The 144,179-nt window shown below is 44.7% G+C and overlaps 1 long non-coding RNA gene across 2 annotated transcripts; it reads left to right on the forward strand.

Moving 5' to 3' along the window:
• Positions 1–35,536: 35,536 nt before the first annotated feature.
• On the forward strand, positions 35,537–101,637 carry LOC143959325 (uncharacterized). 2 transcript variants are annotated; one of them, XR_013270206.1, is made up of 2 exons: positions 35,537–35,736; positions 100,580–101,637. It is a non-coding gene; the product is annotated as an uncharacterized LOC143959325 (long non-coding RNA). The 2 variants fall into 2 exon arrangements; XR_013270207.1 differs by lacking the exon at positions 35,537–35,736 and adding an exon at positions 81,871–81,997.
• The last annotated feature ends 42,542 nt before the right edge of the window (positions 101,638–144,179 follow it).

Genomic DNA, 144,179 nt, shown 5'->3' on the forward strand with positions numbered 1-144,179 from the left:
CAGAGACTACACCCTCTTTGAAGCACTTTGTTCCAGCACGGTACCCCAAAGACACCTGATCTCGTCGGTATACTCCCTCCTGTTTGGTAGGAGCGATCCTAAAGCCAACATAATCAGCCAAAGATGGGAAAGGGAACTTACTTTAGACCTACCCAAAGATAAATGGGAATTCATATATGACCACATTCATAAGTGCTCCATTAACATCTCAGCACAAGAAAACGGCTATAAAATTTACTTGAGACACCTGAATGAATCCACACATATTACCCCCGTGTTTCTCCCTGCTCCATATTTGGTGGAATTGCCCACACATACAACCATTCTGGAAGAAAGTTCACAGCACGATCACCCAAATCACAACATATACCCCAGACTTTACTCTGCCTCAATACTTACTACACCACACATCTATACCTCACTCAGCATACAAGAAATCCCTCACACTCCACCTCATTAATGCCACGAAACAATGTGTACCCGTCCATTGGAGAGGCACCAATCCTCCTAAAATTGCTGACTGGCTTCAGCGTGTAGAGGAAATAGTGGAAATGGAGAACCTAATCCATCAAGCTAAAGAGAACCCAACAAAATATCGAAAGACATGGGCTTGCTGGTTACACTTTCGAGACTCCTCAGATTTCTAAGATCTCCTGCACAACTCATAACTTCACGCCACAGTGAGAAGAGGCAGGTCTTTCACACACATCTTCATCCCAACAAGGATAGAATTACCGCCCACCCACCCATTCTTGACCTCACAAACACATCGTCGGGGGATAATTAAAACCACTATACCAACCTTCAAATGTAGGGACAACTTAAACAACTTATATAGGTGAGCTCCTCTACATGAATGCCCATTGTCGGAGGTTAGCTATACAAAACCCTTATAAACACAAAGAGGTTCAGCTCCACCACTAAGTAAACCAACACTGATGGGACATCTCAAAATGGCAACAACCGCCCCCTCCCTCTCAGTTTGATCCTGTTAGGGGTGTTTGGGATTCGGGAAGGCTTGCCTTGGTTCACCTGATCCTGCAGACCCTCCAAGGAATACCCTCCAGGACCTCACAACAGAGACACCTCTGATTACAATCATCTATACTGGCTATGACTGATACAATGGTTAGATTGTACTTATTTTGTTTATTTACATTGTTAAAGAAATGTGCTATCTTTTGATGCCCTTCATGTCAGATGTATGAGTACATGTACTGGATTCATCAGTTAAGTTTGTGTTGCTCTTGTCTGTAAACTTAAACTTTAATAAACTTTTGTAATAAAAAAAATGCATGGCCACCCTTCACCCTCTCAGCCACATGGCCACTTCAATATGTGGCAGCCATTTTCAAACCAAAGCTTTCTACAAAACCATTTCAAAATGACTTCAGTACAAACCATCCCTGTCTTGAGTCAGTTAAACAATCTACAAGACTCATGCAATCTACTTGTCCCTTACATAGTTAATAATCATAATTCATACATTTCTATTTCTCATTAGGGGTGAGCTTCGAGTTCGAGTCGAACTCATGTTCTACTCGAACATTGCCTGTTCGCCTGTTCAGCGAACAGTGAACAATTTGGGCTGTTCGCAGCAAATTCGAAAAGCCGGAACACCCTATACAAGTCTATAGGAGAAATCTAAAGTGCTCATTTTAAAGGGTAATATGCAGATTACTGTCCTAAAAAGTGTTTGGGGACCCGGTTCCTGCCCCAGGGGACATGGATCAATGCAAAAAAAAGTTTTAAAAACGGCCGTTTTTTCAGGAGCAGTGATTTTAATAATGATTAAAGTGAAACAATAAAAGTGTAATATTCCTTTAAATTTCGTAGCTGGGGGGTATCTATAGTATGCCTGTGAAGGGGCGCATGTTTCTGGTGCTTAGAACTGTCGCTGCACAAAGTGTCATTTGTGCAGGAAAAAAAGTCCTTTAAAATCACTTGCGGCTAAATTGTCGGGTCTCCGTAATACAGAGAACACTCAATGAGTGTTCTCTGTATTAGCCGACAATTCATTCATTCATTGATTAAAAAAAAAATAAAAAAAAAGCGTGGGGGTTCCCCTAAATTCAATTACCAGGCCCTTCAGGTCTGACATGGATATTAAGGGGAACCCGTGTCAAATTTAAAAAAAAAATTGACGTGTGGGTCCCCCCAAATATCCATACCAGACCCTTCAAGTCTGATATGGATATTAAGGGGAACCCCGCATCAATTTTTAAAAAAAAATTGACGTGGGGGTCCCCCTAAAAATCCATATCAGACCCTTTATCCGAGCACGCAACCTGGCAGGTGACGAGAGAGCGGCCCCCCCTCCCTCCTGAACCGTACCAGGCCACATACCCTCAACATTGGGAGGATGCTTTGGGGGTCTGTGACCCCTCAAAGCACCTTGTCCCCATGTTGATAAGGACAAGGGCCTCATCCTCACAACCCTGGCCGTTGGTTGTGAGGGTCTGCGGGCGGGGGGCTTATCAGAATCTGGAAGCCCCCTTTAACAAGGGGACCCCCAGATCCCGGCCCCCCCCCTGTTTGAAATGGTAAGGGTACCCCTACCATTTCACAAAGAAAGTGTCAAAATGGTTAAATAAGACAAACACACTTTTGAAAAATTCCTTTATTAAAAATGAAAAAAAAAAAAAAAAAAGATTCCAGCGGTGCTAATCCACTCTTGCTATCCAGCGACGGATCTCCGGGGTCCAGCGATGGATGATCATATCCAGCGACGGGGGAATCTCTCAGTCCAGCGCTGTCCATACATCCTTCTTCTGTCTCCTCTCCGGAGACACTGCAGAGAGCACAGCGCTGACGTTTCTTATATTGGGAGGGCGGGGCCACCCGTCACCTGACCCCGCCCCTCTGACGCTGGAGAGGGAAGCCAGGGGTTCCCCAGTGACGTGTGGGTGACCCCGCCCCCTCTGATGTAACGGAAACCTGCGTTTTCATCTCCCTTCCTGTTGTCTCCTTCCGTTTGCAAGTAGGAGACGTTTGTAAGTTGGATGTTTGAAAGTATGTGCTCTGCAGAAATGTGGGCCTAAGGTGTTGGTGTTGCCACAACACTGTAAGCCCTCAAAGTGACTCTTGGTGGGCGCTGGAGTGCCCTGCTGTGAACTATTATATCAAGAATTGTAATTACATGCCATTATTGAACAGTGGTAGAAAAAATGGGCCTTTAATGGTTATGGTGTTGGTGCCACAACACTATAAGTCCTCAGAGGGCGCTGGAACGGCCCTGCTGTGAAATATTATATCAAGAATTGTAATTACATGCCCCTGTTACACAGGGGCTGAAAAATTGGACCTTAGGCACTGGTGCTGGTGCCACGACACTGCAACCTCTCCCAGATACTCTAGTTGGAGTGCAGGAATGAGCCCTGCTTCAAAGCATTGCATCAAAAATTGTAATTAAATGCCCCTGTTAAACAGGGGCTAAAAAATTAGACCTTAGCCACTGGTGGCGTCACCCAGAACCAAAAATGTTCTTCCAGGCTATCAGCAGGATCATTGATGAGGAAGAATATAGTCAGACAACATAACAGGACAGTCACTCAGGATAAGCATAGGCAGTCTTGAAGGGATGTGATATTTAAAAAAAAAATATTCGGTTACATCAGCTTCTGGTGCTTGGTAGCTGGTGGTGATCCAAGACTGATTTATCTTTATGAAGGTCAGTCGATCAACCGAGTCAGTGGACAGGCGCACCCTGTGATCAGTTAAAAAGCCTCCAGCAGCACTGAAGGTGCGTTCCGAAAGAACGCTGGATAGGCCAGTAGCTTAAGTGTGCAAGCTCTGGTCAGTGATCCATCCTCGAGACCCAGTAAGCCAGAGGATTTTCGGGGGGAAAGGTGTCCAAGTCTGACTTTGCCCCTACGTATTCCTGCACCATATAAATCAGACACTGGCGATGGTTGCTGGAACCGATCATACCTTGGGGCTGCGGACTAAAAAATTGTCTGAACGCATCGGTCAGACGGCCACCTTCTCCACTGCTCCTTCTGTGACTGACCGAAGCCTCAACAACACGTTGTCCAGGACCAGGATTTTGTAACCTCCCAGTCTCTGAGAATGTGTTGCACAGACCTTTCTGCAAGGCCTCCCGGAGATGTCTCATTCTCTGCTCCCTCTGTGACGGCAAGATAAGGTCCGCAACCTTACCCTTGTACCGTGGATGAAGGCGAGTGGCCAGCTAGTAATGGTCCCTCTCCTTGATCCGAAGAATACCAGGAACCTTCCGGAGGCTTTGCAGGATCAGGGAGGCCATGCAGCATAGGTTAGCTGAGGCATTCGGTCCGGAGCCCTTTGGGTCACTAAGGACAACATGATCCGCAGCCACCTGCTCCCAGGCATGTACAAGTCCACGGGTTTTTTGGGACTGTAAATCATCCCTAAAAGACTGCTGATGCTGAGTGCCAGGCTCCACCTCCATGCTGACACAATCCTCCTCCTCCTCTTCCTGTGTGATGGGTGGGACAGCAGGAACACTATCTGGATAAGGGGGGCCTTAAAGTCCTCCTCTGCCTGCCTCTGTTCTACCTCAAGTGCCCTGTCCATTATTCCACTCAGCGTATGCTCCAACAGGTGGACAAGAGGTACACAGTGTCACTGATGCATGCACTGCCACTGCTCACCATCTTCATGGCCTCCTCAAATGGTGACAGGACAGTGCATGCATCTCTGATCATTCCCCACTGGTGTGGTGAAAAAAAAAACGAGCTCCCCTATCCTGGTGCCGTAGTCACACAGGTACTCATTGATAGCCCTCTGCTGCGTGTGCAGCCACTGCAGCATGGCCAACGTTGAGTTCCACTCAGTGGGCATGTCACATATAAGGTGGTTCTTGGGCAGGTTCAACTCCTTTTGGAGCTCAGCCAGCCGAGCACTGACATTATATGATCGGCGGAAATGCACACAGACTTTCCTGGCCTGCCTCAGTTCACCCTGTAAGCCCGGGTACCTGCCCAAGAACTGCTGCACCACCGGGTTAAGGACGTGAGCCACACAGGGCACATGGGTCAGTTGTCCCTGTCGGAGGGCGGAGAGAAGGCTGGTGCCATTGTTACAAACCACCATTCCTGGCTTAAGCTGGTGTGGCATCAACCACCTCTCGGCCTGCCCCTGCATAGCTGACAAAATATCTGCCCCAGTGTGGCTCCTGTCCCCCAAACAAACCAGCGCAAGCACAGCATGGCATCTTTTTGCCTGCCTACTTGTGTAGCTCCTTGAACGCCTACCAAGCACCACTGGTTCTGAGGACAGAGCACTGGAGGAGGCCATGGAGGAAGAATAAGAGGAGGGGGGGAGGAGAGAGGTGTGATGAGGAGCAAGGAGAGGTCCACTTTGTTCATTGGTGTGGGTCTTTAAGGTACGCTTGCCAACGAGCTGCATGGCGCTTCAACATATGTCTGGTCAAGCATGTGTTGCCCAAGTGACTAATGTTTTGGCCATGCGAGATACACTTGAGACATATGTTGCAAATAGCAGCGGTACGATATGATACATGATATAAAAAGGCCCACACCAAAGAACTTTTGGAATAATGCGCAGAGGCAGCGCACTGCACAGGCGGAGCTCTGCGGTGTGATTCCGTCAGTGTGCTGCCCCTAAGCTGGCCCCCGGAGGGCATCCTGCCTCATTGGAGATGTGCCTCCTCCTCCTCCTCCTCTCTCCTATCAGACACCCACGTGGAGTCAGTGACCTCATCACCCCCTCCCTCTTCATCGCTGAAGCAAACCTGGCAGTATGCTGCAGCTTGTGGAACATGACTGCCAGATTGCTGTCCTCCTTGAGCATCCCCTCTCTCTGTGCTCACGCTACTGCCTTCTTCTAACTGAGTATCATCATCAGAGCCTACAAAACACTGGGCATCCTCCTGGAGCATGTACCCAACACTGTGCTCAAAGAGTTCAGGGGACACCTCAGGAGGATGTGGTGGGTCTAGGGAAGGAGTCACTGATGATGACATTGAGACGAGGGAAGAGGATGCATTGGCAGCTGCTTTGCTAGTACCCTGAGCCTGGGTGAGAGAGGATGAGGAGGATGAAGAGGGCTTGGTCATCCACTCTACCAAGTCTTTGGCATGATGCGGCTCAACACGTCCAGCTGCTGAAAATAAGGACAAGCGTGTCCCACGGCCACGTGCTTATGACGATGCACCGCGTCCATGACCAGCACTGTTGTCTCAATTTATTGGCTCATGACTGTCTGCCTCTCCTTGTTGGCCTTACAGACATAGTAATGGCCTGCAGGGAGATGGGAAAATCAGCAATTGGGTAGTGTATATTGTGCTGAAGGCACACAACACCCACTAACTCCTGCAGATGCCTGTATGCTAGAACACCAGCAATAAAGGGTAGATACAGGTGTATACTGTGCTGGAGGCACACAACACCCACTAACTACTGCAGATGCCTGTATGAGAGAACACCAGCAATAAAGGGTAGATACAGGTGTATACTGTGCTGTGCTGGAGGCACACAACACCCACTAACTCCTGTAGATGGCTGTATTTGAGAACACCAGCAATAAAGGGTAGATACAAGTGTATACTGCGCTGGAGGCACACAACACCCACTAACCCCTGCAGATGGCTGTAATAGAGAACAACAGCAATAAAGGGTAGATACAGGTGTATACTGCGCTGGAGGCATACAACACCCATTAACTCCTGCAGATGCTGGAACACACTACACAAGGCCGCCACGCTGGCGGCCTTATATAGTGTGGGTCGTGTACTAAACCCCCTGAGCTATAATTGGCCACAGGCATCCATAATTATCCGGGCAAGGGTTGTGGGATGAGGCCCTTGTCCCCATCAACTTTTGCTTTGGGGGGCCGCTGCCCCAAAGCACCCTCCCCATGTTGAGGGCCTGCTACGGAGGGGGGGCGCTCTCTCATCTCTCCTCTTCTCCTGCGGCCTGCCAGGTTGCAAGCTCAGATGGTTTGGATTTTTGGGGGGACCCCCACGCCATTTAAAAAAAAAAAATGGCTCGGGGTTCCCCTTAAAACCCATACCAGACCTGAAGGGCCTTTTTCAATGACTGTTATGTGTATTGTCGGGACTGACAATTCATTATAGCCGCGTACTTTTAAATGATTTTTTTTCCTTTGGAAATGTCATCTTGCTCTCGGAGTGTTCTAAACACGTGAAACATGTGCCACTTTTCACTTTTATTGTTTCACTTTAAGCATTATTAAAATCACTGCTCCCGAAAAAACTGCCGTTTTTAAAACTTTTTTTTTTGCATTGATACATGTCCCCTGGGCAGGACCCAGGTCCCCAAACACTTTTTATGAAAATACCATGCATATAAGCCTTTAAAATTAGCACTTTTGATTATTCATGTTTGTGTCCCATAGACTTTAATGGTGAGCAAAATTTTTGCCTGTACGCATGTTCTGCTGCAAACCCAACCGGGGGGTGTTCGACGCATCCCTAGTGGCAATTAGTGCAATAACATTTAGCAGAAATGACATGCAAGCTGCACACACGCAAAACAAAAATGCATCAACGTCATGGATCCCCGAAAACAGGAAACTCCCGCCAACAAGCAACCGGCAAGCTAATGACAAGATAGACATACAGATTATTTTTTTCATTTAACAAATATATATGAAAAAAACAAATAAACCCATATGGGGCTACTGTAACCAGACCAGAAGATGGTTCCATTACACCCTGTAACAAATCAATACAAATAGCAGAATGAACAGATATCTTCCAACGAAGAAAGAGATATGAATATTTTTAAAGAAAAGGCTCATCGCTAATAGCATCATTGAGGCCAGGGACAGTGGTAACAGCCAGAGTGTGAATCCATCTCATTTCCCTTTGTAAAATATTTTTATTATGATTGCAACTTCGAGAGTTCATTGGAATGTGCTCTAATGCTGCAAATTTTACTACACTGCTGTCACCAGCATGCATTTGATTTACAAGTCGTCCTTTAGGTGTCAGCAGTTGATTACTATTGATGTAATATATATGATCCTTGATTCAATGGCAAAAAGCTTGTTTGGTTTTGCCCACGTAGAAACTATCGCATTTGCAAAACATGATGTACATAATGCCCTCCATCTGACAGTTGATGTGGTGAATCGTAGAGTGTAATCTACTGTTTGGCAGATACATTGCATGATTTTCATATACCCATGGACAAAGAGTGCATGAACCACATTGCCAGGTTCCTCTCGAGGTGGTATCTTCCCTGACTGTCTCAGTAAAATGGCTCTGTATCAATCTATCCCCAAGTGATCTTGCCCTCCTAAAAGTAATATTAGGTTTAGAACCTGTATATTTACAAAGGATGGGGTAATTGGTAAGGAAATACCAGTGTTTCTTAAGTATTTATCATATACATGAGTATTGGCGGGCATAGGTAACAATCATCCTGGTGGTATCTTCCTCATTTTGTTGGGGTCTCTTACATAGAGCTTTTTGTCTGGTCTGTTTAGATGCTCTTTTGTAAGCCTTTTTAAGTGTTGTCTTTGAGAATCTCCTATCGGCCTCATTCGTAATTCATCTGCTTCTTGCTTGAATAATATATCATTAGAGTAGATTCTGCGTAACCTGAGATATTGTCTGTGACACTGTCGCTGTGTGTTTTGGAGGGGGCTGTGAGCTGGCATCCTTCCCACAGATTTTGGCCCAGAAGAGACTGAGACACATGGGGACAAAATGGAATTGAGATAATGTAATTTAATGCTACATCCCTTCCCCCCCCCCCCCCCCCCCTTGTTGCTGTGTTTAATTGTGTTGGGTCGTAGCACATAGACAAAGGTCTGGAGATACCTCTCAGCAGGGGATGTGTAAGGAGGGGCTGCCTGCTTATCATAATCCCTTTATGTGTTTCAACTGTAGTTGTTTGAATATACAAGTGTTGAGATTCCATTGGTTCTTCCTTGTCCCCTACCCCCTCTATGACAAGGCTAAATGGAGTGTCCCTAACTGTGTTAGAAATTGCATGTTTGGTACATAATAAACAGTTTATGCTCTGCATGTTTAACCCTCAACACCTGTGTGGCTTGTCTCGTGACAAGGGCTGGTTATGGCGAGTCTGCAGGCTGCGGGTACATTTGGAGAACAGGAGACATAGGTCTGGTGGAGGCTCCCATATGGGGTATCCGAGATCCATCACAGTGGTGGCAGCAGTGGGATGTCTCCTGCAGTCCAGGACATCCCAACCACCACCAGGATTCAAGATCTGGTCAGCCTCCGAGGAGCGAATCAGGGACCGGCCAGCATGAGAGCGGAGTTCAGGAGGAGGCTGCAAGGCATGCGGAAGCAACATCGGGGACCAGGGACATGGGATGTGATCCGCCAGCAACTCTGGCAAGAGGCGCTAAGCCACGAGCAGCACCATCAAGGGAAGATCCTTCCCTCCTCCACAGAGATTTACTGGATGCAGAACCATGCACAAGTGGTGTTCCTGAGGGAACGACCACAAGATAAGTGGAAGACGGAGCTCGGAAGATTGGCCTGGGAGGAGATGAGGCTGGACGCAAGCTACAGAGCCCTCCAGGGGTTCGTGGCTCAACTGTGGCTAGATACAGCAGATAGCAGCTCGACAGAAGGCGTTGGCTATGGTGGCGTGGGGCTGCTCCATCAAAAAATGCACGGATACCCAGACTTTGGGAGCGACAAGAAAGACATCTTGGACTTTCAAGATGAGGTGCTGAATCTCCCCAAAGAGGCGTGTGACCTGGAGGAATTGGAGTTCCTGGTTGAGCAGGAACGGGAGCTCAAGATTGCCTACAAGTGACTGTTTGATGGTGATCAGCAGCCTGACATGGCTCCCGTTGCTTGGACTGTCCGGGAAAAATAGCGGACAGTCACGAAGATGCGGAGCAAATGGGGCAGGTGTGCCCCTACATTTTCCCATCCTAACCGCAATGGGAGAAACGGCGATGATACAGAGGGCACTGTGAGTGCTAGAATGCCGGAATGCATCAGAGGTTCCCCAGGCAGCCAGACAAGCTAATAGCATAAAGGTCTCGGAAGGGGGAGTTGAGACGGGCGCTGGAAGGCTGGTAGATGGTGATCAGCAACAAGTCCAGAGTATCGCATTCGGTGCCCCAGCAGAAGCGTTGGCTATGAGACAGAGTGCTGCTGGCCTTTGCCCACCCTCAGAGTTAGATCCAGGGAGTCCGAGGGATGACTTCAGTGAGCTGTTTCCCCAGCAGCAGATATTCCCACTAGGGGTGACGAAAGCAATTCTGCCTCCCAAGCACTTTGACCCTACCCCAGTGTTTATATCCCCAGCAGAAACGCTGGTGATAGAGCAGAGTGCCACTGGCCTCTTCCCACCCTCAGAATTGCACACCCCACACTCACATTGGTCCCTACCCTCAAGGAGACCACAATCCAAGGTCCCCATTCATATACTAGGGCCAATTTTTTGGACAGAAGCCAATTAAGCTAACAGCATGTCTTTGGAGTGTGGGAGGAAATCGGAATACCCACAGGAAACCCACGCAGACACAGGGAGAACATGCAAACTGCAGGCAGGTAGTGTCATGGTTGGGATCCAGAGAGTCAGAGATGATCTTCATGAGCTGTTTCCCCATCAACAGATATCCCCAACGGGAGTGGAGAAAGCAATTCTCCCTCCCAGCAACTGGACACTACCACAATGTTCATCGCCCAGCAGAAGCACTGGCTACGAGGCAGAGTGCCACTGGCCTCTGCCCACCCTCAGAGTTAGATCCAGGGAGTCCGAGGGATGATCTCTGTGAGCTGTTTCCCCAGTAGCAGATATCCCCACCGGAAGTGGAGAAAGCCATTCTACCTCCCCAGCAATTGGACACTACCCCAGTGTGCACCTTCCCAGCAGAAGCGCTGGAGACAGAGCAGAGCACCGCCAGCCTCTGCCCACCCTCAGAGTTAGATCCAGGGAGTCCAAGGGATGACCTCACTGAGCTGTTTCCCAAGCAGCAGATATCCTAACCAGGAGTGGAGTAAGCAATTCTCCCTCCCAGCACTTGGATGCTACCCTAGTTTTTATCCCCTCAGCAGAAGCGCTGGCTATGGGGCAGAGTGTGGCTGGCCTCTGCCCAACCCTCAGTATGTTTTTTGGAGGCTTTGGGAGACAGCCCCTGTCAGAATTTGCCCCAGCTGCTGGTCACAAAACCGGGAGGGGAGAAAACCCTTCCCCCTCTCCAGCGGCTGAACTCTACCTTTATATATGTCCCCTCAGCAGAAGCGCTGGCTACGGGGCAGAGTGCTGTTTGTCTCTTTTTTTCTGATGCTGGGAAGAGACAGAGTCCAGGAGATAGTCCCCAGTGGTTGGTAACTACACTGGGAGGAAAGCATATACCTCTTCCTCCCCAACATCTTAGAACTACCAGCCTACGTTCCCTACCAGCTTAAGCACTGGCATTGAGGCAGAGGGTTATTCACCTCTTCCCAATACCGGCAACCCAGCCCCGGATCAGGGTAGTGCAGACAGCCGGTCCTGTTCTGCAACGGCTGTTTTTATTTGCAGGAGACCGTATGTGGGTTTGCTCCCCAGGGCTAGAGTCATACTGTTTCTTTTTATGTTTGCCTGGGGTGGGAATTTGTTACTAACACAGGTCTAGACCAGTTGAGGGTCAGGGACCTGGTTAGTCTGTTTTTAAAAGGGGAGAAATTTGACAGAACCCACTGTCACTGTGTGTTTTGGAGGGGGCTGTGGTCTGTCCTCCTTCCCACAGATTTTGGCACAGAAGAGACTGAGAGACTCGGAGGCTGGCATCCAAGGTGACGATAGTCCAGTCCACTGGGTTGACGGGTACCCATGGGGATAGGTTCTCCAGCATGGTCTATCAGCCTAGACCTTGACGTACTCCCTCTGGGATGTATGTCGTCTGTTTCTTGAATGACCCATCCCATTGGCTAAAGATGGTCACCTGCAATGTCCTCATGTGCCACCTGGCCCATGGGACTACTGGAATTGTGGCGTTAAACTTCCCGATCAGGTCCATGAAGTCCTCGATTGAGAGATAGGTAGACCTCATTGTGCTTAAGGTACACTGGCACAGTTGGTAAATCTTCCTGTCTGGGACATACACCTGTCCCTGAGAAGTAGAGAATATTACTCCCTCTTTTGTATGTTTATTATCCAACCAAAACTGTTTAGGGTCAGAAGGATCTGGTCTCGTTGCTCTCTGAGTTGTTGAGCGGAGTCTCCCAGATTGCTGATATCTAAGTAATGATATATTTTTATTTGTTCCAGGCGAATTATAGCACATACACACAAGCGGAATGTCTGACAGAAAAAGTCAGATGGAACCTTTTCATCATATATTCTGATTGTGTGTATGCCTCATTGGACTTTTTTTTTTTTACAAAAATTCTGACGGACCAAGAAATAGAACATAGTAAAACGGCTAAATAAAGTCTCTTATTTTAGCAATGTCCTTTGATAGGTTTAAATGAACCACCACTGTGCTCATAGCGTGATACCGAAATACACATTAATTTTATTGTAAAAAGTAAGTTATACTTACAAACATCCAAATATACAAAGCATTAAAGGAAAACGCTGGCCGGTATTCTAGGAGCCCTTCATATATGCCCCACGATTTCATGGATCATATGACATATTGAATGAGTCCAGCATCCTGATCGCCCTGAGAAGGTTTCCTGGAGGGATCTCTTTTGGATATTAAAGACCGCGGCTGGGTTATAGCCAAATGCTGTTTGTGCTTACCCTCTGGTAAGCGGCTTTCTATTTGGTGGCGGTTTTCACTTAGTTTATGGAGCACAGTGGTGGTTCATTTAATCTTATCAAAGGACATTGCTAAAATAAGAGACTTTATTTAGCCATTTTACTATCTACTTTGGACATTTTATTCATCAATTTTTTTGTTTTATTGTTGGCGCAGTATTTATTGTTCTTTACTTTGGTTTTTGTGTTTATCCCACTTATACTGCAGCCTATTTGTGTACAGGTTTCTTTAGGGTCAGCGCATTTTTTTTTTAACTATAGAAATAGAACATGTTTTAAATCTTTCTGACGGAACCAATTCCTATCGGGAAAATCAAAGTCGTCTGTATGTTGTTCCGATGGACCAATGCATGCTCTGAAGCAAGTATGAGACTGAAGCGCTTGATGTGGTAAGACTAGCGTTCATATTGGAGCTAGCACATTCCTCACTCTGCTAATTCTGTGAATTTTTAATGCAGTGCGTTCTTTTCTTCTTTAGAATGCTGGAACAATTAAGTTGTTTTGCTGCTCATATTCACACAGAGTTCTTACAAACTTCTTTCTTCATTATTTATCCTCATCTCATGACTAATATTCTTTTTTTTTATTTTTTTATTGTATTTTTATTGAAAGTATAAAGATAACAGAACAATACACTTATAAAAGTGTGCAGATAAACAGTATTAATAGCATACAATACAAATCATAAAGAGGGGGGAGAATGTAAGGAAAGGGGAAGAGAGGGGGAAAGAGAGAAGAGGAAGAGGAAGAGGAGGAGAGGGACAAAGGAAGATCCAGTACAGTCAGTATACCATCAAAATAATAGACGTTTACGGCACACATCACAGATCGCTATAGCCATACGTATATATCCCAGAAGGTAGGGAGTAAGGAAATTTCTCTCCTGCAGGAGGTTATTTAACTGATAGTATATAAAGAAAACTCTAAAAAAATGGTGCAACTCCTGCAACAGGTGAGTTAATCCATCAAGAAAGAGTTAGAAACAGCGCGTATTAATCTAACCATAAACATTAGCAAAAGACAGCATTCACATAGTCAAAAAAAACTCCTAAAAAATGATCAAGCAAAAAAAAGGGAAGATAAATGATTCCCAGGATCAGTCTTTGATATTATGTTTATATAAAACAATGTCCAACTGGAGATTAAAGCTTGATAGCGAAGATTCCGGTCTCACAATTAATTCATTGAAAGATATATGTAGTTTTATATTGCACCAATGCCCGACATACACCTCCACACATGCATACATGTAAGATCCTGTCCCAGATTACTGCCAGTGGAGAGGTAGTCCCCCTTAGGTATTACTCTTACCAGACAATAGCTGGGTTCTCGCAGTTAGTAAGTCAATTCTCATAGGCGAGGGGTGCAGGGATCTTCCTTCACTTCTTCATATACTCCTCCACTCCATCTCCATCAAGGTATAATCAGAAGAAAGAAAAGTGCATATAGCGTGATACCGTAAAACCAATAAATGCTTTATTAAATTAAAAACCCACAAACATTGCACTCACAAAGGTAGAAAGAAAACAAGCATAAATACAATATGCAGATTGGCAGCTAGGGTCAAGGAAGATGGTTAGGCTAAACGGTGGTCATACCGCCTTCGGCAACAGCTCACTCAGCTAGTATTCCTCGGCTTAGCACTTCTCCCCCTCTAATTCCTGTCGCTCCTGCTGCATACAATCACGTATGGTTCCACCCTGACGCGTTTCGTCTTACTGACATCATCTGAGGGTCACCTCTCCACTGGCAGTAATCTGGGACAGGATCTTACATGTATGCATGTGTGGAGGTGTATGTCGGGCATTGGTGCAATATAAAACTACATATATCTTTCAATGAATTAATTGTGAGACCGGAATCTTCGCTATCAAGCTTTAATCTCCAGTTGGACATTGTTTTATATAAACATAATATCAAAGACTGATCCTGGGAATCATTTATCTTCCCTTTTTTTTGCTTGATCATTTTTTAGGAGTTTTTTTTGACTATGTGAATGCTGTCTTTTGCTAATGTTTATGGTTAGATTAATACGCGCTGTTTCTAACTCTTTCTTGATGGATTAACTCACCTGTTGCAGGAGTTGCACCATTTTTTTAGAGTTTTCTTTATATAATAGTGATAAGGCTATATCCACGTATATATCCTAATTAAAACAGCTGCGAAATAGGATTGTAATTCCACACCCTCCAGCAAAACGCATATATGCAGTTTTTGATTTAAGCGCTTGTTAAATTTTTTTACATTGAGCTAGACGGCGCGCGAGGTGTACGAAAATTGTGGTTTTAGATATTTAACTGATAGGTATGCCAATTTAAGCATGTAACACATCCTAAGGGGGCACAGAGTAAGAACCAGGATTAAGTTCAGAGTGATCCCATAGGTCCCAAGTCCTAGAGAACTGTGGTAGAGTGTCATGAACTATTGCCATAAGCCACTCCATACGGCCAATGTGTTTTAGGTTCTGCAAAACTTGGGAGAGAGCGGGTGGAGTTTGGGAGAGCCATCGTACAGGGATGGTTCTTTTAGCTGCTAGTAGAATAAAGGTGGCGAGTTTCTGAGCATGTTTGGAGAGTCCAGCGATTAACAGGCCCAATAAAAAATGCATATGGTCCAATGAAAGGGAAATTTCAAACAGATCCTGGATGAAGGTCTGTATTGTAAGCCAGAATGGGCGGATCAGGGGGCAATCCCAGAAAATGGGAAAATTAGATCATGTATCTCCCTGGCCTCTCTAACACACCTTAGGGGTTTTTGGGTCATATTTGTGCATAATTTCGGGCATTTTATACCAAAAGAATAATATCTTATAGGCCATTTCCTTCTGTTTCACACAGTGTGATGACTTGGAAATGGCTGCCCATATTTTCTGCCACCGCGGGAGTGGTACGGGATATTTTAGCACCTAAGTCCATCTCCGCATGTAAGAATAGGAAGAGTCAGTAATGGGCACAGAGTCGTGGAGTATTCTATATGTGTCAGAGATTAGATGGGCTTGATATGGACCTTGAGCGCATAGAAGTTCAAATGGGGTTGGTTTGTCAAGACTTAGAGCTGGGGATTTGGAGGCAAAATAATGTCTGATTTGCAAATAGGAGTGGAAAAGCTGTTTGGGGATCTGGTGCTGCTTCTGTAACTCTGTGAATGATAGAAGTGTTCTGGTAAGGGGGTGTAGTATTTTGCTGAGTTGAAATATACCCAAATGTGTAGAAACAGAACGAAACTCTGGATAGCCGCACTCCGGATTGTGTAAAAATTAGATGCCTTTATTTCTTCAAAATGCAAGTGCAAAACTTCATTGAACAAAACGTCACAGCAAAAAGGGAACAAAAAAGGATTTTTGAATAAAATAGCTAACGCGTTTCACGCTACAAACATAGCTATGAGTAAGCGCTGTTTGTAGCGTGAAACGCGTTAGCTATTTTATTCAAAAATCCTTTTTTGTTCCCTTTTTGCTGTGACGTTTTGTTCAATGAAGTTTTGCACTTGCATTTTGAAGAAATAAAGGCATCTAATTTTTACACAATCCGGAGTGCGGCTATCCAGAGTTTCGTTCTGTTTCTACACATTTGGCTTATGCAATCAGCCTGCACCTGGAACCCCATTTGGAGAGCTAGCAGCCTGTCAGTGGTTTTGACTTGGAGCGGTGACATCTTTGTTTGAAATATACCCACCTGGGACCACGGAAGCATTCTATCATATGCCAGGCTGTCAGGGATATCTGGGTTGAACAGTATGTTTATCAATGGAGGGCACAGAGAGGCAAGAGAGAATAATCTCAAGCACTTCATCCAGATGTCCAAGGAAAACAGCATCGGAGCTAGACATATGCTTCTAAGTGGACCCATGGAGGTTTTAAGGTCTGTCCAAACCATGGCACAGATGTGTGCAGGTCTAGTGATGCTCATCTCAACTTCTGCCCATACAGTAGGGGCTTTCCTGGACGACCAGGTAATAATTGGTTTGAGGTGTGTAGCGTAGTAATATTTAATCAAATCTGGAGCTCCCAGACCACCAAGACATCTCGGAGCCAGCATCACCGAACTTGCAACCCTATGGACCCAGTAGTGCCATAGAAAATTGAGTAAAGTCCTCTGGACAGCCTTTAGTTGGGACATTGGGATGGGAATCGGGAGAGTGTCAAAGAGGTAAAGGAGTCTTGGCATTACAGACATATTTAGGACATTGATACAGCCTAGAAGAGATAGGGGAAATGAATCCCATTTCTTCAAAAGTCTATCGATGTCGCGAAAGTGTGGAGGGTAGTTAGCTTGGTATAGGATTGAGTAAGAAGGAGTTATGTTAATCCCCAGATATTTGATGGAGTCTGTGCACCAGTTAAAGGAGAAGTTGTGAAATGTGTTTTAGTGTATAATACTTTATCTTCTTGCCAGATCTCTAGATCCAAGAACGAGATTGTCTTATCACTTATATTCCACAATAGATTAATATTCCTATCGTTTTTATTTAATCTTTCTAGAAAGGTGATCAGCTTACTTTTCTCTCCTTTCCACAGTATTAATACATCATCAATATACCTCTTAAATGTTACCAATTCTTCTGGGGGATTCTTAAAGACTGCCTCCTCTTCCCATTGGGACATAAACAAACACGCCACACTAGGTGCAAATTTTGCCCCCATCGCTACTCCTACTTTTTGATGGTAGTAACTTCGATCGTACCAAAAGTAACTGTTTTTTAAACAGAAATCCAGACATTTGATCAGATATTTTCTTTGAAAGCATGGCAAGGTAGAGAATTTTCTTAAGCCCCATTTTGTAGCTTCACATGCCTGGTAGTGCTGAATTATTGTATATAAAGAGGACACGTCTGCAGTTGCCAATATCCACGACGTCTCACCTTTTAGGGGTCTCTTCTATTAATTGTAATACTTGCTTGGTGTCTCTCAAATAAGCTCTAGTTTGTTTCACTGCTGGCTGTAGGTAATTATCTAGATATTGCCCAATTCTTGAAGTCAAGGAATCAATACCATTGACTATGGGTCTCGGTGGAGGATTTAGATTATCTTTGTGTATCTTAGGTACCGAATAAATAACTGGAGTTCTACACGACTCGGGAACCAGAAACTTAGCTTCCTTTGTGTTTAAAATGTTTTTCTTCAGACCTAGATGGACGACCTGTTCCAGTTCCTTCCTACACCTAAATACCGGGTTACTCGGTAGTATGGTATATGTATCCCTATCTCCCAAAAGATTCTTCATGGTCTTTTTATACTGCATTTTGGAGAGGACTACAATACCCCCCCCCCTTGTCTGCGGGGCGAATAATGAAATCTTTTCTCTTTATCAATTTGCTTATACCACTTTTTATGAACTTCGGTCCTTCTGATTTTTTAATTTAATTCCTTTAGATCTTGCAGCACAGCTTTTTTAAAACATCTACATGCTTGTTGTTATTCATAGGTGGATTAAAAACAGATTTGTTCCTCAATAAACTATGAACGGCATCTTGATTTTCTATAGGTGGTCATTTTTTAATAGGGTTATTAGCTATGTATTTTTTAATGTTCAAAGTTCTAACATATTTTTGGATCTGTATATAGGTCTCAAACTTATCCAGATTTTTTGTTAGTGCATATTTCAAGCCCTTGTCCAATACTCCAATCTCTTCATGGCACAAGGGTTTACCACTTAGGTTGAAAATACCCTCGCCCTTTAGTTTCTTCTTGGTCTGTGTTCTCTTTCCGGCTCTCTTTCCTCTCTTCTTCCTGGACTTTTCCTTGGACCTCTTGGTTCCATTGGCCGCTTTGAGGGATGGTTTTCCATCCCTCTCTCTAAAAAAGCTCTATTCTGATACGGGTCTGAATAATAGTTTTGCGTTCTTCCATCTCTCTCGTCATCATGGTAGTCTCTTAATGGAGCATAATAGTTGTACAATGGTATCGGATTATGATCATTTGTGCGATTTTCCCTTTGTGGGGTTCCCCAATTGTCTCTTTGTCCATTTCCATAATTATATGGTGGACTTCTCCCTCGTGGTCCATGTGGGCCTCTATTCTCTCTCTGATCATACACTGGTCTATTCCCATTGCTATTACCATTGTAAGGTTTCTTATTATTATGCTTCCAATATGTTTTTTTTCCCTTGTTTTGTAGGGTGTTATAGGGATAGTAAGGTCTTTGATCATAATTCTGCGGGGTAGAGTAATTATGGTCATTTTGTCCTTCATTCGTTTTTGGATGTCTTGAAGAATATTTTTGTTGATCATTCGGGTGCGGTCTCACTTGAGTTTTCACCTGTTGTGGAATTTTTTCCGGTGTCGTGAATGTAGAGATGGGGTCAGGATGGCCTGTTTGGCTCTGCCATTTGAATACCTCATCTTTTTTAAAATCATTAATATCTCTAATATACTTAGAATAGGTTGCAGCAAACCACCGACAGAGGTATATACCCTACCACCAAAAATTGTATGTGAAAATCAAATAAATGGTGTTGCGCTACCTTCAGAACTTAAACTAAACTAAAGTTCCTGGTGCACGAGTGTATATTATAAATAGGGCTAAATAGCAAACTAGCAGAGATAGCACCTCCTACTATATAAATATAACAAATTCGCCCTAGACCAGGCAATTACATAATAGTACAAAAAAAATGGTTAAAAAAATTTAAAGTACCTCAAACAAATTAAATCGTGAACAATCCAATAAGTGAATAAAGTGTCCAGTGCTTGAGCATAACAGCTAAAACAAACAGATAATAAAGTGTCTCGTGCTTAAATATTCATAGATCAATTAGTCCATGATCACATGTATATAAAAACCACAATCTCCAATAGTGCAATAGTGGAGTATAACCAGATATCTCATAAATAACGCAGAACTATTATTCAGACCCGTATCAGAATAGAGCTTTTTTAGAGAGAGGGATGGAAAACCATCCCCCAAAGAGGCCAATGGAACCAAGAGGACCAAGGAAAAGTCCAGGAAGAAGAGAGGAAAGAGAACACAGACCAAGTGAAACTAAAGGGTGAGGGTATTTTCAACCTAAGTGGTAAACCCTTGCCCCATGAAGAGATTGGAGTATTGGACAAGGGCTTGAAATATGCACCAACAAAAAATCTGGGTAAGTTTGAGACCTATATACAGATCCAAAAATATGTTAGAACTTTCAAAATTAAAAAATACATAGCTAGTAACCCTATTAAAAAACTACCACCTAAAGAAAATCAAGATGCCGTTCATAGTTTATTGAGGAACAAATCTGTTTTTAATCCACCTATGAATAACAACAAGCATGTAGATGTTTTAAAAAAAGCTGTGCTGCAAGATCTAAAGGAATTGAAAATTAAAAAATCAGAAGGACCGAAGTTCATAAAAAGTGGTATAAGCAAATTGATAAAGAGAAAAGATTTCGTTATTCGCCCAGCAGACAAGAGGGGAGGTATTGTAGTCCTCTCCAAAATACAGTATAAAGAGACCATGAAGAATCTTTTGGGAGATAGGGATACATATACAATACTACCGAGTAACCCAGTATTTAGGTGTAGGAAGGAACTGGAACAGGTCGTCCATCTAGGTCTGAAGAAAAACATTTTAAACAAAAAGGAAGCTAAATTTCTGGTTCCCAAGTTGTGTAGAACTCCAGTTATTTATTCGGTACCTAAGATACACAAAGATAATGTAAATCCTCCACCGAGACCCATAGTCAATGGTATCGATTCCTTGACTTCAAGAATTGGGCAATATCTAGATAATTACCTACAGCCAGTAGTAAAACAAACTAGAGCTTATTTGAGAGACACCAAGCAAGTATTACAATTAATAGAAGAGACCCCTAAAAGGTGAGACGCCGTGGATATTGGCAACTGCAGCCGTGTCCTCTTTATATATAATAATTCAGCACTACCAGGCATGTGAAGCCACAAAATGGGGCTTAAGAAAATTCTCTACCTTGCCATGCTTTCAAAGAAAATATCTGATCAAATGTCTAGATTTCTGTTTGAAAAACAGTTACTTTTGGTACGATCGAAGTTACTACCATCAAAAAGTAGGATTAGCGATGGGGGCAAAATTTGCACCTAGTGTGGTGTGTTTGTTTATGTCCCAATGGGAAGAGGAAGCAGTCTTTAAGAATCCCCCAGAAGAATTGGTAACATTTAAGAAGTATATTGATGATGTATTAATACTGTGGAAAGGAGAGAAAAGTAAGCTGATCACCTTTCTAGAAAGATTAAATAAAAACGATAGGAATATTAATCTATTGTGGGAGATAAGTGATAAGACAATCTCGTTCTTGGATCTAGAGATCTGGCAAGAAGATAAAGTATTATACACTAAAACACATTTTAAAAATGTGGATAGAAATAGCTATCTACCAATAGACAGCTGCCACCATCGGAACTGGCTGTGCAACATCCCAAAAGGACAATTGATCCGTCTGCGAAGAAATTGTTCTCTTTCAAAAGATTCCCTGACGCAAGCAGAGAAAATTGGACATAGATTTACCAACAAAGGATACAAAAGTGAAGACATCAAGACTAAGATTGCAGAAGTAGAGAAGATGGATAGAGCAATGTTAATAAAGGATAAACCATCTGCCACTAATAAATCTAATGGAGTACCAATAATATTGAATTATTATATGCAACATAAGAGAATTGAGAAAATGATAAAAAAGCATTGGCACATACTACGGTCAGACATACATCTTCAGGAGATATTACCCCAATATCCAAAATGTATTTATAAGAGGGCACCAACTTTAAGGGATAAGATTGTGAAGAATATCCCTGACCCTCCATACAACGGCTTAACCTTTTTTTACAGGAAAGGGGTTTTTCCCGTGTAAACGTTGTTATGCGTGTACAAGAACAAAAAGACCTGTTGAAAATAAATTTTACTTTACTTCCACAAGTACCGGGAACCTGTATGAAATTAAGGACTTTATATGCTGTAACACCAAGGGAGCTGTATATGCCCTCCAATGTAGCTGTGGCCTACAATACGCTGGGCGAACAAAAAGGCCTCTGAGAGTAAGGATAAAGGAGCACGTAAAAAACATCACTAATGGCTTTGACAAACACAGTGTGTTCAGACACTTTAGCACGCACCACAATAAGGATCCCACTCATCTTAATTTTTGGGGTATAGAACCATATAAAAAACACTGGAGAGGGAGCCATAAAGTTAGGACACTGGATTTTTATTTTAGATACATTTACACCCCAAGGCTTGAATATAGATTTTGATCTAAACTGTTTTATTAGTGATTTTTTGTTTTATTAATGGCGGTCGGTGATATCTGAATTCAGATGTCCCAAATTGGTTTTAGCTTTGTTAATGATAGTTGTTGATATCTGATCTAGTTTAATGATCTTGCAGTACATATCCCACCCTGATATACTTTGGTTTCCTGATATACTTTGGTTTGCTTAAAAATGTGTTTTCTTGGACATCTCTTCGGGTGTCCGGTACAGCTGACCTTTTTGGGTAGTTTGAAATGTAATCTTGTTTTAAAGAAAAAAAAAAAAAAATTAATTTTTTAATTATTTTATATGAAATAAATTTAAATTATTGGGTAAAGTTTTTAACTTGCCATCTTCCAAATATGATACTGGCTACAGGCCCCTGAATAACTGTAATGGCTATGAAGAGGACCGGGTAGCTTACATCACTGATGTGAATAAAATATGTAGGAATCCCGCCCCCACTGTGGGGAATATATGTTATTGATTGTTAGTTTTTTAAATTTTTTCATTTTATTATGTTATCTGTTTGCGGTACTATGTTACCTGCTGGTATACACCTTTTAATTGAAGTAGTGGATATCCGCTATATATTTATTTCTGGCGGAATCCCTTGTCTTTTTCCCCTTGGCTGGGTTTTAAGGAATTGCTTTTATGGGATAAAATGAGATATATACATATTTACCTAAATAACTACGGGCGCAACTTAAAATGTAAGAAAATGTCCGCGTATATGTCTATTTATGGGCAGCTTCTGGAAAATGGCTGCCATACCATTTAGACATAAGAAAAATGGCCGCGGGTGTAGTCCAGTCTAATAAATTGGCCATACGAACTTTAGCTTTGGGATGTCTTCGGGAAAATGGTTGACCGCTGGTCATATAAAAAATGGCCGCGGGTGTAGCCTGATCAACCAAAAAATGGCCGCTGGTGGAGCCTGATCCACGAAAAAATGGCCGCAATAATGTTATTCTATGGGAGACTCCAGAATAATGGCCGCCATATACGCTAGTATAAAAAACACTTCCGCAAACCTATATTCCATTCCCTGATGAAGTCACGTGATAGGTGACGATACGCGTCGGAATAGGAGGAACTAGGATACCGGAAGTGACGTCCGTACCACGAGCGGAACGCTCGTTTGTTTGTTTCACAAAGCTGTTTCTGTTACCTGTCTTGTGATTACCTTTCCAATATACTTTTTAAATAAATTTACATACATACTTCACCATCAGAGCCTACCTCTCTTTTCTCCATGAGATCCTTGTGGAAACTACTGAGCAGTAATATCCTTGTGGAAACTATTGAGGTATAAACACCAGCCGTGGGGGACGGCACCTACCTGCCAGGAGTAGGGATACAATTCCCGCATCTCTCACCATTTTGCTGTTCTGCTGTTTACCTTACAGCAGTAAGGTAAGGGGCCACTCCACATGGTGTGCCGTGAACACTGGAGAGATACAAGAGTCAAATACACTGGTTTTGGCACCCTTATTTGAAGAAGCACTGAATAAGTCACTGGTCACTTTATTCATCTATGTCCACATAAAGACTCAATTCTCCCGTTCTTTGCTTACTATATATTTGCACTGTGTGTTTCACTTTTGAATCAAAAAATTGCTTTATGTTTTTAATTATTTATGAGATATCTGGTTATACTCCACTATTGGAGATTGTGGTTTTTATATACATGTGATCATGGACTAATTGATCTATGAATATTTAAGCACGAGACACTTTATTATCTGTTTGTTTTAGCTGTTATGCTCAAGCACTGGACACTTTATTCACTTATTGGATTGTTCACGATTTAATTTGTTTGAGGTCTTTTACATTTTTTTAACCATTTTTTTGTACTATTGTGTAATTGCCTGGTCTAGGGCGAATTTGTTATATTTATATAGTAGGAGGTGCTATCTTTATTTCTTTTGTCCTTCCCACCTCTATTTACATTCTCCCCAGTTGTCTCTTCCTTGAACCCTTTTGTTTCCCTCTTCCTCTGGGGGGCTGAGTGAATTGGGCAAGGCATGCGGAGTAAGACATAGTGGATGAATCGGAATCCGTTCTATCTCTAATGTCTCCATCACTCTGTTGTTGATTTCTGTTTGGATTTTTCTTATTCCTTCCCTGGTCACTCCTTCCCTGCCTCCCATCCTGTTGTGGCCACCTGTGAATGAATGAATGAATGAATGAAATACTTGTATAGCGCACAATGCAAACTGAATCGCCTCAGTATGCATACTTCCCTTTGAAAGCCATTTTATCACGATAAACTTAATATCTTTTTTATAAATTCGATTTTTATTATATTTCTCCGGATGTTCTTTGAGTAGTTTGTCCTTATCTAGAAATTTTGGATGGGCACATAATGAAACATTTTGTTTCTGGAATTCAATGATCTCAATATCGAGATCCCTGACGTCTTTATTATAGTGTTCAATTAATGAAATCATCATTTTAGATGTACACTCTTGTAGATTGGTTTCCCATTGTTGTTTAAATTCATTATTTGTTTCCCATAAATTAGGGAATACCTGAATCCTAGGGCCCTGTGGGTTTATACCCTCCTTTCTATACCTTTCCAGAAATTTTACTTGCCAGAACAAATTAAGCCCCATACACACTATCAGATTGTCTGCTGATTTTTTTCATCAGATTTACCAAAACCATATAATATGAGGTCAAACCTTAGGCCGCGTACACACGGGCGGACTGTCTGCCCAACTTAGTCCGCTGAACAGTGTTTCAGCGGACAATCCGCTCGTGTGTGGGCTTCAGCGGACTTTTTCAGCGGACAGTCTGACGAACAAAGTCTTACGGAATTTCCGTAAGACAGTCCGTTCAAACTTGGTTTTGTCCGTCCAAACTTGGTTTCAGCGGACAGTCCGCTCGTGTGTAGGCAAGTTGGACGGACTAAGTATGGCGCATGCTCAGAAAGGGTTTACACGGCTGAAGGTTGCATTGCAGTGTATAGGACGTCGTTTTTCTAGTCCCGTCGTACGTGCTGTACACGTCATCACGCACGCTTTCAGCGGACTGTCTGCTCATCATGTGTGGTCAAGTCCGTTCATGCTAATTTTGAACGGACTGTCTGTCGGATTGTCTGCCGAACTTAGTTGAGCAGACAATCCGCCCGTGTGTACGCGGCCTTAGGGGTTTCAATGTGTATGCAATCAGGCAGGCCCTTGTACTACATGGTTTTGGTAAACCTGAAGGAAAAAATCAGCAGACAATCGGATAGTGTGTATGGGGCTTTAGATTTCCGTTCTAGCACCTGCCTTAGTTTAGTTATCAATACCTTGATTTCCAATTCAATGCCGTGATCATCTCCACATTCTAAATGAATCTTGGACATTAAACCTTCCCATTCAGATCCTGTATAGTCCATCATGCCTCCTTCTTTAACTAGTTGCTGACCGCCGGCTGTCAAATGACGGCCAGGCGGCGCACCTATTGTGGTGGGAGGCCGTCATATGACAGCCTCCCGTTTAAACAGAGAATGCGTGCGATTGTGCGCGCGCACCCCTGTTTCTTCGGTGGTGGCGTGTCACGGAGACACCGCTCACCACCGAAGGGGGTGAACAGCCATTGGTTTCATCACGGCCGATCACAGATGGTCACACCCCGACTGTGCACGCCGCATGCGCGCGATCGTGAGCGCGCTGCGCGTGCACGTCGGTGGCGGCGTGTTCCCCGGGAACACTGCTCATCACCGATGCTGGTAAACAGCCATTGGCCGGCTGTTTACCCACGTCATCGGCTGTGATCCTTTCACAGCCGATCACTAAAATGTAAACAAACCGCGGTAACGAGATGTTACTGGGTTCTCCTCCTCACACACCGATCGTGTGTGAGGAGGAGATTGCGGTAACATCTCGTTACCGCCTACCGTACACTTCAAGCACACTGATTGCCCCCCCAATAAAGAGGACCTGTCACCACCCCTCATAGTACCTGTCAATCACAGTCCATCAGAGTACCTGTCACAGTCCATCAGAGTATTTGAGTACCTGTCACAGCCCATCAGAGTACCCGAGTACCTGTCACAGCCCATCAGAGTACCTGTCAGCCTATCAGAGTACCCGAGTACCTGTCACAGCCCATCAGAGTACCCAAGTACCTGTCCCAGTCCATCTGAGTACCCGAGTACCTGTCACGGCCCATCAGAGTACCAGAGTACCTGTCACGGCCCATCAGAGTAGCCGAGTACCTGTCACGGCCCATCAGAGTACCCGAGTACCTGTCACGACCCATCAGAGTACCCGAGTACCTGTCACGGCACATCAGAGTACCCGAGTACCTGTCATGGCACATCAGAGTACCCGAGTACCTGTCACAGTCCATCAGAGTACCCGAGTACCTGTCACGGTCCATCAGAGTACCCGAGTACCTGTCACGGTCCATCAGGGTACCCGAGTACCTGTCACGGTCCATCAGGGTACCCGAGTACCTGTCACGGTCCATCAGAGTACCCGAGTACCTTTCACGGTCCATCAGGGTACTCGAGTACCTGTCACAGTCCATCATGGTACCCGAGTATTTGTCATGGTCCATCAGAGTACCCAAGTACCTGTCACAGCCCATCAAAGTACCCGAGTACCTGTTACAGCCCATCAAAGTACCCGAGTACCTGTCACAGCCCATCAAAGTACCCAAGTACCTGTCACGGTTCATCCGAGTACCCGAGTAGCTGTCACAGCCCATCAAAGTACCCGAGTACCTGTCACAGCCCATCTGAGTACCCGAGTACCTGTCCCAGTCCATCTGAGTACCTGAGTACCTGTCCCAGTCCATCTGAGTACCAGAGTACCTGTCCCAGTCCATCTGAGTACCAGAGTACCTGTCCCAGTCCATCTGAGTACCCGAGTACCTGTCACAGTTCATCTGAGTACCCGAGTACCTATCACAGTTCATCTGAGTACCCGAGTACCTTTCACAGTTCATCCGAGTACCTGCCACAGTCCATATGAGTACCTGTCACCGCCCTTCAGAGTACCCAAATACCAGTCACCAAGCCATCAGAGTACCCGAGTACCTGTCACCAGGCCATCAGAGTAACCGATTACATGTCACCAGGCCATCAGAGTACCCGAGTACCTGTCACCAGACCATCAGAGTACCAGAGTACCTATCTCCAGCCCATCAGAGTACCCGAGTACCTATTTGCAGCCCATGTCTCATAGAATATACGTTGGGGTGTTTGCTTTCCAAAATGGGGTCATTTTGTGGGTAATTTCGCTGTCCTGGTGGTCCAGGACCTTCAAAAGGGTGATGGGTAGGAATGAAATGAGATGTGTCATTTATGCTCCTAGAATGCCTGAACGTACTACTTCAATGTTCGGCCTCTCCATGTGACCACGCTGTGTAAAAGTCCTACACATGTGGTATCGCCATACTCGGGAAGAGTAGCAGAATGTATTTTGGGGTGTCATTTTTGCTATATACATGCTATGTGTTAGAAATATCTTATAAATTGACAACTTTGTGTAAAAAAAAATGTGTTTTAATTTTTTTCCACATATTCCAAAAACTTCTGGAAAAAAATTAACCGTTCAAAAGACTCATTATGCCTCACAGATTATACGTTGGGGTGTTTGCTTTCCAAAATGGGGTAATTTATGGGAAATTCCATTGTCCTGGTACTCCAGGGCCTTCAAAAATGTAATAGGTGGTTGAGAAATGAGATGCGTCATTTTTGCTCGTAGAACGTCTGAAGGTACTACATCAATGTTGGTGCTCTTTATATGGCCAGGATGTGTAAAAGTCTCACACATGTGGTATCGCCGTACTCGGGAAGAGTAGCAGAATGTATTTTGGGGTGTAATTTGTTGTATGCATATGCTGTGTGTGAGAAATAACCTGATAATATGACAATTTTGTACAAAATAATAATAATTTAAAAAAAATCTTAATTTTGCAAAGAATTGTGGGAACAAATGACAACTTAAAAAAACTCACCATGCTACTTACTTAATACCTTGGAATGTCTACTTTGTAAAAAGGGGTCATTTGGGGGGTATTTGTACTTTCCTGACTTGTTAGTGTCTCAAGAAATGAGATACCCCTGATGTACTGAAGGCCTGATCAGATGTGATCAATTTTCAGCAATTGGCACCATAGTTTGTAGACTCTATAACTTTCACAAAGACCAAATAATATACACTAATGTGGGTTATTTTTTACAAAGATAGGTAACAGTATAAATTTTGGCCAAAATTTATGAAGAAAAATTACTAATTAGCAAAAAAATTTGACAGAAACAAAGAAAAAGGCATTTTTTTCACAAAATTTACGTTTTATTTTATTTATAGCACAAAAAATAAAAAACCCACTAGTGATTAAATACCACTAAAAGAAAGCTCTATTTGTATGGAAAAAAGGACGCAAGTTTCATATGGGTACAGTGTTGGATGACTGAGTAATTGTCATTCAAACTGTGAGAGCACTGAAAGCTGAAAATTGGTCTGGTCAGGAAGGTGGTGTAAGTGCACTGTATTGATGTGGTTAACAATTTTGAGTCTTGGATCTTACTGTTGACCTTTATTTTCATTATTTATGTGCTCTGTATGGGATATGCTGATTTGCCCTAAATGTAAATATAATGTAATGTTTATTTGTATTTGGGATAAATACAGCTCTTTACACAGATCAGGGTTGCGCCGTGTCCTAGCCGTGGGGACAAGAATGCTCGTTTTGGGCGGCCATCCAAAGACTTACACCCAGAATGGGAGCCGCTCCGCCCAGCCGCAATTTGACGGCCGGCGGGTGTGAAGAGGTTAAACAGGAATGTAGGAGATAGTCTCTGTGATGTTGACCAAGGCAAAGGCAGAGATCTTCTGGGCTGGACAGCTTAAGTAGGCAGGTCTGACAAACAGGATATCATCAACAGGTGAGTAGCTGTGGAGAGATAGGAGCTGGCAATTAGCCAATAGCTGAGCGGCCAGCTCAGAGAAGGAAGGGCTGAGCCCAGTCCAAACATAGAGTTCTTGTCGAACCAGCATGTTTCCTGTAACGTATGGCAAATGCAATTACACCATGATCCCTATTACCCCAGCTGTCTCTAACCTGCACATCTGTAATAAGCTATGTGTTGTTTGAAATTAGTAGATCCAACAGAGCATCTGTTCCATGAAACTGCCCTGCAAAGTTAAAGTAAGTGCAAACCCTTGATTTTTTTTAAACAAACATGTAATACTTACCTGCTCTATGCAATGGTTTTGCACAGAGCAGCCCCGTTCCTCCTCTTCTGGGGTCTCTCCTGGCTCTTCCCCTCTGCCGAGTGCCCACCATAACAAGCCAATTGCTTTGGGGGCACTCGTTCAGCCATGCTCCACGAGCCAGGTCTGTGTGTCCATTGACATACAGAGCGCAGCTCGGCCCTGATCCTGCTCCCTCCTCACAGGCTGTGATTGACACCAGTTGGAGCTGATGGCTCCCACTGCTGTCTCTGAGTGAGAGAGCCCCTGCTCTTGTTGTGCACATTGCTGCATTGAGATCGGATTCAAATTAGTATAAAGGGACTGGAGGGCAGCTGCACTTATAATGTTTTTTTTTTTGTTTACTTTAGTGTAGTACTTGGACTTAGTTAGGCTCCTGGTAGACTATGTGAGCCCTCCCAGATCTTCTGGATCTTCTCAAGGGCCAGTTTACAATCCTGCTTCTTGGTAGTTGGATTTAATGGTCTGGTTGTTGAAGCCCAAGCCCTGAGGGACATCGATCTGGTTGTACCAGCTATGCCTATAAGCTTTAAAGCTAAGAAATTGATTACTCACTAAGTTACCATTGCACATGGAAGCATATTTCTCTTGCAAGAAAAGGAAATGATTAATCCTTAAAAACAAAGTGTGACCTGACATAACCACTGTGGCAAGCCTCCATCCCTATTAAGTGTAATGCAGAGAGAAATTGATCATGGGACTTTGAATGAGGCGTGTCACAAATGAAAAAGTAACCATGCAAAATGCATAAAAGGGTACATAATTAAAAATATTTATTTTTCAAGTTGAAACATTTCATTATCTCAAGGTACAAAATACAATTGGTATAAGAATAGATCCCAAAAAGGCCATACTAAGCTGACACATGACAAATAACAAAGCTTAATTCATAGCGATAAATAAATAAGGATTGTAACCATAGGTACACTCAGACAATCATCCTACACCAGTAGGTTTTTGTAGTAGAATTTTCTGTTCACACATTTATTTATTTTTTACCTCTTTGTATTTTTTATTGGGCACTTGTTCACCCCTGTTTTTTACATTGCCGATTTTACTAATACACACCCATTTTAGGGGTTATCACCGCTGGTATCTCATATTTATGCAGGGGGACATTTTTTCACTTGGGATTTACTCACTTGGGACAGAACACATTCCTAGATACTAGCACTTTGTCACATTTACTCATTACATTTTCTATATGTGTACATTTATACTTTCAGATTCAGTGTGGATCGGGCGTTTCCTCCTACCTTCCCCTCACATTATCATCTAATGGTTATCTGGATTGTTGCATCGCTGCACCCTTGCTTTGGGTGCGCAGCCCCCACCTTGGCCCTGGACCTAGCTTTGTATCCAGCGACCTCCATTATATATCCCCCCAGCACTCTGACCCCTCTACACCCTAGATATCCCCCCAGCACTCTGATCCCTTTACACCCCAAAAATCCCCCAGCACTGTAACCCCTCTACACCCAGGATATCCCTTCAGCACTGTGACCCCTCTACACCCCACATATCCCCCCAGCACTGTGACCCCTCTATACCCCAGATATCCCCCCAGCACTCTGACCCCTCTACACCCCACATATCCCCAGCACTCTGACCCCTCTACACCCAGATACCCCCCCTCAGCAATCTGACCCCTCTACACCGCACATATCCCCCCAGCACTCTGATCCCTTTACATCCCAGAAATTCCCCCCAGCACTGTAACCTCTCTACACCCCAGATATCCCCTCAGCACTGTGACCCCTCTACATTCCAGATATCCCCCCAGCACTCTGACCCCTCTACATCCCAGATATCCCCCCAGAACTCTAACCCCTCTACACCCAGATATTACCCAGCACTCTGACCCCTCTAGACCCCAGATATCCCCCAGCACTGTGACCCCACACCCCAGATATTCCCCCAGCACTGAGACCCCTATATACCCCAGATATCCCCCCAGCACTGTGACCCCTCTACACCCTAGATACCCCCCCAGCACTCTGATCCCTTTACACCCCTGATATCCCTCAAGCATTGTGACCCCTCTACATCCCAGATATCCCCCCAGCACTGTGACTCCTCTACACCCAGATATCCCCCCAGCAATCTGACCTTTCTACAACAAGATACCCCCCCCCCAGCAATCTGACCCCTCTACACCACAGATATCCCCCAGCACTCTGACCCCTCTACATCCTAGATATCCCCCCAGCACTCTGATCCCTTTACACCCCAGAAATCCCCCCAGCATTGTAACCCCTCTACACTCCAGATATCCCCTCAACGATGTGACCCCTCTACACCCCAGCTATCCCACCAGCACGCTGACCCCTCTACATCCCAGAAATCCCACCAGCACTCTGACCCCTCTACATCCCAGATATCCCCCCAGCACTGACCCCTCTACACCCCAGATATCCCCAGCACTGTGACCCCACACCCCAGATATTCCCCCAGCACTGTGACCCCACACCCCAGATATTCCCCCAGCACTGTGACCCCACACCCCAGATATTCCCCCAGCACTGTGACCCCTCTACACCCCAGATATCCCCCCAGCACTGTGACCCCTCTACACCCTAGATACCCACCCAGCACTCTGATCCCTTTACACCCCTGATATCCCCCCAGCACTGTGACTCCTCTACACCTCAGATATCCCTCCAGTACTGTGACCCCTCTACATCCCAGATATCCCCCCAGCACTGTGACCCCTCTACATCACAGATATCCCCCCAGCACTGTGACCCCTCTACATCACAGATATCCTCCCAGCACTGTGACCCCTCTACATCCCAGATATCCCCCAGCACTCTGACCCCGCTAAACCCTAGATATCCCCCCAGCAGTGTGACCGCTTTACACCCCAGATATCCCCCAGCACTCTGACCCCTCTACACTCCAGATATCTCCCAAGCACTCTGACCCCTCTACACCCTAGGTATGACCCCAGAACTCTGATCCATTTACAGCCCACAAATCCCCCCAGCACTGTAACCCCCTAAATCCCAGATATCCCCTCAGAACTGTGACCCCTCTACACCCCAGATATCCACCAGCCCTCTGACCCCTCTACACCCCAGATATCCCCCCAGCACTCTGACCCCTCTATACCCCAGATATCCCCCCAGCACTGTGACCCCTCTATACCCCAGATATCCCCCCAGCACTGTGACCCCTCTATACCCCAGATATCCCCCAGCACTGTGACCATTCTACACCCAGATACCCACCCCTCAGCAATCTGACCCCTCTACACCCTAGATATCCCCTCAGCACTCTGATCCCTTTACACCCCAAATATCCCCCCAGCACTTTGACCCCTCTATACCCCAGATATCCCTCAGCACTCTGACCCCTCTACACTGTAGATATCCCCTAGCACTCTGATCACTTTAAACCGCAGATATCCCCCCAGCACTGTAACCTCTCTACACCCCAGATATCCCCCAGCACTGTGACCCCTCTACACCCCAGATATCCCCCAGCACTGTGACCCCTCTATACCCCAGATATCCCCCAGCACTGTGACCCCTCTATACCCCAGATAGCTCCAAGCACTCTGACCCCTCTACACCCTAGATATCCCCCAGCACTCTGATCCCTTTACACCCCAGATATCCCCCAGCACTGTAACCCGCCTACACTGCAGATATCCCCCCAGCACTCTGACCACTCTACATCCCAAATATCCCTCCAGCATTCTGACCCCTCTAAACCCCAGATATCTCCCCAGCACTCTGACCCCTCTACACCCTAGGTATGACCCCAGAACTCTGGTCCCTTTACAGCCCAGAAATCCCCCCAGCACTGTAACCCCCCTACACCCCAGATATCCCCTCAGAACGGTGACCCCTCTACACCCAGATACCCCCCCTCAGCAATCTGACCCCTCTACACCGCAGATATACCCCCAGCACTCTGACCCCTCTACACCCTAGATATCCCCCCCAGCACTCTGATCCCTTTACACCCCAGACATCCCCCCAGCACTGTAACCCCTCTATACCCCAGATATTACCCAGCACTCTGACCCCTCTAGACCCCAGATATTCCCCAGCACTGTGACCCCACACCCCAGATATTCCCTCAGCACTGTGACCCCTTTATACCCCAGATATCCCCCCAGCACTGTATCCCCTATACACCCTAGATACCCCCCAGCACTCTGACCCCTCTACACCCCAGATATCCCTCCAGCACTCTGAGCCCTCTACACCCCAGATATCCCTCCAGCACTCTGAGCCCTCGACACTCCAGATATCCCCCAGCACTCTGACCCCTCTACACCCTAGGTATGACCCCAGAACTCTGATCCCTTTACAGCCCAGAAATCCCCCCAGCACTGTAACCCCCCTACACCCCAGATATCCCCTTAGAACTGTGACCCCTCTACACCCAGACACCCCCCTCAGCAATCTGACCCCTCTACACCACAGATATCCCCCCAGCACTCTGACCCTTCTACACCCTAGATATCCCCCTAGCACTCTGATCCCTTTACACCCCAGAAATCCCCCCAGCACTGTAACCCCTCTATACCCCAGATATTACCCAGCACTCTGACCCCTCTAGACCCCAGATATTAGCCAGCACTGTGACCCCACACCCCAGATATTCCCCCAGCACTGTGACCCCTTTATACCCCATATATACCCCCAGCACTGTAACCCCTATACACCCCAGATACCCCCCCAGCACTCTGACCCCTCTACACCCCAGATATCCCTCCAGCACTCTGACCCCTCTACACCCCAGATATCCCCCAGCACTCTGACCCCTCTACACTCCAGATATCCCCCCAGCACTCTGATCCCTTTACACCCCAGAAATCCCCCCAGCACTGTAACCCCTCTAAACCCCAGATATCCCCCAGCACTCTGATCCCTTTACACCCCAGAAATCCCCCCAGCGCTGTAACCCCTCTAAACCCCAGATATCCCCTCAGCACTGTGACCCCTCTATACCCCAGATATCCCCCCAGCACTAACCCCTCTACACTCAGATATTACCCAGCACTCTGACCCCTCTAGACCCCAGATATCCCCCAGCACTGTGACCCCACACCCCAGATATTCCCCCAGCACTGTGACCCCTTTATACCCCAGATATCCCCCCAGTACTGTAACCCCTATACACCCCAGATACCCCCAGCACTCTGATCCCTTTACACCCCTGATATTCCCCCAGCACTGTAACCCCTCTACACCCCAAATATCCCCCCAGCACTGTGACCCCTCTACACCCTAGATACCCCCCAGCACTCTGATCCCTTTACACCCCAGATATCCCCCCAGCACTGTAACCCCTCTACACCCCAGATATCCCCCCAGCACTGTAACCCCTCTACACCCCAGATATCCCCCCAGCACTCTGACCCCTCTAAATCCCAGATATCCCCCTAGCACTCTGACCCTTCTAAATCCCAGATATCCCCCTAGCACTCTGACCCCTCTAAATCCCAGATATCCCTACAGCGCTCTGACCCCTCTACACCCCAGATATCCCCCTGCACTCTGACCCCTCTACACCCCAGATATCCCTCCAGCACTCTGACCCCTCTACACCCCAGATATCCCTCCAGCACTCTGATCCCTCTTCACTCCAGATATCCCCCAGCACTATGACCCCTCTAAACCCCAGATATCCCCCCAGCAGTGTGACCACTTTACACCCCAGATATCCCCCAGCACTCTGACCCCTCTACACCCCTGATAACCCCCAGCACTGTGACCCCACACCCCAGATATCCCCCCAGCACTGTGACCCCTCAACACCCTAGATATTCCCCAGCACTGTAACCCCTCTGCACCCCAGATATCCCCCCAGCACTCTGACCCCTCTACATCCCATATATCCCTACAGCACTCTGACCCCTCTACACCCTAGATATCCCCCCAGCACTCTAACTCCTCTACACTCCAGATATCCCTTCACGGTGTCTTGGGGATATCTGGGGTGTAGAGGGGTCACAGTGCTGGGGGGATATCTGGGGGTGTAGATGGTGCCTCATGGTTTTTATTGGCAGCCGTGTTACAACTTGTTACAACTTTGGAGTCTACTAGTGTGAAAGGAGACTAAAACCTTATTTTAAAATCTTTTTACTCTTTGAGGCTCGTTGGGAATTAATTATTTCACAGTACAAGCAGATAGAAAGAGAATGAATATTGTAATTCTCGTATACACCTAGTTGTGATTTGTAGTAAATTGTTTATGCACCCTATAATACATCCATATATGTTAATTCAAAGATGCACAAGGACGTATATTTTATAAATTCTTAATTTTGAATTTGTATAATTACATTTGACCATCATGAATTCTAGATCTGCAATACTTATGTACAGACCTATTATAATTATTTAGCATGACCTTAACATTTTCCACTTTTTAACATTTTTCATCAGTATCTCCTCCACCTCCTCCTCTGCCAGGAGATCCACTGATTCCTTTGTTACCAATCCCTACTAAGTTCTTCCATCCTGCCATCTCTACTGCTGACAAAGATCAAGGGGATTTGGCACTCCAAAAAAGTCTCCCTAAACTTTATTCTCCTGAGCTTTGGACTACTCTTCATTCCCCAGATGTCAAATGTTCACTTCATAGGCAGGTAAGGTTACTTTCCCTCAAATTGTACTTTGTGCTGGAAAAACAGGAAATAAAAAAAGATCACATATGAAGTAAACCTAAACATGGTTTATCAAAATGATGAAATGCCTATACATATTTGTCTGTGCTTGGGCTTCTTTAAAGTCCAATTCTAAACAAAAAGACGAGTAAAACACAAATTTCACTTTCTGGTGTCACCACAGTTCTAAGCAAAACACAATCCAAAATTGAATATCCCACACTAGTAAGGGGAGCTTGGTCATTCAACATAAACGTCCTGTTTATACTGTATAGTTTCCTCTTCCAGCAGCTGACTGCAAATCCTCACAAAGGGAATTTATACTGAAAAAACAAAATAAAGGTGGCGCACATCCAAGAGTATTGGTGGGTGAACAGAAAAACTGAAATAAATGTAGATAGCCCACTTTGGCCAGTGGCCGAGAAAGCATTAATTTGTGTCTTGGCTAACAAACTAGCAGGAATCCACAGTTGACTTCCAAGAGGTCTTCAACAACAGCCCCAGGGGTCTTAAAGGAAAGTCCCAAGTGTATTAACATACGTCTCCTGAAGGAGCAGAGTATACTTCAAAACATATAGAATTTTACTGATTTTATAAAATTTGGGACTCATTTTTTGTTCAATATAATTTTGGTCCACCTCCTTACGCTGTACTGTGTGGACTCCCATTATCCAACAGCACTGTTGTTGATCATGGTACTGTGGGATGTGTTATTAAAGACCTCTTAGGCCGCGTACACACGGGCGGACTCTCTGACGGACTTGGTCCGCTGAAACGTGTTTCAGCGGACAGTCCGCTCGTGTGTGGGCTTCAGCGGACTTTTTCAGCGGACAGTCTGGCGGACTAAGTCTTTCGGAATTTCCGTAATATTGTCCGTCCAACTTTGGTTTCAGCGGACAGTCCGCTCATGAGTAGGCAAGTTGGACGGACTAAGTATGGCGCATGCTCAGAAAGGATTTACACGGCCGAAGGTTGCATTGCAGTGTATTGGACGTCGTATTTCTAGTCCCGTCGTACGTGCTGTACACGTCATCGCGCAAGCTTTCAGCGGACTGTCTGTTCATCGTGTGTGGTCAAGTCCGTTCATTCAAAAGTAGGACGGACTGTCTGTCGGATTGTCTGACGGACTTAGTTGGCCAGACAGTCCGCCCGTGTGTACGCGGCCTTAGAAGTCTGTAGGCAGGTGCAGTTTATTTCCTCTACTGCAGATGGCGCTCAACCGCAGAGGCGCTGCAGCTGGAACCTGGTTTCCTCTATGGTTTCCTGTGTCATGGGGGAAACGATCTGATTGGATGCTGTTGCCCCATTTAACTCTGGTAGCCATTTTGGGTTAGGCAGAGCCTATTTAAGGCCCTGTATCCTGTGACTGGCATGCTTGATACAAATGGCTAGTGCAGGGAAAGGTACCCTGTCTGTTAGGGATTGTACTAGCGATAGGAAAAGTTACTTAGCACAAGACAGCCAGTCTGCATTCTGCCCTTCACTACAGATGCTGTCATTCTGGCTGGAGCCCTCTCTCTTCACGTTGCTGTAACCGTGAGTGCATCTGGTTGGACAGTCTTCCAACCACAATTGTTTTGAACTGTTGCTGCATTGCTTTAATACAAGTTCATCACCGCACCTGACTGTGTAAATTATTGTCGCTGTATGTCACTTACAAGTTGACTGTGGATGCCTGCTATGTAATCTTGATAGCAGGGTGTCAAATACCAGGTGAGGGACCAAGCTGCTGAGAGGGCTCCTCTTGAGGCTAAGTGCAGAGCTTCCCTGAAAGTGGTACAGGGAGAGCAGTGCCCAGAGAAGCACTGTTTTCCAGGTACTGAGATGAGCTGGTCATCATGATGTAGCAGGAACAGGCTGGATGAAGTGTAAATCTGGTGTGCTTGCGGAGTACCAGGTAAGCTTGACAGAATAGCAAACCAGAAACGGAAAAGAGAGCCAGGCCAGGGGTCATACAGGGTAAGATCAGTTCAGATGATGAGATTGGATAGCCGGGGTCATACACAGGAAGATGGATCTGTAGCAGAGTCGATAAGCCAAGGTCAGACACGGTGTAGCAAGCCAGAGAGAAGTCAGAAGTACAAGCCAAGGTTAAGTAAGGAGATCAGCATCACATTTCAGAGCAAGCCCAGTTAATAACAGACATTCAGTCAGAAGCTGAAAATAATCCAGCAATAAGAAACTCAAGCAGCAGGCTTAACTAGACCAGGAAGTAAGTCATGTGATCTGTTCAGGTTACAATGAGAAGGTACCGCCCACATTAGTCACACTGTGCACCATGGCGGTAGCGGCGCTCCTTTGTCAAGCAAGTTACATGGTGGAACATGGTTACATGGTTAGTAAGGTTGAATAAAGACACCAGTCAATCCAGTTCAACCTGAGTGAGTTGCTTGACAAAGGAGCTTGGCTACCATAACATACGTAGTGTGCACGCTCAGAAACACGGCACATTAGTGTGACATCATTGCCCTGTGCCACGCTGTTCTTTGCTCTCCAAGCCTCGCTGTGGAAATACACACTGCACGGCCGTCTTCCATCTTCAGCGGTTACAAAAGAGGACTTCAGGAGCTGCAGCTCTTAGCACCACAGGCTTTGACAGCTCACCACCCCATCCTTCCTGGGATCTGACATGCTCCACATTGTCAGGGAGAAGTGAATCTATTGTGACCTGGTCACCTATCCTGCTCCTGGACACTACTCAGCCCAGAGATGTACTGCTCCCATGTGAGTTGATATTGTGTTTTACCTATACACTCAGAGGCGCCCCTTTCCTTGTTTTCTCTCAGCTTTACTGGAATCGGCTTCTGGTCTCCATTTGTGGCAGCCCTGACATACAGACTCTATACTCATCTATACCTCTTTGGACTATCATGGTTTATATATATATTTATAATTTCTTGTTGCAGATTATGTAGGGCAGCTTCAGCGATGACTACTCTCTGCGATTCATCGTGTAATTGTGCCACAGAATCAAAAAACAAGTCCACAGAATTGATGACCAGGTTATTTTGTTCCAATAAGCTTTGAGCCCAAGCCTGGTGTTCGACTGTTGGTAATGAGTAGGGATGAACTTGGTGTTCGAGTCGAACGCATGTTCGACTCGAACACCGACTGTTCGCCCGTTCGGCAAAGCCAGAACTCTGTGGGCCGTTCGCACCAAATTTGTGTGGCGCTCACGGCCCACAATGCACTGAGCAATCGCAGTGCATTGCTGGCTCATGATTGGCCAAGCATGCACTGTGACCCCGCATGCTTGGCCAATTACAGCGCCGGCAGCGAGGAGAGCCATGATTGGCCACAGGCAGGATGCCTGTGGCCAATCATAGCTCAGGCTGTGTAGTACACACCCCACACTATGTAAGGCCGCCAGCGCAGCGGCCTTGTGTAGTGTGTTGGCATCTGCAGGAGTTAGTGGGTGTTGTCTGTGTACTTCAGCACAGTATACACCTGTATCTAGATATTTAGCGTTATTGCTCTTCTGTAATTGAGCCATCTGCAGGAGTTTCTGGGTGTTGTCTGTGTGCCCTGAGTGCAGTATACACCTTTATCCATCTATACAGCTATATTGCTCTTCTTCAATTTAGCTATCAGCCATCTGCAGGAGTTTCTGGGTGTTGTCTGTGTGCTCTGAGTGCAGTATACACCTTTATCCACCTATATAGCTATATTGCTTTTGTAATTGAGCAATCTGCCATCTGCAGGAGTTAGTTGGTGTTGTGTACCTCCAGCACAGCACAGTATACACCGGTATCTACCCTTTAAGTCCTGTTGTTCTATAATAAAGGCATCTGCAGGAGTTTGTATATTGTGCTGTGCTGGAGGCACACAACACTCACTAAGTATCAACCCTTTTTTGCTGGTGTTCTATAATAAAGGCATCTGCAGGAGTTAGTGGGTGTTGTTGTGTGCCTCCAGCACAATATACACTACCCAATTGCTGGTTTTCCCATCTCCCTTCATGCCATTACCATGTCTAGAAGGCCAACAAGGAGAGGCAGATAGGCACAAGCCGATAAAAGAGGGCAAGCAGGCTCTGTGTCAGAGACAACAGTGCTGGTCGTGGACGCGGTGCATCATCATCAGCACATGGCCATGGGACACGCTTGTCCTTATTTTCGGCAGCTGGACATGTTGAGTCACATCATGCCGAAGACTTGGTAGACTGGATGACCAAGCCCTCTTCATCCTCCTCATCCTCCCTCACCCAGGCTCAGGGTACTAGCAAAGCATCTGCCAATGCATCCTCTTCCCTCGTCTCAATGTCATCATTAGTGACTCCTTCCCTAGACCCACCACGTCCTCCTGAGGAGTCCCCTGAACTCTATGAGCACAGTGTTGGGTACATGCTCCAGGAGGATGCCCAGTGTTTTGTAGGCTCTGATGATGATACTCAGCTAGAGAAAGGCAGTAGCGTGAGTGCAGAGAGAGGGGATGCTCAAGAAGGACAGCAATCTAGCAGTCATGTTCCACAAGCTGCAGCATACTGCCAGGTTTGCTTCAGCGATGAAGAGGTAGGGGTTGATGAGGGCACTGACTCCACGTGGGTGCCTGGTAGGAGAGGGGGGGAGGAGGCACATCTCCAACGAGGCAGGATGCCCTCCGGGATCCAGCTTAGGGGCAGCACACCGACTGAATCACACCTCAGAGCTCCGCCTGTGCAGGGCGCTGCCTCTGCGCATTATTCTAAAAGTTCTTAGGTTTGGGCCTTTTTTGAGACGAGTGCATCAGATCGCATCGCTGCTATTTGCAACATATGTCTCAAGCTTATATCTCACGTGGCCAAAACATCAACCGCTTGGGCACCACATGCTTGACCAGACCTATGTTGACCTGCCATGCAGCTCGTTGGCAAGCGTACCTCAAAGACCCACACCAAAGAACAAAGCAGACCTCTCCTTGCTCATCATCAGCTGGGATCTCCAACCCGACTAGGCCTTCAGTCCACTCTGAAACCTGCGCTGAGAGGAATGAAGGTGTAGAATTAGATGTGTCACAGCCAAGTGCTTGCAGGCACTCTGCTAGCAGTACAGCCATGTCCTATTGTAGCAGGCAAATTTCCCTGCCCCCGCAGCTGGAACGTAGAAAGAAGTTCACTCCCAGCCATCCACATGCCCAGCGGTTGAATGCTAGCTTGGCTAAATTGCTAGCACTTCAACTGCTACCTTTTCAGTTGGTAGACTCGGCCCCCTTCCGTGAGTTTGTGCAATGTGCGGTTCCTCAGTGGCAGGTCCCCAAACGCCACTTTTTCTCATGGAAGGTGATTGCGGCTCTATACCGGCATGTGGAAGGCAATGTCCTTGCCTCGTTGGACAGGGCGGTCAGGTGCATATTACTGCTGACTCATGGTCCAGCAGGCATGGACAGGGAGGTTACCTGTCTTTCACGGCCCATTGGGTCACTCTTCTGGCAGCTGGGAAGGATGCAGGACAAGGTGCAGTAGTGTTGGAGGTTGTTCCGCCATCACACCTCCAAAATGCTACTACTGGTTGTGACACACCTCTCTCCTCCAGCCCCTCCTCGTCTTCTTCTTCCATGGCCTCTTCTAGTGCTCTGTCCGCGGAACAAGCGGTGCTCCGTAGGCGTTCAAGGGGCTATGCAAGTACGCAGGCAAAACGATGCCATGCCGTGCTTGCGCTGGTTTGTTTGGGGGACAGGAGCCACACTGGGGCAGATATTTTGTCAGCTCTGCAGTGGCAGGCTGAGAAGTGGTTGACGCCACACCAGCTTAAGCCAGGGTTGGTGGTTTGCGACAATGGCACCAACCTCCTCTCCGCCCTCCGACAGGGACAACTGACCCATGTGCCATGTGTGGCTCACATCCCTAACCTGGTGGTGCAGCGGTTCTTGGGCAGTTACCCGGGCTTACAGGATGTCCTGAAGCAGGCCTGGAAAGTCTGTGTGCATTTCCGCCAATCATTTAATGCCAGTGCTCGGCTGGCTGAGCTCCAAAAGGAGTTGAACCTGCCCAAGAACCGCCTTATATGTGACATGCCCACCAGGTGGAACTCAACGTTGGCCAAGTTTCAGCGGCTGCACATGCAGCAGAGGGCCATCAATGAGTACCTGTGCGACTACGGCACCAGGACAGGGTCAGGGGAGCTCGGTTTTATCTCACCATGCCAGTGGGGCATGATCAGGGACGCATGCACTGTCCTGTCACCGTTTGAGGAGGCCACAAGGATGGTGAGCAGTGACAGTGCATGCATCAGTGACACTGTACCTGTTGTCCACCTGTTGGAGCATACACTGCGTGGAATAATGGACAGGGCACTTGAGGCAGAACAGAGGCAGGAAGAGGAGGACTTTCTTGCCTCTCAAGGCCCCCTTTATCCAGACAGTGTTCCTGCTGTCCCACCCATTAACAGGAAGAGGACGGCAAGGAGGAGGATGATTGTGTCAGCATGGAGGTGGAGCCTGGCACTCAGCATCAGCAGCAGCAGTCTTGTAGGGATGATTTACAGTCCCAAGAAACCCGTGGACTTGTACGTGGCTGGGAAGAGGTAGCTGCGGATCATATTGTCCTTAGTGACCCAAAGGACTCCGAACCGAATGCCTCAGCTAGCCTACGCTGCATGGCCTCCCTGATCCTGCAAAGCCGGCGGAAGGATCCTCATATTCTTAAGATCAAGGAGAGGGACCATTACTGGCTGGCCACTCTGCTTGATCCACGGTACAAGGGTAAGGTTGCCGACCTTATATTGCCGTCACAGAGGGAGCAGAGGATGAGACATCTCCGGGTGGCCTTGCAGAAAGGTCTGTGCAACGCATTCCCAGAGACTGGGAGGTTACAAACTCCTGGTCCTGGACAAAGTATTGCTGAGGCATTGGTCAGAAGGAGCGGTGGAGAAGGTGGCCATCTGACCGATGCGTTCAGACAATTGTTTAGTCTGCAGCCCCAAGGTATGATTGGTTCCAGCAACCATCACCAGCGTCTTTTTTACATGGTGCAGGAATACCTAGGGGCAAGGTCAGACTTGGACACTTTTCCCACTGAAAATCCTCTGGCTTACTGGGTCTTGAGGATGGATCACTGGCCAGAGCTTGCACAGTATGCAATTGAGCTGCTGGCCTGTCCTGCATCCAGCATTCTTTCGGAATGCACCTTCAGTGCTGCTGGAGGCTTTGTTACCAATCACAGGGTGCGCCTGTCCACCGACTCGGTTGATCGACTGACCTTCATAAAGATGAATCAGTCTTGGATCACCCACAGCTACCAAGCGCCTGAAGCTGATGCAATCAAATTTTTTTTTTTTGAAATATCACATCCCTTCAAGACTGCCTATGCTGATGCTGAGTGACTGTCCTGTTATGTTGACTGTCTATCCTCTTCCTCCTCCGCTGATATCTTGGAAGAACATTTTTGGTTCTGGGTGATGCCACCAGCCCAATTTTTCAGCCCCTGTTTAGCAGCAGCGTGTAATTACAATTTTTGATGCAATGCTTTGCAGCAGGGCTCATTTCTGCACTACAACTAGAGTATATGGGAGAGGTTGCAGCGTCGTGGTACCAGCACCAGTGCCCAAGGCCCAATTTTTCAGCCCCTGTTTAACAGGGGCATGTAATTACAATTCTTGATATAATATTTTACAGCAGGGCCTGTTCCTGCACCCACCGAGAGTAACTGTGAGGACATATAGTGTTGTGGCACCAGCACCACCACCACAACCACCAAAGGCCCAATTTTTCTACCTCTGTTCAACAATGGCATGTAATTACAATTCTTGATATAATTGTTCACAGCAGGGATTGCTCCAGCACCCCCCAAGAGTCACTTTGAGGGCTTACAATGTTGTGGCAACACCATCACCTTGTTCCGCCATTTCTGTAGGGCATATATGGCAGGCCCCTACTTTCAAACATCCAACTTACAAATGTCTCCTACTTGCAAACGGAAGGAGACAACAGGAAGTGAGATGAAAAAAGACGGACGGCAAAACAAATTATACAGGGGTGATAACCCTTCCCTATGTTTTCCAAAAAGCTTAAAAATAGATTTTCTGACTGGAGCTACACTTTAACAACTTCAATACAGGGCACTTAAACACCTTCCTGCCCAGACCAATTTTGAGCTTTCAGCGATGTCGCACTTTGAATGACAATTGCGCGGTCATGCTACACTGTACCCAAATGACATTTTTATCATTTTTTTCCCACAAATAGAACTTTCTTTTGGTGGCATTTGATCTCCTCTGCGATTTTTATTTTTTGCTAAACAAATAAAAAAAATACTGAAAATGTTGAAAATAAAATGACCAGTTACACTTACCGGTAACGTTTTTTCTAGGAAATCTTCCAGGACGGCACACCTGAGATGACTGGTCCACCTGACAGGAAACACAATCAACAACAAGTTTAAAAGTTCCCACCCCTCCCTCAGACCCTCAGTTATGGCAAAGGATAGCCCTACACCAGTGTCAGAGAGAACATTCTGTGAGGCATGAATATACCACACCAATAAAACAAGGGTAGGGAAGTAGGCCTGCCGTCCTGGAAGATTTCCTAGAAAACCCGTTACCGGTAAGTGTAACTGGTCATTTTCTCCAGTCATCTTCCAGGACGGCACACCTGAGACGATAAACAAGAAGTTCAGGCCTACCTTAGGGTGGGACAACCGCTTGTAGGACCTTCCTGCCAAATGCCAAGTCCTGACGGGACAACAGCTCCACTCTGTAGTGCCTCAGAAATGTCCTATGGCTCGTCCATGTTGCTGCCCTGCAGATCTGGTCGATTGAGGCGCCTGCCCTTTCTGCCCAGGAGGTCGCTAGGGATCTGGTTGAAAGTGCCTTAAGGTGGGCTGGCACTGGTTTACTTGCCTGCCTATAAGCAATAGATATGGTTTGTCTGACCCATCTAGCTATCGTTGGTTTAGAGGCTTGTAGACCCTTTCTCTCCCCTGAAAAGGTGATTAATAAGTGACTGGATCTCCTAAAGTCTCTCACTCTTTCCAAGTATAGTAGGAGACAGCGCCTGACATCTAAGAGATGGAACCTTTCCTCTTCCTTGTTCTTAGGATTCTGGCAGAAAGTCGGGAGAATAATCTCCTGTGTTCTGTGAAATAAAGAAGCTACGTTTGGCAAATAAAGAGGATCCTGAGTGAGGATTACCCTATCCTCAACGTAGAAAGAAGTTCACTCCCAGCCATCCACATGCCCAGCGGTTGAATGCTAGCTTGGCTAAATTGCTAGCACTTCAACTGCTACCTTTTTTTTCAGTTGGTAGACTCGGCCCCCTTCCGTGAGTTTGTGCAATGTGCGGTTCCTCAGTGGCAGGTCCCCAAACGCCACTTTTTCTCATGGAAGGTGATTGCGGCTCTATACCGGCATGTGGAAGGCAATGTCCTTGCCTCGTTGGACAGGGCGGTCAGGTGCATATTACCGCTGACTCATGGTCCAGCAGGCATGGACAGGGAGGTTACCTGTCTTTCACGGCCCATTGGGTCACTCTTCTGGCAGCTGGGAAGGATGCAGGACAAGGTGCAGTAGTGTTGGAGGTTGTTCCGCCATCACGCCTCCAAAATGCTACTACTGGTTGTGACACACCTCTCTCCTCCAGCCCCTCCTCGTCTTCTTCCTCCATGGCCTCTTCTAGTGCTCTGTCCTCGGAACCAGCGGTGCTCCGTAGGCGTTCAAGGGGCTATGCAAGTACGCAGGCAAAACGATGCCATGCCGTGCTTGCGCTGGTTTGTTTGGGGGACAGGAGCCACACTGGGGCAGATATTTTGTCAGCTCTGCAGTGGCAGGCCGAGAAGTGGTTGACGCCACGCCAGCTTAAGCCAGGGTTGGTGGTTTGCGACAATGGCACCAACCTCCTCTCCGCCCTCCGACAGGGACAACTGACCCATGTGCCATGTGTGGCTCACATCCCTAACCTGGTGGTGCAGCGGTTCTTGGGCAGTTACCCGGGCTTACAGGATGTCCTGAAGCAGGCCAGGAAAGTCTGTGTGCATTTCCGCCGATCATTTAATGCCAGTGCTCGGCTGGCTGAGCTCCAAAAGGAGTTGAACCTGCCCAAGAACCGCCTTATATGTGATATGCCCACCAGGTGGAACTCAATGTTGGCCAAGTTGCAGCGGCTGCACATGCAGCAGAGGGCCATCAATGAGTACCTGTGTGACTACAGCACCAGGACAGGGTCAGGGGAGCTCGGTTTTATCTCACCATGCCAGTGGGGCATGATCAGGGACGCATGCACTGTCCTGTCACCGTTTGAGGAGGCCACAAGGATGGTGAGCAGTGACAGTGCATGCATCAGTGACACTGTACCTCTTGTCCACCTCTTGGAGCATACACTGCGTGGAATAATGGACAGGGCACTTGAGGCAGAACAGAGGCAGGAAGAGGAGGACTTCCTTGCCTCTCAAGGCCCCCTTTATCCAGACAGTGTTCCTGCTGTCCCACCCATTAACAGGAAGAGGACGGCAAGGAGGAGGATGATTGTGTCAGCATGGGGGATGGACCATTACTGGCTGGCCACTCTGCTTGATCCACGGTACAAGGGTAAGGTTGCCGACCTTATCTTGCCATCGCAGAGGGAGCAGAGGATGAGACATCTCCGGGTGGCCTTGCAGAAAGGTCTGTGCAACGCATTCCCAGAGACTGGGAGGTTACAAACTCCTGGTCCTGGACAAAGTATTGCTGAGGCATTGGTCAGAAGGAGCGGTGGAGAAGGTGGCAATCTGACCGATGCGTTCAGACAATTGTTTAGTCTGCAGTCCCAAGGTATGATTGGTTCCAGCAACCATCACCAGCGTCTTTTTTACATGGTGCAGGAATACCTAGGGGCAAGGTCAGACTTGGACACTTTTCCCACTGAAAATCCTCTGGCTTACTGGGTCTTGAGGATGGATCACTGGCCAGAGCTTGCACAGTATGCAATTGAGCTGCTGGCCTGTCCTGCATCCAGCATTCTTTCGGAACGTACCTTCAGTGCTGCTGGAGGCTTTGTTACCAATCACAGGGTGCGCCTGTCCACCGACTCGGTTGATCGACTGACCTTCATAAAGATGAATCAGTCTTGGATCACCCACAGCTACCAAGCACCTGAAGCTGATGTAATCAAATTTTTTTTTTTGAAATATCACATCCCTTCAAGACTGCCTATGCTGATGCTGAGTGACTGTCCTGTTATGTTGACTGTCTATCCTCTTCCTCCTCCGCTGATATCTTGGAAGAACATTTTTGGTTCTGGGTGATGCCACCAGCCCAATTTTTCAGCCCCTGTTTAGCAGCAGCGTGTAATTACAATTTTTGATGCAATGCTTTGCAGCAGGGCTCATTTCTGCACTACAACTAGAGTATATGGGAGAGGTTGCAGCGTCGTGGCACCAGCACCAGTGCCCAAGGCCCAATTTTTCAACCCCTGTTTAACAGGGGCATGTAATTACAATTCTTGATATAATATTTCCCAGCAGGGCCCGTTCCTGCACCCACCGAGAGTAAGGCCGCGTACACACGCGCGGACTGTTCGCCCAACCTTGTCCGCTGAACAGTGTTTGGGCGGACAGTCCGCTTGTGTGTGGGGCTTCAGCGGACAGTTTCAGCGGACAGTTGGACGACCAAGGTCTTACGGAAATTCCGAAAAACTGTCCGCTGAAACAAGGTTTCAGCGGACTGTTCGCTCGTGTGTAGGCTTGTTCGGCCAACTAAGTCTCGCGCATGCTCAGAAAGGATTTCCACGTCGGAAGGTTGCATTGCAGTGTATAGGACGTTGTATTTTTCGTCCCGTCGTACGTGCCGTTCACGTCATCGCGCACGGTTTCAGCAAACTGTTCGTCCGTCGTGTGTGGCCATGTCCGTCCATGCTAAGTTTGAGCGGACTGTTTGCCGAAACTGTTGGACGGACAAAGTTGGGCGAACAGTCCGCGCGTGTGTACGCGGCCTAACTGTGAGGACATATAGTGTTGTGGCACCAGCACCACCACCGCAACCACCAAAGGCCCAATTTTTCTACCTCTGTTCAACAATGGCATGTAATTACAATTCTTGATATAATTGTTCACAGCAGGGAGCGCTCCAGCACCCACCAAAAGTCACTTTGAGGGCTTACAATGTTGTGGCAACACCATTACCTTGTTCCGCCATTTCTGCAGAGCATATAGGGCAGGCCCCTACTTTCAAACATCCAACTTACAAATGTCTCCTACTTGCAAACGGAAGGAGACAACAGGAAGTGAGATGAAAAAAGACGGACGGTAAAACAAATTATACAGGGGTGATAACCCTTCCCTATGTTTTCCAAAAAGCTTAAAAATAGATTTTCTGACTGGAGCTACACTTTAACAACTTCAATACAGGGCACTTAAACACCTTCCTGCCCAGACCAATTTTGAGCTTTCAGTGATGTCGCACTTTGAATGACAATTGCGCGGTCATGCTACACTGTACCCAAATGAAATTTTTATAATTTTTTTCCCACAAATAGAGCTTTCTTTTGGTGGTATTTGATCTCCTCTGCGGTTTTTATTTTTTGCTAAACAAATAAAAAAATTACTGAAAATGTTGAAAATAAAATGACCAGTTACACTTACCGGTAACGGTTTTTCTAGGAAATCTTCCAGGACGGCACACCTGAGATGACTGGTCCACCTGACAGGAAACACAATCAACAACAAGTTTAAAAGTTCCCACCCCTCCCTCAGACCCTCAGTTATGGCAAAGGATAGCCCTACACCAGTGTCAGAGAGAACATTCTGTGAGGCATGAATATACCACACCAATAAAACAAGGGTAGGGAAGTAGGCCTGCCGTCCTGGAAGATTTCCTAGAAAACCCGTTACCGGTAAGTGTAACTGGTCATTTTCTCCAGTCATCTTCCAGGACGGCACACCTGAGACGATAAGCAAGAAATTCAGGCCTACCTTAGGGTGGGACAACCGCTTGTAGGACCTTCCTGCCAAATGCCAAGTCCTGACGGGACAACAGCTCCACTTTGTAGTGCCTCAGAAATGTCCTATGGCTCGTCCATGTTGCTGCCCTGCAGATCTGGTCGATTGAGGCGCCTGCCCTTTCTGCCCAGGAAGTCGCTAGGGATCTGGTTGAATGTGCCTTAAGGTGGGCTGGCACTGGTTTACTTGCCTGCCTATAAGCAATAGATATGGTTTGTCTGACCCATCTAGCTATCGTTGGTTTAGATTCTTGTAGACCCTTTCTCTCCCCTGAAAAGGTGATTAATAAGTGACTGGATCTCCTAAAGTCTCTCACTCTTTCCAAGTATAGTAGGAGACAGCGCCTGACATCTAAGAGATGGAACCTTTCCTCTTCCTTGTTCTTAGGATTCTGGCAGAAAGACGGGAGAATAATCTCCTGTGTTCTGTGAAATAAAGAAGCTATGTTTGGCAAATAAAGAGGATCCTAAACGAGGATTACCCTATCCTCTAGGATACGCAAAAAAGCTCTTTAATCGAACGGGCCTGTATATCACCCACCCTTTTGGCCGTGGTGATAGCCAGAAGGAAGGCTAACTTAAATGATAAAAGTCTAACAGAAATTTGAGCCAACGGCTCAAAGGGCCCCTTTGTTAGGGCATCTAACACCAGGGATAGGTCCCATGGAGGGCAACTGACCGACCTGACGGGAACTACCCTTTCCCTGGCCAACAAAAATCTTTTTATCAGGGGTTCTTGTCCTAGCCTCCTGTCAAAAAACACGGACAGGGCTGCCACCTGGACCTTGAGAGTGCTGACTGCCAATCCCTAGTCCACCCCCTCTTGAAGGAAGTCTAGGATGGTAGGTATCATCTGGAGAGCCCCCTCCTTAGACTGCAGCCAATGGGAGAAAACTTTCCAGACCTTTGCATACATTTTCCTAGTAACTCCTTTTCTACTGAGGAGAGGAGTGTCTATCACTCTCTCCAAACAACCCCTGTCACGGAGTATTTCCCTCTCAAGAGCCATGCTGTCAGAGAGAGACGGTCCGGATCGGGGTGAAAGACTGGACCCTGAATGAGTAGGTCTCATCGTACCGGCAGGTGCAGTGGGTGAGCTACTGAGCGACTCTGAATGGTGGGGAACCAAACCCTCTTGGGCCACCAGGTGCTATCAGCACCAGGTCCGTCCTTGAGTGGGTCAACTTCTGTAGAACTCTGGGAATTAGAACCAGTGGAGGAAAGGCATAAGCCAGCCTGAAATCCCACACCTGTACAAGGGCATCTATCCCTTCTGCCTCCTGTTCCTTGTAAAGGGGGAAAAATCTGCAGACTTTCGCATTCCCCCGGGAAGCGAATAAATTTATTTCTGGCCTGCCGAAATGCCTGCACACCAGGGCAAAGACCTCTTTGTTCAATCCCCATTCTCGCTGAAGAATGGGTTGTCTGCTTAGAAAGTCTGCCTGAAGATTGAGCGACCCTTTTATATGAAATCGCTGAAAGAGAAAGTACCTTCCTTTCCGCTTCCTCTAGGATCTGCTGTGCTAACTCCCTCAGTCTGCCTGACCTTGTCCCCCCTTGGTGGTTCAGGTAGGCAACCGTGACCAGGTTGTCCGAGAGGAACTGCACTTCTCTGCCCTGCAGTTGTTCTTGGAAATAGCTTAGCGCCTTGCCTACTGCCAGAAGCTCCCTGAAATTGGAGGACTCCCTGGCTTGGCTGTGGTTCCAGGACCCCTGGGTATACCGGTCTCCCAGATGAGCCCCCCAACCCCAAGTGCTGGCATCCGTGGTTAAGACCAATAGGTCTATCTGGGACCAGGGGTGACCCTTCGACAGATTGTCTGAGTCAAGCCACCCCTGCAGAGAGAGAGAGTGACCTCCTCTGTGAGCGACACTCTTCTCTCTAGTGTTTCTCTTTTTCCTCCCCACGAGGCAAGCAGGAAGGCCTGAAGCTGCGGAGAATGGAGCTGTGCCCAAGTTACTGCCGGTATGCAAGAGGTCATGAGACCCAGAAGTCTCATATACCTCAGGGAGGCTTCTCCTCTTTCGAGAAAGGTGATGACTGCATTCTGGACTTTCACCAACGTCTCTGTTGGTAGGAATACCCTCTGTTCCTGTGAGTCTAACAGGTAGCCTAGATACAGCTTGGACTGAGATGGTGTCAGTGAAGACTTCTCCCGGCTGACCATCCAACCCAAGGTCTCCAGAGTCCCTAGCACGGTGTCTCTATCAAAGTTTGCATCTGATCCACACTGTAGACCAGTAAATCGTCCAGGTAGGGTATCAAACCTATTCCCTGGAGATGCAAGTATGCTACCACCTCGGCCATTACTTTCGTGAAAACCCTTGGGCTGGCCTCCAGCCCAAAGGGGAGTGCTCTGAACTGCCAGTGTTCTACCTTCTGCTGTATGCAAATCTCGAAGCGTAGGTATTTCTGGTGTTCGGGAGCAATGGGTACGTGTAGATATGCGTCTTTCAGGTCCAGAGTGCCCATAAAAACTCCTGCCTGAAGATGTTTCCTTACTGAATAAATACTCTCCATTCTGAACCTCTTGTGCAGTAAGTAACGGTTGAGTCCTCTCAAATTTATTATCAACCGAAATTTGCCCGAGGGTTTTGGAGTAAAAGCCCTGGGCCAACTGACTGGCTGGTACCGGAGCAATAACCTCTTGCTCTGCCAGCTCTTGTATACTTCCCACTAGACCCTCTGCCCTGGCCGGGTCCCTGGGGAGAAAGGTAATAAGAAAATTATATGGGGGTAACCTCTGAAATTCTAGTCTGTACCCCTCTTTTAAGAGGCTTAAAATATATGGACTCTGCGTAACCTTCTCCCACTCAGAAAGGAACCTGCAGAGCCTTGTGCCTACCTTTACGGTGGCATCATTTGGCTTCCTTCTGAGAAGCTCCGGAACCGGAAAAAAGGATTGCACTTTTTTCCTTTCCCTTTCCCGAGATTCCACTTCTTCCTCTGGTAACTTCTCCCCTTATGTTGAGTCTTTGACTGGAGGCCACGAAAAAATCTCTTGCCCCTTTCCCTTTTGGGCTTCACTGGGAACTTCTTTCCCCTCTCAGTAGACTGGGACAGGACCTGATCCAGACCCGAACCAAACAGCAGGGAGCCCTCAAAGGGAATCCCGCATAAACGAGATTTGGAAGTGAAATCTCTGTCCCAGGTTTTTACCCATAGAGTCCTCCTGGCGGAGTTTAGAAGTGCTGCTGACTTAGCCGTGGTTCTGACAGTCTCCACCCCTGCATCTGCCACATACACTACTCCTTTGCTGATTACCTCCAGCGAGTCTATAATTCCTTTAGTCTCTTTGCTACGTGAGACGTGTTTCATCAACCTGCCAAGCCAGGCGTCTGCATTTCTGGCTACACAGGCAGAGGCTGGGGAGGGCGCCATTGCCGCCGCATTCGCCTCCCAAGCCCTCCTGAGTAAAGTCTCAGACTTTTTGTCCATCTGGTCCTGAATGCTTCCAGAGTCCTCGAAGGACAGATCAGACCTCTTAGACACCTGTGCTAGGGCTGCATCTAAACGGGGAGTGTTAAAAAATTTCTCCTCCTCCTCGTCCTTAAAAGGGGCACCTTCTCTTCCAGGCTTTTAGCCTGAGAAGTTTACATTCAGGTTCCTTCCATTCTCTGAGGATTATATCCTTCAGGGACTGGTGGACAGGAAAGGTCCTGGCCTGTAACCTTCCTAGGCCTCTATACACCCTATCCTGTGCTGAAACCTGAGCAGAGGGTACCTGTATATCTTCTGAGGCATAAATGGCTTTTAATAAGCCTTCCATGTCCTCTGCCGAGAACAAGAGGCCCCCAGGTTTAGCCTCCCCCTGGCTATCCTGGTCCGAATCTTCCTCCCCAGTACTAAAATCTGGGAGCTGACCCTCCTCCGCCTCAGACAAAAAGGAGACCTGGCCCTGGGAACCTTCCATGTAGGACGAGGGGTCTCTCTACCAGATGGGCCTTCATCCTGACCCTTCTCTAGTGTAGTTCGGAAAGACTGGAGGGTGGCTAGCATTTCTTTTTTTTTATTCTTTTATTCAGTTTTCAATGCAGGACTGATACAGTAAACAGAACAATCACAGATAAACCTGGTCATGCACATCATGACCATAAACATACACTAGATAGAAGTAAGCATGTTCAAAAACAGTCTCATATATAAGAGGTATTTGTAGTTGTTAACCTATGATGACAGACAATACCCTCCTACGTGCTTAGAGTAACAGGCCGAGGGAGGTGTACGTGAACCACGCGACACCCCTCTCGTAAACATCCACAGACCTTCACCATTGTAACGTCTATATTGACACTATGGGTCTGCAAGACACACCACGGACCCATTCAGGTCAATGTTGGGCAGGTCAGAAAAGATAGACAGAGAAAGAAGAGAAAGAGAAAAGAAAAGAAAAGAAAAAAAAAAAAGGGGGGGGAGGGGGGAACAAGTATTAGGGGGCCCCACGAAAGCCCGTCAATACCTACAGGGCTAGGACAGCACACCCATCTCAGCATGCACTTACAATGGCAGGAGCCTCTAATCGGCCCCCGAGTCGGCAGCAGATACCCTCTCCCGCAGGTAGTCCGTTGTACCTCCATGGTCTCCATTTCTCGCGAAATTTTTCTTCCGTATTGTGGAGAGTGGCAGTCAATTCCTCCATACGGAGGATATAATTAATTTTGGAAAACCACAGGGCCCTAGACGGGGGCCGAGATTGCCTCCACATTGCAGGGATGCATACCCGCGCTGCGTTCAAGAGTTGCATTGTCAAAGTCTGTTCATATTTTCGTACAGGTCTATTCGTCAGATGGAGTAGGCACGCCGCTGGGTCTCCCTGTAAGTCCACCGACGTTAGTTTCTTAATTGTCGCCGCCACATCATTCCAGAATGCGCCTAAGGCAGGGCATGACCAGAAGATATGGACCATGGACCCCGTCGCGGATTGGCATCTCCAACAGTTGTTGGGGATTGAGTTGTTCATCTTGTTCAGGAGATATGGGACCCTATACCAACGGGAGACTATTTTGTATCCCGACTCCTGAATATAACTAGCAATGGAAGCCTTGTGGGTCAATAGCAATATCTTCCCTATCTGCTGTGGGGTGAAGCGGGTACCCAGGTCCTTTTCCCACTGGTGAATGTACGCAGGGGGTGATCCCCCATCTAGAGAAGCCAGTAGATTATATAGCAGGGAGAGTGAGTGCCGCACAGGTTCCGTCTCGTGACACAACGTCTCGAAAGAGGTCAGGCCTCTGGGCACATAGGGGGTCTTTTGGATCGCCAATAGGAAGTGCCGGAGTTGGTATGCGCTGAACGTGTCGAGTGGTGGCTCTGTAAGTCCCGCTACAGCCTGTAGACTCGGGAGATCCCCGGCAGGCCACGCCCCTCGCAATCGGTGCTTACCTGAATCCACCAGCCGCCGCAACCGTTTGTTGGTGAACCCCGGAGGAAAGTCCGGATTCCCCACTATCGGGGTCATTGGAGAAGGGAGGGGCGAGATATCGGTGGTACGAAATAACCTCCTCGTCACTGCCAGTGTTGCCCCGATGAGCAGGTGGTCCCGCAGATCCTTAGGTGGGGATGCCAGGAGCCACGGGGAGGTCAAGAGAGGGATGGACGCATCTTCCATCTCCATCTTCACCCACTGTTTGTGTGGACCGTGGCAATGCCAATCCACGACCCTGGTCAGCAGAGTCGCCCTGTAATACCTACGCAAATCGGGGAGACCCACCCCCCCCTGGTCTTTGGGTCTGGCAAGGGTCTGGAGTTTGGCCCTGGGAGGCTTCTGTGCCCAGATGAATTTCCTAAGGAGGATCTGCAACTGCGCAAAGAATTTCGGAGGAACGCGAATAGGTACAGTCTGGTAAATATATAGGATCCTAGGCAGCGCCGTCATTTTAAAGGCGCTGCAGCGCCCAAACCAGGTTAACACCAGGGAGTGCCATCCCTCCAGGTCTGACTTCAACCTGTGCAACAAGGGGGTATAATTATGCAGGTACAATTGCGCTGGGTCCGAAGTAACATTGATCCCCAAATATCTAATAGAATCGGCTGCCCAGTGGAATTGGAAAGCTGAGCGAAGACCACTGGTCTCCGCTTCTGGGACAGAGATGTTCAAGACTGCGGACTTGGCACAATTGACCTTGTAATTCGACAAGGCTCTGTACACGCGTAGTGCTTCCAAAATATTCGGAAGGGAGACATGGGGAGTGGAAACAAAAAAAATTAAGTCATCCGCGTAGGCCGCGAGCTTGTGGTGGGCCGAGGGCTTCCGAAAACCTGTTATGTTTGGATCATTGCGTATATGGCACATGAAGGGTTCTAGTGTCAAAATAAAAATAAGGGGGGACAGGGGGCAACCCTGCCTCGTCCCATTCGTAATTGGAAAAAAGTCAGAGCGCCAATCGTTCACGCGCACAGCCGCCGAGGGTTTGGAATACAACGCCGATATCCAGCCCTGCATGCATGGGCCCAGGCCTATATGTGACAGAGTGGCCCGTAAAAAATGCCAGGCCACTCTGTCAAAGGCCTTCTCTGCGTCGGTGGAAAGCAGTAGAAAGGGCCACCCCCCCCCTTCGAGCTGCATGAATCAAGTTGATGACTCGGGTCGTATTATCTCAGACCTCTCGCATGGGGACAAACCCCACTTGATCGAAGTGTATTAAATTCGGGATATGAGGTGCTAGTCGGTTGGCAAGGATCTTAGCGAAAAGCTTCAAATCAACGTTTAGGAGTGCAATTGGGCGGAAGCTCCCACACTGCGACAGGTCCTTGCCTTCCTTGGGGAGTAAGGATATGTATGCCCTAAGCGAGTCCATATGCAGTCCATCGCCCCCCCTTCGCAGCATTAAACGCCCGAAGGAAGTGCTGTGCCAGGAGGTACGTGTAGGTGCGGTAGTACGTCAAAGTGAGGCCGTCAGGTCCTGGTGCCTTCCGGGGCTCCATCTGAGCCAATGCCACCTGAAATTCCTCTGCAGAAATGTCCACCTCCAGGGAGTCACGGACCTCCGCAGGAAGGGTCGGCATACCAGAGGCCCCGACGTACCCACCTGCCGTCACCTGTTTAGACGCTATTGCTTCTGCACTCTCCCCCCGGTGGAGATTATAAAGGTCATGGTAATAGTCAAAAAATTCCCTCGCCATTTCCTTAGACGTATTAACTCTAGAGCCCTGTCTAGTGGTAATACAGGGGATAAAGGTGCTCTGTCTCGGTCCCCGAAGGGCTCTCGCCAGCATCGCAATGGGCTTGTTGGAATATTCAAAGAATGAATGTTTCGCCCAAGCCAACCGAGAAACCGTCTTCTGATACAGAAGGCCCCGCAGGTTCTCCCTGGCCCGGGCCAGAGCCTCCAGGTGAGTCGCTGCTAGAGACCTCTTATGCAGAAATTCAAGAGAGCGCACCTCCCTGATCAATGCTTCAATTTGCCTAGTTCTCTCCCGTTTTTTCCACGCTCCAATCCAAATCAGCACCCCTCTCACTACATACTTATGTGCCTCCCACACGCTCGAAGGGCTCAATACCGGGTCTATGTTCTCCCGAAAGTAACACTTAAGTGTCTCCCCTATCTCTGTCCGAGTGTCGGGGTCCTGTAGTAGGGATTCATTGAGCCGCCATGTGAGGGGCGAGCGGACGTCCAAGTCCCAAGCCAGAGTCAAGTGTATTGGGGCATGGTCCGAGAAAGAAATATGGTCAATCTGGGCAGAGGTCACCATGGAGAGGTCTTTATGTCGGATCTGAAAGCAATCAATCCTGGAGTAAGTATGATGCACCGGGGAGAAGTAAGTATAATCCCTCTCCTCCGGGTGCAGGACCCTCCAGGGATCGATCAAGTTCAGACCATGCAGTTCCGCCCTCAGTTTTTTGAGGCAGGAATAGGTAAGGTGTGACGCCCCCCTGGACACGTCCACTAGTGGTTCCTGAGCGTAGTTGAGATCCCCACCCATCAAGAGTACCCCCTCACTAGCCTCCAGGAGTATAGGGGCCAAGGTTCTCATAAAACCTAAGTGGTTCGAGTTCGGAAAGTAGACATTCAGCATGGTAATAATATCATCCCTAATCTTACCCTTCACCAGTAGGAAACGGCCATGCGGGTCCACCCGCTGTTCCAACAAGGTCCAGGGCACCGACTTCGCAATCAGGATGCTAACCCCTTTAGATTTCGAGATGGGGGAGGGTGCATGGTACACCGTGGGGAAGCCTCTGTTACCAAGCCTGAAGTGCGTCTCCTGTAAAAACGCTATTTGGGTGTGGGACTTTTTCAGATCTGACAGGAGCCTGGACCGTTTTTCAGGGGTAGTACATTTAAAGACGTAAATTTGACCCCCTGGGGTAGTCCCCCCATCATGGACTGCAGCCTGGGCGGCATAATGCCCCAGGCGGACTCGAGGGAAGGAATGTATGGGGGGAGGAGGAAAAAAAAAAAAAAGGAGAAGAAGAAGATAAGTAAGAGATAGAGGAAAGCTGGCACCAAAGAAGTGTGGTGACTTAGGCAACCACACCGGTGCCCTTCTAAATCGCAAAGAAAAAATCTTGCGCGCACTAGCGCAACCTATGGGTGGAGTGTGGGAGACTGGCACGGTCTAAAAGTTGGGAGACGTGCGGACCAGTCCAAATCACTGGTTTTAACGAGCACAGTGAACATAACAAACCAGAGGCCTATACCCATTCTGGGATAACCCGCAAAACCCGCCCACCCGACCCCGTCACTCATCCTCCCCGCGTCCTGCGCCCGCCCCCACCAATCGCCACCAGCGAGGATGCCGGGGAGCACCCCTCCACCTGCCCCGTGGGACTAGGCCCAAATCTAGTACAGCTAAGTTAGGACTAGCAGGGAAAAAAAAAAAAAATAAAAAAAAAAAAACCAAAAGCAACTCCAGTGTAATCAGCCCCCGGGGAGCAAGAAGTCTCAACCTCCCCCCAGGCGCACCCGGGCGGGCTCCCCCTCATGAGCCCCAGTCCTGTGTAACAAGCATAATAAGAAAGTCTACTTATCAACAGTAGTCCACCAGCTGGGTACTTCAAGGTTCTGGAGAAGCAAAGTCGGCCCTGGGGGCCTGCTGAGATCTGGAGCGACGGCGTCTCCTGCCATTCCGCTGAGGCCTAGGTGGAAGTGTCAGGGGGTTGTCCGAAAGGGGTAGGCAGTCCAGCCAGTTCGGGACAGGGGATGCAGGCACCCCCAGAAACGAGAACAGGTCCGGGAGTTGGTCAGGCCATCTCAGAGCAAAAGAGTCGCTTCCCTTAATAACGATCAGGTGAAAGGGGTGCCCCCATCTGTAGGTAGCCCCTGTCCCCCGAATGGAGTCCAACAAGGGGCGCAGCACCCCCCGCATCTTCAATGTAAGACAAGACAGGTCTGGGAGCACCTGCACAGTGGCACCATCGAAGTCCATCTGGCCTTTAGCCCAGGCCTGACGCATGATCCTCTCTTTAATAGAATAAAAATGGACCCTGGCTAGAACATCCCTTGGGGCAGCAGGGTCCCCACCTCTAGGGCCTTGTGCACGATGGACCCGGTCCAGCTCCAATTCCTCCGCCGGGGGCATGTCACGGTATGCATTTAAGATGGCCGTCACTGTGGATTTCAGGTCACTGCCCGTAGTCGCCTCGGGGAGACCACGGATCCTCACATTGTTCCGTCGGCTACGGTTTTCCCCATCGTCCACAGACAACTGCAGCGAGATCAGGCGGTGAGCATGGGACCCTTGGGTGTTCTCTAGGGCCTGTACCCTGGCTTCCAGCGTGCCTGTAACCTGCTCTACCAAGGTCACCAGTGTGTCTACTGAGTCTATACGTTGCTTAAGCTCATTAATCTCTCTGGACAGGGTACTCACAATTGTAGCAGTGGACTCAGCAATGTCCTGTTTCATGGGGAGAAGCGAAATCAGCTCTCTCCAGGCCTCCGGTGGTGGCTGGCTCTGGGAGGCAAATCCTGTCATCCTGTTATCCGTGAGGATGTCTGGAGAGGGGATCGGGGAGTCAGCTCTCGGCTCCGGTGACCGCTGTCCCACCTGTGTGTGCTGGGATCCTTTCCCCGTCCTTCTGCTGTGGGATGCTGAGGCCGTGGAGGTACGCGGTGGCGCCATGTTGACATCCGCGGCCTGAGGCAATGCGGCCGGATTGCGGAGGAAATACGCCGCGATGTCAGCAGATCTGCAGGCGGTCAGTGTCCCGGGAGCGAGGGCTGCTGCGGACATAAGCTAGGCTGTTAAGCCGCCGACTGGATGCGGTGTTTGGACTGGTCTCAACACGGAGCTCCCTCTTGGCACGTCCTCACAGCACCATAGTCAAGCCACGCCCCATCGGCTAGCATTTCTGACTGCAAGGCACGACACTCCTTCACTACCTGAGCGGTCTCCTTGCCTGCGAGCTTAAAAATGCATTTATCGCAAAAGGGCTTGCTGTGGTCTTGTGCTAGTTTAGAGTTACAATAACCACAGCGCCTGGACTTAGATGTAGCTTTTCCTTTGGACCTACTGGCTGACCCCTGGGCAGAGCCTTCAGTCCCTGGAAACAGTAGAAAATAGACAATTATCTACCCATGTCCTAAAGGGGAAGGGGGGTCTGCCTCAGAGTACCCTGCCCCTACAATATACAGCTGGATCACTCACCCCCTGTGGCGACCTAAGTGGCTGTTTGCTCAGACGGACCTTCCACATCCATAGCGACTTTGCTGCCCTGCAGGATCGCTGGACCAGGTGTTGTCTTGAGCATCTCCTCCTGTTTGCCTTGGAGTTGCTGCAGTTGTGGGTCTTAGAACGCACAGTATCGCCTTTCTAGCTCTGCCTGGGTGTTCTCTCTGCTGCACCCCCTGCCGCTATTGCTGGTAACTGGCGCCATTTTGTGGAGGTCCGTCGCCCCGGAAATGACTTCGGGCGCAGTGATGCTGGAACGCACGCCCTGCGTCCAGCCATCAATACGCCAGAGAGAGAGAGACCTCCACCGCCCAGCCTGGAAATCCGATGCCCGGAAGTGACGCGGCGCTCCGGCGGACTTCCAGTCATGCGATTGTAAGCTCTAATGAGCAGGGCCCTCTGATCCCTCCTGTATTGATTTGTATTGTAAGTGTACTGTCTGCCCTCATATTGTAAAGCGCTGCGCAAACTGTTGGCGCTATATAAATCCTGAATAATAATAACAATAAGCAGTAGTGCCGCTGCCATAGGAGAAAGATGCAGCTCACTGCACTCCACTAACGAAACAAATGGGGAGCAGCACTACCAGGGGCAACTCCCCTGTCCTGTGAGGCTGTTAATGGCTTCCCTATCTGGGAAAACCTCCCCCAGGCGGCCCACAGACTCGGAGGTCGCCCGAGACTACCACAGACCCCCTGTCTTCTTGAGTCTCCCAGGGGAAACAATTCCTGAGAAAAAAGGGTCCCAGACCCTTCCAGAAAAAACACAAAAAAATGAGAAAACTTGGTTTCGCTGCCACCTATAGGAAACACAATCAAGAACTGAGGGTCTGAGGGGGGGGGGGGGGGGTGGGAACTTTTAAACTTGTTGTTGATTGTGTTTCCTGTCAGGTGGACCAGTCATCTCAGGTGTGCCGTCCTGGAAGATGACTGGATAAAAAATGTTTTTTTTTTTTTCAGTTTCAAAACTTTGTAAATAAGTAAGTTTTCTCCTTCACTGATGGGGTTACACTGATGGGCAATGATAAAGCGGCACCAATGAAGTGGCACTGATGAACACTGATATGTGGCACTGATAGGCGGCACTGATGGGCACTGATAGGCGGCACTGATGGGTGGCACAAATTGGCACTGATAGCTGGTACGTATTGGCATGGATGGGCGGCATGGATAGGCAGCACAGGTGGGCATGGGTAGGCACTGATAGGCGGCACAGATGGGCACTGATAGGCGGCACAGATGGGCACTGATTGGCATCCATTGTGGCACTGACTGGAATCCCTGGTGGTCTAGGGTGGCATACCTTTTCCTGGGCATCCCTGGTGGTCTGGTGGCATCCCTGGCAGTCCAGTGTGGGCATCTTCGGGGGGCTGCGCTGATAATCGATCAGCACAGAACCCCCCTGTCAGAGGAGCAGCCGATCGGCTCTCCTCTACTCGTGTCTGACAGACGCGAGTGAGGAAAAGCCAATCACCGGCTCTTCCTATTTACACTGTGATCAGCCGTGATTGGACACGGCTGATCACGTGGTAAAGAGTCTCAGTCGGAGACTCTTTACCAAGATCATAGTTGCAGGGTGTCAGACTGACACCCCGCAACAACAATCGCTGCGATTCCCCCCCCCCCCCCCCCCGGGGGTGCACAGTGGCTCAAAATCCTGATCTCATCATATGACGTCCGGCCAGGATTTTGAAACCACTTTGCCGCCGTGCTTTTGTTATAGGGCGGGCGGCAAGTGGTTAAAAATGTACAAGTTCAAAATTACAGATTCTACTTAACACAACAAACCTACACAGTCCCTGTCTTGTTTGCACCGCCTGTATACTGCTGTTCTGAGTATATAGGGCCTGGGGGCCCCACGTCTTTCCTTTTTTTAATATGGGTACGGGGTTCCCCTTAATATCCATACAAGACCCAAAGGGGCTTGTAATGGGCAGGGGGGGGGATACCCATGCCATTTTTCTCAATGATTTTCATCCATATTGCCGGAACCAGATATTACATTAAAACCGCAAGCAGTTTTAAATTACTTTTTTTCCGTTAAATTTCATTTTGTACAGGGACTGTTCTAAACACGGGAAACACATGGCACTTCACAGGCATACTATAGACACCCCCCAGGCACGATATTTAAAGGCATATTTCACTTTTTTTCACTTTAATCGTCATTAAAATCAGTGCTCCCGAAAAAACTGCCATTTAAAAAAAAAAAAAATGTAGGCATTGACTCATGTCCCCTGGGGCAGGAGCCAGGTCCCCAAACCATTTTTAGGACAATATCTTGCATATTAGCCATTAAAATTAGCACTTTATATTTCGAACGTTCGAGTACCATAGACTTCAATGGGGTTTTAAGGTTCGCACAAATTTTCGGTCCGTTCAAAAGTTCCAGTGTTCAGCTTATCCCTAGTAATGAGACAATGGGGGTTATTTACTAAAGGAAAATCCACTTTGCACTGCAAGTGCACTTGGAAGTAAAGTATTTGTAGATCCAAGGGGGACATGCAAGGAAAAAAAAAAAAGAAAAGAAAAAAAAAAGCATTTTAGCTTGCACATGATTGGATGATAAAATCAGCAGAGCTTCCTCTCATTTCAGATCTACCCCTTAGATTTAGAGCGACTGCACTTTCAAATGCACTTGCAGTGCAAAGTGGATTTGCCTTTCATAAATAACCCCCAATGAACCCTACTTTAATAGTCTCAAGAGAGAAAGTCCGTGGTTGTAGGGCCAAGTACAATAGGCAAGCATTCTTGAAAAATCTAAACTTTTTCCAGTCCCTAGAGAATCATTTGGGAGTTGGTACCCGTGGTTCAGGTGGAGGGGCCACCACTGTAGGGTAGTGGTGGTGCGTTCTGGAGCTGGTGCAGTAGTTGCAGAACTGGTGGAGAGTAGAGCTTGATCCACCTGGGCAGGTGGCCCTGTCAAATGCTGCAGGCATCCTTCCAGCTGGAAGTAACCTTCCTGCAAACTTTGTACAACTTGAGTGAGAGCAGTGACCTATTGGCACAAAACCTCCAGAGGGAAACACCTCCATCGGCCTCTGAGCCTTGCGGCTAAGTGCAGCACTTCCCTGAAAGTGGTACAGGGAGAGCAGTGCCCAGAGAAGCACTGTTTTCCAGGTACTGAGATGAGCTGGTTATCGTGATGTAGCAGGAACAGGCTGGATGAAGTGTAAATCTGGTGTGCTTGCGGAGTACCAGGTAAGCATGACAGAATAGCGAACTGAAAACAGAAGTGAGAGCCAGGCTGGGGGTCATATGCGGTAAGATCAGTTCAGATGATGAGATTGGATAGCCGGGGTCATACACAGGAAGACGGATTTGTAGCAGAGTCAATAAGCCAAGGTCAGACACGGTGAAGCAATTTGTATGCAATTAGGCAGGCCCTTGCACTACATGGTTTTGGTAAATCTGAAGGAAAAAATCTGCGGGAAATCTGATAGTGTGTATGGGGCTTAACTCAAGATATATGATACTCTTTCTTGCAGTGCTTTGGTACTATGTTGCAAAAAGCAGTTGCTAATTATTAACTGTTCACTTGCTGATTTATAGTATCTCACAAAAGTGAGTACACCCCTCACATTTTTGTAAATATTTTATTATATCTTTTCATGTGACAACAATGAAGAACTTTGCTGCAATGTAAAGTAGTGTGTGTACAACTTGTATAACAGTGTAAATTTGCTGTCTCCTCAAAATAACTCAACACACAGTCATTAATGTTTAAACCACTGGCAACAAAAGTGAGTACACCCCTAAGTGAAAATGTCCACATTGGGTCAAAAGTGTCTATTTTGTGTGGCCACCATTATTTTCCAGTACTGCCTTAGCCCTCTTGGGTTCACCAGACCTTCACAGGTTGCCAATGGAGTCCTCTTCCACTCCTCGGTCATGACATCATGACATCATGACATCATGGAGCTGGTGGATGTCAGAGACCTTGCACACCTCCACCTTCTGTTTGAGGATGCCCCACAGATCCTCAATAGGGTTTAGGTCTGGAGACATGCTTGGCCAGTCCATCACCTTTAGCCCATACAGATGGGTAGAGAGAGTGCTAGCTCTTACACTGTATATTTCACCATCAGATTGCTCAAAATAAGGGGGAAGGAGGGGGGGGAGGGGGAAAAAGGGCAAATTAAAATAGCATATAAACAGTCGCAAGAGGAATAATGACAAGAAAACAAGTCATAGCTTATGAAAGTCCATATCATGTAGTTAAAAAAACAGCAACTGTAGAAGGCAGCCCCATTTGAAGACCAAGAAGCAGCAAAGCAATCTTCTAGGAACACTGGAAATGGAAACAGAGGTGCCACTTTAAGTGCAGTATTAAAAGAGTGCTTTAATAAAAATTTAAAATTTGGTACTTACAAAAGTACACTAGCAATAGGCGTGTAAACAAGAAACTGCCAACCATCCATGGAGTGGATTCATTCTATGAACTGGAGGACGGTGGTATTCAGTAGAGCAAGCTGGAACATACACTGCTGATATTTTCGGTCGGTGGAACACATGCCAACAACCAGGGGAATGACGTCAGTTCCAGGTGCTGGAGCGGATGGATGAATAGGTGACGCGTTTGCGGAGCTATGCTCCTTTCTCAGGACTAACGTGGGCAATGATTGGACCGGTGTTATATGGCCAGGAAAAGGCCCTGATTGGACAAAACAACCAGCGTTCGGATTGGATGCTGATAAGGGACACATTGGGTCACTCAGATAGTATGCAAAATGGGAAAGAAATAACAGTCCATATGCAAATGAGATGTACACGGAATACTTGACAATTATCTAAACAATTGTGTATCTATAGAAAATATTATATAAAACGATGTATACAGCGGATTATTTCTATTTTATCAAATACAAATGAAAACAAAAATTAAATTAAAAAAAAATGAAAAATATAAATAAATGTTTAACCACTTGACCACTGGGCACTTAAAGTGGTTGTAAACCCTTACAAACAACTTTTACCTACAGGTAAGCCTAGATTAAGGCTTACCTGTAGGTCCAAGAAATATCTACTAAACCTATACGGTTTAGGAGATATTTACAAAAAGACAGCCAGTGCGCAGGCGCACTGGGCAGGCCGCAGATTGCGGCGTTATGCCATGCGAGTCGGCTCCCGTGCCCATGCACGGGAATGACGTCATCGCGGCTCCAGCGAATCACAGCGTCGGAGCAGCGAGACCCGGAAGTCACTCCGGGATACATGGCAGCGGCGAAGAGGAAGACGGAGGACCGCTTTGGGGGCTTCGTTCTCAGGTAAGTTATTCATAATGAGCTAGTATGCTATGCATACTAGCTCATTATGCCTTTGCCTTACAGGGTGTGTTTTTTTATTTTTTAGATTGCTTTTACTTTCTCTTTAAACCCCCTTCCTAACCATACCAATTTTCAGCTTTCGGTGCTCTCACACTTTGAATGACAATTACTCAGTCATGCAACACTCTACCTATATGAAATGTTTGTCCTTTTTTTCACACAAATAGAGCTTTCTTTTGGGGGTATTTAATCACCACTGTTTTTTTTTTTTTTTTTTTGCGCTATAAATCAAAAAGGACTGAAAATTGTAAAAAAAATAAAAAAAATATTTGTTTCTGCTAAAATTTATTGCAGAGTATTTCAGTGTTGCAGAGTATTCCATAGTATTGCACAGTGTGGCAGAGTATTGCACAGTGTGGCAGAGTATTGGCAGATTATTGCACAATATGGGGAGAGTATTGGCACAGAGCAGCGCTGTGGGCACTACACATCCAGCCCACAGCGCTGCTGCCATCTCTCTCCCTCTCCCCTCTCACTGTACCGACCGGTTCAGATAGGGGAGGGAGGAACCGGCATCATGACATGACGCCGGTTTGTATCACATGGTAAACGGTCGCTACCAGCAGCTGTTTACTGCAAACCATGATGCGCCGAGTCTTCCGGCGCATCATGTAGTAGTTGCCAGTCCTACCCGGGTGATGTTTTGAGGCTATACACCAGCGCTGATCTTCACATATAAGTGTTGTGTTGTTTGTTTTTATATTTCAGGCATTCCATTTGTGGATTGGCTCACTCCTAGCCTCTTTACGATTTATATAGACAAGGTGTCCTTCTATGCCTTGACCGTTATTGCTTTTTATAGAAGGCTATTTCAGGCTCAGCCCGATATTGGTGTGATGTTCTGACTTTTATGGTCTCTACTCCAGACCTGTTTTCATATAATGGGGCTGTTTTATGTATGACTATATTCAACAGCTACCCATTTTCACAAAATTACTGCTCCTGAGGAAGTGTTCTCCACACACAACATGTCAAGCTAGTGAAAAATAATCTGTTATACCCAAATTCATACTTGGATCCACAGTTGCTGAATATCCATATTCCTGCTGGAAGATTATTTAAAGAGGGATTCCACCAAAAAAAACACACAGCTAGAAATACTACAGCTGCTGACTTTTAATAAATGGACACTCACCTGTCCCGGGTTCCAGCGATGCCGGCAGCCGAGGCCGATCGATCACTCGGCTCTCGGCTGCTGCAGTCACCATTCTAGGTGAGGGAATCAGGAAGTGAAGCGAATCGGCTTCACTTCCCGGTTCCCTACTGGGCATGCGCGAGCCGCGCCACGCAATAGGAAATCTCCGCGCTGTCACTGGGACCCGTGTGTGTCCCAGCAGACAGCGCGGCAGGGCAGGAAATGGCGTAGACTCCCACGGGAGTCTATGCCCAGAAGTGGGTGAAAATACCTGTCTTTGACAGGTATCTCCACCCCCCTCCCCCCTGAAAGGTGTCAATTGTGACACCGGAGGGGGGGAGGGATCCGATCAGCGGAGGTTCCACTTTAGGGTGGAATCCTGCTTTAAGAACCTTTTTTGGCTCCAATTCATGGATTTTGCTCTATAATACGACATGTGGTGTTAATATATATTTTTGTAGGGTATACTGATAAAGAATTTTTTTCTCTATTTTTTTACATATGTCTGTTTGTAAAAACGATACTTTATTTTTTATATTTGAATAATAAAACGAGATAAAAATCGAATAACATTTTGTTAGATCTATTACCTGCGTGGATTTAAAGTCCTTCTTATTTAGTATTCAAGTTTCCAAATAAATCAATTTTGGGACACTGGCACCTTGTTATTTGTGCTTCCACATTGTCATGCTGTGCAAGCACTGTTCTGAACTATACAAGTTCCTTTTAAAATAAAAACAGATTTGGGCCTAAAACTACTGTGTTTAACCACTTCAGCCCCGGACCAATTGTCAGCTTAAGGACCAGAGGTCTTTTTACAATTTCGCACTGCACTGCTTTAGCTGGTAATTGCGCAGTCATGCAATCTTGTACCCAAATGAAATTTGCGTCTTTTTCTTCCCACAAATAGAGCTTTCTTTTGATGGTATTTGATTGCCTCTGCGATATTAATTTTTTACGATATAAAAGGAAAAAGACTGATAATTAAAAAAAAAAAAAAATGATATTTTCTACTTTTTGTTATAAGAAAAATCGAATGAACTAAATTTTAGTCATACATTTAGGCCAAAATGTATTCAGCCACATGTCTTTAGTAAAAAAAATGTCAATAAGCATATATTTATTGGGTTGCGCAAAAGTTATAGCGTCTACAAACTAGAGTACATTTTCTGGAATTTACACAGCTTTTAATTTATGACTGCCTATCTCATTTCTTGAGGTGCTAAAATGGCAGGGCAGTACAAACCCCCTCCCCCCAAATGACCCCATTTTGGAAAGTAGACACCCCAAGGAAATTGCTGAGGGGCATGTTGAGCCCATTGAAGATTTCTTTTTTGTCCCAAGTGATTGAATAATGACACAAAAAAAAAGTTTACAAAAAGTTGTCACTAAATGATATATTGCTCACACATGCCATAGTTATATGTGGAATTGCACCCTAAAATATATTCTGCTGCTTCTCCTAAGTACGGGGATACCACATATGTGGGACTTTTTGGGAGTCTAGCTGCGTACAGGACCCCGAAAACCAATCACTGCCTTCAGGATTTCTAAGAATGCCAATTTTTGATTTCACTCCTCACTACCTATCACAGTTTTGAAGGCCATAAAATGCCAAAATAGCACAAAACCCCCCAAACTACCCCATTTTGGAAAGTAGACACCCTAAGCTATTTACTGGGAGGCATGTTGAGTCCATGAAATATTTTATATTTTGCCACAAGTTGCACAAGATGCTCACACATGCTATGGGCATAAGTGAAATTACACCCCAAAATAAATTCTGCTACTTCTCCCGAGGAGGGAGATACCACACGTGGGGGACTTTTTGGGAGCCTAGCCACGTACGGGACCCCGAAACCAAGCACTGCCTTCAGGATTTAAATATAAAACGCTACCAAAAAAACTGTTAGCGATCACAGGGATCATGCCTGACTCTGCGAACGCTGCAGTTATGTGTTTAGTGTTTTGTAAGTGACAGTGATCGATCAATACTGCACTTGGGTGGGCTGGACGGAGGGGCAAAACGCAGGTGCTAGCAGGTATCTGGGCTGATCCCGCTAACAATGCGTTTTTTTGGAACCCTAAACTGCTGGGGACACTAATATAGATCTGATCAGATCAGATATTGCTCTGTTCAGATACTATACCACTACAGGAGGTGTATGCTTTGCGTGTGGGTGTTAGCGGTACTGGCACTAACCTAGCGCTGCCTGGGGCGATGCAGACCCTGACCCTAAAACCTAATTGATATCACCCGCCGGGTGATCAGGGGGTTAAACATTTATTTGGTAATAAATGCTATAAAAAGCAAACTAACTAACCAGAGTCACCCGTAACACTTACGGCGATCACTGGTGAAAGGGTTAACTAGGGGCAATCAGGGGGTTCAAATCTTTATTAGGTAGTATATGGGGGTCCCTGACGCTATATAAAAACCTGACGGGGAACCTAAATAACTAACTGGCTAACCAGCGTCACCAGTGGCACTTATACGGTGAACTAGGGGCAATCAGGGGGTTAAAACCATTATTGGGTAGTATATGGGGGGTACCTAGCGCTATAAAAACCTGGCGGTGAACCTAAAAAAAGAACTAGCTACCTAGCGGCACCAGTGACACTAATGCAGCGATCAGAAAAATGATTGCTTAGTGACACTGGCAAAAGGGGGTGAAAGGGTTAACTAGGGGCAATCAGGGGGTTAAACAGTTATTGGGTAGTATATGGGGGTACCAAGCGCTATAAAAACCTGGTGGTGAACCTAAAAAAAATAACTAGCTACCTAGCGCCACCAGTGACACTAATGCAGCGATCAGAAACACGATCGCTTAGTGACACTGGCAAAAGAGGGTGAAAGGGTTAACTCTAGGGGCAATCAGGGGGTTAAACCTTTATGGGGGGTAGGGGGCTACCCTGGACCTAACACTAACTGCCCTGGCAGTTTTTACTGTCACAACTGACACTAAATGCAGTGATCAGAAAATAAATGATCACTGCAATCAGTGACACTGTGACTGGAAGGGGGGCGGGATTGGGGGGGGGGATTTGTGTGCCTATGTGTACCTACATGTCAGTGTAGTGTTCGTGCACTTACTATTGTGTTCTCCTCGCAGTCCGGTCAAAAAGACCGCCCCAAGGAGAATGACATCACTTCCTCCCTGCCTGTGTTTACACTACACAGGCGGGGGAAGCTTCTCATTCGCCAGGAGCGATCGAGAGGGGATGGCCAGAAACCAACGGCCATCCCCTCATCCCGGATCGCTCCTGAAGCGAAACGGACCACTGCAGCCAGCGGGAGGGGGTCCGATCGGACCCCCACCCGCTGGAAGGCAAGCACGTACATGTACGTGCTTGTGCCTGTCGGTGCCATTCTGCCGACATACATTGCCATGTGGCGGTCCTTAAGTGGTTAACCGGAGGAGAAGTGGAAAGATTTTGTGTAAAGAGGGACAAGTCCTCATTGTTATCATCGCTATCTAAACTGTATAAGTCCTTCTGTTGTAGAGGTGGATTGCATGGGGATACATAAGGTTATCCGGGGTCTTTTGGGATCTGATATTATAATAACGTTTGAGAGTGAGGTTACGAATGAACATGTGCAAATCCTTAAAAAGTCTGAATGAATTGGGTAAAGATGTTGGAGCAAAATTGAGGCCTTGTTGCAAGATGCATCATAAACAGAGCAGTGCAGCGCTGAAACAAACCCCCCTATTAGTACTATATAAAGTCTCTCGAGATAAACAACAACATAAAAAGGAAAATGATACAAAGTGAATGAACAGTCTATGATGGTACTGATAGACAATCCTTCATTCTTCTCAGTGGATAGAATTCATTCTGATATCCTTAATCACCAGAAAACAGGTGCTCCCACCACCACTCACCTTAAAGAATTGACCCCTGACTGAACAGATAGGTCAAATGGAGCATTCACCACTGCCAGTGGTCATATACCAGGATTCAGGTGGATCAAAAAGGTGTATCTCAGCTCCTTGGATATCACAGCGTTGTCATAAATGATGGCTTAAACTCCCCATATGGACATTATAAAATAGAAAAATATATATAGTGCAGACCGTATAGATAAAAAAAAAATGTTATTGCCAAAAGACAGGTACTCACATACAGAGCACAGCAACTAGTGCTGGATTATAAGCATGGATGAACGAAGTTCACTTAAACAAAGCAGTAAGGTGGTTGCAGTGACATTCCAGGGTCCTCCCACACGTGTATCGTCCTAAACGGGACTTCATCAGCGGATAACGAGGCCCTTGCAACCATTTTCAAATTTATAACCACCCACTAATTATCCCCAGCTGAATGAATCATGATTAAAAGCCTGTAGCCAATGAGGAGACAGATATTCAAAACACTTTCCGTCGTCCCCATTAAGTTAAAAATAATCAACATATATAATCATTCACAAGATTTAAAACATATAAATCACACTTACTAATATCAAAAGTCATCAATTCAGCTTAAAATTCATCTTGCTCAAAGGTAATGTTGTAATGTTATACTCGTCAGTGTCTGCACATGTAGGAAAGCCAAACAAACTCAAGCGACATGTTCTGGTCACATGATCGGAATACAGTCACATGAGTAAGGCAGAGCCAATCACAAGAGAGAAGGAAGGAAACTCAAGTCGTATGTTCCGGTCACATGATCGGAATACAGTCACATGAGTAAGGCAGAGCCAATCACAAGAGAGAAGGTAGGAAACTCAAGTCACATGTTCCGGTCACATGATCGGAATACAGTCACATGAGTAAGGCAGAGCCAATCACAAGAGAGAAGGAAGGAAACTCAAGTCACATGTTCCGGTCTTCTGATCGGAATACAGTCCCATGAGAGCCAATCGCAAGAGAGAAGGACTCAGTGTGTCACTTCCGCCCTCGCTGTATCCACGGCAACGCGGTAAACACAGCACGGCCGAGCACAGCAATGGGCGGGCCTTTATAGCCACATGATAATCAATTAATGTGACCGGGCCGTCACATGACCGGAAGTCTCACACCGTCACTTCCACCCCCACCGTGCTACCGACATCTCCATCCATACAGCACTATGAGCGCAGACAGGGGCGGACCCACGGCCACGTGACACAGCTCAATATCTTGTGTAGAGAGACACCTCACTTCCGCCCACATCGTTGACATTATCACTACCCTGACATAACAGTAAAACATATAATCCCTACCTTCCTTGTATTATCTAAGAGGAAAGATCTGCTGATAAGGGAGGAGGTCTTGTAGTGTTAAGCAAGTCGTATTATAACAATGAGATGGAGAATTAGCTTCAGGATTATAATACATATGTAAAGCTTAATAGCGATCCCATGATGCTATTTAAAAGTGAATTGCATTCCTTGGTGGCTCGAGGGAAACATATTGGTGTGCTGAGCTCAAAAGAGGCATCCTATTTAGACCCCCTTTTTAGTCGTACCCCAGTCATTTATTTTCTATCAAAGATGCATAAAGATAGTGTTAATCCACCTGGTCGACCGATTGTAAATAGTATCGACTCAGTCTCATCGAGACTGGATCAGTACATTGATTTCTTTCTCCAACCTATGGTTGTCAAAACCAGGTCTTTTTTGAAAGACACAAAACATGCCATTCAGGCCTTAGAAGCCCTTACGATTTCACCATCTAGTTTCCTAATAACAGCGGACATAAGTTCCCTATATACTATCATTAGCCATGAGGATGCCCTTACCTCTGTTAAATGGGATTTTAGCTCATCAAATCTGTCGAGGAGACATAGGAATTTCATTTTGGATTGCCTGGAGTTCTGCCTATCAAAGAATTATTTTTGGTATGGTAGGCAATTTTTTCTGCAAACAAGAGGTGGGGAGAAATCGAGTCTTGAATGCTTTATAGAAAAATTTAATCGCAACGATAAAAATATAGTCCTTTCCTGGAATGTGAGTTCCGATCGGATAGTGTTTCTAGATCTTGACATCACAAAAGAGGGGCATAACATTAAAATGATTAACCATTTTAAGCCAACGGATTGAAATGCATTCATCTCTCTCGGGAGTTGCCACCACAAACAGTGGTTGTGCAATATCCCGAGAGGACAGTTTGTGCGCAATTGCACTTATGAATCCGATTATCAATTATCAATCAAAAAATGGATAGGACCTTATTAGTATCAGATGGTCCCAGAAATAAAACCAATACCTCTGGAGACATTTGTATGGTCCTTGATTATAATGAACAATACAAACAATTTGAAAGAATTGTACGTAAACACTGGCCTATTTTAAAACAGGATAAGCTATTAGGACCAGTACTTTCTGAAGTTCCCAAATTTGTTTATAAAAAAGCCCCTTCCCTTAGGGATAGACTAGCCCCAGAGTAATAGATCCACCTATTTTACATGAAAATAGGATATTTAATTTCCTAAAAAGGAAAGAGTTTGTAGCGAATGCCACGAAAAAAGTTTATCAGATCAAAGTGAAATAGATAAGAACTACAAATTAGTTCTTGGTTATCTGCTGCTATTTCTAATTAAAAAGTATAAATGTGCATGCACATTAGAAGTAAACACTCTCTGAGATACGTTCAGCTCAGCTACTTCTAATAATCTGATTTATTCGTGGGCGGTGTTAATATTTTATACAGAAATATACGTCTTTACTATGTCAGTCTAATTGGTACATCTCATTGGTTACAATACAAGAGAAATGAAGAAACTTGATGCTTGAAGTTCGGTTGAAGCTGGTTCTGTTATCTCAAATGAATTCTTCTAACGCGGGGGATGTAGGGGGTAGACGCCATCTTACCTCCGAACAGAGTCAATCTGTATGCTACATAATAAGTAAGGAGCATAGGAACATGTATACACATAAGCAAATAGACATTTTCTGATTATCATTATGTACATTAGATTCCTTAACAAAAGATCTGATTACTTGCTCTACGCCTGGAGTGGTTTATATGATGGAATGTGATTGTGGTCTCCAATACGTCCGAAGAACATCACGACCTTTGCAAATTCGTATTGGAGAACACATCAACAACATTAAAAATGGCGTTGTAACACATAACATCTCTAAACATTTCAAGTTGTTCGATGATAGGAATCCGGCCAAACTAAGATTTTGGGGTATTGAGAAGGTTACCCGACATTGGAGGGTGTAAAAAATTCTCAAAATGTAAAAATATTTCAAAGTCTTAAATATATATGGTGAGACCGATTATTGTGAGACGAATTTCCTTAATTAGTTCTGAGTCAGCGTAATTCAAAAATGTGTATTTATTTGTACACACTTAAATAGAAAAGAATACTTACAAAAATGCACAACGATAATCATTAATATCTTTAAAATTGTCTTATGAAAGATATTCAGGTTTTTGCCATGTGACTTCTATTGTCTAAAATGAAAATGGCGGAATAACTCTTTGTATGCTGGAAAGCTCTGTGTGCATGTGTGCATGAGATGTCTTTCTGCCAGGCTGCTGAATTTCAAGAGACCCAGCTCTCCCTTCTTTCGACTATATCAACAGGCTCTAATCTCCCGCCCGAAAGATAACTCCTCCTTTACAAAAGTGTGGGCTAATGAGTGATTACTATAGCAAAGCTACCATGCGTTAACACTTAAAACACAATTCTACCTTCAGATGAAATGGCAGGAAATAGGGGGGAGGGAGGATTTCAGACTCTTAAGCATAATATCTTCTCGATTACATAGGAATGACTTTCTAAAAACATATATATAATGAACTGCAGAATTTAACATAAACAACATTTATCAAAATCCTGACAGGTTTTAAATGTTTACTTTTCCAACTATGCAAGTCATAACATAGAATCAATTGACTCAAAGTTTCCTATCACACAGTATGGAAAGATTATATTCTGAATAAAGTATAATAAAGCCAATTAAAATTTAGATATTAAGAATATAACATTCCCCTCTGAAATATGAATACTAATCATATTTTTCAGATAAAAATTCATTCATCATCATTCATGTCACATTCAAACAAACTTTGATTCAATAACTCCAAATGTTTTGTCATGTACAATTGAATTCGTACCTTCAAAACCCATTTTCCTTTTCAACTTATTTTGTAACAAATCATCTCCTTTCTTAATATCATTTCTAACTCGATAATATAATTTTTTCATTCTAAACATCAAACATAACTGGAATATAAGAAATAACATAATAATAATAAAAATAATTACAATAGGATGTGATAAAATATTTCCTGCTGCTGAAGTTATCGAAGTTTTTCCCCAAATTGATACACTATTACTAATTTTTTTCCACCAATTACTTCCTGAAAATTCTGACCATTGATGCGATATTTCTTGTAAATTACCTTGTTCATGTTTAAACAATACTTCTGCATTCTGCAATTCCTTAGCCAAAGCTATTAATAAACCTTGATCCTTTTGAATTATATTTGCCCATTTTTCCCATGGAAATTCATCTATTTGGGAAATATTATACTGTGTAGGAAGAGCGCTAATATTTTTCATAAACATATTTGTTAAATTTGTTCTCAACCCATTAATACTTATTGCAACAATATCTCCTTCTATACAATACAACCCTTGATTTAGGTTTTCTGTATTTGTACAAGAAGAGAAAAAAGTTTTAACCCTTTCTGTATCTGACATAATCTGAAAACAAACCTTCTTTTTATCTACACGAGTAATTAATTCAGAACTTATTTCATTTTCAATTCTTGCTGAACATAATGTGTGATTATGATAACAAGAATGAAATATACTTTTATCTTGATTAGGTAAACATATAATTTTAGACTGGAATTGTAAACATGATGACAAATCTAATTGTTCTAATTCAGAATTTTCATTGTTAAATACAAAATCTGTATACTGTAATTTATAGTATAATAATTGTGTATTACTGACAGGTAATCCCAAAACAGTGATTGGAACCAAAATGTGTTCTTTTCCGGCTATTGGAATCATAGAAGAACTATAAAATATGTCCTGCTTGCATCCTATCCATTTATTTACCCATAAATCTGTATGATTTATCGCATATAAATATTTTTTGGGCAAATACTGTAAAATGCCAAGAGGAGTTATTCCACTCTGAAATGCTTTGCGCAATTATTTTAAAATTAGTGGAATATTCCGTTTGAATCTCTAAGCATGCTCTGGCTATATGAGAATGTTGTTCACTTCTCATCAAATCAAGAGTAATATTTTGAAGATGTAAAATAGATGGACCCATGATATTAGCAGTTTTAATTACCATATTTTCTAAAATCTGATTTAAATGTCTTTGTATTTTAATACCATTACTTCCCACTAAACCAGCGGTTTCTAGATCAGACTTTAAAGTATTAATGTCCATACTATTTGTTATACTCCCGATTGTGCCAATCCCTCCTAAAATACCTTCAACAATACCACGCTTATTTCTGTTATGATTTCTATTATTAATTCCAAACCATCTCTCAATACCCGATTCCATATTAACCAAATGTCCTTGACATTGTGGAAACCTTGTAGAAATTTTCCATTCTGAAACATTAAAGTTCCACAAAATAATGACAAACTTTCCTTCTCTCAAAAGAGTTCTGGATTGAAAATGGTTAATCTGAAAAGGGCTTGCAGAGAAACTTTTCTTATTAACACATGGAGTTTTCCTTGGAGACATAACAATAACACTTGCCTTAGCACATTTCACCGGATAATTTTCTATTGATATGCAACATTCATATATGCCAGTATCATTCAAAGATACTCTCATTTGTTGATAAACAAATGTACTATTAATCCAATTCACACTACCAAAAATTCCTTTATGAATTATGATAGTAGAACTATAAAGAAAACTACCCAAAAACTCATCATTCCTTTTCCAAGTTAACAATGAATTTTGAGGTAAAGATATTTTTGCATCACATATCAAATGCAAATTATCTTTATCTTCCATAATTTTCAAAGATTGTGGGAAAATATTAACTTCTGGAACAATCTTATCAACTATAAAGATATCAATTTTGACCCTTATTTGAGTAAATTTTCTTGTTACTTTAAAATCCCATGTTCTTACAACATCTCCTTTTTCATCTCCAATGATTTCTAAATATTTTGGATTTAATATCTTTACAAAACTTTGAAAAAGATAATAAAATTGATCAAAGGAATAAAGTATTTTCCCAGATCTTGTCATAATATTAGTAACATCTCCAGACCAAATTGTTGACTCATTACCTTTTAAATATACAGACCAGAAACTCCTCAATAATATGTTACATTCAAAAGTTCCGGTTTTGTTATTTAGTCTATAAGATCCCTGCATTTTAACAAACTTTGTTTTGGATTCTATTTTAACTTTGATTTCAATATTATTGCTGTGAATGAAATACAATTGTAAACAACAATCATATCCGTGTCCTATACATAAAAATCCATACAAATCTTCTGCTGTATTAATATCAACATCTCTAAAATTATGATTTTTATCATATGAATTAATATCAATAACTCTATAATTTTTGTCCTTTGTAATGATATCAATGTTCTTATTTTTCAGTTCATCTGCATTGATATCAATGTCTACATCTCTCTTATTTCTGAATAACATATGATCTTTGTTGTGTAATTCTTCATTCCTGTTAGTCTTTGCATAACTTGAGCAGTTCTTGATATATCTTATCACAAATAAAATTGTCACTAGGGAAAAGATGCATCCTGTAATGATGGTACACTTTCTCTCTTTAAAACTTTTCTTTTGTTGATCCGACATCTTTTCATCTTTTTGGGATCCATGATTCCTCCAGATTCGATTTTTATGATTCATTCCTGAAAAAAGGAATGCAGCATCATTATCTCGGAATATAAAATTTGTTATACCCACATTTTTCTACATACATGTTTCACTGAACTGAGAAAGTATTTGTACTCCTTGAACATCCCAAAATGTCCATGAACCTTCCCAATTACTTTGCCATGTTTCAACTCCTGAAACTCTAGCTCTGCCTGTGAGTGCATTTCACCATCTCTGGGTGTGACCTCACATGTAACAATTCTTTAATCATCTTTTTCTGTCTTAGACTTGTGTCAACAATATCTAATTTTATTTTAAATAAACCTTTCTGTTCCTGGTCAACTTAATAGACCGCTTATCTTGTACAAAAGATAATTTTTGGTTTAACAACTAAATAACAAAATGTTACAAAAAACAATATCAATTGTAGAATATCAAAAATAGATTATTCTTACAATGAAGATTAAATCCGATATGTGCGTGGCTTTAATAACAATCCTTCATTCTATATATGTGCCTTGTGTGTAACATTTCTATGGACTGTGTCATGTCCTTAATTGTCTGTGTCCTGTAACAAGATCACTCTTAAAAAATCAGCCCCCACCTTATTTTCCTTTCAAAGGTTCATCTGAGCAGGACAGTTCCACAGAATGAGCATTTTCCCTCCCACCTTTCTAAAACAATGGGTGTTACTCATTCTAAATTCCTAAGGATTGCTATGAATAACCCTTTGTATAAAAACATTTTAAACATACACAAACCTTTTTACCTTATCAATATATATACAAATTATTTCTTAATCTCTTAATCAAGAAACATTGTAATATAAAAACTTATATTTTTAACTAACACAATGACATTTTTTTTATCATGAATTAACTTCTTTTCTCAACTGAAAAAAAATATAGAGAAACCATTTTGTATTACATCTGCAACCAATTTTGACTTCACGAGGCAACACAAACGCCATTTTCCTTTCTCAACTGAAAATGTATAGAGAAACCATTTTGTATAACGTCTGCAACCAATTTTGACTTCACGAGGCAACACAAACGCCATTTTCCTTTCTCTTTTAAACTCAAAAGGAAAATACTTTTTAGCATCAGAAATTGTGCTTCTTACATCCATTAAAAATAACTGGAACAACATCAACCCAAATATTTCCTCTGTCCAACAACATTTTTGCAATTCTAGATTTAATTGTCTGATACATCCTCACAATAATACCTGCAGACTGTGGATGCTATCATACATGAAATCTCTGTTCTATACCCAAAATTTTACACATTGCCTGCATGATTTTACCTGTAAAAATGGGATCCTCTGTCACTACTGAGGTGTGCTGGTATACCCCAAACTAGAAAAACATGATTAATCAACATCTAAACAATAGTTAAAGCATCATCATTAGTGAATCCCACCTGTAGGTGTTGTGATATATAAAAACACAAAAATCCTTTATAGTCATGACACAAACTTATGGTCTAATGACCAAAATGATCATTTTGTAACATCCGATGAGAACAAAAAACGTTGTAACCTTTTTTTCCTCTGAAATTAAAGGAATATGTGTGTCTATTTTCTTCACAACATTAATTGATACCATTTCAGGTTGAACTACTAACTCTCCATGCAAAAGCTGCTTCCTTTGCCAATGAATCTGCTGTTCTATTACCTACAGATAACTCACTATCATCTTTTTTTGTGTGCTGGAATTTTTACAATAGCATATGCAAGAGGATTACTCTCTGCAAGTTCAAAAACTACTTCTAATGTCTCTTTCTGCACAAAAGTCTTATTGGATGAATCCACAAAACCTCTACTTTTCCAAATAGATAAATAATCAGTGAGAGAACGTACAACATATGAGCTATCACTATAAATCACGAATGAACCTCTCTTCTGTCAATAGTCAATGCAGTTTTTACTGCTTCAAGTTCTGCTTGTTGAGCTGAAAAATGTCCTGGCAACTTATGTTGTATGGCAAAATTACGTTTTGGATACCAAATTGAATACCTACTGCAATAATTGCCTGACATACAATATCTTGAACCATCAACAAATACAAGCTCATCAATTTTCTCTGTCTCTCTTTGTTGTCTTATTCATTCAGTTGCTAATTGAGTACCATGCTGAAAATGTATTCAGTTACTGAATACAAAACTATTCTTTACTCTTCTTTTCAAGTGAACTAAACCTTTCAATGTTTAGCCAGAACAAAATAAAACGTAATACTCATGACAATGAAACATTGATAAAAAAATAATAATCCAATAGATTATCCTTGAAAATATTAAAATTATATCAAAGTCCTCAATAATATTCCAAACGTCAAAACCAAATCTTTTAAACTCAAATCAATCCTTTATTCATAGCCAGTAAACATCAACCAGAAAATTCTTACCATATCTGCAATTAATTTAAAAACTGCTAACTGTTTTCAGAGTGTTATATGCTACATAATGAAACCTTTCCTGTCTTAATGGACTATTTTCAGTTTGCAATCTTTGTCTTTGGGTCTTAGAAGAAAAATAAATTTGCTTATTATGACCTCTATACCTCAGATTACTGTGCCAACGTACAGAATAAACCTCTTGACGCCTGGGCAAAATTTTTGGATAATACAACCTCTTTTGTGTATTATTATTATTATTATTAATCAACTTTGTATAAACTTTCCTCTGAGCATATGGCGATGAAAATCTACATTTCTGCTTAATATCAGTATTATTTAAGTCAACTGACTTCCCACTCTCATTGTCTGAGGAAATATTAACATTTGACTCATCACAAGACATGATGCTTACGTCTGCCTTTCTCACATGTTCACCATCCTCTATTTTTAAGCACTGAGCATGTGCAATCTTTTCCTGAGTCAAAAAAGCAATTTGACTTTCATATTCTTTAAAGGATTGCAATAATGCATTCATTTTATGTTCCAATTCAACTTTTTCAATCAATAATTGTTCAGTATATTTCTTCTCCTGCTTTGCTGCAATTTCTATTGCATTCTCTAAATGCTCAATATACGTGCAAAAAGTTTCACAACTTGAACAACTAGGTTCAAAAAGTACATTTTCAGTTACACTTTGACTTTTCCTGGCATATCAAACACCATAGTATTATAACTCTTAACAAGCTTCATTACATTACGTACTTTTTTCTTTGTTTTAACTAATGAGAATCTATCCTTCTCAATGTCAGCATTTGCCTGAAAGCATTGATCATACATTGATTTCCATAAAACAGCATCAGAGACCTGTTTCGATAAACCTTTAAATTCTAATGTACTTTCATCAGCTAAAACATCTACAAATTCCATATCACTTTTCTACTCACCAAATATAAAACTCGTCAGTTTTCCCGCTGTCAACCGTCTTTCAAGACTTCTGTATATCTGATATTCTCCGGTCTTTCACAATCAATCGATCGAATTTTCTTCTAGGTTCTTTTCAATCTTTGCGAAGTTTAATTCTGTTCATCACTTCATTTCCCCTCTGATCAAAGGATGGAAGTTGAAAAAAAAACTTCCGACTTATGATTGACTGGATGACTTCGCCAATGTAAAAGATTCTCAAAATGTAAAAATATTTCAAAGTCTTAAATATATATGGTGAGACCGATTATTGTGAGACGAATTTCCTTAATTAGTTCTGAGTCAGCGTAATTCAAAAATGTGTATTTATTTGTACACATTTAAATAGAAAAGAATACTTACAAAAATAGTACAATGATAATCATTAATATCTTTAAAATTGTCTTATGAAAGATATTCAGGTTTTTGCCATGTGACTTCTATTGTCTAAAATGAAAATGGCGGAATAACCCTTTGTATGCTGGAAAGCTCTGTGTGCATGAGATTTCTTTCTGCAGGCTGCTGAATTTCAAGAGACCCAGCTCTCCCTTCTTTCGACTATATCAACAGACTCTAATCTCCCGCCCAAAAGATAACTCCTCCTTTACAAAAGTGTGGGCTAATGAGTGATTACTATAGCAAAGCTACCATGTGTTAACACTTAAAACACAATTCTACCTTCTGATGAAATGGCAGGAAATAGGGGGGGGGAGGATTTCAGACTCTTAAGCATAATATCTTCTCGATTACATAGGAATGACTTTCTAAAAACATATATATAATGAACTGCAGAATTTAACATAAACAACATTTATCAAAATCCTGACAGGTTTTAAATGTTTACTTTTCCAACTATGCAAGTCATAACATAGAATCAATTGACTCAAAGTTTTCCTATCACACAGTATGGAAAGATTATATTCTGAATAAATTATAATAAAGCCAATTAAAATTTAGATATTAAGAATATAACAGAGGGGGGCAACTTTATTCGATAGTTGAGCCGCCGGGAATCCTTCTGGGTGTATGAGACCCAGGTGGGTGTCCCTACGGGACTCGACGTCGAATTTGATTTAAATTGTTTTATTTCTGGCCGTTAATATTTTACTTTTGATTGCTAATATATGCTAGTATATATTTAATTTTATTAGTATTGTAAAGGGTGGTTGCAGTGACACCAGGTTTTGAATTAAATATTTGGGTCTTCTAAATGTTAAAATTATATTTTAATATATTATTATTTTAAATTAATGTGACCTGGTCCGGCTTCTTGAGTTGGTTTCCGACTCTTATTCACCGGAGACTACTTCACACACCAATTTTACGAGAACATTTCACTTTAGGAGTGATCCCTGGTAATGTTGATGGATTGTATTATAATCCCCTTTTGGATTCTATATTGTAATCTCATTTTCTCCCGCTAGATGGCGCTGTATAGCACAATGTGTTGGCACCTTTTGCTGCAGTGGAGAATGATTATCGCTTAGGGTGATGACAGTGTATGCCCTGCCCTTTATCTGTAGTAATGTTTAGGTTCCCTCTGCGATGTGGGCAATACAAGGAAGGTAGGGATTATATCTTTTACTGTTATGTCAGGGTAGTGATCATGCCAACAATGTGGGTGGAAGTGAGGTGTCTCTCTAGACAAGATATTGAGCTGTGTCACGTGGCCATGGGTCCGCCCCTGTCTGCGCTCATTGTGCTGTACGGATGGAGATGTCGGTAGCACGGTGGGGGCGGAAGTAAGGATGTGATACTTCCGGTTACGTGACGGCCCGGTCACATGACTTGATTATCATGTGGCTATAAAGGCCCACCCATTGCTATGCTCGGCCGTGCTGTGTTTACCGCGTTGCCGTGGGTACAGCGAGGGCGGAAGTGACACACTTAGTCCTTCTCTCTTGCGACTTGCGATTGGCTCTGCCTTACTCATGTGACTGTATTCCGATCATGTGAGCAGAACATGTGACTTGAGTTTCCTTCCTTCTCTCTTGTGATTGGCTCTGCCTTACTCATGTGACTGTATTCCGATCATGTGACCGGAACATGTGGCTTGAGTTTGTTTGTTTGGCTATCCTACATGTGCTGACACTGGCGAGTATAACATTACAACATTACCTTTGAGCAAGATGAATTCTAAGCTGAATTGATGACTTTTGATATTAGTAAGTGTGATTTATATGTTTTAAATCGTGTGAATGATTATGTTGATTATTTTTAACTTAATGGGGACGATGGAAAGTGTTTTGAATATCTGTCTCCTCATTGGCTACAGGCTTTTAATTATGATTCATTCAGCTGGGGATAATTAGTGGGTGGTTATAATTTTGAAAATGGTTGCAAGGGCCTCTTTATCCGCTGATGAAGTCCCGTTTAGGACGATATGCGTGCGAGATGACCCTGGAATGTCACTGCAACCACCTTACTGCTTTGTTTAACCACTTGACCACTGGACACTTAAACACCCTTAATAACCAGACCAATTTTCAGCTTTCGGTGCTCTCACATTTTGAATGACAATTACTCAGTCATGCAACACTGGACCTATATGAAATTTTTGTCCTTTTTTTTCACACAAATGGAGCTTTCTTTTGGTGGTATTTAATCACCGCTGGGTTTTTTATTTTTTGTGCTATAAAAGAAAAAATACAGAAAATTCTGTAAAAAAAAGAATTTTTCTTTGTTTCTGTTAGAAAATTTAGCAGATTAGTAATGTTTTCTTCATAAATTTTGGCCTAAATTTATACTACTGCATATCTTTGGTAAAAATAAGTACAAATTGGTGGATATTATTTGGTCTTTGTGAAAGTTATAGAGTCCACAAGCTATGGTGCCAATATCTGAAAATTGATCACACCGGAAGTACTGACGGCCTATTTCAATTCTTGAGACTCTAACATGCCAGAAAAGTACAAATACCCCCCAAATGACCCCTTTTTGGAAAGAAGACATTCTAAGGTATTTAGTAAGAGGCATGATGAGTTTTTTGAAGTTGTAATTTTTTCCCACAATTCTTTGCAAAATCAAGATTTTTTTTACTTTTTTTTTTTTTTCTTCACAAAATTGTCATATTATCAGTTTATTTCTCACACACAGCATATGTATACCACAAATTACACCCCAAAACACATTATGCTATTACTCCCGAGTACGGCGATACCACATGTGTGAGACTTTTACACAGTGTGGCCACATACAGAGGCCTAACATGCAGGGAGCGCCATCAGGCGTTCTGGAGCACCCAGGACAATCCTGACATTTCTCTCCTACATGTAAAAATCATCATTTATTTGCTAGAAAATTACATAGAACCCCAAAACATTATATATGTTTTTTTAGCAAACACCCTGGAGAATACAATGGTGGTCGTTGCACGGTATTTGCGCAGCAGTTTTTTGAATGCTTTTCTTTGGAAAAAAAACAGTTTTGTGCTTAAAAAAAAAAACCACAGTAAAGTTAGCCCAATTTTTGCATAATGTGAAAGATGAAGTTACGCTGAGTAAATAGATACCTAACATGTCACTCTTCAAAATTGCACACGCTCGTGGAATGGCGCCAAACGTCGCTACTTAAAAATCCCCAAAGAAGACGATTTAAATTTTTTTTACTGGTTATATGTTTTGAGTTACAGAGGAGGTCTAGGGCTAGAATTATTGCTCTCGCTCTAACGTTCGCAGCGATACCTCACATGTGTGGTTTGAACACCGTTTTCATATGTGGGCGGGACTTACGTATGCGTTCGCTTCAGCATGCGAGCACATGGGGACAGGGACGCTTTAAATTTTTTTTTTTTTTTTTATTGTTCATTTTACTTTATTTGTTTTAGTTTGACATTTTTTTCCCCAAAAATAATTTTTTTGATCACTTTTATTCCTATTACAAGGAATGTAAACATCCCTTGTAATAGGAATATGGCATGACAGGTCCTCTTTACAGTGAGATATGGGGTCAATAAGACCCCACATCTCACCTCTAAGCTGGGAAGCCTGAAAAAAAAAAGATTCTGGCTTTGATCGTATTGGCGAGTCGGTAGAAGCACCGGAGGGCGGCGGGAGGGGGGGGGGGTGTCTATGGCTGGGTATTGCAGGGAATTACCGACTATGGCTGGGTATCTCAGAGTATGGCTGGGTATCTCAGAGTATGGCTGGGTATCTCAGAGTATGGCGTTGCAGAGTATTGCGTTGCAGGGTATTGGCGGGTGTTGCAGAGCATTGCAGAGTGGTGCAGGGTATTGGCGGGTGTTGCAGAGCATTGCAGAGTGTTGCAGGGTATTGGCGGGTGTTGCAGAGCATTGCAGGGTGTTGCAGGGTATTGGCGGGTGTTGCAGGGCATTGCAGAGTGTTGCAGGGCGTTGCAGAGTGTTGCAGGGTATTGGCGGACGTTGCAGAGTGTTGCAGGGTATTGGCGGGCGTTGCAGAGTGTTGCAGGGTATTAGCGGGTGTTGCAGAGCATTGCAGGGTGTTGCAGGGTATTGGCAGGTGTTGCAGGGCATTGCAGAGTGTTGCAGGGCATTGCAGAGCGTTGCAGGGCGTTGCAGAGCGTTGCAGGGCGTTGCAGAGTGTTGCAGTGCATTGCAGAGTATTAGCTGGTATTGCAGAGTATTGCAGGGTATTGCAGAGTATTGGCAGGGAATTGAGGGGTTAATTTTCGGTGAGCAGCGATGTGGGCACTGCAGATGCAGCCCAAAGCGCTGCTGACACCGATCTCTTCCCCCTCCGCTGTACCGATTGGTACAGAGAGGGGGAGGAACCGGCATCATAACGACGCTGGTTTGTTTACAAGTGATCACTCCGTCATTTGACGGAGCGATCACATGGTAAACGGCCGCGATGAGCGGCCGTTTACCGCGATCCATGATGTGCCGGGTCCTGTGGACCCGGTGGTCACGAATGCTCTCGAGTGCGCGCCCCAGGGGGCGTGCGAGAGTGGAATTCTGAGAGGACGTCATATGACGTCCTCCCAGAGTTAAAGGGGTTGTAAAGGTTCGTTTTTTTATTTTCTAAATAGGTTCCTATAAGCTAATGCATTGTTGGTTCACTTACCTTTTCCTTCGATTTCCCTTATAAATGTTTTTTTTTCTTATTTTTTTTTGTCTGAATTTCTCACTTCCTGTTCCTCCTCAGTAAGCTGTTTAGTGAGCTGTTCTGGCTGACTAACCACCAGCTCGGATGATGGTGAGAAGTTTACTGAGGAGAAACAGGAAGTGAGATATTCAGACAAAGAAAAAAAACATTTAGAAGAAAAAAAAGACCCTTCAGGTCTGGTATGGATATTAAGGGGAACCCCGCATAAAAATTTGACGTGGGGGTCCCCTTAAAAAACTATACCAGACCCTTTATCCGAGCACGCAACCTGGCAGGCCGCAGGAAAAGAGGGGGGACGAGAGAGCGCCCCCCCTCCTGAACCGTACTAGGCCACATGCCCTCAACATTGGGAGGATGCTTTGGGGGTCTGTGACCCCTCAAAGCACCATGTCCCCATGTTGATGTGGACAAGGGCCTCATCCCCACAACCCTGGCCGGTGGTTGTGGGGGGCTTATCAGAATCTGGAAGCCCCCTTTAACAAGGGGACCCCCAGATCCCGCCCCCCCCCCCCGTTTGAAATGGCAAGAGGGTACAAAAGTACCCCTACCATTTCACAAAGAAAGTGTAAAAAAATTGAAAATTGAAGGGCCTGGTAATTGAATTTAGGGGAACCCCCCACACTTTCTTTTTTTTTCAATGAATGAATTGTCGGCTAATACAGAGAACACTCATTGAGTGTTCTCTGTATTATGGGAGCCGACAATGGAAAGTGATTTTAAAATACTTTTTTTCCTTGCGAAATGACACTTTGTGCAGGGACAGTTCTAAGCATGGGAAACATGCGCCCCTTCACAGGCATACTATAGACACCCCCCAGGTATGAAATTTAAAGGAATATTACACTTTTATTGTTTCACTTGAATCATTATTAAAATCACTGCTCCTGAAAAAACGTCCGTTTTTAAAACTTTTTTTTGCATTGACCCAGGTCCCCAAACACTTTTTAGGACAGTAACTTGCATATTAACCTTTAAAATTAGCACTTTAGATTGTGAAGTTTTGAGTCCCATAGACTTTAATAGGGTTCTAAAGTTCACAAAAAGTTTAGGTCTGTTCGCAGGTTCTGGTGCGAACCGAACAGGGGGGTGTTCAGCTCATCCTTAGAGCTGAGTTACACCTTTTTTGGTCCACCTGAATCCTGGTATATGATCACTGGCAGTGGTGAATGCTCCATTTGCCCTATCTGTTCAGTCAGGGGTCAATTCTTTAAGGTGAGCGGCTTGGCTGTCTGGTGGTGGGAGCACCTATTTTCTGGTGATTAAGGATATCAGTATGCATTCTATCCACTGAGAAGAATGAAGGATTGTCGATCAGTACCATCATAGACTGTTCATTCACTTTGTATCATTTTCCTTTTTATGTTGTTGTTTATCTCGAGAGACTTTATATAGTACTAATAGGGGGGTTTGTTTCAGCGCTGCACTGCTCTGTTTATGATGTTTCTTTGAGGTTTTTGTTATATTTACCTTTAGTGTTCAGCTGCTCCATTACTTATACTTTAAACAGAAGGTTTTTGTTTTGCGCTGACTGATTTTGCATTTAATGCTTGTTGCAAGATGGAAACTTCTGCGGCATTCAGGGTATGGTAAGATAAATAAAAAATGTATACTGTTTAAGGGATTTGGCCCTGTGACTTGTTTCGTTGTTTTCCCCCTCGCTTTCCTCGTCTTCTAATTTTCTTTTTCCTGAGGTCAGACTGTTGGTTAGCAAGGGGGAAAGCACTAAAAAAATCCTGGAAATCATGAGAATCAGAATTGACATAACCAAGACCTGTTCTAGTTGTGGTGTAGGGTCCAAACTGTGTATGATAGGGTCCTGAGAGCCAATGTCATTCCTAGAAATGAACCGGACTGTTGGAGATATGAGATTACTTGGACTGATGGTGTTGTCTCCACTATGAGTGAGAGTTGAAGGGGAAGAAGATACAGGAACAGAAGATACAGGAGATGCATCTGTACTATTGGGTGTTAGGCTGGCTGGTTGGTCAGACTAAACATGCAAACCAGTAATTATGTGATCATTGTTGGTCTTATTTTTGTTACTTATATTTTTAATTACAATCTTTCTGACCCTACTGGTCGGATCACATTGAGGTTTAAGGGTAAGATGGCGTGTCCTTGATGGACTGGCGTGGGACATACCACCACAAATTCTGTTCGCTACAGCTACTGGATAAGTTGGAAGCAAAGGTCTAAGAGAAGGTCCTGGTATGAGGGCCAGAGGCCGGACCTTACATTGCATCAGTGGCATGGGAGAGAGTGAGAGGTGGTATGACTCTTGGGTATATGGAATTTCTTTTTCCAATTGAAGACCCTACCTAAATTGAAATCATCTAAATCTCACTTTTTAGGAAAGGTTCCCTCCACTGGTAATATCGATCATTTGGCGTGCAGTACTGAGATCCACCAGCAGGTGTCTCCTGGCAGTTTGGAGCTGTCAGAAGAGCTTTTCCTTGCTGGAATTGTCATCTCTGGTCCGCAGTACTGGCGTCCACCAGCGGAGGGATCCTGGCAGTGTGGAGCAGGTATTACCTTCTGCAGTCAGGCGTCACATGACTGATAGCAGCCATTGTATAAATACCCGGCAAGTGCACACACACCTTGCCCTGGTATTGTCCTTGTGCCCTGATACCGATCCTGCCTCCTGAACCTGTTGCAACCTGATCCCTTTCTCCTTGTCCCCCCATCTTCTGACCTCCTATTTATGACCCTGGCCTGGCTTGACTACGATTCTGGTACTCCCTTTTGCTACATATGCTGTTTTGTTTGTTTATCTTCACTATTTGGTTGTTTGGTTTGTTCACTCAGTTTGTATTGGTGGTGTGTTCACATTTATATGCATTTACTCTAATAAACTTACTTTCACCTATTTACGTCTGGTTCCCTCTGTCGCAGTCACATAGTTCTGGTTACTTCTAGTTCATGATAGAATACCAGGGCCATTCCTGACCAGAAGTGGCTGCACGGAGGAACCATTTTGCTTCAGTTTGGTTGCAAACATGAACGCTGATGAGGTTATTTATTTTTCTCTGCTGGCATCTGAGAGTAGTGATTATTGCCGCCAGACTTTGAAAGGATGGTCTAGTGACCAGTTGTTTGCAGCTATCTGTTTGGCTCACTCCCTGGTCGATCAGGGTTATATATTGTTTGGGGAAGTGCAGCCTTTGATCAAGATCTGTACTGAGCTGGCCCTGCCCTGTATCCCAGTTGGCCATGATGATTTCACTCCTCCTTTTAATATAAATCAGGTTGTATCTTTAGTATGGCTTTTTGACGATGATTCTGCTGATTTTTGTGATTGCTGAGTGCATTGTGTCTGCTCAGTCTTTTGTTGGACAGGGAGGCTTAAAACTACAGTTTGTACAACCTATACTTTCAGCATGGTCTGACATGGTGCAATCAGCCCCAGCCAAGCAAACCACCTCTGCCATCAGATATGAGCCTACCCAAATGTATGTTTCCCCATCAGCCATGTCAACCTCAGTTGCAGCCCAGTACACGCTGCTCCAAACCAAATACTCATATCCGGTCTCTGCTCTCTGTACTTATTCTGCATTCAACCCACCTGCCTCCTCTCCGCTGCCTACAAACCCACAAGATCTTCCCCCAGCTACTGGTACCTCTTCTCTGCCATATCACAATCATCATTTCCAGTCTGCTGCACCCCTTACCTACAGTCCTGTAGTCACCTACAGAGCTTCAGTGGCTAAGCCAAAGAAAAAACGAAAGTTTTTCCCAAACAAAATGATCTTACCATTAACCCAACCTGCCTCCACACCCACCAATCTTTCCCAGCCTGGAGTGCCAGAGCCAGAGTTCCAGCCTGATGCCTTCCAGTCTGATGTCCCGGCCTTCCAGCCTGATGCCTTCCAGTCTGATGTCCCGGCCTTCCAGCCTGATGCCTTCCAGTCTGATGTCCCGGCCTTCCAGCCTGATGCCTTCCAGTTTGATGTCCCGGCCTTCCAGCCTGATGCCTTCCAGTCTGATGTCCCGGCCTTCCAGCCTGATGCCTTCCAGTCTGATTTCCCGGCCTTCCAGCCTGATGCCTTCCAGCCTGATGTCCCGGCCTTCCAGCCTGATGCCTTCCAGTCTGATGCCTTCCAGCCTGATGCCTTCCAGTCTGATGTCCCGGCCTTCCAGCCTGATGCCTTCCAGCCTGATGTCCCAGCCTTCCAGCCTGATGCCTTCCAGTCTGATGCCTTCCAGTCTGATGTCCCGGTCTTCCAGTCTGATGCCTTCCAGTCTGATGTCCCGCCCTCCAGTCTGATGCCTTCCAGTCTGATGTCCCGGGCTTCCAGTCTGATGCCTTCCAGCCTGATGCCTTCCAGTCTGATGTCCCGGCCTTCCAGCCTGATGCCTTTACAGTCTGATGTCCTGGCCTTCCAGCCTGATGCCTTCCAGCCTGATGCCCCGGCCTTCCAGTCCGATGCCTTCCAGTCTGATGTGCCTGACGTGCCGCTGCCTGCCTTCCAGCCTGACGTGCCGCTGCCTGCCTTCCAGCCTGACGTGCCGCTGCCTGCCTTCCAGCCTGACGTGCCGCTGCCTGCCTTCCAGTCCGATGTGCCAGATTCCCGATCCAATGTGCTTCTGTCTGCTGTCCAGCCTGAGGTGTTCCTGTCCGCTGCCCAGCTTGAAGTGCCCACTTCCCAACCTGATGTGCCCATACCTGCTTCCCAGCTTGATGTGCCCATGCTGGCTGCCCAGCTTAATGTGCCTGTTGCTCAGTTCGATGTGCCTGCTACTCAGCCTGAGGTTCCTGTGCCTGCTATCCAGCTTGACGTACTTATTACCCAACCTGATGTGACTTTGCTCATGGCCCAGCTTGACGTAATGACTTTCCCCAGCAACCACTAGTTGGAGCATCCGGAGGTCGCTCCTTCGATGGGGGGTACTGTCAGGAAAGGTTGCCTCCACTGGTAATATCGATCATTTGGCGTGCAGTACTGAGATCCTCCAGCAGGTGTCTCCTGGCAAGTTGGAGCTGTCAGAAGAGCTTTTCCCTGCTGGAATTGTGTCATCTATGGTCCGCAGTACTGGCGTCCACCAGCGGAGGGATCCTGACAGTGTGGAGCAGGTATTACCTTCTGCAGTCAGGCATCACATGACTGATAGCAGCCATTGTATAAATACCCGGCAAGTGCGCACACACACACCTTGCCCTGGTATTGTCCTTGTGCCCTGACCTGATACCGATCCTGATCCTTGTTTCCTGCATCCTCCTGAACCTGTTGCAACCTGATCCCTTTCTCCTTGTCCCCCATCTTCTGACCTCCTATTTTTGACCCTGGCCTGGCTTGACTACGATTCTGGTACTCCCTTTTGATACATATGCTGGTTTGTTTGTTTATCTTCACTGTTTGGTTGTTTGGTTTGTTCACTCAGTTTGTATTGGTGGTGTGTTCACATTTATATGCATTTACTCTAATAAACTTACTTTCACCTATTTACGTCTAGTTCACTCTGTCGCAGTCACATACCGTATATACTCGAGTATAAGCCGAGATTTTCAGCCTCTTTTTTGAGGCTGAAAGTGCCCCCCTCGGCTTATACTCGAGTCATCGCTGTCTGCCTGCTCGATCAGCGTGTCGAGCAGACAGACAGCGGCCATTCTATAATTCAAAAGCCGCGCCTCCGGCTCCGCCTTCGCCTGTGATAGGCGGAACACTGAATTTCCCAGCAGCCTGTGTTCCGCCTATCACGGACATCGTCTCATCCTCGTACTACGGACGAGGATGAGACGATGTCCGTGATAGGCGGAACACAGGCTGCTGGGAAATTCAGTGTTCCGCCTATCACAGGCGAAGGCGGAGGCGCGGCTTTTGAATTTTACAATGGCCGCCGAGGCGCCGACGAAGAGCGGCGATCCTGGCAAGGCACGGGACGGAGGCAAGGCACGGCACGGGACGGGACGGAGGCAAGGCACGACACGGGACGGAGGCAAGGCACGGCACGGGACGGAGGCAAGGAGGCAAGGCACGGGACGGAGGCTCGGGACAAAGGCTCGGGACACAGGTAGGCTGGACACACACACACACACACACACACACACACACACACACACACACACACACACACACACACACACGGACACACACACACAGGGATGGATGGATGGAGACACACACACACAGGGATGGATGGATACACACACACACAGGGATGGATGGATGGAGACACACACACACAGGGATGGATGGATGGATGGAGACACACACACACAGGGATGGATGGATGGATGGACACACACACACACAGGGATGGATGGATGGATGGACACACACACACACAGGGATGGATGGATGGATGGACACACACACACACAGGGATGGATGGACGGACACACAGAGATGGACGGACACACAGGGATGGACGGACACACAGGGATGGACGGACACACACACAGGGATGGACAGGCATGTCTCACCCTCGGCTTATACACGAGTCAATAAGTTTGCCAGTTTTTTTGGGGGTAAATTGGGGGCCTCGGCTTATATTCGGGTCGGCCTATACTCGAGTATATACGGTAGTTCTGGTCACTTCTAGTTCATGATACACTCCTCATTGTCCCTAATTTCATTTGAATCAGGGTATGTTCTTTCTTTTTTTTTTTTTGGTGTGATATTTAAGAGTATTGAGACATGACAGGGGTAACTTAGACGATAAGGCGCTTAGATGGGTTATGTTAGATTTCAATTGTTCAATTAGCTCTAAGTATTTCAGTTCTATCTGTTGGATAATGACACGCATCCATTTCTGAGTACAGAATTCGGAAATCTGTGACCATTCATTGGTCAATTCGGATGTCAGAAATGAGCATGTCTTTAATATCCTTAAGCCCCTTGGGGAAATGTAGTGGGCTATATATTGTTCTAAAAAGAATTTGTCCCATCATTAGTGGTTCGCAGAAATCATAAGTTGTTCTATTTTTTCTAAAACGAGTGCAACAATTCTTAAGAATATGTTCAGGAACACTGAATCAATTCTTAAGAAATTCCATGGGAAATAATATATATAACTGATCTAATATATCATATTTTGCTAGTTCTAATTGTTGTAACTAGAGTTGAGCGGACACCTGGATGTTCGGGTTCGAAGGGTTCAGCCGAACTTCAGTAAAAAGTTCGACCAGAATTTCTAAAACTACCGTATATACTCGAGTATAAGCCGAGATTTTCAGCCCCTTTTTTTAGGCTGAAAGTGCCCCCCTCGGCTTATACTCGAGTCACGCAGATCGGCGACCATTCCACTATTCAAAAGCCGCGCCTCCCTGTCTGTGATAGGCGGAACACTCAATTTCCCAGCAGTCAGTGTTCCGCCTATCACGGACATCCGCTCATTCTCATACTACGGACGAGGATGAGAGGATGTCCGTGATAGGCGGAACACTGACTGCTGGGAAATTGAGTGTTCCGCCTATCACAGACAGAGAGGCGCGGCTTTTGAACAGTGGAATGGCCGCCGTCTGTCAGACGAGGAGGAGAGGTGCGGCGCGGTATGGCACACAGAGGCTGCAGAAGGTAAAGAGACAGGTAGGCTGCGATGCACACAGGGAGGGACGGGACACAGGCATGGACGGGACACAGGCATGGACGGGACACAGGCATGGACGCATGGACGGGACACAGGCATGGACGCATGGACGGGACACAGGCATGGACGGGACACAGGCATGGACGGGACACAGGCATGGACACAGGGATGGACGGGACACAGGGATGTAACAGTAGCTGCTGCATGTCTCACCCTCGGCTTATACACAAGTCAATACGTTTTCCCAGTTTTTTGTGGTAAATTAGGGGCCTCGGCTTATATTCGGATCGACCTATACTCGAGTATATACGGTATACTCTTTCGCCACAAGACACAAGGCGGCTTAGGCATACCTAACTTCTCTCACTATTACCGAGCGGCTCAGTTAGCCCAAATTGCCCTCTATCACGCAAAATCAGAAGTGCCCTTATGGGTTAGTCTTGAAGATATGGATGCTCACCCGGTTACTGTTTCGAATCTCCTCTGGTTGCCCCCCCCCCCCCCTCTGAGAGGCACACTCACTAACCCTGTCACACTTCATTCCCTGAAAATTTGGGACCTAGCCCAGAAATCTTTCACACTTAAATCTGAGCATACCCCCCTACTTTCTCTTCTTGGCAACCCGCTTTTCCCCCCTGCTTTCTCGGAGCCGGGCTTATTTACAGCCTGGTCCCGAGCAGGCGTAGACAAGGTCTCTGATCTTCTGAAAGGTGGTTCGCCAAAGTCCTTCCCAGTTCTACATACTCAATACCATATCCCACACAAGGATGCTTTCGCTACCTCCAAATTCTACACTTTGTACAATCACTACCTAAGCCCAATCCTGACCTGGATCGCATGTCAATCTATGAAAGGATATGTGATTCAGATCCACATGCCCCAGGTATTATATCACAATTATATGCCCACTTTGCATCCCCTCCGCCCTCTCTACCAACATATGCTACACGATGGTCGGCGGACCTTGCTGTGGATTTGGACACTGAGGCCTGGAAGGAGGTCTGGACCAATACTTAAAACGCCACACAAAATGTTGTAGCCTCCGAGGCTAACCTCAAGGTTCTAATGCGTTGGTATCTAGTCCCAGCTAGAATAGCCAAGTATGTTCCGGGCTACTCGGCACTCTGTTTTAGGGGCTGCACTGAGACGAGCACCCACCTGCACATCTGGTGGACATGCCCGATAGTTCAGCACTTCTGGGTTGCAGTGTTCCAAATGGCATCGACTCTGCTACAGTTCTCACTAAAACCGGACCCTACTCTTGCTATACTTAACATGACACCCAAACACTGTACTTGCAATCAACTTAGACTCTTCCTCCAACTCACCACGGCGGCCAAACAAATGATTGCACAGGCCTGGAAGACACCGTCCCTGCCCTTACCTGCAGTCAAGAATAGGATAACTCAGGCCATGATACACTGCAGAATTGAAGCCAAAACCCTGGACCGCCTCCCCCAACATAATAAGATATGGCAGCCGTGGGTGGACCATTTCCTACCTCCTGACCTAGACCTTGCTACACTAGAATATTAAGATTGACCACTATTACCTAAACCACTACAGGGCTTTGGCCCTTGGACCCGTGGGGGTCTGCCGACCCCCCTTCCCCTCCCCCTGTATAACCTTTTTCTCTTTTTACCCCCCCCCCCTAGTCTTTCCCCTCCTTTCTTACTCTTTTTCTACTCTCTTCTCCACCTACTCTCGCTTAAAACCACTTCCTACGCAGGAGCAATGTCCCTATTTGGGACTAAATCTCCCATTGGAGAAGGCACCGATACTCGTCCCCTAGCAACCCAACGCCTAAGACCTTCTCTACAAGGCATATGATGTGCACTTGCTTTAAACCAAACCTTTATGTTGTCACTCTGTTTTACTGTTCAAGTTTTGACACTCGTTACTGATGTACCGCATATATGGTCCTTGGAATATGTAGCCACGATATCCACCCATAATCCCCATGTGGAAAAAAATTACATGCATCCATAGGTTTGTTTGGACATGATATTCCACCCATAATAACCCTGTAGAAAAATAATAAAAATTATAAATAATAATATTAATAATAATTAAAAATATACATTTTTTTTATCAGAAATAAGTTAACTATACTCCTGGGAATGTGTAGCCATGATATTCCACCAAAAATAATGATATGCATATTCCTGTCATAAATAGGTTAAATATGTTCCTTGGAATGTGTAGTCATAATATTCCCCTCATGTAAGAAAAATAATTATATGCATGTTCTTACAAGACACAGGTTAACTGTGTTTCTAGGCTTGTTTAGCCATGATATTCCATCCATAATTACCATGTATACATATACTTTTATCAAATATAGTTAAAATGTTTTCCTTGGAATGTGTAGCCATGATATATCACCCATAATCCCCATGTGGAAAAATAATGATATGCATATTGCTATCAGAAATTGGTTTTATTTTTTTTTGCCACTTCAGCGAACTCTTTGGAGAGACTTGAATCAACTCTGCTGTTAATCTTTGTCCATTCTCGATTCCACATTATTGTAGCATTTATCTTTTACTCATGTATGTGTGTGTGTGTATATATATATATATATATATATATATATATATATATATATATATAATATTTTATTTCTTTATTTGAATAATTTTTTGAGTCTTTTAGACTTCGTACCAAACAGTTTGCGTTATACATGTGTTCACAAAATATTAACATCCCCACCCCCAATATTCCCACCCCCTCACCCCACCCTAAAGTATCTCGAAGTGTCTCTGGTCCTGTCCACTAAACCTTCACTCGTACTACCTTCCTTCTGCCATCCTTTCCGCGTATCTCTGTGATTGCTTATATTTTACCCAGTCTTTCCATCTCTGTACAAACCCTACTTCTCCCGTTTCAGCGCTAAACTTTAAGAGCTCCAAGTTATAAATTTTATTAATATTATATAACCAGCTCTTCAAAGAGGGGCTCTTGAGATCTCTCCACTGGCAAGGGATTAAACTTTTTGCAGCATTCAGAAGACGAGGTAGCAATAATCTCCTATATTGTTTAATAGACATACTAACCCCATGGAGCAAGCAGACCCTTGGCTCCTCTGGTATTTTAAAGCCCGTGATTTCTTCAATTGTTAGTTTTACCTCTTTCCAAAATATTTTTATTTTAGGACACGTGTACCAAATATGAAACATAGTTCCGATTTCTGCACATCCCCTCCAGCATAAATTAGAGGCCTCTCTTTGAAATTGGTGTATTCTATCGGGGGTTATGTACCATCGTGCCAAACACTTAGAATTCATTTCCAGTGAACTACAATCCGGTGATATTGCGTGCGTCACCCTTAGTATTTTATAAACCTCTGCCTCTGTGCCTCCTGTTCCCATCTCTTCCTCCCATTTTTTAATGAATGACAGGGGGCTCCAATATTTTTAATCCATTCAAAATTTTATAAATCCTTGAAATACCTCTCCCACCGTCAGTCGCCAAGCACAGCCCGCTCTAATGGAAGCAAGCTGTCTTTCGACCTGATCGGCTGGGGGAGGGACTCCGCAAAGTGTTTCAACTGTGCGTACCTCCACCAATTTATATCTAAAACATCTTTTTTATTAGTTAGTTCCTGTAGAGTGCATATTTTACCGTTGCTTATAATATCTTTTAATTGTGCGTCTTTTTTTTAATCCGCCTACCAAAAAAACTTTCTTTCCCGGTGTCGCATAGTGGTATCAGTGGGGAGTTATATTCCCACTTTTCCCTTTTGTTTACCCTATCCCACATTGCCATAGCTATCCGTGTAATCATGTGCGTATGTACGTCTAAATCCCTTATATGTGCTGGGATCCATATCACTTTTCCTAAAGAAACTTTACTGATCCTGCTTTCCAGTTTAACCCACCTTTTTTCTTTGTTATCTTTTGCTCACTCTACCACTCGTGCCAAAAGAATTGAATTATAATACGTTTTAATATCAGGTACCCCCAAGCCCCCTTGTGTCTTATCTCTTGTGAGTATTGCCATACTTAGTCGTGGCTTTTTGTTCCTCCAAATAAACCTACGCAATAACATATTTAGTTTTTTAAAATATATATCTGGGATTGAGATTGGTATCATTTGCATTTTATATAATATTTTAAGAAGAATTATCATCTTGAAACAGATTACCCTACCAATCCAGGACCTTTGTCTAGAGGCTATGATGTTTAAGTCGGTTTTGATGTCATTCAACAATGGAATAAAGTTTAGTTAATACATAGTTTCATATGTAGGTGTTATTTTGACTCCCAAATACTTTATCTCTGTGTTTCTAAATTTGTTTTTCCTGTGGTGTAACACTTATATTTAATATTTCTGATTTTGAAGGATTAATTTTAAAGTTTGAAACTTCGCCGTACATTTTTAGGGTTTTCAATAGATTGAGGAGTGTTGTCCTAGGACTGGTACTATAAAACAGAACGTCGTCGGCATATGCCGCAATTTTATGTACCTTGTTATCGATCTGTAACCCCTTAATGTCAGGATTTAATCTTACCCTAGCCATCAATGGTTCTATTGATAAAACAAACACTAAGGCTGGGTTCACATTGCAGCGATGCGGGAACGCCGCGAATCTGTAGCGGGTTCCCGCATCGCATACCTCCCGACAGCAGTTCACACTGCCCTATGCGAACTGCTGGGAGTGTCAGTGAAATGTTAATGACACCCCCAGATCAGTTCGCATATTGCAGTGCGATCTGCAAACTCGGACAGGAATCGAATCGCATGGTGTGAACACCCATGCGATCCGATTCTGCTGCGGACCAAAAAAAGGGTCCTGTGCGAGTTTGGGCCGTGTGCCATGCGAATTCAGCCATGGCTGAACTCGCATCGCACAGAGATCAGATGTGATTTGCACTGCAGTGCGGTGCGAATCACATCCGGTTCTCGTAACCGCTGCAGTGTGAACCCAACCTATAGGGGACAGGGCGCAACCCTGCCGAGTCCTGTTAAACATTTCGAACGACCCAGATAATGTCCCATTTTTTTGGACCTTCACTGTAGGCTGTTTATATAAGGCGTTTATCCACCTTGTCATCTTAGGGCCTACTCCAAATGCCTCCAAAATATTTTGCATAAATCCCCAGTCTACTCTGTCAAAGGCTTTTTGGGCGTCTATAGACAGTAGTAGCCCTGGGGATTTACTCTCTTTCAACATTTGTGTGACCAGAAGGGTTCTGATACTGTTGTCCCTACTCTCCCTCCCTGCCTGCGAATTGATCTGTATGACCCAGGTTGTTCATTACGGTCTTCATTCTACTGGCTAATATCTTTGCAAACAACTTCACGTCAGCGTTCAGTAGGGAGATGAGCCGGTAACTAGAACATAAGGTAGGATCCTGTCCTTCCTTGGGGATAATAGTAATCACTGCCTCTAACGCCTCTGGTCATCAGTCCGTGCCTATCCCGTTCATATAGGAGCACATTTTGGGCACCAAAATGTCACTGAATGTTTTATAATATGCGGTTGTCAGCCTGTCGGGACCTGGGCTTTTCCCAGCCGCTGACTCTTTTAGAACTTTAAATATTTCCGCTTCCATTATGGGGTCCTTCAGGGTGCCGAGTTTATCTGGGATTATTCCTTTTAGGCCACTTTCATTTAGGAAAACTCTGGTATTATCTAATCTCTTTTTTACTTTGTCTGGGGGGTGTTTTTGATTTATCTAGTATAATTTCCCATATTATTCTTGAGAAGCCCGAGCAATATCTGGGATTGAGTAAACCTTTTCCCCCTTACCTGAATGTATACTTTCAATAAAATTAGCCCTAATTTTCTTTTTTGCATTTTAGATAAGTATTTTCTCGACATATCTCCCCATTGGCACCTCTCTTTCTTAAGCCAGTAAAAAAAGGGCTCTGTTTTCCTGTTCATTAAGGTCTTTAAATTCCTCTCTCTTTGTAATCATTTTCAGTTCTACACCCTTGTCATCTGTAATTTATGGCTCTGTTCAAGGACATAAATTTCCTTGTGTAACTTCACTTTTCAGCTTAAGCCTCATGGGCCTCCCATACAGTGGCTTCTGAGGTAGTGCCAGGGCTGTTTGTTGTAAAGTACCATTCTAGCTCTCTTTTTATCCTATCCACAGCCTCTGTGTCCTACATCAGTTCTTCGTTCAGTCTCCACATATTGGTCCCATTTAGTTCCCCCTCTATCTTTAATTTTATTGATACTGGGGCGTGATCTGAGAAGAAATTGGTCAAATATGTTCATTGGAATGTGTAGCCATAATATTCCACCCATAATCCCCATGTAGAAAAAATGATACCAGTGTTCTTATCAAGAACAGGTCAGTTGTATTTCTAGGCATGTGTAACCATGATATTCCACCCATAATTCCCATATAGAAAATTAATTATAAACATATACCATATTTTTCACTCCATAAGACGCACCTGACCATAAGAAGCACCTAGGTTTTAGAGGAGGAAAACAAGAAAATAAATATTCTGAACCATATGGTCTCAATGTAGATATGGGGAAAATGACAGTTTTGCAGATTGCATAATGGATAACAGCCTCTAAAAAATTCCATGTAAAAAAGGTAGTTTATCGAATAATAAATGTGGTGAACTTACATAGAATCTGCCAACCCAGTGAAAAAACCAACACAAGGAGCGCTGATCCAGTAGTTTGTCAATAAACTAGAAAATTCACTTAAAAAGTAACAAGCTTTAATGACAAATGCATTCCTTCACAATCATTATCCAGATGATCAAATGGAGAGAAACCTGGGAATCCCAGTAAATCACAACTAGGAAATCATCCTCAGCAGTCCAAGGGGCGATGGATGCCGGTCACCGACCCTGGTCCTGTGTCAAACTATCAGATGTCAAATAAGGGGGGAGTTTTTGGAGAACCCAAAAACTCCAGGATCAGCCCAGGAAAGGCACACTCCGTTACCGAGGGGGGAAGGGACAGTGCTATGCAGTCTAGAGCGGAGGAGCAGAGCCAGACAGGTGGCTGGTGTCTGGGTCTATACAAGCAGTTGTGCAGCGGCAATCACAGTTGGGCTTAACACACTCCGTTCCTGGTGGTAAGAGAGGAGAGGAAAGACAGAGCCAGGAAGATGGCTTGCATCCGGGTCGGGTGGGGAGGGGGGGTCTGGTCAATATTCGCTCCATAAGACGCACAGACATTTCCCGGCATTTTTTTGGGGGGGGGAGTGCGTCTCAGGGAGAAAAATATGGTACCTATCAGAAACAGGTTAAATGCATTACATAGGGTGTGTATTTGTGATGTTACCACCCATAATCCCCATGTAGAAAAATAATTACTGATTGTACAGCTGCATGTACTGTATATAAATTAGCAAGTGAACAGTTAAACATTAGCAAATGGTTCTTGCAACAAAGCACTGCTGGAAAGAATAAAATATTTTGAGTAACAACAGAGTCACTACCATATACTGTATGTGTGTAAAAAGTACATTAACACCTAAATGAGAGTCCTGAGAATTGCAGCCTACAATCCAACTATCCCATCATCCCAATATACAGTTTAGTACGTCTCATTATATTGTGTTCTGAAATGTGTTTATTTATATGTCTTTTTCAGTGCTATGTATCTGAAATCACTTGTTTTTGCCTTACTAAGAGCAAATGCAGTCACTATGCACAGAGGCACATGTGTGTTAGAACAGTATAACCACTATCTTCCACAACAACATTATATTTAAAGGCCGTATAGTAGACATTACACAGTTATAAATTATACAATTTTCTTCTATAGGTTTCCTTTAGATTTACCAAAACCATATAATACAAGGTCAAATCTAAACACTTTTTTTGTTTGTGTGCAATCATGCAGGCTCTCAGTTGAAGGTAAAGGAAATTGAATAAGAACATTGTATGGTGTATGGCCAGCTTTAGAATATCATCTATTCCTGAATCCTTTCCCCCTCTTTGGACTAAACTTTAAACCATCTCTTTGCAGCTAGATAGGCTGTGAGGCGCTAATTATTAAGTAGATATTAAACCCAGTAAATGGTGACCAATAACCATGTGGATCACAATTTGAGAAAGAACTCCAGATGCATAAGCATCAGCATTTTCTAGATGGCTTTAAAACTGCTTTATGGTTTATTAATGATTTTATCTCTTTTATTTTTTCCCCAGCCAACAGAAAGCAATTCATCAATAGAAAGTGGAAATTCAACTTCTGAGGAAAGCTTACAGACTACACTGGAGGACAGCTTAAATCTAAGTGACTCTCCCCAGTGCACCTTGGACCTCCCTGATCTGCGTGTAGCTCCTAAAACCCACCATACTACTCTTCCTATATCTTCTCTTTCAATTATGCAGAGGAGGAATACTCGCCCTAGCTTTGCACTTCAGAAGGTTCAACGGCACCGACGGAGCCATAGTAGTGGTGGTAGCACTAGTCCTGGATGTACCCTTCACGACTCCATGGACCCTTCTGATGAAGAAGGTGCTGGTGGCAGTCTAAGAGGAACAAGTGAGCCTTCAGAGACTCTTAGTAGCTTATCATTAACATCTCTATTTTCACCCCCTGCCTCCTTAGCACCACCCGGTGGTGCTATGAAAAAATGCAGCAGTGTAAACAGTCTTTCTGTTGCCCCCTCTAGGGTAAGAGGAACAAAGCAATTTTACACAGTTGATCCACAGGGCTTCCTTTCAATGCCATCATGGGTGATGGATTTTTACCAAACTTCTGTATCCTCAGAAAACCAAGAGACCCATAGTAGTACTGGAAAACTGCCAACTGTCGAAAGAGTGATACCTACCGGTAGTGTCTCAGGAAATGTGGTCTTTGGCAATAATAATCGGCTGAACAGATGAGATTTTGTTTTCTTTTTTATTGGGTGGGAGCCAGGTCATATGGCTAGGATATGAATTTCTAACTCTGAAACAGAAGAAATGGCCTTAAGGCTCTCAAGCAGACCAGCAGAAAACACTATATTACCTCACTGTGTGAGCCAGCCAAGCAATGCAACTGGAGAAGAGAGGTACTGTTGGCTGAGTTCTCGGGCTCTATAGTGGAAGAATATCTGTACTGTATCCAGCCTTTGGGGCCATTACATATAGTAAATAATCTATGTATTACTTTATTTATATATATTTTATTTTTACTGTTGCTTGGGACTTCCTGAAAGTTTGTATTATAAAAGGTATCTTTATGTGGCAATACAATATATTTGGTGGAGGAGAAACAATCTTGGTTTTTGAAAATCCTTGTTTAATCTGTGAAATGCACACATACAACAAACAGATTTTTATACTTAGCATTTGCGTGGATGTCATATACAGCTCTTTGACAACTGAAAAAGCAACATACACTTTAAATGATCTAAACAATCATAACACATATTTATATTTCTATGCTGCCTCCAAAATAACATGAAATGCTAAAGCTTAGCATGATACCAAAACTGAACAGTTTACCTGTCGTACGAGAGAAATGTAGGTAGTATACCGTATATACTCGAGTATAGGTCGATCCGAATATAAGCCGAGGCCCCTAATTTACCACAAAAAAAATGGGAAAACGTATTGACTCGTGTATAAGCCGAGGGTGAGACATGCCTGTCCATCCCTGTGTCCAGCCTACCTGTGTCCAGCCTACCTGTGTCCATCCCTGTGTCCAGCCTACCTGTGTCCATCCCTGTGTCCAGCCTACCTGTGTCCATCCCTGTGTCCAGCCTACCTGTGTCCAGCCTACCTGTGTCCAGCCTACCTGTGTCCAGCCTACCTGTGTCCATCCCTGTGTCCAGCCTACCTGTGTCCTGTGCCTCTTTGTCCTTCTGCAGCCTGTGTCCTTCTGCAGCGATCTGCATGTAAAAACATACAGCGGCCATGCCAGGATCGCCGCACCTCTTCTCCTCTTCTGTGACAGATGGTGGCCATTCCACCGTTCAAAAGCCGCGCCTCCGTCTGTGATAGGCGGAACACTCAATTTCCCAGCAGTCAGTGTTCCACCTATCACGGACATCCTCTCATCCTCGTCCGTAGTATGAGGATGAGCGGATGTCCGTGATAGGCGGACCACTGACTGCTGGGAAATTGAGTGTTCTGCCTATCACAGACAGGGAGGCGCGGCTTTTGAATGGTGGAATGGCCGCCGTCTGTCTGCATGACACGCTGATCGGGTAGGCAGACGGCGGTGACTTGAGTATAAGCCGAGGGGGCACTTTCAGCCTAAAAAAAAGGGGCTGAAAATCTCGGGTTATACTCGAGTATATACGGTAGATTCCTTAAAGCAGAACTTCACCCAAAAATGAAGTTCCACTCTTCATTTTGCCCCCCCTCCCCCTGTTATATTTGGAACATGTTATTTGGGGGGAGGTTCTCCTCGCCAAAAACTTCCATGTCACAGGTCCCAGAAGGCTGCAGGTCCATTCACAAAGCACAGCAAGGCTTGGGCATGTACAGTGGGAAGCCGGAAATTAAGCTACAAGGAATAACAGCTGGCTGCCCAAGGTTAACATGTGAAGTAGAATAGTAAAGTATCGAACCAGGCAGAACTTAAGCAATGCAAGTTTATTAACAGCTGATAACATACAGGTTTATGTTCAAAGTATTACAACATACAGGTCTAATTTATACAGTTTCTTACAATGCAAGCATATTAGATATAGGTATTCTTATTCCCTAACCAAATGGAAACAATTGTGAATTGTTCTCCCCTTGAACCAGAATGGGTCTTTTCTGCCAATTCTTGGGAACCTGTCACCTGATAGGGACAAGTCGATCGACCAGTGGTCTCGGCCCCTCAGAGTTCTGGGTTCCAGCTCGACCAAGTTCATGAGGGAAATTCACCTGAGACCACACTCTGGAACAAGTTAAGAAGTCTTCTCTGACTCGTACGAGGAGACAAGTTTCAGACAGATATTTGCCTATTGGTTCTGACCGTCTGCCCCCCTTGCAATATTGCTGCATAGAAAAACAGTCGGCCTGATAGACACCTATCTGACTTGTCTGTCTAACAATTGTAGAGCTTGCATTTATATACCCTTTTTACGAGCCTTATCTTAATCATCTCTCCTATATATGATTGGTCGCTAAGATCTACGTCAATGTAACCAACCATAAATCTGACACCTGTTCTATATCCAGATAAACTTAATTATTTCCAGAATTCCTATATGTTTATTAAAGTGATTTATAACTGCTGTTGCCCAATTAAAGACACCTGTTTAGAGACAGTCTGGCACCCAGCTGTGTTATCAAACCCTCCTTATCTTTGTAAGATTTAACTAAGTTCAAGAATGACAGATTTACAACCTTGAGAGAATGAACTTTCAAAATAATGTTACTATATGTATGTATTTTAACAGTTTTAATGAGGGCACAAACAGACCTTTGTTTGACCCTGTCAAACTTAATGTTCTTTACATAACTTTCCCATATTCCACCTAATTATTTTAACCACATGTTTTCTTATCTGTCTGAGACAATTCTATATAACTTGAATCTATTCCAATGAACTTTCACCCAGTAAACTCTAAGTATCTATTAAAAAGCACGAGAAAGAAGCAGACAGGTCATCTAAAGTTCAACATTTAAAATTAAATCTTTCTAAATCTATGGAAAACACAGTATACGTTATTGAAGATTAATAATTGTTGCTTTACTTATTGAATAATAATATTAATAAAACCACTACTATATAATAATAATATGAATAATAATAATAATATTAATCAATACATTATATGCAAATCAATATGAATAATATGAAATTCATTGGCTAATATGAGATTCTACAACACATGCCGGCACCAGGGACCTGCAGATCAGTGAAGAACCTACTCGGTCTTATTACCTTATTAAGAACTGCTTTGTGAGTGGTCCTGCAGCCTTCTGGGACCTGTGACATGCCCCAGAAGACTTTGGGCAGGGAGAAATGAGGAGCATGGTGAGTGGCAGTGGGAGTGGGTACCTATCAAAACCAAGTACCTACCCCCCCCAAAAAAAAAAATTCCCTTGATCCCTAAACAGACGGGTGTCTGTTTAATAAAAGTCAGCAGCTAATGTTAGGAAGGAGAGGGAACAGTGCTGGTGTAGGCTGTGGAAGCTAGAGACCAGGGGGTGATGTCACTTCTGAGTTAGCAGGCGGAGGAGGCAGCTCACGTTTGGAGCATGTGTGCTCCTTCATAATGAAGGAGGAAGTGATGTCACACCCTGGTCTACAGCGACCACAGCCTACACCAGCACCGCAGCTGATGCAAAATCGCCACCATCACAACCGCCAGCCATCAGCTCGCTACACAGACCCTGGGACACAGAGACAGCGGGACCACCCAGAAAATGCAAAACAGGACTTACTCCTTCATACAAGTGCATACCATCCTACTCTTGTGAGTGTTTTTACCTTTGCCTTTAAAATGTTTCGCAAATACTACACTTAGAAACGCTGTTCCCTGTCCTTCTTGTCCAGTTGTTTATTTAAAAGCCAAGATTTGATATAGCATAGGAGACATATATCAACAAATGAATACACAGTAGCAATACAGCCATTTCTGTTTTCCCCTACATGATCTAAACACTTGGCAAGAATGCAAAAATTTCAGATCAGTGTTGGCCATTAGGTCGTGTTCACACTTGACTACATTTTTAATGCTTAACAAAGGCTCCTCGTTACTATGGGCGTTAGATCCACGTTAATGAGCTTTAGTATTTTAGACTAGACTAGCATTTTACAAGCATTAACGACAGGTTAAAAATGCTCCCCAAATGCCCTATGGGCAGTTTTGAAGCGTTTGATGAGCGTTAAGGCTCATTAAAACCGCTTCACAAATGCCTATTCCATTACGGTAAATAAACTAATATTAACGCCCCGCAACCGCACCACAACTGCCTGCCAGAGCTTTTGTGAAGCGTTACCATAGACTTGACAGGCGTTGAAAGGCTGCAAACACCTTCTGACGCAACATCGATTTTGAAGCAACGCGATGGTTCATGCTTTGATTGTGTGAACAGCACTGTGTGCTGTCCATTGTACAATTTGCATAGGCATTTGAGGGGCATTTTTAACGCCTCTCAAATGCCTGCTTTTGACGTGAGTGTGAACTTAGCCTTTTTGTGCTGGTGACATTTGTTACAGATTGGTCACCCAAGAAAAAGCTATGTAAAGTTTATCAACTAATAGTAGCTGGTGATGCTGCTATTTGCTTAGCATTTGAACCAGAAATTTTAGCCCTGTTAAAATAAAAACAAAATGTCTTTACTGAAATACTTTATAATTTGCCTTGACTATTGATCCCAGCACTATATTATAATTTCCTAGTTGATGCCCTGACCACAGGCTGTGCCCATTTTTTGGCAAGGGCATGTCATACATTCTATCCAGAAGGGATGAGGTTCAGGTTAGCTGCTACCATGGATTTATGGCAAACCCTGTGTGTTTGAAAATCTAGGTCCCAGTAAATTTATGCATGATTTTTCCAAACTGAATACTTTGTAAACATAATGTACTATTTGGCCTTTGAACTTAGGTCAGCTGGCTTAGAATGGACAATAGTTTGGATTTTGAACAAGCCAGCCTGCTTACTATAAGTCTGGTGTCACAGCAGCCATATTAGCAATATGCTTTATCTTTAAAAAAGAAAGCATAGTGAGTGCTGCTAACAAACTACATAAGGGGAGATTAGTGTAGAGCTTTTTAAGGTTGATGTAAACCCTTACTGAATGTCATGTAGGTAGCAAAACACTGTTTATCTTAAGGAATTAGGGGGCGGGGAGGGGTTTTACCTTTTTTATTGATTTGTTACATCTTAATACTGATTTACAGGCTGGGAATTATAAGAGAGAGAGCGCCTTGAAAAAATGTTCATAGCCCTTGAAATTTTCCACATTTTGTCATGTTACAACCAAAAATATAAGTGTATTTTATTGTGATTTCATGTCATAGACCATCACAAAGTGGCACATGTAATTGTGAACTGGAAGGAAAATGATAAATGGTTTTCATTATTTTTTTTTAAATAATAATCGGAAAAGTGTGGCGTGCATTTGTATTCAGCCCCATTTACTCTGATACCCTTAACTAAAATCTAGTGGAACCAATTGCTTTCAGAACTCCCCAAATTAGTAAATAGTCCACCTGTGTGTAATTTAATCTTACCATAAATACAACTGTTCTGTGAAACCCTCAGAGGTTTGTTAGAGAACCTAAATCCAATGGAGAATCTGTGGCAAGATTTGAAAATTGATGTTCACAGACGCTTTCCATCTAATCTGACAGAGTTTGAATGGACAAACATGTCACTCTCTAGATGTGCAAAGCTGGTAGAGACATATGTAGCGGTACCCCTGTGAGGGCTGCTGATTGAATCTATACACCGCTGGCTACCCCGACTTTGCAGATCCTCTCTTACCTCTGACACCCTGGGTTCCTTTCTGCAATGTGACGTTAGACATGCAGACATGTTAGACATCCAAAGACATGCAGGTAGGTTAATTGGCTTCTGTCCAAAATTGGCCCTAGTATATGAATGGGGACCTTGGATTGTGGGCTCCTTGAGGGTAGGGACCAATGTGAGTGTGCAATGTACAAGGATAGTGACAATTGTAGACACTAACTCAGGTTGAACTGGATGGACTGGTGTCTTTATTCAACCTTACTTACTAACTATGTAACTATGTTAGCAATGATAAACTCACACAATATCACTGAACCACTCAGAAAAGTTTACTAAAGTAAATAATGGACCACAATGAAGAGCATGAATAAACACAAATTATAATTGACAATTGACTTTCACTTAATGCACATATACAGAACTTATAACCTTATATTCGCTCTAAGGAGTATACGTGAACAGTTGTACAGGGGGATAAGTAACTCAATATCTTCAAAACATATGTTATATTTTTTTCTTCTCTTCTTTTTTCTTCCATTTCTCTTTTTACTTTACACCTCATCACTCACCACTCGCCTCACTCATTATTTTCACCTTTATAATCATTTTATATTCTACATTATTCACCTTTATATTCTATATTATTCACCTTTCTTCCTCATGCATTTATCTGGCATCTTAGGCTTTTCATCAGGTTCACTGTTTTTATGTTTCACAGGGTTGTCCATTCACACACACACATGGCCCACAAATTGTCTATGCTGGTTGCTATCACCCTTTTGGTGACAGCAGTGCCTGGAGATGAGACCTTGCAATTTTTTGGCGACTATCGATACTGCACTGCCGCTGCGCAGATGCAGATGTAGGTTCAATATGCAACCTGGTAACAAACCTTTTTATATACAATTTTTTTCTTTTATCTGCCTAACCAAAATCAATTATCCTTTTGACCATTTAAAATTAATATTTTTTTGTTTTTAGATATTTTCCATGGTTTATGCTTCTGATGAGCGGCTATAAGGCCGTGAAACACGTCAAGCCTTACATTTTACTACCATTCTACCATCGACCAATTTATATTCTCTACGGGTTTAGTCATGTCTATAATCATTCAGTATATGAATTATGCTTATTTCTTTTTCTTTTATTTATTTTTCTCCCCTCCTATATTTTTTGTTTTTGTTATATTTAGTTTTGTTTTTCATTTACCTATGTTTATAAAAGTGTATCCATTGTTTGTTCTATAACTGTTTCAATGTTTGCGGACTACTATGTAACTTATGTTGTAAATGATCAAATGCTTTTGGAGGCAATATACCCATTTAGTTGTATGTTAGATTATACAACATGAATAAACAGTATTTCCCAGTCACTTGACTTTCTTTTGTGCTGCTGTGTGCTTCAGATAAAGTCCCACCACTTGCTCTCAATTTTAATCAATGATAGGGATGGAGGCAGTTACCCCTTTCGTTCCTGCCTCATTTAAAGTCCCAAAATTTATTTTCTTCTTGTATATTAAATATCTTCCCACTGAGGCCTCAACACACAGACCAAAATGTAAAGTCTAGCATAATTACTCAATGGCTCCCCCTAGTCTATAATTCAGAGTTTAGCTTATAATTGTAACAGCAATGCTTGGTAAGGGAGGAAAATTATGAAAGTTCTTTCAACTCCGGATATCTTCAACTAGCCTGATGTTTAAACTGCAGTATTTGTAATCCACAAAGACAAATGAAAATAAATGACCGTAGAACAAAAGATATGCTGATGACAGCTTAACTGAAGAAATATAGCCACTTGTAGATTCCTCCTTACATGTGAGTGCAATACAGTACTGACTTTACAGCACAGGGGGAAAAGACAAGACTCCAAAGTCCAGCTGTATGATGCCTGTGAAGAAGTAGATTCACCTCCATGGAACTACAAGTCTCACCAGCAGTCTGTAGAAAGAACTCACTCAGCAATACTGTACTCTCTACTGGAATGGGCAAGTGCCCTCTCACCACAATGGGCTCCAATGGCTGTGAGACTCCTTCCAGAATCCCTTCCTGGTGTCTCCATCTGGTGAAGATGGTGCCGCAATGCCGTGCTGCAACTCCTGATGGGCTGAAGTGCAGGGGCTTACAGTTGCTCTGAAGCACAGGTCAGTCCGCTTGCTAGGATGGCAAGGCTGTACTCTGAGATCCCTCAAAGGTGGGTGATCCGGCTCTCTGCTGGTTAGGTCACAGTCTCTCAATCCTGGTCACACACAGACCTCCTGCTGACAGGTGTTGAATGGCATCCAGAAAGACTGAAAGCAGACCACGCGGGTCCTTTTATCATTCCTCCCAGCAGGCAGTGCTGCGTGATTTGCATTGTCTGTCACGTAGTTCAGGGCTGATCCAGCTAACAGAGTCACTTCCTCCTTCAAACTACATCTCACAATACTTTCCTGCATTTCTTCTCATAGAATAAGAAAGAGATCCTAACAGAGCTCAGCAGCCACTAAAGGGAGCTAAACTAATTTGAAACAACAACAAACTATTCAACTATAATAACTATAGTAGCAAACCCTTGGCTACACATACCCAAAAAGACTTTCAGCTGTAATTGCAGCAAAAGGTGGTTCTACAAGGTATTGACAAGGTATTGACGGGCTGAATACAAATGCACTTTTGAGATATTTAGTTGTAAAAAAATTGGAAAACCATTTATCATTTTCCTTCCACTTCACAATTATGTGCCACTTTGTGTTGGTTTATTACATAAAGTCCCAATAAAATACATTTACGTTTTTTGTTGTAACATGACAAAATGTGGAAAATTTCTAGGAGTATGCATACTTTTTCAAGGCACTGTAGGGGCAGAGCATTCTAAACCCATAACATGAGGTGCGAAAGCAAGGCTCTTTAAATCTATTACCATCTGTTACCTACATGAAAGCTAGGAAAAAAAAATGCTTTCCAAGTCAAATTATAATTTATATAACGTTGGTGGGTTATACCTATATAAAAAAATTATACTTGAGTTTTTAGAATTGGAGTGCTGGGGTACATTTTCTTATGTATGTGCCTAGAAGCACAGATCTGTACACACAAAAATCTTTTTAAAGACCAATATCTTTTTAAAGAACCGATTAATAGCTAGATCTTTGTGTTAACAACTTAGTTACTTGATTCTATTATTTACTTTTTTTTACATTACAACATCTAGCTAGGGGTAATTAGAATGCATCAGGCAGCTGTTGCTGACACTGACAATTAATTCAAGAGCTGCCTTTTTTGCAGCACCTCACTACATTCTTAAAAAAAATAATAATAATAATAATATATATATATATATATATATATATATATATATATATATATATATATATATATATATATATATATATATATATATATATATATATTTAAAACCCCAGGTTCACTGCAACCACCAGCCTTATACCCAAATAAAACAAAACCAAATAAAATTCCCAGCTTGTATCATCCCAGGTATACTTAAGTAAAAACTGACCAGCATTAGGGCAGTAAGGCTTGTATAGGCCATCATATGTGAACACAAGTCTGTTTTTATTTTTATTTTTTAATGGTCATCAAAAGGTTTTTTTTTTAATTGCTAGTATTAGGGTACATGGGGCCCAACAACTGGTGGCTGTTCTGCAGCAAAGTCCATCACTTCTTGTAGAGTGGATTGTTGAAGAAAGCCACGTACTTAGTCTGGCGGACTTCCCGCCCGACTGTCCGTCGGACTTTCCGAACGGGCTACTTGCCCACACACGGCACTTTTTCAGCGGACTAATACGGCATACTAAGTCCGCCGTACTATCCGCCCTACTTTTGAAATGAACGGACTTGCCCACACACGCGGAGGAAAGTCCGCTCATTTCGAGCACGTCTCCAGGTAGGCGGGGCCCGCGAAGGAGACGTCGCTGGCCCCGCCGCCTGGTATGGACTTAAAGGGGAACCCCAACGCCGAAAAAAATCGGCTTGGGGGTCCCCCCAAAGTCCACAACAGACCCTTGTCCGAGCACGCTACCCGGCCGGCCAGGAAAGGAAGGGCGAGCGAGCGCCCCCCCTCCTGAGCCGTACCAGGCCGCGTGCCCTCAACATGGGGGGTGCCTTGGGGAAGGGGGGCCACGCGGCCCCCCCACCCCAAAGCACCTTGTCCCCATGTTGATGAGGACAAGGGCCTCTTCCCAACAACCCTGGCCGTTGGTTGTCTGGGTTTGCGGGCAGGGGGCTTATCGGAATCCGGGAGCCCCCTTTAATAAGGGGGCCCCCGGATACCGGCCCCCCACCCTATGTGAATGAGTATGGGGTACAATGTACCCCTACCCATTCACCTGTAAAATAAAGTACAAAAAAAAACACAACACACAAGATAAAATAATTTATTGCACAGCTCCGGGGGTCTTCCGTCTTCGGGGGTCTTCTTGCCGGACTCCTCCACTATCTTCTTGTAGCTCTTTTACTAGCGGAGGAGCCCGGCATTCTTCTTCGTCGCCGCGGCCTCTTCTTCCGACTTCGGGGGTCTTGTCCCCCTCTTCGGTCTTCTGTCACCGCCACCGCTGCCTTCCCTTCTTCTTCTTCTTCTTCTTCTTCTCCTGGAGATGTTGACTCGACGTTCTCTCCGGCCGCAATGCCAGGGACGCGCTGCGCTGCCACTTATATAGGGACAAGGGGCGGTGTCACATGGGTCGATGTCACATGGGTTGATGTCACATGGCGACAGTCCCAGCATCCTCCGGGACTGTGACATTGTAAGGGGGCGGGGTCACCATGTGACACCAACCCATGTGACATCAACCCATGTGACACCGCCCCTTGTCCCTATATAAGTGGCAGTGCAGCGCGTCCCTGGCATTGCGGCCGGAGAGAACGTCGAGTCAACATCTCCATGAGAAGAAGAAGAACGGAAGGCGGCGGCGGCGACAGAAGACCGGGCCACCGCCTGTAAAAGAGCTATAAGAAGGCGCGGTGGCCCGGCAGAAGAACCGAAGAGGGGGACAAGACCCCCGAAGTCGGAAGAAGAGGCCGCGGCGACGAAGAAGAATGCCAGGCTCCTCCGCTAGTAAAAGAGCTACAAGAAGATAGCGGAGGAGTCCGGCGAGAAAACCCCCGAAGACGGAAGACCCCCGGAGCTGTGCAATAAATTATTTTATCTTGTGTGTTGTGGTTTTTTTTGTACTTTATTTTACAGGTGAATGGGTAGGGGTACATTGTACCCCATACTCATTCATATAGGGTGGGGGGCCGGTATCCAGGGCCCCTTATTAAAGGGGGCTCCCGGATTCCGATAAGCCCCCCGCCCGCAGATCCGACAACCAATGGCCAGGGTTGTCGGGAAGAGGCCTTTGTCCTCATCAACATGGGGACAAGGTGCTTTGGGGTGGGGGGGGGCGCGCGGCCCCCCTTCCACAAGGCACCCCCCATGTTGAGGGCACGCGCCCTGGTACGGCTCAGGAGGGGGGGGGGGCGCTCGCTCGCCCCTCCTTTCCTGGCCGGCCGGGTAGTGTGCTCGGACAAGGGTCTGTTGTGGACTTTGGGGGGACCCCACGCCGATTTTTTTCGGCGTTGGGGTTCCCCTTTAAGTCCATATGAGGCGGCGGGGCCAGCGACGTCTCCTTCTCGGGCCCCGCCTACCTGGAGACCCGCTCGAAATGAGCAGACTTTTCTCCGAGCGGGAAAAGTTTGTTCATTTCAAAAGTACGGCGGACTGGCATACACACGGCCGGATTGTCCGCTGAAATGCGAGTCCGGCGGGAAGATTGGAGTGTAAAACTACATTCTAAGTGCGCCGTACTTTCGGGTCAAAAAAGTATGCCGGAGGCTACACACGGGGGGATTGTTTGGCGGACTTGAGTTTGCCGGACTTTTCCACCCGCTTGTTTGATCGTGTGTACGCGGCATAACAGGCAGCTTCTTAGATTTTGGATCTTATCCAAATCGGCCACTGATGCATCGTTTTTGAGACAAGTCCAAGTCCAAATGTAGAGAAACAACACAGTGAGAATTGGGCTAAATGTTGAGACAGAAAGCATAGAAAGTTCTTTTTAGAAAAAAATAGAATCTCAGCTTTTTTAAGATTTGAGGGAATCAACTATTTTTTGGGCAAAATGAAGGAGAACTTGGAGGAGAGGTGCCAGAAGGTGCAACTGTTGGCAGCAACAGTGAGATTAACAGGGAAAAGTGTTTGGTCCTCTCTTAGATAAATATATAAGAAATAAATGTATTGATTTTATCAGTAACATCTGCAGTGGGTGTTTGGTAGCCCTCTGTAATCCAGGTCTGATTAATTTTATTATAAGTCAGCTTCTCACTAACGAACCTCCCTGCTGTAATGAGGGTCCAATGTGGCTTCTGTCTTGTACCAGAAACATTGCATATGCTCTGAAACGTTTGAGAAAGACTGTTGGTTCTGAGGAGTCAGGGGATGAGACCAGTGAGGAAGAGAGGGTGCAAGTGACTGTGCTATCACCATTGGGCAAGACACGTCATAGCACCAACAGCTCCAACAATGTACCCCATCCAGCATCCTTCCCAGATGACAGAAAATGTACCCACTGTGCTGTAAATTATATATAGCATCCCTGCCTATGCTTACTGGATTTTGAGTATGTTGTCATGTGTACACTGCCACTGACAACATGTTCAGGTGACACACTCACAATACATTCCACGTGCTTATGGAGAGCAGGGATGGCCTACTGGACAAAATAATGGCAGCTGAGTACCAGCCACTGTGGTATAGCACAGGTCAAAAAATTCAGCAGTTGCTGAAAAACAGCAGTACTGCCCAGCTGGCAGTAACTAACTTTGCATGGGGTGATTTGGAGACATTTTTTTCTTCAGCAGCTGTTTGAGAGACTCCTGACCTGGGAAGGATGCTGTGGGGGAAAGCAGGAGGGATGTAGAAGAATTGTGCAGAGATTAAAACCTTTGCTTGACTCTCCACAATATAACACCATTACTCTCTTTCCCGAATAACATAAGCATTTGAAATCCATTGTGAGACTTCCCTTCCTGTTACTTGAGGCCAGAGATGCTGCAATGGAAGCAGCAGAAGAATAATGTGGACGGGTCATATGTGGAAAGTGAGGAATAAGGAAGAGGGGTGTAGGATTTTGCTGCTGATTTTGTCTCACCGAGTTGCTACTTGCTGAGCTTGGTACAGAATTATGTGTTTCCTCTTGCATGTGTTACCAAAATGGCTGGTACTTTAAATACAGTTTGATACAAGCGGAGATTGTGCCAATAGTGCTGTCAGCAGCAGATACATTAAAAGGGCTCACACTGCAGGGTTCTGGGGATAGCAGTGGCCTTTATTTGTGAGGAAGTGCTATCAGATGATTTAGTAGCTATACCCTCCAGTCCTCTGCAATCTGTCCCTGAACAAAATCCTTGGCACCAAGGACAGTCTGCAAACCCATAATTCACCCCTTCTCATGGTGGAGCCCACTTTTGGAACATCACTGCCTCTTTCTGCTGCTGCCTGTCTGATGTCCACTCCCTTTGTGGTCATGGCACTTTCTTCCTTATCAATAACTGGATGAATGCTTGTGCATGACCAAGATCATCTCTTGCAGAAAGTCAGTGATCATGTGCTCAAATAATTCTTCCAACTACTTATTGCAAGTTAGTGGGGCTATGGCAGAATTAGCAGAAGAGGAGGCGTAAGAGGAGAGTGCAGTAACATCACGTTCAGATACTGCGCTGCTCTGGGCCTGTGGGGAAGAAGAGCAAAGCATTGTTAGCCACTCAGCTTCCTTCTGTTTGTAGAAGAGGTGAGAAGCATAGAGAAGAGGAGTGGATTGAGAAGAGGAAAAGGGTGAAATAAGAAGAGGAGAAGAAAGAGGTCACATTAGCCATGCTCAGCTACAGCAGGAACTTTTTAGGTCTACTCACAAAGGTGCACTCGCCTATATAATATATAAATAAAAGTGAATGTAATAAAGAAAAAAGTCATCAAATTTGTGTGCTAATAAAGTAACTCCATATTCATAATCCTAAGCAATATCTGAAATTGTGAACAACTATCCAAAAGATTAGAAAAATAGTAATAAAAAATGTGCATATATATATATATATATATATATATATATATGTATGTGTGTGTGTGTATATATATATATATATATATATATATATATAGTCCACACCCAATGTCCAATTGGGATCCAAGGGCAATCCAATCTGTAGAGTTTATGAATGTACAATTTAACGTGCATTGCTCCAGGAACGCCAAAGTACCAGACGTGCCGACTCCATACCGAACATGTTTGATCTCTATCCATTCTTTTGGTTTGGTTGGTTGAATTAGTACAATAATTCACCCCATCCTGTGCCAGAGGGTGTCCAATAGAGCAGTACTTTGCTGAAACCAGCACATCTGGAATCTGTTAGACGGCCCTTTATGGAGCTTTAGTTTATCCCACTCAGTGGACAGTTGTTATTTACAGAAGTTTTTTGATCAGACTTCCATAGCTCAAACTTTTCTGTGCTGACTATTGTGCTGTACCCCTGTGTGGGGGGAATGTTTGTCAAATTTTAAATTTCTTTTACAATAAAAAATTATTGTACCACAATTAGCACAATAATTTGGTGATTTTTTTTAATTGTCTTTAATTTATACATTTTAAGGAGGTTGCGCACCTTTTTGAATATTATTTTGTTTTCTTGTATCCAGAACTATTGAGTGCTGCATTTACATAAAATCACTAAAATTAAAACCTTTTTTGTTCGGCGCGCTTTTCGGTTCTTCTCCCGATCTCCGACCTCTTCTTCCGCATCTTCTGCTCTTTTGCTACTCTTTGCTAGTGGTGGCTTGGTTTTCTCCTCCGTCGTCGTCTTCTTCCTTCTTTTGTTCTTCTGTTGTTGACACAATGCTCTCTCCCGCTGTAATGCAGTGGACACGGTGCGCAACGACTTATATAGGCATGGGGCGGGGTCACCGGGTGATGTAATTTATGATGGCACAGTCCCAACATGCCCCGGGCGGTGACGTCATAAGGGGAGGGGTCCCCGGGCATGCTGGGACTGTGCCGTCATAAGGGGAAGGGTGACATAACCTGGTGACCCCGCCACATGCCTATATAAGTCATTGCGCACCGTGTCCACAGCATTACAGTGGGAGATAGTGTCTTGTCAACATCGGAAGAACAGAAGAATGTCTATAAACAGGTGAATTTAAAAAAAGAGAAGTTTCCAATCAAATATTTGTTTTGCCTAATGCTTTGGGGGGGGGGGGGTACATTATTTTATTAAACTTCATTCATTCTTGCTGCAGCCTGCCCTACGTTTTTTCCCCTGCTATGCCTTGCCCTGACTATAATGATTTAAATGAATAGAAAAAAATAATAAATCACTGCTGAGAGCCTGGGCAAAGAAATATTATGGGGACAAAGCAGAGAATTGCAGACATATAATTACCAAAAAATATAGAAAAATATCAATTAATATTAAAACATGAACATTATTTAGGAGATTTTTTTTATTGAATAACAGACCATATTTCCCAGAAGAGAGCATTAATAGCTACTTCAAGGGCTCTTCTCTGTTAGAGCAATAAAAATTAGGGACTCCCTCCCCTATGAAATGGTACTAGCTGAAAGTGTCATCAATTTCAAACAACTGTTATGTATCGTACACACGATCGGAATTTTGATCGGAAAAAGGTTTTCCCGACGGAATTCAGGCGGGATTTCGCTCAAGCTATCTTGCATACACATGATCACACCAAATTTGGACCGTCAAGAACGCAGTGACGTATAACAAGTATGACGGGACTAGAAAAACGAAGTTCAATAGCCAGTACTCAATAGCTTCTGTCTTGTAGTTGAATCTGAGCATGCATGAGTTTTTGCATGTCGGAATTGCATACACACGAAATGCATTTTCGGATAGGAACTTTTTGGGTCTGAAAAACTGAGAACATGCTCTCAATCTTTTGTTGGCCAAAATTCGGGCAGCAAAAGTCCGATGGAGCATACACACAATCGCATTTTCCGACCAAAAGCTCTCATCAGTCTTTTGCTGGCCAAATTAACGATCGTGTGCACGAAGCATAAGATGTCTTTCTTAGAAAGCAGAATACACAGGGCTATGGGATAGAATAAAAATCACACACATGCAGGTATAGACCTGTGTCTTTTTTCAACCTTATAAACATTATAACTATGAAAATAATAATAATTAGGACAACCCAAGCCAGGAAATTTCCACTAGAAATTAATATAAGCATTGCAGACCAAAGAGCATGGACAAAGCAGACTCAGTCTATCAGTGACTGATTATAATATAATTTTGCCACTTCACATGGCAATTCATTTCTTGGAGCTGCACTGTAAAAAATTGTGGTCACTGTAAATAATACACTCTAGTTTCTAGTTCAAGATAAACCTGCCTAATATCTCCCTTTTATAATTTGGCCTAACCAAGCAGCTTCCATTCTGTCTGGCAACTGAAAAATATTTTTGGCTATTCTTTCAGATAATAGTTACTAGTTCATACAGTTAAAGAAAAGTTTATACAGTTTATCTTATGTGTGTGTATCTGTACGTGATTTTTATTCTCTAACAATTATCATATCCTTTTATATTCTGTTTCCTGGAGAAGACATCTAAAGTTTTTTTAAAGTCATCAACACTCTCAGCTAGTACCTCTTCCTAGGGGAGGGAGTTACACATTTTAACTGCTTTAACAGTAAAGATCCCTTTCAACAAAATAAGGTTAAACCTCCTTTCTGCCCTCTTCAGAGACCTTAGAGTAAATAGTTTACTACATTTACTGAAGTCACCTTTGATATATTTGTACATTGTAATCATATCCCCTCTTTGGCACCTCTTCTCCAGAATGAATAACTGAAATATACTGTATGTAATCAATCAACATACCCAAAGACTGCTAGAGCATGTTACCTATTACACCCTAAATATGAGTGTAACGGGTAACATGCTCCCAAAGTTGAACTTATCCTTTAAAACATGAATAATACTTCCAAAATATGCAATGCCAGGATACAATGTTCCTGACACCGCCTATGAAATTCATACTGTTTCATAGGACCACATGCAGCATAAATGAATAGCCCAAAAATGTACTTTAAGGAATGTTGTGTTTTTTCCATGTTGAATTTGCATTAAAAGGACCCTCACCCCACTGTGTGTCATTTTTAAAAGTGTTTGCCTGTTTGCCTGCTTTTGTTAAATTTTCCCACGGAATTGCCAAGCTACCCAGGCCCTTTTTGGAACAATAACTTGCCTATTCCCCATAAAAATGGCCAGAATTTGGTATTAAGATGCACTCACCAACTATTTCAAGAACATTTGCTGTCAAGTTCAGGTTCCGTGGGTTTCATGTTTATGTTCAACTTGACACAGTTTCTTAAAAGAGATCCTGTCACCATAGCTTTCATTTCAACAACAATATTTCCATGTGATTATATGTGCATTTGATGCATGTATTTAACTGTAAAAGGCCTTCCTTGTGTAGACATCCAAAAGGCTTGAAAATCTAAACGTAATGTTTAACTTCACTCAGGGCCGTCTTAATAGCATCATGGGCCCCTGGGCACAGTAATGCCGCGTACACACGACCGGACTTTCCATCAGAATAAACTCTGATGGTCTTTCCGACAGAGTTTCCGATGACGTTCTGACCAAACGGACTTGCCTACACACGATCACACCAAAGTCCATTTATTTCGAACGCGATGATGTACAATGGGACTAGAAAAGGAAGTTCAATAGCCTGTAGACAATAGGTGCCCTTGCATTGTATTTGGTCCATCAGACTAGAATTCAGACACATGGTTTTCCCGATAGGAATTGATTCCGTCAGAAAGATATAAAACATGTACTATTTCTAGGTCCGTCAGACTTTTTGAAAAAAAAAGTCAGCTAAAGCCCACACATGATCGGAATATCCGATGAAATGATTCTGCCAGAAAGTCAGTTTGTGTGTGTATGTGGCATAATGCTCTGGGGCCCCTACAATGGAGACAGCGCAGGTAAACATACATCAAGTAGGTAGGAGGCAGACAAGCAGTGCATGTAATTTTTTTGGGTATGTGGCCACCTCCAGCACTGTGATGAGGATTTACCTATACCAATAAAGTCATGCAGGCAGAAGGAGAGGTGAAAGACGGAACATCCCTCTGAGCATTCCAAGCCCTTCAGTGCAAACAATGCTGGACAGCTGGGCTCATCATGACACCATCCACAATGCCACTTCTGCAGATGGGCTCTCAGTGCTGCCGACTCAGCAGCTCCCACTCCAGCTCCTACCTGGCCCCTCCCTGCTGGCTGTGAAATAATATGTATCATTCTGCACAGTATGGGGCACCATTGCCAGCCTGCCTCCCCTGTGTATTCATATCTCTCAGTGTCATCATGGTGCCCCCAATTAGCGTGGGCTCAAGGAACAGCTGAAATTGCAGGAAGCCCCCATGCACCTGGGGCCCCTGGGCAGTGCCCAGGTGTGCCCGCTAATTAAGACGGCTCTGACTTCACTATCACCCCTTCTGTTTCAATAGTGATAGAACCCCTTGCAGCTATGTTGAGGCAAACGGCAGGGGTGGGAGGTTTTTGCAGAGGAAAATATGAGGATAAAATAGCTCTGTATGCAGACAATATCTTGCTATATTTGGCTGACACTCAGCAATCATTGGTCACTGCAATGTCTGCTATAGAAAAGTTTGGCATCTTCTCCGGTTTTAGGATCAACTGGAACAAGTCAATATTACTCCCAATGGATCCCCTCTCCCCCCCCCCCCCCCGTAGTATCACAACTTAAGGTGGACGCAAAAATCAAATATCTAGGGGTAACTATGTCTGCCCATGCCAATAAATATATCTCCCAAAACTTTCTACCCCTTCTTCAGAAAGTATCTCAAAATGAAGTTTGGTGTAAGCTGCCACTCTCTGTAGCTAGCCGTTCAAATCTCCTGAAAATGATATGGATGCTATTGTATTATTTACATAATTTGCCCTGCTGAATTCCGCAGAAATATTTCAAGAGATTTGGTACCATCTTTCGGAGCTTAATATGGTGGAAAAAGACAGCTAGAATTAAATATGAATACCTACAATATCCTAATGCTCAAGTTGGGCTCTCGGCTCCAAATCCTTGGATATACTTCTTGGTGGACCACATTTTGTGGGTTGGGAAAGTGGGGGGTCCAACAAATCTTTGTTCACTATACTTATATATTTATTCAATAATGGTAATCCATTAATGTTTTCTGACTCTTCTATCTCATCCTTTAAGCAACAGACTCATCCTATATTTTATCTGATAAACAAGGTTTGGCAGTCCACTAAAACAATACTGGGTATTTCAGGATAAACTAGATATACACTGTTATGATCAAATAGGGAATATTCAGAAATTTCCCATATGGAAGGATTTTGGAGATGGGAATGTGCAGGGATTACTACCTTGATGCAACATTGTATGGACTTTGGTTTCGACAAAAGGTGTTTTTTTCATTATTTACAATTAAGACATGCTCTGAAAAAACAAGGTATGGCACTGACTGTTCTTTTCCATATCCCTATTTTGGATACTGTATTTCAAGCAAATAACACAAAGGGACTTATCTGTAAAGTATATAACAAATTTTTATCTGAACTGTAGAACTAGCAGTGTCCTAGGGCACAAACCAAAACCCCTCACGGATTTGACAAGGGACAGACAAGGTAGGTAAAAAAGTACAAAATATTTATTATGAAATATGTAACAAACATGAATATCACAAAGAAAAAGTATACAAATGACAAAAAAAATTGTAAAAGCACCCAGTAAGGTACCCAACATACATGTCATGGATTAAAGACGATGGTTGTCCAAAGGAACATGTTGATAGGCCTAACCATTGTACATTCCAGGCGTGGATGCCTTACATGTTTCAGACCTCAAAGGGTCCTTCTTCAGAGGTATATTTAAGTCAGTTGGGTATCACATTCTATAAAGTAAGAGTATACAATTAATAATGTATTAAAACCACATTACTATCTGAACTGAACCTTAAATTTCCAACTCCATTCAGACAAAAGTGAAAGAGGGACATTGACGTGGACATAGAGGGTATATGGGACCAAATAACAAAGAATGTTTAGCTGGTCTCAATATCTCCAATGCACAGAGTGACTCAACTTTATATTCTGTACAGTGCAGTACCCAATGCTTACATAAGGTAGGCAGGATTTAAGTCAGTTGGGTATCACATTCTATAAAGTAAGAGTATACAATTAATAATATATTAAAACCACATTACTATCTGAACTGAACCTTAAATTTCCAACTCCATTCAGACAAAAGTGAAAGAGGGACATTGACGTGGACATAGAGGGTATATGGGACCAAATAACAAAGAATGTTCAGCTGGTCTCAATATCTCCAATGCACAGAGTGACTCAACTTTATATTCTGTACAGTGCAGTACCCAATGCTTACATAAGGTAGGCAGGAGGGAAAATTCCCAATGTACAGGAAGTGCAAAATCCCCTGGTGATTTATACACCTGTTTTAGAGATGCCCAAAATGCCACTTGTATTGGGAAGATGTGATAGGTATGATAAACTCTATATATGACATTTCACTGAATCCTGATCCTGTCCTATGTCTACTCAATGCCCAATGGGTGGGCAATGCTATCCCAAGGCTATAATTTGTACCACCAACAGACAGGTCCTACAAGCTAAAATAAACAGAGGATAAGGAAGCAGACTCTACACAATAATGAGCCATAAATGTCTCCCTACAGACTACTTTGGGAACCACAACCTGCAAAGCTGCCCAAAATTTAGACCTATTCCTGGTTAAGTGAGCAGACACTATCTCCAAAAGGAGCCCAGCACTTGGCTCTCTGAGCCTGTTGGATGGCCTAGGCAATCCTTGCCACAATCATCTTAGATGAGGCACGTTCCTGTGTCCTTTCTGGCAAAAGAACGAACAGGCTTTCTGAAGATATAACTTCACACTATCTGAAGGATTTCTAGAACTGAAGTAAGGCACTGCTGGGAGTCAACTCAGGACTCCCTGTTTACTACGCATGCGCTTTAACCAACTAAGCCACAACTTGCCCTCTCCCACATGTAAAGGACGCCAGCTAGAACTCTAAGGTTGGCAGAACAATTTCTTGGCTCCCATGAAAGGCTCATGCACCCTTGGGAATTGAGTCAAGCATAGGTAACAGCAGTGCTCAAACTAGAAAGAACGTTTAAGAAACTTCTCCATGGCCAGTGAATCAATCACTGAGGCTTTTTATGCCACGTGATAGCCAGAAAAAAGGTGAAATTGACAGAGAGGCCTTTAACTGAGACAGCTCTAGAAAATTCCGCTCCAATTACTGAAGGGGTGTTGAGAACAAGAGGGAGACTAAATTTGGAAGACTTTTGCTTACTCTGAGGTCTAAGCCTAACTGCTCCCTTGAAGAATTGTGGGACAGGAAAGATGTCTAGATTGGGATACACATGTGAAGGCCGATAAAGCTGACACTTGAACTCAGAGGGAGCTGACCGATAGAGCTAGATCTAATTCACTACGTGATCTGTCAGAAGCAGACATGTTTTTGAACAAACTTTGACCATATTCTCCCATAAACTTTGTTTGCGTTCATTCATCTATGCCTGAAAACCTGCACATATAGAGTGACCTTTCGTTGTTGTCCAACAGGACTCTGGAAAGAAAGTCTGTTAAAATATTTTGCACTCTGGGGACTTCTGAGCCCAAGACCTAATCGGCTCCGCTTCTTGTAATAGAGAACAGGCTGTGAGTCCCCCTTTGTCTCTTAACATAGCAGACCGCCGTAGTGTTGACTAACCTAAGAGCACTGACGCTCCCTTCATTATATGGCGAAAGGTCTGTAGGGTGCAGAAGGCTGCCCGTAGTTTCAGAATGTTTGACACAACCTGTGAAATTATCTGCCTTGAGCTATCCCCAACAGGCCCCAAGCTACCCATTCCGTATTGCTTAGCATTGGACGGGATTGTGAACCAGGTAATGGGGCAATGGAATGGCAAATGAACAATTTTTCCATTGCAGCCACCAGGGGACTCATGCCTGAGGTTATGTAGATGACCTGAATTCTGCTTCCTGTCTCCCACTGCTGGAGAAACCCCTTCCTGAAGGGCCACCTTCCCCGACTTCCACTTGACCGTTGGAACTGTAGTGCCAATCAATCAGACACTGAAAGGCACACAGGTTGGAAGAAGACAGGGCCAGGAGTATTCTGTTCCAGAGCATATGGAACCAGGGTCAAGGCAATGGTCCTCTTAATTACATTGAACTGAGCCCCGAGGCACACAGGAGACTGAGCAAACATACAAATTTGAGGAGCATTATAAAGATATGAGCTCTGGGCTCCAGCAGCTGCCCTTTGTTTTGGGACAGTACGAGAAAGACATTCTTGTTTTGATAAAGACCATAACCACCAATAAGACCCTGAAAATACACATGGTGATGTTAAAAGCTCAAATGGCTGGAGCTGAAGACGGGCTTGGCCTACAGAAAACTGAAGGAACTTGTGGAAGTCTTCTACATTGGGCACATGAAAGTAAGCATCTTAGGTCTATTGGAAACAAGCCAGTCACCTGGCTGAACCCCCTATGAGTCAGGGACAATGTTTCCACCTTGAACTTCTGCTTTGAAATGAATCCTAGATAAGGAGGACATCTGATGGACCATGCATGTCCCAAAAGACCATTTTGACAACCCAATCGTCTGAGGCCTAATAGTCTGAGGTAGCTTCTTGGATATCCGAGTTCAAGCTTCTAGCATACTTCTAAAGGGAAATCTGGTCTCCACACTAGCTCTTCCTAAACTCCCGGCCTGGTCTGTAAAATGTGCAACCCTCGCACGCTCCAAACATTATTCTTTAGACTGTCGTCTTTCGGCCTATCAGGCACCAGTCCCAAGGCAGGACCCTAATTTGCCAACTGTGGCCCGGGACACGGTGCTATCCAGGTTGCCCAAGATGAAGCTCCCTCAAAGGAAAAGCTATATTTTGACTGTTAGAGGTGGGATCAGCAAGCCTAGACCCCAGCCATAGCACTCATTTGCCGTAACTGACGGGAGCATAACCCGTGCCACTAGGCGAATTATGTCAATTGGAGCCTCACTATGGAAACCAACACCAGCTCCTGAACTACAGAGTTTCTAAAAATGCTCTTGAATACTGTGTCCAAATTCTCCAACCATATTTTCATCCTTTTCAACATGGCCACAAGATCCCGTGACCCGACTTTTGGGCTGTTCACTGCATCTTCCAAGAAAAAGCGACATGTTTGCTCAGAAGAAAGGTATACCTCACGACCTTGCTCCACCCATCCAAAATTATGTCCTTTAGTTCCATTAGGCATGGGGAAAATAGAACACTCTTTCTAAGGCTACGGCTTCCACCATTGCGACCCCAAAGTAGAGTGCGACTTTGGAGTGCCACCTTGAGTGCAGTCCCGAACCAACTTTGCAGTCTCTGGATCAAAGCTACATCAAAGGTTGCACCAAAATAGTGCATGGCAAGTTGCACTAGGGGAAAATGAAGCCCAAGGCGCTTACAGAACTTCCGCTTGCTTTGGAAGAGACTCTACAGGTTCTATTCGTGTAAATGCATGCCCCTCATTGCCTTAACCAAAAAGCGTTACAAGGGTAAGGAGACTCATCTCCCTCTGACTCACTGTCTGAGGTTTTCATAGATGGATGGCTTGGTTGGGACAGTTCCAGTTCTTCCTGGTCATTCTAGTGTAAGAACATGCCACAATGGCTGTTGAACTTTGCATGTGGCTTGCATTCCACTCTCTAAGGGATCCTTGCAGCACGTACTGTATCTTACCAGAGATTTCATTTGCTGGAGGTCACCATCCCCTTTACCTACTACCTGGGCTTAGCATAGCTCGCACAGAGACTTGCCATCTGAGACCAGAGTCCCGCATCCCCAGTAGGCTCCCTTCTTGGAGCAGCTTATATAGCGGTGGCTGCGTGAAGGAGGATTCATAGCTTCTATTATGAAGGCTGGACCTTGACGGTGCCATATGCCAAAAACATTTGGAAGAGCAAAGCTGTGACCTAATTAGGTCTTTATCAGCTCATGCCATGTCTTGTCAATCTGACCTAGAAGGACCCAAAAAAAAGAACAAAATAGAATAGAAAATAATTGGTTAAACTCAAAATAGAGTACCCAGGTCAGCAAGGAAAGGAAAGGTATAAACCAACCCATGCATACTCGCTACACAAGCGCTGGCCACAAGGGGAGGCAGTGAAACATCTTAAAAGGCTGTGGCAGGGAAGAAAACAGACAAACACACAAAACTGCTGCCATGGAATATGTAATATAAAAGTACACATCACCGCACGTTGCATCCCTCGCGACCACCCCTGGATCCAGAAAAGGCTGCTGCAAGGGCCCAGGGCATTTATGGCCTCCCGCTAATAGCTGGGACGTTTGGCGGTACTGCCGCTTTGCCTGCCAATAGCCAGGCATAAGCTCTTCATGGCACCACATCCATTGCCATCCTTCACCCTGCTAATAGCTGGGGACTGCTGGAGACTCCACATGGCACTGCATCCATCACCCTTCTCCAGCCCGCTAATAGCTGGGGACTGCTGGAGACTCCACTGGTCTCTCAGGGCACAGCTTGCCAATCAACCAGGCCTTGATCGTGGACACTTTATCCAAGGAAATACTATTCCTTAGGAGAAGGTCAAAAAAGGAACATAGCCTCTGGCTTAGAGAAAAGATTTATGGGAGTGGGGTCCTATAGCAGAAAAGTGGAGCACATTAACCCATACGTGTGCTGCCATGGAGTCTGTCAGGAAATATGTTTCTCCTTTTCTGGGTAATCTGATCGTTGTGGTAGCCTCTGATTGGCTACCACCGTGATCAGTCACTGTGAAGCCCACCCCTGTGTTTTTTCTTTATGTGTATGGAGAGATAGACACATTGTATCTTGGGCTTTCCTTGCAGAAAGAAAAAAAAAAACAAAGTGTTTTTAAAAATAAAAAATATATATTTTTAGCAGGATTTTTTTTTCTAAATTAGCATTAGTGTCAGTGTGTTTTAGGTAGGACAACAAAAAAAAGAAGCAAAATGCGCACTATTGCTTCTGGGCTGTACTACAGGTACAAACAACAAATAACATACAAATATGTGGTATCATTGCAATCATCAGGAGGATGGATGAGCCGAACACCCCCCGGTTCGGTTCGCACCAGAACTTTCGAACGGACCCCACGTTCGTTACGAACGTTAGAACCCCATTGAAGTCTATGGGACTCGAACGTTCGAAATGGAAAGTGCTAATTTTAACGGCTAATATGCAAGATATTGTCCTAAAAAGGGTTTGGGGACCTGACTCCTGCCTCAGGGGACATGGGTCAATGCATTAAAGTGAAAAAAAAAAGTGAAATATTCCTTTAAATATGGTGCCTGGGGGGTGTCTGTAGTATGCCTGTGAAGTGCCACGTGTTTCCCGTGTTTAGAACAGTCCTTGCACAAAATGACATTAAACGGAAATAACACCATTTAAAACTGCTTGCGGTTTTAATGTTATATCTGGTTCCTGCAATATGGTTGAAAATCATTGAGAAAAATGGCATGGGTAGTCCTCCCTGCCCATTACCAGCCTATTTGGGTCTTGTACGCATATTAAGGGGAACCCTGTACCCATATTAAAAAAAGGAAATGCGTGTGGCCCCCAGGCCCTATATACTCAGAACAGCAGTATACAGGCGGTGCAAACAAGACAGGGACTGTGTAGGTTTGTTGTGTTAAGTTGAATCTGTTTGTAATTTTCAACTGGTACATTTTTAAAGTGTAGCTCCAGTCAAAAAAACTATTTTTAAGCTTTTTGGAAAACATAGGGAAGGGTTATCACCCCTGTATAATTTGTTTTGTCGTCCATCTTTTTTCATCTCACTTGCTGCTGTCTCCTTGCGTTTGCAAGTAGGAGATGTTTGTAAGTTGGATGTTTGAAAGTAGGGGCCTGCCCTATATGCTCTGCAGAAATGGCGGAACAAGGTGTTGGTTTTGCCACAACATTGTAAGCCCTCAAAGTGACTCTTGGTGGGCGCTGGAGCGCCCTGCTGTGAACGATTATATCAAGAATTGTAATTACATGCCATTGTTGAACAGTGGTAGAAAAATTGACCTTTGGTGGTTGTGGTGCTGGTGCCACAACACTATAAGTCCTCACCGTTACTTTGGGTGGGCACAGGAAGGGGCCCTCCTGTGAAATAATATATCAAGAATTGTAATTACATGTCCCTGTTAAACAGGGGCAGAAAAATTTGGCCTTAGGCACTGCTGCTGGTGCCACCACACTGCAACCTCTTCCATATACTCTAGTTTTTTTGCTGGAATTAGCCCTGCTGCAAAGCATTGCATCAAAAATTGTACTTAAACGCCCCTGTAAAACAGGGGCAGAAAAATTGGGCCTTAGGCACTGGTGCTGGTGCCACCACACTGCAACCTCTGCCATATACTCTAGTTTTATTGCAGGAATTAGCCCTGCTGCAAAGCATTGCATCAAAAATTGTAATTAAACGCCCCTGTTAAACAGGGGCAGAAAAATTGGGCCTTAGGCACTGGTGCCACCACACTGCAACCTCTTCCATATACTCTAGTTTTTTTGCTGGAATTAGCCCTGCTGCAAAGCATTGCATCAAAAATTGTACTTAAACGCCCCTGTAAAACAGGGGCAGAAAAATTGGGCCTTAGGCACTGGTGCTGGTGCCACCACACTGCAACCTCTGCCATATACTCTAGTTTTATTGCAGGAATTAGCCCTGCTGCAAAGCATTGCATCAAAAATTGTAATTAAACGCCCCTGTTAAACAGGGGCAGAAAAATTGGGCCTTAGGCACTGGTGCTGGTGCCACCACACTGCAACCTCTGCCATATACTCTAGTTTTATTGCAGGAATTAGCCCTGCTGCAAAGCATTGCATCAAAAATTGTAATTAAACGCCCCTGTTAAACAGGGGCAGAAAAATTGGGCTGCTGGCATCACCCAGAACCAAAAATGTTCTTCCAACATATCAGCGGAGGAGGAAGAGGATAGACAATCAACATAACAGGACAGTCACTCAGCATCAGCATAGGCAGTCTTGAAGGGATGTGGTATTTCAAAAAAAATTATTCGGTTACATCAGCTTCAGGTGCTTGGTAGCTGTGGGTGATCCAAGACTGATTCATCTTGATCAACTGATTCGGTGGACAGGCGCACCCTGTGATCGGTAACAAAGCCACCAGCAGCACTGAAGGTGCGTTCCGAAAGAACGCTGGATGCAGGACAGGCCAGTAGCTCAATTGTATACTGTGCAAGCTCTGGCCAGTGATCCATCCTCAAGACCCAGTAAGCCAGAGGATTTTCGGTGGGAAAGGTGTCCAAGTCTGACCTTGCCCCTAGGTATTCCTGCACCATGTAAATTAGACGCTGGCGATGGGTGCTGGAACCAATCATACCTTGGGGCTGCGGACTAAAAAATTATCTGAAAGCATCAGTCAGACGGCCACCTTCTCCACCGCTCCTTCTGACCGATGCCTCAGCAACACGTTGTCCAGGACCAGGAGTTTGTAACCTCCCAGTCTCTGGGAACGCGTTGCACAGAGCTTTCTGCAAGGCCTCCCGGAGATGTCTCATCCTCTGCTCCCTCTGCGATGGCAAGATAAGGTCGGCAACCTTACCCTTGTACCGTGGATCAAGGAGAGTGGCCAGCCAGTAATGGTCCCTCTCCTTGATCCGAAGAATACGAGGATCCTTCCGCAGGCTTTGCAGGATCAGGGAGGCCATGCAGCGTAGGTTAGCTGAGGCATTCGGTCCGGAGTCCTCTGGGTCACTAAGGACAACATGATCCGCAGCTACCTCCTCCCAGCCACGTACAAGTCCACGTGTTTCTTGGGACTGTAAATCATCCCTGCTGCTGCTGATGCTGATGCTGAGTGCCAGCCTCCACCTCCATGCTGACACAATCATCCTCCTCCTCCTCTTCCTCCTCCTCATCCTCTTCCTGTGTGATGGGTGGCACAGCAGGAACACTGTCTGGATAAAGGGGGCCTTGAGAGGCAAGGAAGTCCTCCTCTTCCTGCCTCTGTTCTGCCTCAAGTGCCCTGTCCATTATTCCACGCAGCGTATGCTCCAAGAGGTGGACAAGAGGTACAGTGTCACTGATGCATGCACTGTCACTGCTCACCATCCTTGTGGCCTCCTCAAACGGTGACAGGACAGTGCATGCATCCCTGATCATGCCCCACTGGCGTGGTGAGAAAAAACCGAGCTCCCCTGACCCTGTCCCAGTGCCGTAGTCGCACAGCTACTCATTGATGGCCCTCTGCTGCGTGTGCAGCCGCTGCAGCATGGCCAACGTTGAGTTCCACCTGGTGGGCATGTCACATATAAGGCGGTTCTTGGGCAGGTTCAACTCCTTTTGGAGCTCAGCCAGCCGAGCACAGGCATTAAATGATCGGCGGAAATGCACACAGACTTTCCTGGCCTGCTTCAGGACATCCTGTAAGCCGGAGTACCTGCCCAAGAACCGCTGCACCACCAGGTTAAGGACGTGAGCTACACAGGGCACATGGGTCATTGTCGCAAACCACCATTCCTGGCTTAAGCTGGCGTGGCGTCAACCACCTCTCGGCCTGCCCCTGCAGAGCTGACAAAACATCCGCCCCAGTGTAGCTCCTGTCCCCCAAACAAACCAGCGCAAGCACGGCATGGCATCGTTTTGCCTGCGTACTTGCGTAGCCCCTGGAACTCCTATGGAGCACCGCTGGTTCTGAGGACAGAGCACTGGAAGAGGCCATGGAGGAAGAAGAAGAGGAGGGGGTGGAGGAGAGAGGTGTGTCACAACCAATAGTAGCGTTTTGGAGGCGTGGTGATGGAACAACCTCCAACACTACTGTACCTTGTCCTGCATCCTTCCCAGCTGCCAGAAGAGTGACCCAATGGGCCGTGAAAGACAGGTAACGTCCCTGTCCATGCCTGCTGGACCATGAGTCAGCGGTAATATGCACCTTACCGCTGACTGCCCTGTCCAGCGAGGCAAGGACATTGCCTTCCACATGCCGGTAAAGAGCCGGAATCGCCTTCCGTGAGAAAAAGTGGCATTTGGGGACCTGCCACTGAGGAACCGCACATTGTACAAACTCACGGAAGGGGGCCGAGTCTACCAACTGAAAAGGCAGCAGTTGAAGTGCTAGCAATTTAGCCAAGCTAGCATTCAACCGCTGGGCATGTGGATGGCTGGGAGTGAACTTCTTTCGCCGGTCCAGCAGCTGGGGCAGGGACATTTGCCTGCTATAATCGGACGTGTGTGTACTGCTAGCAGATTGCCCGGAAGCACTTGGCTGTGACACACCTAATTCTACACCTTCATTCCTCTCAGAGCAGGTTTCAGAGAGGACTGAAGGTCTAGTGGGGTTGGAGATGCCAGCTCATGAGGAGCAAGGAGAGGTGCGCTTTGTTCTTTGGTGTGGGTCTTTGAGGTACGCTTGCCAACGAGCTGCATGGCAGGTCAACATATGTCTGGTCAAGCATGTGGTGCCCAAGCGGCTGATGTTTTGGCCACGCGAGATACGCTTGAGACATATGTTGCAAATAGCAGCGGTGCGATCTGATGCACTGCGGTGTGATTCAGTCGGTGTGCTGCCCCTAAGCTGGCCCCCGGAGGGCATCCTGCCTTGTTGGACATGTGCCTCCTCCTCCTCCTGCTCCTCCTCCTCCTCTCTCCTACCAGGCACCCATGTGGAGTCAATGCCCTCATCATCCCCTCCCTCTTCATCGCTGTAGCAAACCTGGCAATATGCTGCAGCTTGTGGAACATGACTGCCAGATTGCTGTCCTTCTTGAGCATCCCCTCTCTCTGCATTCACACTACTGCCTTCCTCTAGCTGAGTGTCATCATCAGAGCCTACAAAACACTGGGCATCCTTCTGGAGCATGTGCCCAACACTGTGCTCAAAGAGTTCAGGAGACTCCTCAGGAGGACGTGGTGGGTCTAGGAAAGGAGTCACTGATGATGACATTGAGACGAGGGAAGACGATGCGTTGGCAGCTGCTTTGCTAGTACCCTGAGACTGGGTGAGAGAGGATGAGGAAGATGAAGAGGGCTTGGTCATCCACTCTACCAAGTCGTTGGCATGTTGCGGTTCAACATGTCCAGCTGCCGAAAAGAAGGACAAGCGTGTCCCATGGCCACGTGCTGATGACAATGCACCGCGTCCACGACCAGCACTGTTGTCTCTAGACACAGAGCCTGCTTGCCCTCTTTTATCGGCTCGCGCCTGTCTGCCTCTCCTTGCTGGCCTTCCAGACATGGTAATGGCCTGAAGGGAGTTGGGTGAAACAGCAGTTGGGTAGTGTATATTGTGCTGGAGGCACACAACACCCACTAACTCCTGCAGATGCCTTTATTATAGAACACCAGAGATAAAGGGGTATACTGTAATGGAGTCACACAACACCCACTAAGCCCTGCAGATGGCTCTATTAGAGAACAGCAATAAAGGGTAGATACAGGTGTATATTGTGCTGGAGGCACACAACACCCACTAACTCCTGCAGATGCCTTTATTATAGAACACCAGAGATAAAGGGGTATACTGTAATGGAGTCACACAACACCCACTAAGCCCTGCAGATGGCTCTATTAGAGAACAGCAATAAAGGGTAGATACAGGTGTATATTGTGCTGGAGGCACAAAACACCCACTAACTCCTGCAGATGCCTTTATTATAGAACACCTGAGATAAAGGGGTATATACAGATGTATACTGTGCTGTGCTCGAGGCACACACAACTTCCAATAACTCCTGCAGATGGCAAGTGGGCTCAAATAGAGAAGAGCTATGTAGGTGGATATAGCGGTGTGTACTGGGTACAGAGCACACAGACAGCACGCACAAGCTCCTAACACTACTGACTGCAAGCTCTATTATAAAAGATAGATCACTAGCTAGCTATATAGGTGAGGTGAATATAGCGGTGTATACTGCGGTCAGGGCACGCAGACAACAACCACTACAGAAGAGCAAGATCGAAAATCGGCCGATAACGATCGGTGTATACTGTGTTGAAGGTACACAGAACACCCACTAACTGCTTCAGACGCCAACACACTACACAAGGCCGCCGCGCTGGCGGCCTTATATAGTGTGGGGCATGTACTACACAGCCTGAGCTATGATTGGCCACAGGCATCCTGCCTGTGGCCAATCATGGCTCTCCTCGCTGCTGGCGCTGTGATTGGCCAAGCATGCAGGGTCACAGTGCATGCTTGGCCAATCATGAGCCAGCAATGCACTGCGATGACGCAGTGCATTGTGGGCCGTGAGCGCCACACGAATTTGGCGCGAACGGCCCATAACGTTCGGAATTCGCCGAACGGGCGAACAGCCGATGTTCGAGTCGAACGTATGTTCTACTCGAACACAAAGCTACTGTAGACTGTACACGAAGCTACTGTAGACACAGAAGCTTGAAACTGTACATACTGTGTACCATCTGCCTCTCCTTGGTGGCCTTCCAGACATGATGGGGATTTTTTTTTCACACCACACTACACTGTATTATATACTGTACACTGGCTGCACTGTATTATATACCGTGTACACCACCTGAAGTGTATTAGAAACTGTACACACTGTATTATATACTGTGTACACCGCCTGAACTGTATTATATACTGTAAACCGGCTGCACTGCATTATATACTGTGTACACCGCCTGAAGTGTATTAGAAACTGTATACACTGTATTATATAGTGTACACCGCCTGCACTATATTATATACTGTACACCGGCTGCACTGCATTATATACTGTGCACACCGCCTGAAGTTGAACACCAATTGCTGGTGTTCTGCTGATCATATATCGCAGGCAGGCAGCTGCAGTAATTACAGTTGTTGTATTGTGCCACCTGTATAGTGTACAGCTAAAGCTACCCCAATTGCCTGGGTTGTGATCCTATACCACAGGCATCTGCAGCAATTACAGTTGGTGTATTGTGTCATCTGCACAGTGTACGCCTAAAGCTACCCCAATTGCTGGTGTTCTGCTGATTCTATCCACAGGCAGCTGTAGTAAAAACAGTCGGTGTACTGTGTCATCTGCACAGTTTGCACCTACAGCTACCCCAATTGCTGGTGTTCTGCTGATCCTATATCGCAGGCAGCTCCAGTAATTACAGTTGGTGTATTGTGTCATCTGCACAGTGTGCACCTAAAGCTACCCCAATTGCTGGTGTTCTTCAGATCCTATACCACAGGCAGGCAGCTGCAGTAAATACAGTCGGTGTATTGTGCCACGTGCACAGTGTGCACCTAAAGCTACCCCAATTGCTGGTGTTCTGCTGACCCTATACCGCAGGCAGCTGCAGTAATTACAGTCAGTGTACTGTGTCATCTGCTCAGTGTGCGACTAAAGCTACCCCAATTGCTGGTGTTCTCATAGTAATAATACTACAAGCAGGCAGTTGATTCTGCTAGCTCCAGTATAATCAGTATATATGTCCCAGCTTTTTGCAGCTACATCTCCCTACAGGCCATTAGTATGTCTGGAAGGCCAACAAGGAGAGGCAAACAGTCATGAGCCAATAAAAGAGGGCAAGCAGGCTCTGTGTCTAGAGGCAACAGTGCTGGTCATGGACGCGGTGCATCCTCCTCAGCACGTGGCCATGGGACACGCTTGTCCTTATTTTCGGCAGCTGGATGTGTTGAGCCGCAACATGCTGAAGACTTGGTAGAGTGGATTACCAAGCCCTCCTCTTCATCCTCTCTCACTCAGGCTCAGGGTACTGGCAAGGCAGCTGCCAACGCGGCCTCTTCCCTCGTCTCAATGGCATCAGTCACTCCTTCCCTAGTCCCACCATGTCCTCCTGAAAAGTCCCCCAAACTGTTTGAGCACAGTGTTAGGTACATGCTCCAGGAGGATGCCCAATGTTTTGAATACTCTGATGATGATACCCAGCTAGAGGAAGGCAGTAATGTGAGCCAAGAGAGAGGGGTTGCCAAAGAAGGACAGTAATCTGGCAGTCATGTTCTACCAGCTGCAGCATGCTGTCAGGTTTGCCCCCAGTGATGAGGAGGGAAGGGATGATGAGGTTTCATAGTTAGTAAGGTTGAATAAAGACACCAGTCCATCCAGTTCAACCTGAGTGAGTGTCTACAATTATCCCTATCCCTGTACATTGCACACTCACTTTGGTCCCCATTCATATACTAGGGACAATTATGGACAGAAGCCAATTAACCTACCTGCATGTCTTTGGATTATGGGAGGAAACTGATCTACCCAGAGGAAACCCACGCAGGCACAGGGAGAACATGCAAACTCCAGGCAGTGGTTGGGATTTGAACCAGTGACCCTTTTTACTGCTAGGTGAGAGTGCTAACCACTACACTACTGGGTGTAGTGCAGTCACTGACACCACTACACCACTGGGTGTAGTGCAGTCACTGACACCACTACACCACTGGGTGTAGTGCAGTCACTGACACCACTACACCACTGGGTGTAGTGCAGTCACTGACACCACTACACCACTGGGTGTAGTGCAGTCACTGACTGCACGTAGGTGCCTGATAGGAGAGAGGAGGAGGAGGCACATCTCCAACAAGGCAGGATGCCCTACAGGGGCCAGCTTAAGGACAGCACACTGACTGAATCACACCGCAGAGCTCCGCCTATGCAGGGCGCTGCCTCTGCCCGTTATTCCAAAAGTTCTTTTGGTGTGGTCCTTTTTTGAGACGAGTGCATCAGATCACACCGCTGCTATTTTGCAACATATGTCTCAAGACATCAGCTGCTTGGGCACCACATGCTTGACCAGACATATGTCAACCTGCAATGCAGTTCTTTGGCAAGCGTACCTAAAAGACCCACACCAAAGAACAAAGCGGAACTCTCCATGCTCCTCATGAGCTGGGATCTCCAACCCCACTATACCTTCAGTCCTCTCTTAAACCTGCACTGAGAGGAATGAAGATGTAGAATTAGGTGTGTCAGCCCTTGTATACACGGTCGGAGATTCCGTCGGAATGTTTCCTATCGGACCGTTTTGTCGGATATTCCGACTGTGTGTGGTCTGCATCGGACTGTTTCCGTCGGAATATCCGACGGACCAACTTTTCCAACTTGCCGGAAATATTTTCTGACAAAATGATCCGATCGGACATACTCTGATCATGTGTAGCCTATTCTGACGGACAAGGTGCCACGCATGCTCACAATCAAATTCAGACACGGAAGCGCTCACTCAGGTAAAACTACTGCTATCCCCAGGATGTGGTTCTTCAAGAGGCTGCATCTCCTTTCAGACCAGACTGAACCCAGGCCATCACTCTCTCGTCTTCCTTAGGCACTTCCCTCCGGGCATCCTTCGAGGCTGTGGCTGGGCTCCTGTAGTTGTGGCAGGAGGAGGAGAAGGAGGGCGTTGGTCGACCTCCTGGCTGCCACTTGCCACAGCCTCCCCCCGGCTGAGGTCTTCCTGTGTATGAAAATGGGACATAGTTTTAGTTTTTTGCTCATCAATCACACCATTTTTAGCTCATGACTGTTGCAAATTGAATGTTACCAAATAGAATAGACTATCATTCTGAGCTCAGCATTTTTCATTCTCGTCCCAATCATTTTTGGTCACTACTGTCTATTGATATGTAAACCACTTTGTTAAATCACAACTTACTGATCAATAAGAACATCTAGTTAACATCATTAAATGTACCACAAGAAATATGTTCAACAATGCAATACCTGTCTCAAGCTGGGCCCCACCACATGTTGCTGCCTGGAAGGCTCAGGTTGGACATTGGAAGCCTCAGCTGGGGGTGAAGGAAGCCTTGAAGGAAGACTGGAGAGTGGTGGCCTGGGTACCCCCTGGTCTACCAGAAAATGCAGGCTCTGGAAGTAAACCATCCTGGGGTAATAAATGGCATCTGGATCTCCTGATCTCAAAGACTCCAGGTGCTTCTTTCTCTCCCTGAGATATGTACTCTTCATTACACCAATTTTCCTATTCACATAGGCCATGTCTGCTGTGGGGACCCTGATCCGCACCAAAGAAAGAAGTTTCTCCAGCTGCGTTTCTCTTTCTTCTGTCATAATAAAACTGGTTGTTGATCTGCCACAGGCAGGGCATCTCCCTGTACAGTTCCAGAAATAGACCCATAAAACTGGGGTTTTTGAATGGATCCATCTTCTCTGCAAGACACAACACAAGACAAACCCTAAAATACTAATAATGCCATGATAAACCCTCCTAATCTTGTCCCAACATCGGCCTAGAAAGAAGTAGTCTAGTCTTGTGATGTACCAAGTTCAAAATGTTACCTTCGTTTGCACGATCGTCGCGTCAGCTCCTCACTCTGTTCACAGATCGTACGGACGTCACACGCGTGTTGCGTTTTATATACAGTGCGCATGCGTGAAACTCTGCCCGCCCCTGACGTTCTTTCTAGACTATTCCCCGCCCCTTCGCTTTCGGCGCATTGGGGAGAGCACATGGCGGAGAGAACGCAGGTGCGCAATCAGAGTTCCACTAACAAGGAGGAAGGTGAGGAAAGCCCGGAGCCTGAAACGATCCAGGAAGAGAAGATTTAAGGCCTCAAATATGTCTTTTGGATGAAATGCTTTGCAGCAGGGCTCATTCTTGCACTCCAACTAGAGTATATGGGAGAGGTTGCAGTGTCGTGGCATCAGCACCAGCACTGAGAGTAACTGTGAGCACTTATGGTGTTGTGGCACCAGCACAACCACTACAAACACCAAATGCCCAATTTTTCTACCACTGTTCAACAATGGCATTTAATTACAATTCTTGATATAATCGTTCACAGCAGGGTGCTCCAGCGCCCACCAAGAGTCACTTTGAGGGCTTACAGTGTTGTGGCAACACCAACACCTTAGGCCCCCATTTCTGCAGAGCATATAGGACAGGCCCCTACTTTCAAATATCCAACTTACAAACATCTCCTACTTGCAAACGGAAGGAGACAACAGGAAGTAAGATGAAAAAAGACGGATGGCAAAAAAATGATACAGGGGTCATAACCCTTCCCTATGTTTTCCAAAAATCGTAATTTTTTTTTTTTTTACTGGAGCTACACTTTAAAAATGTACCAGTTCAAAATTACAAACAGATTCTACTTAACACAACAAACCTACACAGTCCCTGTCTTGTTTGCACCGCCTGTATACTGCTGTTCTGAGTATATAGGGCCTGGGGGCCCCACGCCTTTCCTTTTTTTACTTTGGGTACAGGGTTCCCCTTAATATCCGTACAAGACCCAAAGGGGCTGGTAATGGGCAGGGGGGGGCTACCCATGCCATTCTTCTCAATGATTTTCATGCGTATTGCCAGAACCAGATATTACATTAAAAACGAAAGCAGTTTTAAGTGACTTTTTTTCTGTTAAATGTCATTTTGTGCAGGGATTGTTCTAAACATGGGAAACACGTGCCAATTCACAGGCATACTATAGACACCCCCAAGCACGATATTTAAAGGAATATTTCACTTTTTTTTTCACTTTAATCGTCATTAAAATCATTGCTTCTGAAAAAAAAGGCAGTTTTAAAAAAAATAAATTGGCATTGACCCATGTCTCCTGGGGCAGGAGCCGGGCCCCCAAGCCCTTTTTAAATTTTGAATGTTCAAGTCCCATAGACTTCAATAGGGTTCACAAATTTTCGGTCCGTTCGAAAGTTCTGGTGCAAACCGAACTGTGGGGTGTTCGGCTCATCCCTACCTGTAATGTAGAAAAGGATTTTACAGGTAAGTAAAAATTCCTATTTTGCGAGCAACTGAATAAAAAATAGTTCATGGAAAGAAAAAAATGGCTGCAGGTAAGCATTTAAAAAATACTTATTTATTACTTACTTATTTATTTTTTTATATTCATTTTTTTAGGTTGGTGACATAATGGTGAAATAATGGCATGTATAAAGAGGCTGAACTAATGTATGTGTGAGTGTGTTTGCTTTTTAAAGGGTGAATGAAACATTGTTTAACCATTACTCCCATTTTCAGTCAAGCACATTTTAACCACCTGACATCCGTGCTATGGTCGAATGATGGCCATGGCACCGATGTGAATTCCCGGGAGGCCATCATATGATGTGAGTAAGGGACTGGTCATTGGCTGACAGCTGATCACATGATGTAAACAAAAGCTCAGTGATGTTTTTTTTTCTCTTCACACTGACAGTGGAGAAGAAAAAAAAAGCTGATCACCGGCTTATCTTAACCTCCCTGGCGGTACGATTATTTGTGCTGAAAGCGGTGCCATTATTTTGCATGAAAATTTGGCGTTTTATATTGTAGTCCTGTAATTCTTAGGAATAACTCACTTAAATCTGTCCAAACCAGAGTCTAGCAGACATCCCGGGTATGATAAAGTTTGAAAAATATAATCATAAATTATAATATAATAAATAACTATAAATAATTATACTAATTAATAATATAACAATAATAAAAATCATTCAATAATGTAATCAAAACAAAAACACTGAAATTTGTTCAGTTGCAGAATTGTCACTGTCATTACTTTTCAGTATTTGATGACGGAGCTCCGCACAAATCGCTATCCCTCAATTCTACGAGTGATTCAAATTTATTATCGCTGTTTTCTAGCTGGTCTAAAATAATTTTTGATGTAAAGGGACAGTTTTGGTTGCTATGGACAATCTCCAGTTTCCAGGCATAAAGAACAGTTTTTATAATACAAAACTGCATGCAGGACACTGGACAGACCACTAGGGACAAAGGGGATGTGAAATAATTACATACAGCAATGTAATCTGTAAGATTACATTATACTGTATGTATACTGTATGTTTCACTTTTTGAATTTGGCGCTGATCTCCGTCCCCGTGTGTCGCAACGCTCGCAGGGCACGGAGATCGGCGATGTGATGACTTAAGCGAGACACAGCTCACTCATACAGCGAGGGGACATTGCTGGATCCAAGGGAGAAGGTAAGTAAGCGTCCTCCTGGATCCAGCGATGCGGTCCCGAGTCTGGCTCGGGGTTATCGCTTTTGGCATAAAAATTCCACCCCGAGCCAGACTCGGGAATACCGTCAGGGGGGTTAAAGGGACATCGGTCCCTAAGAGGAAGAGGCAATTATGCCCCATTTATACCAACCGACCAACAGTGCCCACAAGTGGCACCTATCATTGCTCACAAGTGCAACCTATTGATGCCCACAAGTGCCACCTATCGATGCCCACAAGTGCCATCTATCAATACCCACCAGTGGTGCCAATCAGTGCAACCTAGAAGTGCTGCCTATCAGTGTAATCGATCAGTGCCCATCACTGCCACCCATCAGTGGCACCTATCGGTGCCCATCAGTGCTGCCTCATCAGTGACAGACATCAATACATCAGTACATCAATGACAGACAAAAATTACCAGTTATAAAAAATAAATAAAAAAAAATTTAAAAAAATGTGGTCTTTTTAATTTTTTTTTTAAATAAATAAAAAATCGCACAGGTGATCGAGTACCACCAAAAGAAGGCTCTATTTGGGGAGGGGGGTGATAAAAATTTCATTTGGGTACAGTATTGTATGACTGCACAATTAACATTCAAAGTGCGACAGCGCTGAAAGCTGAAAATTGGTCTGGATAGGAGGGGGGTTTAAGTGTTCAGTAAGCAAGTGGTTAAACTGATGTGCCTGTAGTTGTTTTTCTTATCTTTTCAAATGTTTTTATTGAGATTTTTTTGCGGATTTAGTTACAACAAGGGTTACAAAAGAAACAACATATAGTAACAAAATTAACATAGCACAGTATAATGTAGTGACAGGATGTTCTCAGCATAATATAAAATAGTAACAAATTTTCCACAATAAAGAATAAAGTAGCATTCACAAGTATCCAATATTCATAGTCATAAAGGGACTTGAACAGGAGTAAGCCTCTTAGAGCTTGTGTAATAAAGTCCATATTATAATTAGTGTTAGAATTATAAATATCTATATGGATAATGGCCACTTCAGGACCCCCAAGACACCCCTCACAGGGATCTATCTGTGTCCTGGGGTACCCAGGCCAACATCCTAGAGGAAATTTAAACATAGTAGTTGGCGTTTATGAAGGAAAGTAAAGATCTATTCTTACTCCACAACTCATTTCAAAAAAATAAACATGTGATATATTTTTCTCTTTATTATGAAATAATTTTAAAACTGTCCAAGATATATTAAAGCTTACAAGGGTTCTTACGTCTATTTGATTAAGGAATCAGCAGTGTCTAAATTGTGGAAGTATAATTTTTGTACCATATGCTCCATGGTTCCCATAGTTGTTGTTCCTTAATATATAGGGACTTGTCGTTAGGGACTATCATTTCGTAGGAGTGGTGGAGTTGGGTTAATTCCATAACTTCATGTAAGAAAAAAGAGAAAGTGCATGTTCCTCTGGTTCCCCTGGATAAACTCCAGATACTGTCAATTCTTGCAAGTCAGCGATCGATGCCCCCGTGAAGTCATTTTCCTCTCCCCCCCCCCTTCTTTCCCCCAGTTTGGTGGGTGGATGAAGTGGGTTAGAACAGCAGGGCAGCGGTACAAGGATGACCCTTTGAGAGAAGGCACTATTTTCTTTTTCAGATTTTAATAAAAGTCTCTGGTTGAACAGTAACGGTTTGGTGGAACTGGTAAATATTACTGAAATAAAGTATAATAATTAGCTAATTTTTAGGCAAAAACTTTTCTATTGAAAGTCTTTTTTCTTTTGACTATTTGCACAATATATGATATAATCACCCCTTCTGCTTGGGTTTTGTCCCCCCCTGAAGAAGACCCTGACTCCCTGAAGGTTGAAATGCATTGGGGTAGCATGGGTGCTATTTGTAGCTTTTGAAATATTGATGTATTTGTAAATTGTTCCTGTAACTATCTCTGTACCAAATGTTGCATATATTTTTTACCCATTGATATGCTGTAATAACATATACCAGAGTCCGTATTTTAAATTTATGACGGCGATTAAGCCTTTGAACTAACAAAATAAATATATTTTTACAAATTTATTTCTGCTTCTTGTCGCTGCCTGAAAACCCCAAGGGGAACCTGTCCTTTCATTCTTTTTAGAATATTTAGGGGTGTGCAGCCAGCTCGTTATTTTATTTCCATGCACTTTCTCTTTTTTCTTACATTTAGTAATTGTCGGTGGTTAAACACCATTTCCCCATTCTTTGTGCATATGAGCTTGGATATGGTCTCTGGTATGTGAGGCGGGGGGGGGGGGGGCGGGGAGGGGAGAGGGGGAGAAGGGGAGGAGGAGGGAGAGGGAGATGGTCATGTGTAACGATTGTATAACAAATTTTGTATAATCATCATATTTTTTCTGTAAATATTGTATTCTAATTTACGATTGTATAACAAAATTTGTATAATCATCATATCTTTTTTGTAAATAATGTATTCTAATTTACCCCATTGTTGTTAACCTGCCTCATCGATGATGAGTGCTTTTCAGGGGGATGAATGGACCCATCTTATGTTTGGTTACGAGACTGATCTCGAACAAGGTGAAATTCTAATTTCTTTATTAATACGTAAATTTACACGTTTATTGAGAAGAAAATCACACCTTTCCTAAAAGGTTATACCTCAGAAAAAACAAGCTAAGGCATCAAGATGAGGGATTAAAAAGAAAAATGAAAGGAGTCATTCATCGGGGTGTGGCCGGATGGAGGTGGGAGTGAGCGAGTGAGTGAGTTTGAGTGATGCCCGGGCTCCCTGCCTACACCTCGAGCCCCGAAGAATGTGCGCCTCTGTTCCCCGACAAGACTGCGCTCTGAGATCGGAGTTTCCTTAAACATCTCCGCCTACCCCTCGCTCGCCGGAGACCATCGGAGAGTGCCGAGAGCCGCCGAGACATTCCGCACAGAGATCTCGTGGAGGTTCGTGCTCCCACGTGACTCCGAGAGCCGAGCGTCTCCTTCTCAGGTGGTTCTGAGAGCCGTGCATCTCCTTCTCAGCGCTGCGGGGGATCGTATGGAAGAGGCTCCGAGACCAGCCCGTACTGAGACAGCTTCGCCGACGAGACCCGGCTGAGTGGACCATCAGGGCTCGTCCAGCGGTAACCTTTCCTCCAGAGGCTTGAGGTACTACAAGGTACACCAAGGTATATTGGCGTTGGTAAATAGCTTAGTATGGCTGGCAGTTGGCCAGCAAGTGAACTGGATGGGACATGCAAGCTTGTTAATATCTGCTAGCATAGCTGTACATGGGCGACCCCCGCATTGATGGATGGCCTGCACTCACTTTCTGCCTTTTGTTTTCTGCTTTTTGCTCTTTTTTTGAGCTGCTAGCTGGCAAGTGCTTAGCCTTATAAGATAACTGATGCAGGCTCTTGGTGATGTGAGACTTTGATACAGGTTCCCTTTTGCCCTGGCACTTACTAGCTGAAAGCGGTTCCCCCCCGTTGAAAATTAGCTTTTATCTATGTTATAATAATTCTGGTTTTCATTGGTCTACTGCCCTTCCTCTTCTCTCCTTTTTTTTCCTTTTTTTGAATATTACTATGCTTAGTAAAAGAGCCGCGGAGGACATGCCACAGGGGGAGGGGAACCAAAAAACACGTGCAGCCAAGGAAAAATTAAGCCAAGCTTTAGCGGCTTCAAAACTTGAGCGCTTTGCACATGCGACTTCTCCAGGCAGGAAGACACAGCACCACTCATCTGGCCAGTTAAAAACCCAGGGGACGCTGGGAGACAGGAGAAGTGTGGGTTACCTGGCAGCCGATTCCGGTACTATACCCCCTGGGGGGGGGGGTGAGCGAGCCATCCCAAGATGAAAATAAGATGTCTCAAAAATCTGCAGGGGGTGGTGAGCCTACCCTACGAGAGATTCTGCTGGCGATTAACGAGTGTAAAACTTCTATCTCTGGTTTTGATAGCCAACTAAGAAATATTCAAAACGAATTGCATGTCATGAGCCAATTACTAAGTAATACCATTGACAGAACAAAGGCACTAGAAGAAAGACTAAGTACGGTGGAGGATGACCTATCCCCCCTACAGGGAGAAATTGCTATGCTTCAGAAACAAATTGCCGCACAAGCTTCTAAAATTGACGATATGGACAATAAGAGCCGCATGAACAACGTGCGATTAATTGGCCTTCCTGAGGGAAGTGAGGGTTCTAACCCTGTAGCCTTTTTGGAGACCTGGTTCAGGGAATTACTGGGGGATGTCTCCTTCTCCTCACTGTCCTGCATTGAAAAAGCCTACAGAGTCCCTGCTCGGTCACACCTAGCAGAAGGACGCTGTAGGCCTATGATATTGAAATTTATCAACTATAATGATCGTATAACTTTGATGCGGAGAGTTAGGGGATTGGGAGACATCCTCCACAGAGGGATTAGAGTGTCATTCTGTCCAGATTTCTCGGCAGATTTACAGAAACGGAGAGCGGAGTTTTTACCTGTTAAACGTAATCTGCAAAAGCATAAGATAGCCTACGCTCTATTGTACCCGGCCCGACTCCGCGTAACTGCTCTGGGCTCAACTTTCTTTTTCAGCTCCCCTTTGGAGGCCACGACCTGGCTCGAGGAGCATAGGGAGTCTCTTTAGTGGCTGCTAGTGTTGCAGGGTATTTTTTTTTTTTCAGCACTAATCTTTGGGAAGGGGATGGGGGTGGGGGTGTCCCTCCCTTTTTTTTTTTTTTTTGGGGGGGGGGGGGGTAGGGAGGGGGTTGAGTAAGTGGAGATAACATATTAACCACTTAGGGAGGGGGGATAAGGTATTACGGATTATTGTGTACTACACGGTGAATTACACTCTGTATAAAGTTTACGTAAGGTATTATCACAGATATGGGGGGGGGGGGGGGGAGTGAGGGAGAAGTACCAAGGGAGGGAAAAGGTATGGGGTAAGGGTTAAAGAAAAAGCTGGGGGAAAGGAAGACAGGAAAATGTGTATAAATATTACTAGAATTATCTCACTTATGAATTTATGTCAATGTTTATTTGGTGCACTGTGTATGAAGCCTTTGCAAGGGGTGGGGCATAGATATAGTGGTACTGTGAGGGGGGGGGGGTGGGGGTGATGAGGACAAACTTTGTGTATAAATATTACTAGGAATACCTTGCTTATATAATTGTTAATGAATGAACGGGAAGGTAGAATGTCATTGATTGCCACTTGTGAGAGGGATAACAATGGAGGAAGGAATGGGTTAACACTATGGGTTAATGTTTATTATAATAATGTAAGGTAAATTAAATAATAAATTAAATAACATATTAGCTAACTTCAGCCGACGTAAAGAGGTTTTGTAATTGAGTTGGGAAGGGTAGTTCTTGGGGGGTGGGGGGGGGGGTAGTGGGGGGATATCTAGAACCTAGCACTAGAATTATTGAGCTTTTGAAGTTATAATGCCGCTTTTTTCCCCTCTTC

The sequence above is a fragment of the Lithobates pipiens genome, unplaced genomic scaffold, assembly GCF_037356315.1.
Source record: "Lithobates pipiens isolate NorthernLeopardFrog02 unplaced genomic scaffold, aLitPip1_a1.2 Scaffold_70, whole genome shotgun sequence".
Classification (NCBI taxonomy): Eukaryota; Metazoa; Chordata; class Amphibia; order Anura; family Ranidae; genus Lithobates; species Lithobates pipiens.